Source organism: Pezoporus occidentalis, unplaced genomic scaffold (assembly GCF_034315485.1).
Source record: "Pezoporus occidentalis ecotype Australia unplaced genomic scaffold, CSIRO_AGI_Poc_V1 ctg134, whole genome shotgun sequence".
In the NCBI taxonomy this organism is placed as follows: domain Eukaryota; kingdom Metazoa; phylum Chordata; class Aves; order Psittaciformes; family Psittacidae; genus Pezoporus; species Pezoporus occidentalis.
Genome location: NW_026913146.1, coordinates 1,244,900 through 1,389,078, shown reverse-complemented (window position 1 = coordinate 1,389,078; position 144,179 = coordinate 1,244,900). Strand labels below are relative to the sequence as shown.

Genomic DNA, 144,179 nt, shown 5'->3' with positions numbered 1-144,179 from the left:
AAGGATGGTACTTAGTCCTAGCCCAGTTTAGATTAGAGCAGATGACTGCAGGATACTTTGAGGCCACTTGGGAAAACCCTGACCCAAACTTTAAAACCAAGGTGTCACAGTGTTAAAGTGAAAATAAACAGATAAATGATGAGGCCACTTGTGAGGGAAGAAGAGAGATTTGTACACATCACTTAGTCTGGCTGTTAGCAGCACTAGTTTAGATCAATAAAATCTATTCTCTTATTGCATCTGTGGTTAACTTTACATCTTCCCTTTCCAGAGGGAAAAAAAAAAGAATACACTATCTGTTATACTGCATGTCATCTCTCTATCAGGCCCTAGTCTGTTTTCCTTGTCTTGTAGATCTCTGAAGAGAGATGGTTGCAGATTGGTTACTCTAGAGCTCTAGTCAGTGTTTTCCTGTGATGTTGTCTGGGTCTGTGTCTCCTCTACAGCCATTTCTTTCACTCTGCTTCAGGAGGATACACAAAGTGTCTATTATTTTTTCTACAGGCTGGCCCTCACTAAGCCACAACCTTCAAGAAAATGTGGCTATCTTCATTAAAGGTGACATTTTTGATGCCTGTTCTCTGTCGTTATGCTCACAGACATTGTCTTGTGGCTAGGAAGGCATTGAAATCATGATCCTTTATCAGAATATACATTTTGTATTTGCTGTCTCAATTTGTTTATACCAATTTAAACTTGCCCTGGTTTCAGCACCAGGTCCCAAGGCAGCTGACTTTCAGTCTCTACTAGCTCCTTCTCTTAACTGATACTGCTTTTGGCACTTGCCTGATCTTTATATCTATGTCACTTTATTATCTTAATGTTTTTCTTTGTCAGTTTAGTTTTCCAGTAGATGAACACCAGAGCAGGCACCACAGAAGTGGCAGAAGTGCAAATTAGTGAAGAGCAAGGATGGGAAGGAGGATTAGGAAGGATAGGAGGTGGGAAACAGGAACAGGATCTCCATCTTTTCATTGTGGGGAATTGTTAATTCAGTATTACGTATTATGCTGTTCTATGAAGTTGCATTTCTAGGTTAAGGGGAAGACCACTGTTCCTTGCTGTTGTGGTTTAAACCCAGCCCGACAGCTTGTTCACTCACTCACCCCCTTCTTGCCCTACCCCTACTCCTGGAGGGACGCAGAGGAGAATCAAAAAGAATGCAACTCCCATGGGTTGAGATAAGAACAGTTTAGTAACTAAGGTATGACACAAATCACTACTGCTACCACCAATAATAATAATGATAAAGGAAATAACAAGGGAAGGTCAACCACCAGCTGACCGATAACTCACCCCCACCCCACCAGAGTGAGCACCGACAGATACCTCGTCCAGCCCAGCAGTGCCTAGCCCTTCCAGGTAACTCCAGTTACATCCTGGGCATGACGTGCTGTGGTATGGAATACCTCTTTGGTCAGTTTGGGTCAGGTGTCCTGTCTCTGCTTCCTCCTGGCTTCCCCTCCTCCCTGGCAGAGCATGAGGCTCACAAGGTCCTTGGCCAGACCAAAACATCGCTATCAGTTCTGTTCCCAGGCCAAAAGTCAAAAACACAGCACTGAACCAGCTACCAAGAAGGAGAAAAATGACTGCTACTGCTGAACCCAGGACACTTGCCTATTAAATTAGTCTACATTTCTAAGGATCCTTTTTAAAAATTTCAAGACCTTTTTTCATAATACTGAAAGACTTTTTGTGTCTTAGGTTCTATGTTGTATGCCTAAATCACACATTTTTACAGAATATGTGGTGTAGAGGAAATCTAATTGTAACCCTTTACCTGTCATTATCATAGCAGGGTTGTCATATCTAACAAATACAGATCTTGTGAGAGTACATGTCATCATTTCTGAGAGTCATCATTTTCTGTGATAATGATGTTTCTTGATGGTGAGAATAAGAAGGTAAAAACAGCATGATATGTTTTTCTCCAGTGTATACAAACAAATGTGTGCCGGTCCTGGATGGGAAAATTTCAGTTTCATTACACTTATCTACCTTCATAATACTGGACTAGTAATTTTTTGCCATTTTGTTCATATTCTTTAACAACACTAATATTTTTAGCTTGTAATTTTCTGTATGACACTTCTGATCTTTGAGGAATTTTTCTTTTCCTTCCTAGGTCTTCATTTCTTTTGCTTTAAATTCTATTTTTCTACATTTTTCTTTTTGTTTTCATGGGCTCTTCATATCTTATACATGGTACCTCTTTTAGGGACTCATGGAGGTAAATGCACCTTACCTCACTATCTCTCCAATATAGACATTTTCATGGAAGCGGTCATCTACAATCCATTTATAATTAATTGTAAGAAACAGGAACTTCATTTAATAGAACTGCAGCCATTGTTACAACTTCAATGCCATTACGCATTTTACAAGCGATCAAGATTTCAGTTGTGTTACAGTTTATATCACAGCTAATGCTATATCCAGCAGGCATTCTTGCATAGTTTCTTTTCTTTTGCAAGTTTGTTTGTTTGTTTCTTCAGCTTAGTTCAAAGTCTGGACAACACTTAGAATGTAGGGTTTTTTCACACCTCTGCTCTTTTCCATGTTGCTTCACTTTGTAGTCTGGTTTGTTGACTATTACTGGTTTTGCTCTTTGGTAACACAGCTGTGCCACGCAATCTAGTCTGCCCCTGCTGTATAGTCTTACAAATGCTCATGAGTTTTTCTGCTTTTAATTCCTGGTTTTCTAGCAGTATTTTGCAGTTTCTGATCCTCATTACACCTGATGTCAGATTCCACAAGACTCTACTGACTGCACATGTGACTTTACAGACTGTAGTCTTTTATAAATGTCTGCAGAGTTGCTCCATTATTTCACTTTTGTACACAAAGCTAGAACTTCCAAAAGTTCATTGTTGTAGGTGTACAATATCCTAACTTATTTATGAATATTTGATTGTTAAAGAAGTCTAGATTCTCTGCATCAGCAATATTAAAATAAAAATCTTTTGTCAACATCCACTTATATGAACAGACAGAACTCTCTTCTCAACCCCTCCCAGTTTTACAGAAGAAATGATTTTGTTCTTGATACCAGGTGTTCTTGTATCTGGTTAAAGAAAGTTCTGGGTTTTCATTAAAACTCTATCTTCCTTCCAATAGTGGATAAACAAAGCAGTGATGAAGGAGAAGAGGCAGGGAGAGTGACCTCTCGATTGTTTAACACCTACCAGCTCCAACTGCAGCAGCTTCAAACCAATACATTCCATTTTCCTCAGAGAAACTACCCAGGATATATTTACTACAGTGGCATTTCTTACACCAGTTTGGCTACTGGTGAAATATGAAATACCAAGATACAAATCAGGTCACATCTCAAATCCAATGATCAAATTGCAATAGTGTTGAAATGCTTGACCAGAATTCAGCTGCTCAGAGCTTCTTGGAGATGCTGCCTGCTGCCTTGGCCATCATGACTTCAGCCTTGCCCTAAATCCCTGTGTTATGAATGTAACATATGTACATCATCAAACGCTCAGAATTTCAGGAGAGAATAAAGATTTTAGAGCCCTGGTCAGAATGTCCCCCATGGATGTCACTACCCCCTTTGCTTTGCAATAAAAAAACTTGAATATTCTGGTTGAATTAAATGAAGGTCAGATTTTTGAGAGCTAGAAAGAGTGAGAAACTTGATACCTAACAACACACACCAAGCCTCTCCTGTCTCTTCCTCATTGCCCTTTAATCATTCAGTTATTTCCAGTTTTGGGATGGCATCAGAGAGATGTCGTCCCTTAGAGAGCCCAGTTCCAGACAGTGCATCACAGTGTGCAGTAAATTAAATGTGCACGCTCAATTTGTGTCCTTTCTGTGCTACAGTGTCCCTGCCTGCTGTGCTGTCCTTGAAATGCAATGTGAAATTAGCTCTCAATAGTACAGCATGGCAGAAATCAATAACAGAATTATGCCAGTGCGTAGGATGGGTTGCTAAACCCTGGCAGCCCCAGCAGCATCTCAATGCACATCATGAGAAACATTGAACTCTGGAAAAGAGAGGTGTCTCTCTTGTTAACTGCTGTGGTTATGGCTGATGTGTTCCCAAAATGGCTGAGGTATTGGAAAAGTACTGAAATACATCACCTGGTGATTTCCAGCTTTTGTAAGTGCATTTCCTGACTATGTAAGCAGGCTTTAACTCACTGAGAGTATAAGGCTCTGCTTTATTACTACACTGAAAATGATCAGATAAAAGCTTCTAAAGGTAAATATTTTGGAGTGTGTTTGTGTGTAATTTCAAGGAAGCAGAATAATCTGTCACAGTAGATGAAACTTCAATTAGATTTGATGGCTTTTACATCAATTTACTAAGTAATCTGATTGATTAAAACCTCAAAGTGTTCTCTGTGTGATACTTACTGACTTGCCCTGGGAAAGATGCTATTAGGACTTCTGGTTCTTTCTGGCTTCAAAATCCTCAAGATGCCTGAATAAAGATGAATTTTAATGATATAGGTAACAGAAAATAATAGTGACATTTTTTTACTTTTTGACTTTTTTTTACTGTAGATACAGAGAGATACAAAACTTAGCAGAACAGGTTGTTTGCAGGGGAATGAGCTCTATAAAAAAAGAAATAAATGTTTTAATCACAATGCAGTGGGCTAAATTCTGTCCTGGCAAGAATTATTTGAGCCTAACCCTTCTACAGTAATTTTGTACTATAAAAAAAAGCACAAATCATTTTAACATGCCAAGGAGAATTTCAAAATACTGCACAGATTGCAAAATTAGATTGCAATTTTTTAACAAAACGTTCATTCAGCAGAAAACACTAAGAAACTGAAGTCTAAACTGTCGGAAGGTAAGGGGTGTTTTGGTCAATTTCAGTATATTGTGTTATCTGACTTTATATGTTGCACAACTTCAGTTTATTTCTTGAGTTAGTCTTGTATTCAAGGAGATGAAGGCTGGCACTTGCATTTTCTCCATTTCTGGTTTCATCAAGGATTCCAGTTTGATATTCAGGACATTTATTTGTGGGTGATTACGTGTTTGAGAACCACCTTCAGAGTGTAGTAAAAATAAAACCTGGGGTTGACTGCAGGAGCCTGATTTATTAAAATGTTAAACAGCCATAGTAGGAAGATGATAGGAAAGGATTCCTTCTCCTATTTCACAGTCTCTTCTCTACCCTTTGTTCTTACACACAGTTTCATATTACCCCTTTGGCTGATTTGGTATAACCCTATATTGTGACTCAGCTTACAGAAGAAAACACAAGAAAAGAAAAATATGCACCAGGAGATGTCCCCAGGCAGGCTGGAGGCCATCTCATCAACCTGACTTCTGCAGCTCCAAGGTTTGGAGGACTTCCTTGAGTGACGTGTGCTGTAAAAAAGCAAAAGAGATAAGTACCTTTGTCGGTGTCAGGCAACAGTCAGGCAAAGTATGAGGCTACCTTTACTCATGATTACAACATCATTATTTTGACTGCCTCCTCTGAATTGTGTCATACTGAACTGAATCCTCTAGTGCTATGATTAACTTTTCCAATTTTCCTCCTTTCTTCCTGACCTAGTTGCCATGAAGTACCCTGAAATAGAGCTGATGGGTCTCTATTCCCTGTTGACTCTCTCACCAAGTCAGTCAGCTGGGAAGAAGGAGGAGTAGAAAGGAAGTGACGTTCCCACGCCAGTAGCTCTACAGCTCTGACGCCAATTGTGGCAAGAGTTCTGCTAGCCTCTGAGACCTGCATTTCTCAACATACCTTCCCACAGAGCTGCCAAAATCCTTCAGGGCAGAGCCAACATCCCAGGGAGAAGGCGGGGATGCTCTAAATTATTTCCCCCAGAAAATATCCAAGATGTTTAACTGAAGCAAATCTATTCTGACTACCACCAGTTGGATTTCAGATGGAAATTTGCTCAGCTTGCTGCCAGGCTATCCACCCAAGACAACCCCGCCGGAAATTCCCATATCCTGGGAAGCCTACCAGGCACATGGCCAAAGAAGTCCCTTTGACCTGGCTTCCAGATTTTCCTGCTCTCCAATTCCCCAGACATTAAGGCTCCTGTGCTGCCCACCAGGAAAGCTTTTAGTGGTGCAAGGGATTCACAGCCCTGTTGGTGGGCTGCCAGGGAGACAAATTTAATAAATTGCAATTTACACTGTTGAAAATTCTTTCCTCTTTTTTTTTTTTTCTTTTTGGTTGAACTCAAAATAAAATCAAAAATGCAAATTCTCCAGGGCTTGAAGATTCCATTTTTCAAAGATTAAGTTCAAAGTTTAGTTTGTGGATGGCCCTTCAAGGTAGGCATTAGATTAGCTGCTGATTTGTTTGGCAGATGGAATAGTGCAAAATCCCCAGCACTGAGATTTTCCAGGGGAAGGAAATGCTGTGGAAAGACTAGAGTGAGCCAAGAAAAACAGAGAGAACTAGGGACAGAAGGATGAGGAGTTAGAAGATAGATTTAAAATTCAAGGTAAGAACTGGGCATAGTTTTTTAACAGTATTGTGAGCTATGAAACTTTCTGGTTTTGGTTTTGTTGTTTTTTTATTTTCCTACTATTAAACATGTTATTTTCTCAGAAAAAAAAAAAACTGAAAAAGAATCATAAATACTTTTAAAACAAGTTTGAAAATGCTTTACTATATTGAAGCACTTTAATTATTGTCCCAGGATGAGTTTGAAGGAGTCAACAAAGCCTGAATAATAAAAATAAAAAAGGTAGAAGGTCAGCTGCTATTCAGAGACAACGGCCTTGATTGCTATATAGGCCCCATTTTTCTATCACTGGGAGAGATACAGTGGTAGATTCATTTTATTCTAGCATGTTGGGTTTATATCCTGCCTCCTGCGTAATAATTGAGGAAAGAATTCTGCTTTTTTATAAAGTAATTTTGACTTTGCTTACATAAATTAATCAAAGGAAAGAAAAGGCTTTTAAAAAGAGACTTTATTTGTGCTTGAAAATTAAGGTGTCAAAAAATAAGGTTTTAAAAACCAGTCCTTGTTCAGTCTTGGGGCCAAATTACAAATTGATTTACATCCTCTCTTAACCTTGTGTCAGGAAATCACTTATCCTTTTTTCTCTCTGAACAGTTCCAAGAGCTGTCTCTGATGATGTCACCCCAATCCCAGTTCTTCAGCTGCAAAGTTCCAGGCAGAAGGAAGGAGATTCAAAATAAATACAGAAAATAAAGTGCTAGGGCTTTCTTCATTCACTAAAAATCAAGCTAAAGAAGGCTGGAGGGGCCAGCGGATACAAGCATAAACTACCTCTTCTGTTTCTGAATGTCTTTTAAAGGTTTTATTGAATGTTTTCTGGTATATTCTATCCAAACACTTTTTACATGTGTAGTTCTTAGTACATAGCTAAGTATTTAATTCCAAGTAGTGCTAAATAGGAAATTAATCAGTTCATTGCAGCATTTGGAAATGTGAAAGTTGGCCAGATCCCTAGTTCAACTATTTAAAGGGGATTTCATTGATTTCAGCAGAACTGCACACATTTACACCAAATGAAGATTTGACCTATACTCCCTAATACATTTTCTGAACAGCTCTGAAAAAAAAAGGTTTGGATTTTTCTAAGTAACTGTTCCCCCTTCTTGGCTTAGTATTGCACACATGTTTTCTCACTTAAACTTTGCCTCATTTGGCTTTGGTTTTTTATATAGCCTTTGAAACCATTTCTAATGGAAAAATGCAGCTGTTAGCAAGATTTCCTAAAATGTACATGGAACTAATTTTCCAGGCATTTCTCTCAAGGACTCTGGTGTATCTACAGAAGACATTTTGCCAAAAGGATTTTTGATGTAACTAAATGATGAAAAAAAGAATAAAAAAAAAAAAAAGAGTTGAGAGAAAACATCCACTTGTAAGACTAACAAGAAGGAAAATCTTACTTTTAGTAGTTCATGTTTACATACTTCATTTAAAATGAATCTTGAAACTCTCTAACCAGAGAGGTTATGTTGCAGAAAAATCAGTGAATTTTTAGTGTGAATTAAAACATAAATAATGTGATGTAATTTAGAATTTGATAGATAATATCACCATGGAATTCAATTTATATGCTCTCCCTTTGCACCGTGTTTTTAAAGGCACAAATGGCCAAGACTCAGCACATGGCTCACTAAGAGTAAGCCAACATAAAGTGTCATCTTCTCAACAGTTCAAGGCAAGGGTAGTCAGAGAAGTCAGTCCTGGGATGAATAGGTTTTCGAGAGAAGAGGAATCAAGATTCAGCTCGCGTGTCCTTCCTGTCATAGTCTCTCTAGGACAACAGTGCTGCAAACTTATCCCTGTCCACCACTACACAAATAGCAATTTGAACCTCAAGTTATCACAGATAAAGTTAAATGACAAAATTTTTAGGGCAAATAGACATATTTTTAAACAATCTAATTGAAAGAGACAGCCATGCAGTTAAATTACAAAACATCAGTCTACTCTTGACTCTGAACTGGCTCACTGCCACTTGGGCACGTGTCTTAAATTCTCAGGGACTAATTCTTTGTTGTCCTTATTCTTCATTACAATTTATGGCTGTTAAAATCTCAAGCAACTAAAGGAGATCTCATCTTTGGATAGTTAGAAGTTGCCCCATGAAGTACAAAATTATAGAGAATCATAACTTCATTTTTTCATTATTCCCAGCAGTAAAATATATTTAAGATACTCTCTGGCCCTCTAACTTATATATATAAACACATAATTAATTTTAATATGCTTATCCTCATAACAACAAACAAAGAAAAGAGTTATTACTCCCATTTTATTGATAAGTAATTAAGGACACTTTCATGTTAAATGAAAAAATTTGACGTTAAGTTGCTGCCAAAAGGTGTGGCCATACATTTCTTCCTGCATGAGCTCACCATTTCTGGTTTTTCTCTTATGCATGTCTAAGACCCTTATTCAGCTAAAGCTGCAGGAAGCTTACCAAGCAAGGTAAGAAAACTGAAGAAATTCTCCTTTCAGCTTCATCTAGTAAGTAGATCGATTTTGTACCACCCTAAATGCACCTCACACAATGGCTAGAAATTATTTCAAAGTTGATGAGCCTATTTCAGCTTGCCTCAAAATGAGTGGGACTTTTGTGACAGAGCAAAAAATTAAACCTGAGCTTTTCTAATGACTTGGTTCCTTGCTTTTGCTGTATTTCCTTTTAGGGACGTTGTGATGAGTTTAAGAAGACAAAACATGACAATGAAAATCAGAATTGTAAATGTTAATATTCTTTGTTAGATGCAGGAACAATTCCACTTATCTCAGGATCTAGGTTGATATCATAGTTTCATGATACTTGCACTCAAATAAATGCAATCAGTTTATGGATTTCATGCCTCCTTCCTGCCTCTGATGGCCTCCATTCAATAGCTCTTTACTATTCTATTTGACTACTTCAACTGTTTGAGGGGTCAAGCTGCAAATGGAATCAATGAACTGATCCAAGTTAAAGAAAGACTTTTTTCTATTTTGGAGGTCAGGAAAAGGTTACTTTTGAATTACGGCATTTACTGCGTAGTCCACAGTCATCTGTGTCAAAATAACCTGGAGGCAGGAAGAATAGCAACACTGATCAGGTTAGGAGCTGAAAGGCAGTGGGATGGAAAATGTGTAAGTCATATTTCCATTAAAACCAGAATATTGTCAAACGGTGGCTTTATACTCTCAGGGGCAGAGATGGCCAGAAGCATTTTCTTGGGCTGTTTTGGATGATTGAAAACCTAAATATCGACACAAATGTTAAATGCATGTTGTGTGTGAGTGCATATAGTAATAAATCACAATTATTAGTAGTAATATTGGATATTTTCAGAATATAAAAACAAAATGTAGGGAACAATTAAAAATTGCATAATTAGCCAACAATGTAGATAGAGAAAAAAAATGTTTGCTGTTAGGTCCTGACTACATACTAATAGTAGCTTCCCAGTCATAACCTTACCATTCTCCATACAGTGTTTCTAAATTACAATATCTGGATAATTGCCAAAATACAACAGAGAACAAGTCATATCATGCCACATTATTTGAAACATATATAGAGTTCAGGTAGCTAAAGTGTCAATTACTATTACGTATGTCTAAAAAAAAGTCTATACTAATTGCTTGTATGAATTAAAGATGACAGTTATTACAAAATAATGATCCAAGGTTGTGGAAATAAACCAAAATTGATTAAAATGCAAGCAATCATATTCGTTGATAATTGATACAATTCTGACAGATCAATACAAGATTTAAGAAATTCTTTATATTGACTGTTTGGCATATGCATTTAAAAAGCTTAGCACAAACTTAAGCAGAACAAAGCATTTGTTCAAGGACTGCTTCATTACTGGAAGAATTACAACAAACAGGGATTAGAAAAATTTCATGCTTGTATCAGCTCTATGAACATAAACTACCTCATGTTACCTCAAAAAGCAATATAGACTGTGTGGCATAGCTGAGAACAAGTACTGGGTGTGGGAAGTAACATAAAACTTATTGCCAGAAAGCAAATACTTCACTGATACTCACCCTGAAGTTCATTCCTCTGCATTGAGAAAGCAGTAATAAAATGTCTCTGCATCTTGCCTCCATGAAATTTCTCATCCTGTTTTCAAATTCTCATTAGCAACCTTTCTATAAAACACATATTTATTTTGAGGGTAAAGATTTAGCTTGTGTTCACCAAGCAAAGAGCTGCAGTGGTTTAAGATGTTATCATTGTCCAGTTGTTCATTACTGCTTCACTGGCTGATACTGAACCATTAAGAAAACAGTGAGAGGGAAAGTGTACCTCTGCTGCTGAGGTTAATGATCAGACACAAGGCTCATTTTTCTGTTCCTCTTCTACTTAAAACTTTATTCCACCTCTTTGCATTATTACAAATGTTCTATTCACCAAACAGTAGAGCAGAGGGACATTTTGATGCTGAAAATGAAAACAAGAGCATCTTGATTCTGAAATAAATTACTTGGAGACAAAAATTTTGCTTTGGTTACACTAAACAAAGGATCATCTATAAGATGGGTCTAGTCTATTTATGGCAGTTTTGAGAGGGGGCAGGCATTCAGATTAGGAAAGTATGTCATTTGAAAAAGGTCATTGTTTTGTACATGTGTTCTCCTTGCTAGCGTGACTGTAGAGACAGAATTGCAGGACTCCTGAACTGACTGTTTAAAACTCACAGTTATGAATGCTTTGTCCAATGGGAAATAAACATTATGCTCCCTGCTTATTTTTCACAAGGAGTTTGAAACAGAGCTGGTTTCTAATTGCATAGTTTTCTGGTTACTGTGATGTAAAAGTAGATTAGTGAATGCTTTGCAAGAAAGCAAAGAGCTTTTTAGGGAGACTGAAGTAAAGGATTACCTATTGACATGGGATCACTAAGTCAAGAATTAGTTATTGACAAGACCTTGGTGATGTTGATAGGAATGGGTATGGATCCTGCAAGCCTCCCTTACCTTGCAGGTAGTTTATCTGGCAAATATTTCCTCACGTCTATATGATCTCCAATTTTGTTATTTACTTTTCTCCATGTCTTGTATAGTTCTTAGGGTCTTTTTTACCAGTGGTATAGTTTAGATAGTTGCATTATAAATGACACTGATTTAGTCATTTATGTTCCTTTTATAATGAGGGGAGAATAAATAGACTCTTACATCAGATGAGTCATCTGACATGCATTTTAGATATCCACTTTGAAATTAAATGCATCCCATGAGATGCAGGTGTCTGCCTTTGGGCAGACCAATCCTACTCACTGCCTCCAGGTGTTGACTTCAGCTCTCCTTATGCATCTACCAAAGTTGTTTCTGAATTCAATTCAACACAAAGGGAAAGAAACAGAAGGAAACAATATAATGAGCAGATAAAAAAGTGAGTGAAAACATTAGTAAAGTTTTTAGGGAAAGACAGATGCTAATGGAATTATGTGCATTTTAAAACACACAATACAGCATAAAATGCACAACATGAAATCCCAGCAGTTTGTGACCTCAAAAAATCAGAGCTAGCTGCAATAGAGAAATTTTTGCAGCTAGATGCCATAATGTTTACCTTGTAGTTTCCTATTCCCTAGATTTGAATAGAAGATATAGAGTAAGGTGATTAAAATCTAATACCTCCAGGCACTTATGCTCACTGTCATCCTGCATTTAATGGGAAGGATGTGGACGGTTTGAAAAACAAAAACCCTACAGTTGAACTAGAAAGTAGAAAACGCTAAACAGAGGAATGTACCTAAACCACCCCATTTTCTAAAAACCCCATAGACACAGATAAGGGTGCAAGAGATTTTCTTCATCCATTTTGAATCCATTTTGAACTTTTAGTCTTCTCCTCAGAGAAGGTGTCTGATTATTCTCACCTTATTAAGTCCCATCTAATTATTTTATGAAGTGCCTGAAAGAGAAAAAAAAAAATATTCCTGGCATGCACAAAATGCATAGGGGCTTGATCTATCTTATTACGATTATTTCAGGTTTTTAACCAATGAGTGTTGTATGTACAATGACAGAACATTGCTGGGAGCAGAGGCAAGAGCACAGGCCTCCTACTTCTCAGATAAAAACCCTAAAATATTGAACAACATACCAAGACTTCCTTCTTCAAACTCGCCTTTTCCCTGTCTACGTATTAAATTTCCTTCTATGCAGTGCAATAAAAAGAAGCAGACTGAACCTTCTGAGGAATTTACAGATCCTAGATGTCATTTTTTGGGTCAATGCTCTAACCGCTAGACTATTAGCAAAACAAAAAAAAAAAAACAAAACCCACCAACCAACCAACCAAACAAAAAGACAACCAAACAAAAGGATTCACTCTTTATATTTGGAAGAAGTGTAGCTGTGTCTACATTTTACTTCATCCTTCATTCAGTTACTGAGTGTAATGAGCACATAAAAAAATCTAAACTCCAAAATTTTGTAGGATCCAAGAATGAGAGATTTGAAGATGGCAAAAATATGTGAACCAACACACAAAGGTACAGTTTCATCTCTTTAACTTTACATTTAACTAAGGGACACAAGTTCTGATCCAGGTCTTACAGGCTCCTTTCCCTAGGCAGTCAAAAAACACACAAGCTATATTTTTCACTAGATTGTAGTATTTATCTTTACAGATTAATGCTGCTAAATTTGGTGTCTTAGACACCAAATGCCTAAGTAAGGAAGATGGAGACTGGCCCACCCATATCTTAGCTGAGATGCCAAAATTCTTATTTTTAGATCACATTATTTTTTTGGATCCAGCCCTGACATCTCAAAAGAAAACAGAAAAAGTGGAAAGAATGAATTAAGAAGAGCAGCAGCCAACAAGGATTTCATCAGTTTACATATAGCAGGTCAGGTTCTCTACGTATCCTGAAAACACATATTTATGTGTTATAGTCAGTTGTTGTATCAGTAGAATCTGCCTCCCACAAAGCACATAAAATGGAAAATCTGGCCTAATGAAACACTGTGTATACACTTGGTTAAAGTGAGTTTCACAGCAAAACAGTAGCTCCTTTATCATGTGATGTAGATGCATGAGTGATTATGAAGATCAGTATACCCAAATGCACCTTTTCTCCATAAACACTCTTTTGGACTATATCAATCAGTGCTCTCAACCTCCATGGAAATTCTGTACAGATAGGTTTGCAGGGGGTTTTTATCTTGGTCTTGAAATAAAGTCATTCTGCGAAATAAAGGTAGACCATGAAAAATAAGTTGTTCATAATTTCTAAACACTATTAAAATGTTACCTGAAAATCACTTTAAAACTTCAAGCACAGAAAACTTGGAACCAGATGACAGCTCTGTTACCCTTAAAAATTAGCTTAATTCATGCCATATCATCTCTGTGAATGACGCACTTTTGCATAGGTTTTAAGATGCCATCTACATTTTTTACTCAAATCTTCATGTTTCAAAAATTTTCAGTCTTTATTTTTTTAAATGGCCTCCTGCTTTTTCCCACCATATCCTTCAGAATTGTCAGAGTCACCACCAACGCTTTAAATGTATGTGTACTATAACTTTCCTGGTAGATAAGATCAGAAAGGACAGACTTAACTTGGTGATTCAGAAAATGATGAAGAGCTGGGAAAACTAGACAACCTCCTGCATCCATCACAGACCTAGGCTTTTAGGACAGCGGCCTGTAGCCAAATATAAACCCATGACAGAATGGCATACCAGGCTTGAGCCTGACTGAATTTACACCCTCTGAATGAAAGCTCCAGCCTTCTGCAGAATGTCTCATTTGGCAATGTGAGAACTGACTGCTGGTCTTTTGTTGATTAGGTCTCCAAGTTCTCTATTTGTTTGCATATATATACTGTAGTAATCCAGGGAACAAAGTCTGGAAGGAATTTTTATTTGGGACTAGAGCTGACACATTCCAATTCAGTATACATACAAATAATATATATTACAGTCTTGTACACTTTCTTCCCCACAAAAATTGGCACAGTGGAGACTTTACTTCAGGAAAGCTTCAGATGCACTTTTCTTTACCTTCTTTATTTCTCCAAGTTATGATAAAGTGCTACCCATCCTCCTCAGGAATTGGTAGCATATATTTATCTTTTCTTCTGTCCTTAAGACTGTTACCATTTGCTACCCACACACAGTCTTTTAGGCTGGAGAAGGAATAGCAGTTTGCTGTCAACACTCTTCTGTCTTCTGTGATGATATGACAAGTCCACAGAGGGGAAGAAAATATCACCTTAATCTCCATACAGATCTCTGCATATGGCACTATTCTGAGCATAGTGTAGCTCATGCCTGTTTGCAGGCACAGAAAGCCATGAGCATTTAGGTCTTTGTATTTCATTTGCACTTGCTTTATAAAGCTTGCTACAAGGCTGTTCTCAGCTCTCCATCCGTGCACTGGAATCTCTTGAAGGAGAACTGTAAGGATCCCCCCCCCCCTTTTTTTTCATGCCTGTCTAGAGTTAAAACAAATTGGTGAAAGTTTACTGTTTTATTTTACATTTTAAATTTAAACTGAGTCATGGGTTAACCACATTTCCACACCTGGGATTTGTTTTTCTTGGATTTAGTTTATACCTTTAATAAGTGTTTGAGCAAATGTGCTAAGGAAATACTTTCCAGTTTCACTATTATTATGTTGTTATACTGAACTTAGTTTCAATTTTTGTTTTGAAGTCGTTTTATTTTCTTAATGTTTCTTCGAAAAAAAAAAGCTTTAATTTCAACGTTGGACTCGTCTCCCCATCCAGTTACCTCCTGCACCCACTTCTTTTAAGTCTGGTGGTAATGAATGAATTCACACACAGGTGGGCACAGAAAGTTAGCAGATCCCGTGGTTTATTTTTATGTGGTTGGATTGGTGTTCCTTACACTCTCGTCTTGCCAAGCTAAGAGTGAAAGTGTTGGGGTGATCTCATCCACAGAAAGGTGTGTCTACATGTCCCTTTCACAGGTGCAGCAATAGAAATCCTACCCTCTTAGTAACTGAAAACACATCTTGTTTGCTTAGTATATTGCAGTCCTGCTTCTGCTCTTTGGGCAAGTGCTGGAACTGGCTCACAACCAATGTCAATTTATTGTTGTAGCTTTCTAAGTTCAGAGACAAACCCAGAATTCTGGGAGCTTGATTCAAAGTTGCATTTAATATCTCCAGGAGGTTCCATGAGGATGACAAAATCTTTCTCTTCCCAGGGACAGTCTAATTTCCAGTTTTTTTTAATGCAATTTAATGCCATGTAGTCCATGTCTATGCCATTTCAGGCTTAGTCATGACTATATAGTCAAGAAACTGTATAATGTCCAGTGTAGTATACATGCACCAAATACCTCCTCTGGGAGGTCCTTACAATTTACAGATGCTACTCAGATGAAAATTATATCTTCCTTACATTAGTCTTATCACTTCTAGTTACAACCCTGTTAATGATATTACACATAATTCTTGCTCACCATTGGTGTTTACACTTAGCAAATGCATATAGCCTTTTATCCAACCTATTAAGGTGTTACAGATGACACAAATTAGCTCCCAGCTGTTAGGACTGGGTAAGTAACAGGGGAAATTTTCAAATAATTATTTATAGGTCTGTTTGCATCCTATTTGCATAGCACTTTTTGCAAGCGTTAAGGCAAGCAAAGTTATATCTGCATAAATGTGAATGGCAATGGAAATTGCTTGGTTGCTTAGAGGTAAAAGCCGTTTCAAGTGCTTTCAGAATTCAGGTGGTGACCATACTTAGGTCTGGCCCAGCAAGTGCAGAAGGAGAAGCAGAGAAGTCATAGACAGTGAATAGCAAATTACATGCATCATGTAGTCTTCAAGAGAACCATATCTGTTTATGATTAGAAACAGTGAGGAGACACCAGCAGTGGGGCTCAAGTTAATTACATTTAACATACATGGTGATACAGATTTGAGATTTGAAGTGAACCCATCCAGTTGATGGTCCACAGAAGAATTGCATTGACTGTCATTCTCCCTGTGCTCTCGGGTCACCCAGCTGCCTCATCCAGTAGTGAGCAGTAGTCAAAGTGTGTCTGCTAATTGAGACCTGTCCCTCCAAGCAGCATGGACAGAATTGTCACAAGGCACCCATCCCATTGTGGACTTCGGCATCAGCAATCAAAAGCAGCTAGGATTCACTACCCACTTTCACAAAAGGAATGTACATGTTAAAGCCCTCATAAGTATTGAACTTTGCCCAAACTGTTTTGGCGATGTACATGGGCACACATGTAACATTGGAATGGTTTACTTTCTAATTCATGTAGGCAGGATCCAGTATACATACTCTTCCTGTTCATCTAGGGAAAGCTAGGTTGGAAAAAATTCCTTCCAGTTTTACCTGCAGTCAAGCACAGATCTCCCCCCAGTATCTTTGGAGAGGAGCCAGAAGCACAGTTAGAAAGAGCCAAGTGGAGTAGTCAGAATCAATACTCAGGAGAGGCACAAATCTCACAATCCAGAAAGTCAGATTTATATCTTTATAATCATGGCTTTGCTATGCTTGCTAGCGCCCTCTCTTTCTCTAATCTCCAGCAAAAGTTTTGCCGTTGGACTCGCATTGGAAGCCAAATCACTTTGCCACTATAGAACTGTATCTGTGAGACACAGTACAGCACTTAAGTAATACCACAGAGACCAAAAGGTCAAAAGAAATTTGATATTAGCTTAATCTCAATTTTTATGCTTTTGCTTAAGGACAAAGGTAATATGATTTTGGCAGAGAGTCATAATCTTAAATCTACTAGCAAGCTGGAGGGGAATAAAACCCTCAATAAATACTGCATTTTAAAACGTGAAATAAATTTCTGTGCTCCCTGTTTACGGGAACAGGTAGGAGGGAATTAATCAAAGGATATTGTGATCAACTGCACTCCAGTAAAACATCTACCATGTGAATGTATTGGCTGACCTGCCCACCCACCTCTTAACTGAAAGTTTGCATGCAGTGAAAGGAGGGAGAGGAGGAGTAGGGGGAGGAAATGGAAGCAGAAATTGCATGATGGAAAATTGTTTCTGCATGAAATGTGCAGACCAAAACACCTGCATGATGAGCAGATCATCACCCCAGCCCTACAGGGAGATTTATAAGACTTTTAAATACAACTTTGCTCCAGGCCCTTAATTAACACGCAGATCAGCCTGAAAGTAGAAATAAAATCTAATTAAACTTTGCATTTAAAAAGAGTTTACATTAAAAGCACTGAGCAACTGCAAGACCAATTTTATGTATTGCCCTTACAGCAAACACAGCAAGTACACCCTAAAGTAAGGAATGCAGGCTGTTTTCTTTGTGTAATGCTTCTTTCATCCACATGCTCACGCATACAGAAGATTTGTGTAGGTCCCTCAGTACGGCTGTTTTCTTGAAATGGGGGAAGAACAGATTCACCTGATGTCTAAATTTCAAACATGCCCACCTACTGTTCTATAACACTTCCTTGCCACAATTTATTTTACTTAATTTGACTAAAAGCTCACTGTGTAGCTTAGTTTTGTTTGTGTTTTCTTCATAGCCAGCGAAAAGAGGCACCTCTGTATGGCAGATACCATACACATACATCAGATACCTCTTTCGGGACAGCAGAAACCTTTGTGTGGAGGTGCCAATCTTCTATTCAGTGCATAGTATGTTTAACACAACCAGCTTAGATTAGATGGTGCCTTTGATATGATTAAAGTTAGTTGAGTTGAATCCCCAGGCATGAATTAAGCACATTCATATTTCTATCTGTATGTTGGGATAATTTGAGGAGATATATTATAATGAACAAACTTGGACATTTTTAAGGCTAGACATTTTAATTCAGAGGATATTACTCTGGAGATAGCTTGCTCCATACTCCAGAGTTTTTCACTTGAATCCAGAAAAAGCTTTGCCAGTTATCACTAGGAGGAGATGCTTGAATTGTGAAGATCTGACAAATAGCAGATCTGCGTCTTAGGGTGGATGCAAACAAAGGGCTGCAGTTTGAGGTGCTGAACAAAAGCTTCAAGTGGCAACAGCCTAGGAGGGAAAGAGTTAGAAAACCAAGTATTTCTGTATATAAATATATACCTGTGATTTTTGGTAGCACGCAGGTTTGCATTATGTAGGATGATGCATGAGGGCAGGAAAGAGCTTGATTTCTGCTGCCCAAAGATGTCGAAGTCATAGCGATGCAGTGCAGCTTACTTTGGGATAATGAAAATGCACAGGGCACAGCAGAAGAGACAAGATGCAGCTGTTCACTTGGGCCTTCTGGACAGCTTTTTAGGTTATCTAAATATTCTCTGTTACCTAATTTTAACTTCTGTAAATACTGGTATGCATTTGCATGATAAAAAGGCTGCATACCTTATCACCTGCATAAGAGAAAACCAGATGCTTTTCATCCTTATTTTATCCTTAGATGGCAAAATAAGAAAGGGCTGAAGGGAAAACAAGCTCTCAACCGGTGTTAATTTAAAGCAGCAATGAAGGAAATGGGGATTTTTCAGTCCTTGATGCTACTTGTAAGAGCTGTTAGATCAGTTGTGTGTTTAAGAAGAGGTAAAAAGGAAACTTCAAAAGGAGATAACAATGGCCATACTGTTCCAAAGATTGTAATATGAAATAATAATCCTCTAAATACCTAGAATATATTCTTCAGTGTAAAACTGTACTCGGACCAATTTTAAAGCTCCCGTGAATCATATAGAGGCATTAGCACAGAAAATTTTACATCCAAGGATAGTTTTACTTGTAATTAAGAAGTACTTCTCAGGATTAGTTACTTGCTTGTAGTAATGCACTTCCTGTAATAAAAAAATAATAACAATTTCCAGCCAAGAAAAAGCATTTTCTTTACACTAAGCTTATGCAGTGATCACTGGGATGAGACTCATATTAGGGCATGTGAATTCATTTTGCCTGCATTTAGAAACCTATGAGATAAATGTCCAATTTAAGCTAGTTGTTTAATCTCTCCCATTAATCCACTGGAGTTATCTCACTCATCCTTTCTCAATGTCCCTCTCTGTTGACTGTGGAAATACCTAATTAAAAGAAGATACTTAACTTATAGGCAGCTAAGGTACATGTAATGTGTTTCTGGGTCTGTGTATTTCTCTAGGCAACTGCAGAAAAATTCTCAGCCTTAGAAATATCATCAATAAATAATGCTAAGAACAAACACATTAGTGAATAATTGTTATACTCCCTTCATGACTTTGCAGCTTTCTTTTTCTTTGCATTTTTAAATCCTCCTAAATTCTCTACAGAGAACATAGAGGTCAGTGTTTTATTATTTTTAATAACATCATTATTTAGGAGTGCCCATAAAAAAAAAAAAAAAAGAGCCTTGTTTTCTTATACATTTTAGGGTATCCTCTTGCATTACATTGTACTTTAGAACAGAATCAAGAACCTTCAAGCACTTTCACAAAATATAACTGTCAAAATTGGTATTTTGTTTCTTTTTAAAAGCAGATGTTTCTCTTTGTTGTTTTCTAACTCTCTGGTGAAAAATTATTAGATAATTCTGCACTTCCAAAATTTACATTGACAAGTTTTGTTGAGAAAAATACATCCTCCCAAAATGTTTATGCTTTGTTAAAACAGCCATCCTCCACCAAGAGCACATTTTTGCTCCAACCAGATCTTCCTATAAACAGTCAGACAGGAAATGTGCTTTATTTTAATAGAATTTGACAAGAAAAACAGGGGGCTACAGTTGAAGGCAATAACTGAAGATATGGATGATTTCAATTAGGTTGCCAAAACTAGCAGAGACTTGTAGATCCTTAGATGAGTCCCTAATTTAGACCCATACCAGTGTATAGCTGGTATTCTATGGACTAGCACAAAGTTCAAAATTTTTATTTAAAGTATCTTTGGTGTTTTAAGTGCTTTTGGAAATGTTTGTAAAATAACAAGAAGGTGGGATGCTGTCATGCGCTAACATCTTTTCCATTAATTTCTACAGACTAACACTGGTTGCATTAACAGAGCACAGGCTTCAGCACGTGGAAACCCCCAAGATACCCGCTCTGGCCCTGGATACTGTGTGCCCTGATTATGAGCTCATTTAAAAACCATATTATCCCAGCTTAACTCCTGTTGCTCTCTGACCTAATTAAATGAAACTTTCATTAAGTAGCAACACATCTTCCCGGTAAACATATCCCACACCTTTAGCCTTGGGGAAGCATTTCTTATCTGTGCAGCTCTAAGCCTGGGTCCGTGGTGTGATGCAGTGAGCCTGGAAGTGCTGACAACTGGAGCTGAGGCTTTCAGCAAGGACATGATAAGGGAAAAGGTCTGGGATCTATAAACTGGAGGACATCATAGATAATACCTGACATTCCTCTTTCTCTCTCTTTCCCTTTTGGTTTAATGTTAATTCAGATTGCGTCTTTCCATATTAATGCAAAAGCACAGGGCATGACTTTAGTGAGATTGATAATATCTGTCTTCCTTCCTTTTCCTTCCCCAGTACACTATGCCTTCCTTCAGGCAGCACACATGTCTTTTATTCACAGGAGGAAAAAATGATCATTAACAGCCTGGGTCCCAGTTCTCTGGCCAAGGGCCTAAAACCCATCTGGCCAGTGGCTTCACTCTGAAAGACACGTTATGCGATTCCAGTGGGTCTGGTTCCCTCCAGAGCATGGTAGCTGGGGCAGAAAGACTCCCAGGATGAGATCGTGCATAGCAGGGAGGCAGCCAGACAAACACAAGCTGATCCATGGGTCTCAGGAAGCAGACCATGAAATATTCTCTTTAGGAGGTGCTCATGTAAATCAGGAAATGGTAGCACCAGCCCTAATGCAATAAAGTGTAAGAAACAGCTTTTATGATTTTGAGTAAATGTCTCTGCGTATTAGCTCATTTCCGAATATCAAGAATGTCTTTCATTGCCATTTACCTCCAGCTTACCACAGGGTCCAAGTATTCGCACAGGCAGTTACAGGGGCCATTTGATACCCAAACTCATCGCACATGGTTACCTGTTCATTTGCCCTGTCTTTAGCATAACACCACGATGAATTTTTTTGTTTGTTTCACATGTTTAATATTTATGTTGGATAGCTGCAAGATATAATGAAAATTCATTTTCACAGCTGGTTTGAACCTGCTTATTTCTGCTCTTCTGAAAGGCAAGAAGACAGAAAGATGGGATATCTCACACAGGGAGGTAAAAAAGGAAAGAAACAGAGAGAAAATAATGGAAGTGCTCTGCAGATGAAAATAATATGAGAGAAAATATTGATTTATTTTTTTTCTGAAATAAGACCTCCCAAAATACTTTCATTTATTTATGTAATAGGAGGATAGGTCTTTGATATTTCTCCTTTATATGTCACCAGTGCATGCCCACAAGGATCTGTCAGCTTGATTAGAACCCATCAATTAGTTTCTACAGGCTTTGTATCAACCCCTGCCCTGCTTACTGGCTGTTTCTAGACCAGGTCTGTGTAAAGAAGCGTCCTGCCAGCAGGGGGTGGGTCTGGTCTGGAAACAAGAACAAACCAAAAACGCATCTTAATGCACTAGACACCACCCTGTTTTAATCATTACATTTATTTATAGCAGTATAATAGGGAAAGTGCCAAGACATTATCTAATACACGGATGGTGCCTCAGCAGCTTTTCATCTTAGTCTGGGAACCATTAGGACTTCTTGCTTCATAAATAACACAGTGAATTAACTCTTCTCGTAGTATCAGAACCACATGTTAATAACAAACATATTTATAATGTTTATTTGAATAGCTTCAAAAGGAGATATTACAACAGATCAATTGAACTATAAGCACTATTAAAACACTTTTTAAACTTTGTCACTAATGCCTCTTAGAGAAGAATACTGATGAGAATTTTCAGAAGTACTGGGGAAAACACAACATTTCTATATATGAACTTTTAATTTCGAACTACCTTTATTAGCTATGTGAATTCACTGGTCTCAGTAACCTGTGTGCTTACTATTCTCTCTTAGATGCATAACAGCAAATGCTGGGCTGTGTTACTAGTCTGTGGTCTTCCATCAGTATAAACTTCTTCTATTACAGAGAGCTGCAGTGCTGACATTTATAAGTTTCTGGGTGATGTATTAGAGTTACCATAAATACAGCTGATAGTAGCAGTTGCTGCGGCCACAAATTAGGCTAGTAAATCAAACCTAAGTACTCATATGTCTATTTTTGAGAGAAAGCCTCAAATTAGCTGATTATTCTATGCAAGTTCACATATCAGAGAAAAATATGAGTTCTCCCCAGGTGACCCTCTAGTTTTTTCCATTCTCCTTGTTTGTTAACAGCACTGCCATCAGCGTTTTTTTCTCTTTTTCAAAGAGACTCACCATTCATTTCCAAAGGCAGTATCAAACAGCAGGTCAGCTGAATTTTTTCATGCACTGCTTCCTTTAAATGCATTCTTGAGTGAACCCTGCTAGCTGTTAAGACAGTGATGGGACTAGTCAGTGGGAAAGAATATTTAGCCTTCTGCAGTACAAAGAGATGCTGATTTTTTGTATCTGTAACCCAGGTTAGTAAGCAGAAAATATGGCTGCACAATGAAAACATTTTCAAAGGTTTCCACAATGGATTAAAAATTAATCCCAGAAGTTCATGCATCCTGAAGCAGGCCTTTTAAAATAAAAAACCAGTGATGCCAAAGTTTTGATCTAATGCAAGAAAACAAGTAAAATATTATGTTGGCTGGGATTCATTTGCCTAAACACAGGCATCTAGTATACTTTAAAATGTGCAAAGATCTGTGAGACAGTTGTGTATGGCTGGCATATGTGATATAGGATCTGTAAAGGACTCTTCTACAAAATCAGTTGGAGGTCTGGCAGAATACCACAGAGCATCTGCAATGATATTACACTCCTGTGCATTGGCAAATGGGTCTCAGCCACACTGACAAAACCCCTAGTTACCACTGCGTACAGTTAAATGTCTAGGTAAGGTTCAACAGTTCCTTTCTGTTTATGTTCCGGAGACATGCTTCCCTCCTTGGCTATTTCCTACAATTTCAGTCATTCTGAGAAATTGGGCTCTTTGTGGATAGTGAAAATCTCCCCACATATCTGACTGGTCTAATTATCTGTCCCAGATGTGAGGGGCTGTTTCTGGCTTCAGGTCTGCTAAACTCAACTTTGTAAAGGAGTCCAGGAATGGGTTTATGGGCTAAGCACTCTCTTGCTTGTAGAAATGAATTCAGTAATTGTATTGTTTCACATGCCTCACTCAAGTTGTATATTTGAATCTCTTTAAAGCAGTTAAGCCTTTCTGAGGTTTCCAGTCTTCTACAGTGAAGCTTGTGTACCAAAATGGAAAGAGAGCAGTAAAATAATTCAGCTGGACTTGGCAATTTTGAATGTGGTTGCACAAGTATGGTATTTTCCATCCAAATCCCTGAAATTTCATGACCTAGACATTGACACTCACTGGCTGTTTCAGCATGTGTGGATGGATCTAGGGCACTGTGTTGTATGGACCTGACTCTTAGCACCAATAATATGACTGAGAAGCCAGAGTTTTGAAATCAGTGCAAACTCAGAGTAACAAAAAAGACATTTTGACATAGGAACCTTAAAAGCAAGCTGTCTGAAAAGCATTGAAAGAATATAAGCCAAGGGCTCCAGAAGCTAGAAAATACCAGAAGTGGTTTGGTACTGGACACCTTTTTCTTCAGGTATATGCATTACAGTGTGCTGTGTAATTACATTCAAACCTGTCACAGAGCACGAGCTATACCAGTGCACAGGGCAGCACCGGTTCTGGATAAAAATAAAAACACCAGACAGCTACTCATGCAATAAGCACTATCTCTCAGAGACTGAAAAAAAAAAAAAGAAAAAGAGCAGTGTAAGGCTTTGTTTCAGTCTATTGGTTTGCTATGTTCCCAGGCCATAGATTTTATTATGTTATGTGAGCTATAAAGGTGGGATGGAAATGAAGGTAATCACCAACTGTAAATTGGATAAGGGGTCCCTAATCAATCTTTGCACCTTTGCTTCCTAACAACTCCATTATTGTACTGTATGCACACTCCCTTTTAATACCGATAAAATGTCAGCTATGTGCTCTTTGTCAAAGATGGCTTATGATTAAGTACTTTTCTTGGTACCAAAGTTTCAGAATGTGGTAAGAAAAGCTAATGCAAAATATTGTGATTACTGTTGCATTTCATATGGGCTTTAATCCATATTTTTCTTGTTGCAAATAGTTTGCCGCTTTAAGGGTGGTCAAGTATTCTGTCTATACCAACAGAACAATACTTCTGAATATGTAGATGACACCAAGTTGTGTAGGGTGGTTGATTCACTTGAGGGAAGGGATGCCATCCAGAACAACCTGGACAGGTTTGAGCAGTGGACCCATATGAACCTCATGAAGTTCAACATAGCCAAAAGCAAGGTCCTGAACCCGGGTCAGAGCAATCCTCGATATCAGTACAGACTAGGGGATGAATTGATCAACAGCACCCCAGTGGAGGAGGACTTGCAGATGTGAATGCTCCACCCGTAGAAGTGCTCAAGGCCAGGTTGGACAGGGCTTTGAGCTACCTGATCTAAGGGAGGATGTCCCTGCTGTTGGCACGGGGATTGGACTACATGATTTTTAAAGGCCCCTTCCAACCCAAATCATTCTGTGATTCTATGAATAGAGCAATGTCTAAACTAGCCCCTGATTTCTGCCACTCCTTTCCGCTTCCCCTTAAAGCAACAGGTATACATCTTCAAATAGTATCTTGCTTCAGGGGCATGCACGATGTAGGTGCTTCAACCAAATTACAGTAAAAGAAACATCCATATTGGTTTGCAACCCATGAGTCTGCAGACTGAGACCTGAGCTTCTGAGCTGTGCTACTTACTTGTGAACACCTAGCTGTAAATTCTGCAGTCTTGCTGGACTCTTGGATCATTGAAAAGTTCTGTTAAAGCTGAGGAGTGTCCATGGGGAGGGAGGGGTGTCATTTCCTGAATTTGCCTCTTCCCATGTTGGGAAGGAAAAAGTCTTGGACAAGAAAGATTATATGTTGAGACTACAATTGGATTATTCACTTTGCATGGCAGGATCAAATTGCTGTTTTGAAATAACCTTTCCTGTATTAGACATGCTAACATGCTGGAAGGAAGAAATAGCTCACATGAGTACTCAGATCATCCTCCAAGATGCAGGAATGGCACCAGTTTTGACTTTTGTTATTTTATCCAGTCTTACAGCCTCTCATGCACTCTTGGTCTGATTACCAGAATCAAGTCTGAGAGCTTTAGGGAAGTCTACAAGGTACACAGCCAATCTCTACAGTGGCAGAGTTTATGCTAAATACAGCTCTTAAATATGATATTATTTTATTTTTTTTTATTATTGTTTGAAGCAGAGCCACTCAGTGTGCCTTGTGCAGTCTGCCAATTTTTAATCATGAACTGAAATTTGAAATGCTTTTTTTATTAGGGCAAAAAATGCCAATTTTGAAAATATGATTATTAATTTTAAAATGATGGTTTAGTTATTCTGTCTCCAAAAATGCAGTCAAATATTCTGTCTGTAAATATAGAAATACATGTAACTTATTTGTTTTGCTGTTTCTCTAAGAATGTAAGTGGGTTTTTACAATAAAATCTTTATGTGATTAGAGTACACTGTAAACATCTTATACCCACAGACAAGATCGATTTATGTGCTGCTTAACCCATATTAACCCATTATGTCAACATATTTAACAGCTGCCTGCTCTTCATTTTTGTCCTTCAGTTTAGTGGAAATTCCTCCTGCTAAATTCTTTGCTGTGCAGACATTTTCCCTAGCACACTTTTTTGCCATTGGTCTTTAAAAGGATTTTTTACCCATCCTTATTGATATTTAATGATGAGCAAGCCACCAGAAGTTCAAGTCTCAAGATGGCCTCATTACTCAATTTTGGTTTCATTTTACTTCTATATTTGAAGTTGAAACAAAAGACTATTGAGTAAAGAACTTGGCTGTCTACACAATGGTTCACCATGACCTTGAAAAGTAGATTCTTTATAGAATCATAGAATAGTTAGTGTTGGAAAGGACTTTAAGATCATCTAGTTCCAATCCTTCTGCCATGGGCAGGGACACCTCACACTAGACCACGTCGCCCAAGGCTCTGTCCAACACTTCACCACCCATGCTTTTCATGCAAATAGACTGCTTTACTGACTTTGCTTGTTATTTGCTCAGTAAGACACTTGACTAGGTCTATCTTTTTGTCTCATTTTCTGACACATTTAGGTCTACTGATGTGACTCTATGAATCACATTTCTCCAGTAAATCTCTAATGATCCTGGTAATTATATGGTAGGTTATGACACTGGCAAGGCATATTCATTTGAACAACATGGGTATTTTAAGGGGTCTCATAGAACTTTGCTGCTGCCTGAAATCCATTGCTTATCTAATGATATAGAGCAGATCTCTGCATTATAAACACTTTCACTTTTGGCTTACCGTGATAATTTTTCACTTAGGGTTAAGTGAAACCTATTATCTCAGCTTATTGCTATTCTTAACTCTGGGTATATCTAATGGAAGTCACAGAAGCTATATACTTATACATTTTCGTATGCAGTATCTTCTCAGTCACTGCAGACTTTGACAAAGAAAACCCAAACACGCCAAAAAGAAAAGCCAGGCACACAGGTAATATTGATACAGAAGAGAGAGAAAGATTAATTTATAAGAAGCAACATCCACTTCCATGTGAAAGTCACATATTTACAAAAAAGTGTGATATTTTCAGGTGGATTCAATATCATTTACCTCATAAATATACCTGAGCTAGATCCTAAAGGACTAAGGTTTACACCATACAGAATAACTATATCAGGGCATCCTTCCATTCAGGTTTTGTGAGGGGAGCAAAAGAAGCATCTCAGAGTGCAGTTGATGGTAGCAAGAGGCAGAGGAAGCATCCACGAGGAGGAAAACTTTAAGCAAAGCTGTGCATAGATCTGTGTCAGCATGTGTGTATGCCAGTATTTCTCTTGGACTCGGCTACACAGGAAGCACATTGGAACTCACAGTTCAGCATCCCATCTTGAGGTAAGTCCTTATGTGCTTCATCCCAGGAAATTAAACAGAGAGAACTCTTCTTTTTTTTCAATATTTTTATGTAATAGATGAATTAATATTAACATGGGAGATCAGAAACGGTTTTGTGAAAATCCTAACCACTTTGAGGAGATTATTCTGACTTACATTTCCCACTGCATCAGATGTGCCTTTACTTTCCTCATAAGTTGCACTCTTCTTCCTCCAGTTAAAAGCCTTCTGCCATGCACTGAAGAACTTGAGAGCTATTGAGTTAAAAAAAGGAATGAGGAGCAGGATGCCCCTGGCTTTCCAAAAGGAAGGGTGTTGGTTCTTCCCCAGGACAGGATAAAACCAGAAATAATACTGATTCCATAGATCAGAGGCCAGATTTTTCACCTGCCAACTCAATACTCTTAAGCAGCAAACTGGGAGAAGCAGTCATATTCCACTGTGTTTAGTTTCTTTATTCGTGCTGGCCCAGGACCACAGTTATTGGCTCTGCCACAACCATACTTCACTGAGAGCAAAGAATTGTTTCCCTGTCTGGACTACCTTACAGCTTGGTGACAGGGGCATTATTCGGGAATAAGGCGAAGGAATTTATTTGACAAGGGAGCTGAATCCAGATGTCCAGAGTGGGTTAACTATAGCATTCATCATGAGAGGTGTGTGGCTTCTTGACTCTTAGGACAGACCTTCAGTTTCTGTTCCATGAAAGATCTTTCAGAAAATATAATCCCACATCAACTGGTTGTCACTGACAAAAAAAAATCTTCCATGTTCTGAATCATGATTGGAGAGCAGAGACATGTGTGTGCTTGATATTTCTTACTGGCAAAGTTAAACAAGCCTTCGTTCTGGGTGGAGGCTTGATGGTTCTTTGAAGTGTCTGATTTCCTCCTATCAGCTATGCAAGGTATCAAGGTACTTAGCCTGTTTAAATTGCCTGGCAGTCTCCTACATTTTTGGCTTTGCCACCTCTTTACACACAGAACAAAACCTCAGGGTAAGATACCAACATTAGTGAAAATTTTACAAGAACTAGAAGTCTTTGGAAATCTAACCTGCCGAATATATCTGCTGTAGAACTGCATGTTATATGGAATGTTAGAGCAAAATCACCTTCAAAGTGTATTTAGTTTGTGCAGCTTGAAATAAATATAACCCACAATTACGGTTCAATTTTTATCAAACGGACAAGAATAAGTTGTCAAAAACATTTTTAAAAGCCTTTCCATGATCCTCTCATATCTATTATCATATTCCTGACAACTCAGTGGAGGATATAAAGTATTTAAGTAGACATGGAAATTCAACTAGAAATGAAGAAGATAATTCAGAAGTCCAATCACAATTCCTTTTTGAGGGGGAAATTAAACATAAACCTGAAGAACTAACAAATTTTGATTGATTTAAAAAAAAAAATCTGTACTGCATCCTTACTTGCATGATCGATTCAATTGCTTGTTATTGAATAAGTTTATTCAATAATTTAGGCAGTTCAGGCTTGTATAATAAAATGAGCTGCTAATACCCACTTCCAGTATGGTTTGATCCATTTCTGCTGCTTCCCAACCTGGCAACCTGAGAGTCTATCCTTGACTACAGGAGCAGCTTCTCATTCACTTGCCTAATCAGTTTCAAATGAAGAATCACATCCGTCAAGGGATCCTGAGGTAATTTTTGGTGCTTTCTCACTTGAAACCATACACTGATCATACACTGATAGCATTTCCTGACAATAACAGGCTGGTATTCAAAGGTCTTTGCTCCTGCTTCCATCTTCTTTTTGCTTTTATCTGTCTGGTTGAAAAAAAACAACAACAAAACCCACAACAACAACATCAAAAACAAACAACTTTTTCTTGGTCTGAGTTTATGGCTTTGCCTTTGTATAAAAAATTTTGGTTAAATAACTAAGAATGAATAAGCGTTGAACTCTATGCTAAGGCACGCTTTCTACCTTAATGGAGCTTGTAAGGAGTATTACTTCAACCATCTTGTAGCGGCCATTGTAATGTACATAGAATCATAGAATAGTTAGGGTTGGAAAGGACCTTAAGATCATCAAGTTCCAACCCCCCTGCCATGGGCAGGGACACCTCACACTAAATCATGTCACCCAAGGCTCTGCCCAACCTGGCCTTGAACACTCCCACGGATGGAGAGTTCACAGCTTCCCTGGGCAACACATTCCTGGTGCCTCGCCACCCTTACAGTAAAGAACTTCTTAATATCTAATCTAAACTTCCCCTGTTTAAGTTTTAACCCGTTACCCCTTGTCCTATCACTACAGTCCCTAATGAAGAGTCCCTCCCCAGCATCCCTATAGGCCCCCTTCAGGTACTGGAAGGCTGCTACGAGGTCTCCACGCAGCCTTCTCTTCTCCAGGCTGAACAGCCTCAACTTTCTCAGCCTATCTTCATACGGGAGGTGCTCCAGTCCCCTGATCATCCTCACGGCCCTCCTCTAGACTTGCTCCAGCAGCTCCATGTCCTTTTTATGTTGAGGACACCAGAACTGCACACAATACTCCAAGTGAGGTATCATGAGAGCAGAGTAGCAGGATCACCTCCTTCAACCTGCTGGTCACGCTCCTTTTGATGCAACCCAGGATACGGTTGGCTTTCTGGGCTGCAAGTGCACACTGCAGCCTGCTCATGTTCATTTTCTCATCGACTTAGGCATTTTGTACGTGTAATGAGAAACAATGGGCCTGCAATTTTAGCTCCTATCATGTGGGCAAAGTCCAAAATTCATGACTAATGATCTCAAGCATAAAGTACATGGATATCACCCAAACTTGTTAGTAGTTAGACGTGATTATGCTCTCACACAAATAAACCAGATGGTTCATTGTTGTTTGCATAATTATGAACATTGTTGTCAGACATTGAAAATCTTTCATAGTGTTACTTTTTTATCCAAACAATAAATCAAAATCAGGAAAACAGACAATACTAATGTGAGAGAAGATAATCTATGAAAAAACAACAGATGACAAGATACTTGTAAAGACAATCTCTAGTTGCTGAAGAAGCTCCGAAATTGATGTCTGCATAGTGATTTAAGTTTTTTATTGATAGAATTTTTTAAAGTAATTTTCTCAGCTTCAGTCTTTTGAAGTAGGTTGGGTAATTTTCACAGACATTCCAGATACAAGGATTGTGACATATCAGAACCCCACCAGAAGGAGATTGTCCCCAGGCTTGCAGAAGTCCCTATGCACAATACAGCACTTTAATCACATAGTAGAGAAATTTCATCCAAAAATAAAGTACTTGACAAGGAGTAAAGGAGTAAAGCTGGAGTCCATGCCAGACTGGAAAGACAACAAAGTGAACTCTGCAACTTAAATCTATCTAGAATAAGGGAAGGCCTTAGGTACCAATTGAGAAATGAGCATCACCTGAGAGAACCATATGTTCCCCTAGCTGAAGTTCTTGTCAAGTGAGAAGTACTTCAAAATGCTTGTAGCTCCCCTTTTCCATATTTGAATGATTCAGACAGCTGTTCTAGTTGGTAAGATAATGTGAAGCTTTAGCTCGTTCTAAGTTCTGAAGAGCTTGTAAATTCCTTTAAATTCTATTCCTTGAAATTTAAATGTATATTTAAATGTTTTGGAACAAATAAATTGTCAATATTCAAAATGTGAACTGTTCTGCTTCAAGATGAAATTTTTAAATTCAGTTTCTTTAGAAAATCAACTTGCTCCTGCATTGCGGAACTACCGCTGTATTCAGCCTTTCAAGAAAGTATGAAGGCCCTTAAAAGTTAACTTAGAATCATAGAATCATAGAATAGTTAGGGTTGGAAAGGATCTTAAGATCATCAAGTTCCAACCCCCCTGCCATGGGCAGGGACACCTCACACTAAACCATCTCACCCAAGGCCTCGTCCAGCCTGGCCTTGAACACTGCCAGGGATGGAGCATTCACAACCTCCCTGGGCAACCCATTCCAGTGCCTGGCATTGCACTGGTGATACTGAGTGGTTCTTTTGAAACAAAGAACACACTGAGACCTTCCAGATTTAAAATGGAATATTTTGGTTATAAGGGATTTTTTTAATTATTATTCATTTCTTGAATATATTTGATCTTTTAAAATGTCATCTTTTGAGCCATTTAGTAGCTGCATAAGTTTCTGAAAAAAAAACCCAAACATTTGGTAAGGGAACATTTCTATTGCTGGAGAATAATTTATATGTGGGACTAGGACAACTCCTACAGCTCGTGTGTAGCAGTAGTCCCTCTTCTTCAAATGAAAAGAACAATGGACCAAGGCTCAAATCTCACCAGGTGTACACCTTTGATTTACCCTAAAATAATTGTGAGGCCTTAAGCTGATTATCTTGCAGCACCAGGATCACAGGGGAAGCCAGTTTCACAGTCCACTGCACATGGGGAATGAAGATGTCCACACATTACCATGGGCATCACTGGAATAACTATATTTCATTTACTTGATCATTTTTCTGTGACTGTCCTTGTTGAATACTACCAAGGCACCATAATGTTAGTGGCTTCTCTGAGCTGGGTCTGTCCACAGGGGTCCATCAAGGCAGGGCTTTGCAGCTTGACCCCAGCCAGGAGCAGGGCAGTGGTGGGCCATCAGACCGAGCCCCAGGCATCAGGCATCAACCTGGGGATGAGCAGAGGCTAGTCTGGGACATGGGTTCACAGATGGGGCCAGCTCGGCAGAGCCCATGGCAATGCAGGGCAGGTCCTGGGCTATGGGTATTGGTCGCGTGCAGGCAAACCCCAGGAGATGGGTTCAGGGACAGTCAGGGCTGGCTGTGCATAAAACTTATGAAGTTAAATGTCACGGCTAATACATGGGCTCACCAGTAATGCCCCAGGCACACACTTCTACAGTGCTAAAAAACCCAGGTCAGGATCCATAAAAGCATACTCAGTGCTCATCAGAGGCTCCCACAATAGCACCACTATCCCTAGACTCCCAAAAAACATTTGTAGTGCTGCAGCCACTCCACTAGCTAACTGGGCTCAGGAGAGCAGGTCCTTCGTGCTGGCAGGGCATGTTACAAAATCAGCATGTCATGCTCATCACAGCCCTGAGGTGACAGAGATCTCTTCCTCTAGTGCTGCTTCTGCGGATGCAGTAAATCATTTTGCCTGGCTACTGTTTGTGACAATGAAGCCAAGGGGAAACTTAAAGCTGTTATGGGGTGACAATTCCTGGCAATGATGAGTTATAGTACAGTAAAAAGAGCCAAGGAGCTGGTTTATGCACCGCTCTGAACAGTGATAGATATTCTGCACTAAGTTGCATTTAGGAGCTGAGGGGAAAGAAAGCATTTGCTGTTTTCTCCTCTTGGTCTTCCTTTGTCTGAGTCTCTCTAAATGAAAATTCACGTATAACATGCATGAGCTAAGTACTCTGCTATACTATGCTGTACTGTATAGGAACTCTATATGCATATTTTTTCCATTAGAATTAGTTGAATATTTCCTTTTTTCTACATTAGCATTTTTTTTATTTTCAGACTGATTTTAAGCTCCAGAAATACTCATGCAAGTAACAAAAGAGGACTTACACATCTTATCAATATATTAGGTTTGCATTAGTAGAGGGGCTCTGGAGACAAAACAACGCATAATCTGTCTTTACCAGACAGTTCAGAGGGGGGCTAAAGGTCCATTTTTGGTAGATCTGGCTGTTATGATTCACCTTTGTAAGCCTGTAACATACTTTACCCATACTAATCACAACAAACTCTACTCCCTTAGACATACAAGTATCCTTCCCTGTTCTTACTTTAAAACTGTCAGCGTAGTTAAAGTCAGACAGTAAGAATAGCACCTAAACACACTTAGGTATGAATGGGCAAGAGGAGTGAAAATGCTAAAAACTACAGACTTATTTCTTTCACTCGGCAGGTTAGAAAGATAAATTGCAGGGATTCAGTGGCTCTATTTTCAACCATATTTTCTACCAGGCACCTCCTGTCTTGAGCACCATCCAAATCAAGTATTCTAATAACCAGTATAAATTTATTCCTGTATAGCAGGGCATCTTTCCCTATTCTGATTTACTGTAGAATCGTAAAATGCAGTTTAATCTTGGCTACTTGAAATTCAATGATGCAAAATCATTCCTGATTTAAAGCAGATTTCCCTTTCCTGAGTACAACACTGAACTACTAAATCCTTGTTTACCTGAAGTTATGAAAATACCGAAGGTTACTGATAAATCTAAGTCTAGCCTAAATAAACACCTAGAAAAATTTAGAATATTGGTAATAAAAATATCTAGCACAATTTTTCCCTCTGAAGAAATCATAGGACTATGTTACATCTAAAGCCACACTTTGGCAGCCACTTTGTGATGTCAGGTAAAAACCTAATGGCTCATATTTAAAAACCTCTTTCTGGCTGGTTATTTTTTGGTGCCACCCATCCACCTCATTTTGCACTTAACATCAAAAAGAGTGAGTGGACTTGGAATTTATGCAGCGGGGAGTGAAAAATGTGAGGAAAAATCTTCTAGAGACTTCAACTTCTTAAAGTAATTTACCTGTCCTTGAGCAAACTGACTAAACCCTCACTTGGAGATTACATTACACAGATAAATTACCTTACAACACATGCACCCAGCATTTTTGCCTGGTATATGTTTGTATATTAGTTTTTCTTTTTTAATAAAATCAATCACTTCTATCTGATTTCAGAAAATTGTAGCAACCCACCTGTGCTGTGAAACAGCTGTATAGTCCCAGAGAGGAAGAAAAATGATCAGACAATGTTTTAAGCTACATGCTGGTTCACTTAATTACTATTGATATCAAAAAAGAAAAAAAAAAGTGTTATTTTTGTCACAAAAAATCACAACTTTTTCAAGAAAGATATTCAATGTTCTTTCATGACCCTTAAAGAAAAGAAGGTGTGAAAAAAAAAGGAAAATAAGGCCATAGTAACAAATATTCCCACAAACAGCTGTCAGAATTTGGGAAGCAAACATGAATTTCAGTTTTGCAACGTGAGGCTATTTCCAGTTTTAAAGGTTGTTTCCTTTTAGGACTGCTTTAAATTTTCCTCCTCATCTTCTATACTGGGCAATTTGTACGCTATTACATAGAACTTGTTTGGCATTAGTAACTAAATTTGCTGAAGCCTCAGGCCACAAGCTGTGAACTTTCACTTAGATACATTGAACTTTTACCTAGTCAAGTAAAAAAAAAGGCCCCAGAGCTGGTTCAAATCAGAAGATAAGGAAGCTACATTCATTAACAGAACCTGCAGCCTTAGAGATAAGAAAATAAATGATCAGCCCAGAGACAATGAAAGGACCCAATGAAGAATGAGAAGACAGCAAGCCCTAATATTACTACTGGTCAGAACTGTCGCGTGACAGATGGGGAATTTAGATTTCAAGGGTACAAATGCCCAGTGATCTCTTTGTTCGAGGACCCTCTTCAGAGGCACACAGTTCAAGCTGTAGAGCTACTAATAAAAAGGACTTCATAGAGGAATATCTTTTTGGCTTATCAGTTCTGCAGAAACCTAGGGTCAAACCTTCTTATTGTGGCTGGCATTTTTTACTTTTTTATCCAAAGATAAATCGTGCTTTCTATTTCTTTCTCAGCCTGTGTTGAGCATACTTTCACCAGATGGGTAAAGAACCCCTACAGATGATTATTTAATTCCCTAACCTCTAACAAAATATCATTACATGGCTTTATATTTGTATCATCAGTAAGATTATTTTGTGACTATGGCATGACCAGTATGACAAGAACACATGGTTCAGAGCACTTTTTGATATCAAAAGGGCCTGAAACTTGCTCACTCACCATTAGAAACAATGAGAACAGTATCAGTTTCAACTAATATTTTGATATTTAGGTATTCTCTTTAAATTAGTTATCTATACTAACAAGATAAATAAACTACTCAATGGGGAGAAGCAAGCACTCCCAGAATTTGATTCATTTAATTTGTTTCAAATGTATTTATTTTGGTTTAATGAATCACGCTTTAGAGGTATTTATAAGAGAGAAATGCAGACTTTCACACAAGTCTAGACAAGCAGAACCCTCATTTTCAGAGGATTAAGTGCAGATGACATAGACTCTACCTTGCTGGTTAGGGCGCCTCCCTGAATTTTTTCTCATGCATCTAGAATCATCACAGGACAAATCATGTGAAGGCAGATGATCAGGGTGGTTTCTTTTTCTCAGAGCAGGTAACATTTTCAGCTCTCTACCTGCTGAATTTTCTTTCTGTCACAGCAGTGATCTAGAACAGAGTTTACATCATCAGTCCCACTTGCTGGCTTGTGTTTATTTGTTATGACATTGTTTCTAAGAGTCTACAAATGCAGGGACCTGACCATGATGGCATAAGTAGTCATTTCAAGTTTAAAATTTTCATATCGGTGCCATTTTGGGAGTGACTGAGAATTATAAAAAGGAAATGTTACAAGTCAGCCCTGAGGAACCAAAAAAGTCGTCAAGCAAATTCTGGCATATGCAACAAATATCAGCTTAAGCCTGCTGGTTTTGATAGCATTCTCTTATCAAAACTGTGTTCTCATAGATTATTTGTTGAGGTTTTTTTTTTGTCTTTTTTTTGTGCTGGGAAAGAAAGAAAGAAAGGAGACAAAAAACATAAAATAAGGAAGAGAAGGTTTCAATAGTATGATACATTATGGCCACTGCAAGTGGTCATGGTGAAAGAATAGAGACCAGAATCTTAAAGGGTGCTTAGGGTGAGAAGAAATCTTCAGAAAGAATCAAAGTAAAAGGAAAATAGTTGGAACTGACAAAAATATGACAATCAACATACAGCCACATGTGGGTTCTTTAGAAACGAGCTGGTGGCTGTTACCAAGACCAGGAGTGAACAAGCTGTAGCAATGGACTTGTGAAGAAAGCAGAAAGCATTGAGCTTAGCCATTTTATGTGTGGTGAGTCAGAAGAATTTAGCAACACTCAGAATGTGGGAATGCCCGACTCCATTACTGGCTTGAATAAACCTAGTACAATTGCTGGGGATTGCAGGATTGCACCCATAATCATAGGTTTCACCATCAAGATTACAGTCTAGGAACTGCTTCTCCAAATTAGTCTTGTATTTATGTGGTCGTGTTTGTTTTGGCACTGCAATATGCATACAGTGTACTACATATTGCTGCCTTTAAATCTTTTTAACAAATACATTATTCTTGGCTTTTCTGAAACATTATTCTTAATTTACTCCAATTCGTTGTTAAACTGCACACTTCTTCATTGCAACTGTATCTAGCTGTGATTTATCCATGCTGTAATTGTGCTGATGAGTTGTAAAGGACAACAAAATTCTCATTTTGAAATATGTAATTTATTCCTTTTATTTCTCTAGGCTTTTCAGTCAGACAATACATTTGTTGTCTATTTTTGTAGCTTCTGCAATTCATATTGATGCTCTGGGACGTGTAAAATTGTTGCATTTTAGAATTCTTACAAAATTAAATCGTATTTCTTGCTGTTTTATTGTAAGTTGCAATGAAAAGAATATTGGCCATTCTACTTATAGCTAATGACCAAAAAAGTAAACAAGTAAAAACCATGTATCTAGTACAAAACATCTTTAGTCTAAGTCTAATCTGTAGTTAATAAATGATGGTACAGATGCTATTAGAGAAGTAAAATCTGTATTCAGAACCTGATAGTGTGTTCTTATTTTGTTTTTCTCCAACTATTCTGTTACAATATATGATGTTATAGTTAGGGTTGTTGTTTTTTTTTTATGTCTAAACTGCATAGAACAGCTCATTCCCAAGCAGAATAGTTCTCATTTGTTCTGCTTTGCTATCTCTTCACCTTTTCTCCTGCCTTTCTCCTTCTCTGACTTTGTTCATCAACTTAGAATCTTGTTGCATTAACCTCCAGTGAAACCAGGCAAGAAGTACAAATAGCTCACTGAAGCAGCAGATGAAATCAAACAAGAGAGAGCAAGAGTAGGTGATACCAACAGAAATGGGATGTGACCTTTTTACTCAAAGTTTGACCAGTTTTGCTCCAGCCATGGTATAAAACCATGGCCAGATTGCCCTTGCCACCTTCTTCTTCCTGGTTTCATAGTATATTTTCTTTTAGGATCTTTTGCACCATTAAGTAAACATTTAGAAAACTGTGATACATATGGGCAAGGAATGATTTGGACAGGGGAGATCTGCTAAAAGATGTCATTGTTTATGCAAGCATTTACACTGAGAGACCACTAGCTGAAATATAAATAATGCTGGAATGGGAAACTTAGGAGACTTAGTTAAAAGTCTCTTCTTTTGTACCCAAGCCAAGTGCCTTAGGCACAAATATCTTCCTTTTTAAAGATGTCATAATATTGCAGATTTGTCTTATTAGGGAAAGAGAATGGAATAAAAAGAAAGATTTAGTGAAAAAGAAGAAATATACCCTTTTTTTTCTCTATTAATTCCTACACTACTCATAGTTTATGCCTTCACATCTTAAGTCTTGTTGGTAAAGAGCACTCATCCATTCATGAACTGTGACTTAAGCATTATAAAAAATATAAACCTGTACAGCTAACTGAACATCTTTAAGCTGTTACTGACATTCTCAGTAACTCTAGAAAGACTGCAATAATTTCAGAAACTGGAAGAAATTTAATGTTGTACGAGAATTTAAAAGGGATAAACAACATGACCTACCTAAGGATATTCTTTCATCATGATCATGACCCTAAACAAAATAGTAGAACAGATGATGAAAGATTACAGTGATAAATCACAAAATACTATTAGTGCCACTCAAACTAATCTGCTGAAAAATAGATTCTGTCAAGTTAATTCTGGTGGGATTACAATATCACCAAAGGTAGTGATATTAGTGCATGCAACTAACGTTCAGTCAAACCTTTGTGTATCTCAGGACATTTTGATTAGAACTGTAGAGCGCTGCAAAGTTAATACAGTGAACGGTACATATATTATCCATTAACTGACAGATGTCTGAGAAATTATCATCAAACAGGTGTGCTTTCAGTGTGATCCCATAGGTAAAGCATTGGTAATATATTTTAATGAGGCTTTATCAAGGACCTGGAAGATAACTTAAGAATATCATAAACAAAGTTTGCCACTATCAGGAAGAGTTAGAGCTTGGCAACTAATAAAGAAAAGGTGTTAGTGACAAAGGGCCATTTTGATTACTTGATAAACTAGAAGCTTGCAAACATAAATTTTGATTTGAGCAAGAAAAAAGAGAGAGCAAGAGAGGCTAAAGTACATAAATGATAGTAGCAGGAAAGGAGATGCAACACAATAAAAAGTACTGCAAAGATCCATGTTAATGGTCAAGATCTGAAGTGATTTGAGCTTCATATGAGATTCCCTGTTTCAAAAAGGTAACAAGACCCTTGAATTAAGTAAGAAGGGGATACAGAGCAAATAAAGAGTCAATAACACTTATGTTTTGCTCCAAAGTAAACATTACTGGAATACCCAAGTAAATTCCTATGCCTCCAGTTCAAGAAGGGTTGATATTCAGAGAAGATTTGTGAAAATAATTAGATTATAAGAAAACATAACTCATAACAAAAAAAAATAAAAAAAATAAAAGGAAAAAATCCAGGCAACCTAATCACTTTATCAAAGGTAAAATGAAGCTATAAGGTGATCTTAGTCTACTTATAACTATGTGAGAAAATAAGAAAATAACAAAGAGTTATTCTAAAGGTCATGGTCTAACTACAGCAATATCCAATGCAGTATAGTTCAATGTCCTGTGTCACAGGTCAAGGTAGTTAACCACGCTTGTCTTTTTGGACGTGATCTACGACTCAGGCACACCTACTTATTTCAAAGCATAATTGCAATATGGATATGAAGAATTTGAAGTAAGGTTATATATGATTATACTGTGGAGACAAACTTGTGTAAGAGATTGTATCTTAAAAGATTTGTCTTAACTGAGATAGGACTTACCAAGCAGGAATGAAAACTGAAAGACTTGTTAGGCTGTAGAAATAATGAGGCTTAGCTATGGATGACATACCTTAAATATGTAGTGCAAAAGACTAACATTGTGGGGGGAGAGGGGAAGCAGAATAATATCTATGTAAGACACAGAGTGTCCTTTTCTGATTTTCAATCAAACATTTTTTTTCAGTTAAGGTCCAATACTTAATTCTTTAAGATAATTAGGACTGAGAAAAGCAGCTCAGTTACAAAATCAGTTGAACCACCCCGTCCTAGATTTCAGATAAACATGGATGACCGTGTGAAGAATGAGATCAGGGTAAATGCTCCCTTAGTTTAAAAAGAGCAAGTGATTCATATTCTTAGCTCTGCTTTAAAAACAAATAGAGTAAAAAATAACAGTCACAGATGCTGCCTGAACAACTGCAGATGCATGCAGATACATAGAGGCAGCTTCAGAAAGAAATGCTGCATCACTTGTGCAGACAGACAAATGACTAGTCATAATACTCAATAAGCTGCAATTGCTGTGCCAAAGAGGATACATACTGATGTTCAGAACGTTGTGGTGAAAAAAGGGAACAACAAGAGGAAGGACAACATCGCCATCAACTCTTGCACAGTTATAAGATGTTGCTTAACAACTGCCTTAGTCTGCTTTGCTTTATAGTTAGAAAAGCTAAATTCAGTTCCTTCAGCTGCCTGGTTGTATGGATGGAGAACCAGAGATGTCTGCAGAGGGAAGCACCACATCCATGAAGAGTTGATGATGAGTCTGAGCTCTCATTTAGGTGGAGAGAGGCAAAAGAAGCAGCAGTTGATAAGCATTCAAACTTCGGAGTGCTTTATCCAAGCCTCCCTGGTCTGGAAGCAAGACTGGAAATAAACAGGATTTCTTGAAAGATTTCCAGAAACACTTGGTTTTGGCTGGGTCAATAGTACTGCAAGAATAGCCTTTCTGGGATATTTTGGTATTGCTGTTTCCTGTCAGACACAAACAGAACATTTGGCCTTTTTCTCCCTTTCCCTTCCCTTCCCTTCCCTTCCCTTCCCTTCCCTTCCCTCCCCTTCCCTCCCCTTCCCTTCTTTCCCTTCCCTTTTTCTCTTCCCTCCTTTCTTTCTTACTTTTCTGCTGCCTTCTCCTCTTTCTCTCTCCCTCTCACTACTTTTAGCATTTCGAAACACTTCAGGCTGTGGTTCAGCTAAAGGTTAGGACAAAAACTTGGATCAATCTCATTGTTTTGGTTGAAATGGAGTCACCACATTACCTACACGCTCCCTAAAGAAGACTGCTACACACCAAAGTCCAGGCATCTACAGAGAAGTAAGAACATTTGGTACAGAAAGGAAATGGAAAACTAATTAATATTCTCATTCAGGAAAATACATTTCTCTTTCTCCTTACAACTACTGTGTATAGACAGATGCATATGTATACATATGTGTACATATGCAGCCAGATTCTATCCTCAGCTATGAACACACTGTTCCCATTGAAGCACAAAAGCCACACACATGAGGGCAAAATGTGGCCCAAACAGCTGGAAGTTTTAATGTAGCCACATCAATTACAGAGCTCAATGACCACAGCATACAACTGAAACTGACCACACTGAGCAGAGGATCAGCCTTGTAGTGCTGCTCACAGCTCCTGGAAGGCAGACAGCAGGGTCTGAGAGAAGGGAAGCAACACAACTTTAAAAATACCACCTATTCATTCTGTCCTTCCACACTAGCATTGGTGCCCATCCTTCCTTCTCCAAGAACTGATTGCTATGTACATGGCCACACACAAAGCCTGCCTGGCAGCCAAAGAGCTCATAAACCTAGCACTGTAATCCACATTGCTGGCAGTGTGTAGTGCTATGGATGCAACTGGGATAGTGGTGTAGATAACTTGGCGAGAGTTTCTTTAGCTGCTTCTGTCAACATTTCAAGGTTTGTCTGCCTCAAGGCCTTCCCAGCTGCCTTCTTTCACTGGCTTGGTTCAAAGCCCCAAGTGAATTGAGTGCATATAGGCTCGCTTTACTCCGTTCTGTAGATACATACACACTCATGTAGCTGCAATTATTGATCTGAAAGTGGTCTGCCCATACATATCCTTATTGACAGTTAAACAAATGAAAATCAATTTCCAACTTACTGTAATAAAAAATAAAATATATTAAAATAATAAAAATTTTATAATACTAATAGTTACTGGACAAAAAAGGATATAATGAAAAATCTGTGACATAAATGCATAATAAGTGTTCTGCATTCCTGGGTGTTGTACAAGCCTTAGGACATGCTCACCTGAAAAAAGGCCATCTACTTTTTTTGTCATAGAAAAGAATCTGACATCGTACGTTGGGTTCTAGCCCCACCTTTGGTGTTTTTGACAAAAAAACATGCATCTTGGCCTGAATGTCTAATGGAATTACAGCAGGTTGAATTTTGATGTCTGTGATTCATTAGCTTCTTTATTACCTCTTCCTTTGCTTTAATGCACAACAGGAAAAAAAAGGTTCACTCTTTGGGTGCATCCCCTTCTTAATAATAAAATAAATGCAAATTACACTTCCCCAGGAACCTGTGCCACTGCACAGGAGCTGAAGAGTTACTTTCTTACAGCACCTTGTTAATTCTGCTTTATTTGTTGAATGATGAATGCACCTTTGGAACGTGGGAGAGTAGGAGAAAGTGCCTTTAGAATACAAATAATTAGCTTGGCTGATTTCTTTACAAAGACAATTCACAGTCAGAAAGACTATTTTATCATCTGGAGATCTTACCTACAAGGCCAGAAGGGAGTAATGCTGCTAACACCAAAAAAAATGAGACAGCAAGGCACCACAAAAGTACGCCGCATCAGGGGACATCTGAAGCTCATAACAGGTTCTGGGGGTAGTTAATTCACTTCTGCACTAGTTGATTTTATTTTATATATCTATATATCTATATATCTATATTTTAAATATTTTTCCTCCTCCATCAGATGTTTGCAACACTTTTTTATTTAATGATCCTAAGAAATACCCAGTGGACACACAGACTCCCCTACAGGAGATTTTGTGGCCCCAGGTTGAAAATCTTGCTCTGTTTTGTAAACTAAAAATAAATTATAGTCTCATAATGTGCTATGAAATGAAATAAATAAAAATAAAGCACCCCCCACCCCCACCCCCAAAAAAAAAAAAAGCCAAAAAAACCAAACCCAACACACTACAGAAACAGTGGTATTCCAGCAAGGAAAGAAGCTGTGTTTTTCACAGTAAGGAGCAATGCTCAGTGCAAATAAAGTAACAAATTAAATAAAAGAATGGAGGATGGCTGCAAAGTACTTGCAGCAAATCTGCTGCATTTCCATTTGCTTGATATAGACTTTGTATTCCAGATATTCCTTAGCCCTCACTCTCAGTCTCTCCTCTTTTATGAGTGAGATTTGTTCATTCACCTCTGTTCTCTATATTGTTAATGGAAAATGTCTTCCTTTGAGCCCATCTTTGTGTAGCTAAGGTTCTCTATTTTCTTTTGCCCTCTTAATATAACACTCAGCCAGTGATGAGTACACCTAGATTCTTCATCTCTTCACACCTCCTTCGCTGTTCTTTAGACAAAGTATTTACACCTGTTGGTTTGAAAAGACAATGAAAAGGAAAAGAGAACAAAAGGAACAGAATTTGCTGAGCAAATGGATTTTTCAAATCACATTGTTTTGCTGATTAAATCTAATGATAACTATAATATAGATTTTTTTATATATAACATTATAAATATAATGTATATTTTTAAATAATGCTACATTTTAAATATGTATTTTCTAAATGTTTTCTCAGGTGCGTCACAGCACAGATTCATTAAATATGCGTTCCTCAAATTTCTAATTTCCAAGATATGAGTACCTTTGTTCTGAGCCTGTAATTTTAGCCTTAAAAACCTGAAAATGAAGTAATATCTGGTCTTTGATACCATTCTGAGAAAAAAAATAAATAAATAAAACGTTGCTGTTTAGGAATTGATTTTAAGAAATGTATGAATTTTCTTAAATAAATGTATGAATTTTCTCAAATAAATTTCTTAAATAAATGTATGAATTTTCTTAAATATTTAAGAAAATAGCTTTTTGTAACAATGTATGCAGATATACTGAATGTGTATAGAAATACCAAGAAAATTAAATTTTTAACTCTATAAAAATTTGCAAAATATTTACAGTTAAATTCTTTTGCTTGGTTTTTTGTCTTACTTTTCTCCATGGAATATGTTTCCATTGCAGTGATTTCACATGTATATAAACACGCTCTGGTGTAGTTTAGATAAGTCTGCTGAAGACATGGCTATGTGTGATCAGGGCAAAGCTGTGTAGAAATACCAATGTTAACTTTTGTGAACTACCTAAAGACTTCAGGGCAAGAGAGATTTCTTTAGTGGGATCAAATACCATGAGAAAAGTCCACACATCACTGCCTACCAATACAAAAAATAGCTCATTTAAGACTGGTTCTTATGGCTTAGTTTAACACTGAGTTAACACTGAGTTTATATTTAGTAAGTTTTATGCTTCAATGGACAACCCTGGAAGGATAACATCTTATGGCTTGGTCAAGCCTGCTCTGTTTAATTTTGATTCAGAATGTGTGAAGTTTGGACTGCATCAAATATCTTGATGCACAAGACAGCACATGTCACTTTTAATAGGACAAAAGGGAGGATACTGCCTGCCTTGCAACCTGGTCAAAAAGATAAAGGAGCAGATGGCAGAGATTTGCTGCACTATCATCTGATTTAATCTCACTCCCCACAAGTGATGGGTTTGTACTATACTGCTTTATGATTTCACCATCTCAACTGCTCATTTCATCTAGAAATTCTGCAGCCTTTCAGGATTTTCAGTTCAATGTTTTAAATATTGCTATTTAAATTAAGCAAATATTAATTCAGAAGTTGAGATGGGACAATGCAACCAACCCCTTGACATTTCTGAACAATTACCAATGTTCTCACCACCTGGTGAGTCACAGATGCAAGCCTTTGCCCAAGATATATCCACAAGTGTATATTCATAGAAATGTTAACTATTAATGTTAACACCACAAGAAAAATGGTCTTTTTTCTTTTAAATAATTTTTGTGTATCATTTACTATCTTTATTCATAATCTTTATTGATTCACTTACATAAATATTTGATGACCATACCCAAGCAAATGATTAAATCTCGCATCTGTATTGAAGTATATTGGTCAATATTTTATTCTCATTGACTGCAGAATTGTTAAAGATCCTGAATATACAACATAGGTACTATTTTCATCATGAGGCATGCTATGTTTTGGAACTCAGTTCTATCACAGTATCAAAAAATAGTCCAAGATTTCGACTTCTACACAATTTTAAGAGGGATTCAACTCAGTGAACTTTTAAGCAATGATGCAGCAGGCAGGGACATCTGAGTTACTCAGAGAGGCTCCTTTTTGTTGTTGTTGGAAAGAAAAACACATTACTAAGTTACATTTTATCTGACATTTTAAATCTATTAATCAGGAAGAGGATTCTTATAGCAATCTGCTAAAGAAGACTGGAATGCCCTGTGAGGTGTAGATTTCTACAGCACAGATATCTATGCTAGAGACATTTTGAAAGTTACCATTGTTGTCTCTGACTGTAAAGGTGTCTTTTGAAATCAGCCCTTCAGAGAGAGGTATACTGGGCTCTTATGTTCATACTTTATGTTGTTCAGGTTAATTACTGATTTTCCCTGTGCTTTCCTTTAACTTGCCAGACCTACCCCTTGGCCATACTTTTTCCCTATGGATAATGCAGATCACATCCCTTTTTCCTCTCCCCATAAAAAAAAAAAAAAAAAGCAGTTATATTTCCACATACAAGGACTAAAGGACTAAAGGAGTGAAAACTAAACAAAATTAATTCTGTGAGGCAGATATGTTCTATTAATATATGTATGAGAAATAGCGAGATAGATGAATGAACTTTTTCTATCCATCACCCTTCTTCAGTTACAATCTGTTGCTAGTGTAGCACTGACCTGTGATAAGAGTGTGCGCTGCCCAAGTAAGATAGCAGCTGAAAAAGAAAATAAATGAATTTGATTTATGTTCTCAAGGCCAATTGCCAGCCAAAAATGTATTATGCCAGTACCCAGTGGTATGTGAAATGGCTCATGTTAATTCAACAGAAACTTAGTCCAAAGACCTTTGCCTGTATCTTTTCCAAGCTGCATTACTAAACCATTTGGATCAAAGTAAATAGGAAAATAGATCATAAAGGAATTACAATCCCAAAGGTAGTTGACTGGGTCTCAGATGCTCTTGGCAGCACTATAAATGATGTGCATATGATCAGCAAAAAGCATGGAAAAGATGCAAAGGATAATGACATATTTTGCTATTGTGTTTGTTTTTCTTCTATTTTGTTCATTATGTACAAAATGAGAGGTGGAAGCCACAGCCAGAAAGTAACAGCTCAATACAAAGTAAAGCATAAAGCCTATCCAAATAGCTGGCTGAAATAAACAGGGAAAAATAAGAAGAGCATCAACAACACAGAAAAGAGACCTGGGTAGGGGAAAAAAAAAAACCAGATTAACAAAGAAAGCTCTCAGTTTTTCATGACTGCCATCAGTGATGAAAAGATTGAGAAAACAAGTTTAAGAAAAATAAAAATAAAATAAAAATCAATCATACTCAGTGTTTAATTCTTGCATCAGCTTCTAGACAAATACCTACCAGAAAGAGCTAGAAAATACTGTAGCTTCCCCGGTTCTTCTCTGGTTCAGGGAAGCTCTTCCCTGGTTCAGTTGGTCCTGCTGGTTTCCACCCTCATTTGACTGCTCAGTTGCCCTTGCTTTATCCTTACTACCTGCTGGACACAATGAAGTAGTTGGAAAAAGTAATTTTCCTCCTTAAAATCAAACACAACATGAATCCTGTAAAATTGCTTTCTGTTTTTACAGATGTTGTGTTTATAAAACGGAAAAAAATACAAAGAGTCGATATTTCTGACAAAAATAAAGTTTGTTCAAAAATATTCTATGACAATAAAATTCTAAAGTAAAATTTTCCACTAGTTCCAACTTACTGTTTACACAATCAAAAGAATGTTTTGTGCTCTTAAAATTTACCCAACCTTTTCTGTGGTCTGTGCAGAAGGATTTAGAGAGTACAGAAGCCTCATGCAGAAGCTTTTCTTCATGTCAGTAAGCTTTCGTGTTTTGACTCCAAGAAGATATGTTGCTAGCTGTGCTTGTGAGAAAGCGCCCTTGAAAATGGCCTTTTGCACAAATGGATTCATAAAAAGCCAAACACAAACAGTGTTTTGCCTTGTTCTTGTGAACCCCTCCAAAGTAACAGCCTCCAAAGATCATCATCCAGATGAACCTAGGAAATGTACACCAGGGTAAACACCAGTTTGTCTCTTTTATGTCAAAACTTCCTTGTGAGCAACATATAGTAGATCAAATCGACAGTGAAAATAGAGAAATCATTATTTTTTTCTTCCTTTTGCATTAATTTATCCGTCTTTGTGTTCTTCATCCCCTCAGCTGGACTAGGTGTCTCTGAAATTTTGTGTTTCCCTCTAAATCCAAATCCAGCCTGGCACAGTGAAAAGATTTGTGTTCTCCTCAGTTCTGACTTTCCATATGGCCCAGGGCAAGTCAGTATACGCCTCTCTGATTTAGTTCCCCCAACATCGTAATTTTTTAAGACTATTTTCCTTTCTTTAAGCATTGATATCACATACTGAAATTACATTATTGCCAGAAAGCCTGTCCCAGGAGTCTGGTAAACTAACAGAAATGGATGAGAGACTGAATACCTATAAAAATCCCTTAAAACAGCATTGGGGGCTATTCTAGTTTAGGGAAGATTGCACCGCTAGTGCTCATGACATCCCTGTTATGCATGTAAGGAGGGAAAATTGCTCTCTAGATCTGATAAAGTCACGAGCTATAAACTCACTACATAAACAGAGAAAAAGTTAAAGCATGCTTCTCCTTTCTCAGTATAAATTGCACTTGTAGCCTTCTTTTATCAGCTCAGCATTCTCCACAAACACACACACACACAATTAAGGTGATTGTTAAACACTTATAAGTTAAAACCATAAATAAACTACAGTCAATCAATAGTTGTAATGTATCCCATCTTTTTCTTTTATCAGCCAAGTTCAAAACACAGGCACAGCCACTGAACATCAGTTTAACTGAATCACAGTTGCTTAAGTGCTCTCAAGAGGTGATAAATTAAAAAGTGGTTTATGCATGAAAGAAATAGGTTTTTGCAAGTTGGAGAAGCAATATGGCATGAACCCAGTAATAAATTCTTAGTTGTCCACTAACACCAAATTGCTACCAATAAAAAATATCTGTGAGCATTTTAACAAGAAGGAAAGAGTAAACAGGAGACTCTACCCCAGACATAATTTTGTTTTGCTTTTGTTGGTCAAATTAATTCAAAGTTAACCGGAGAGCTGGTCAAATTATTTCTTGACTGTAATTATTTCAGTGAATCTAAGTTATTTTGTCTTGAAGGAATGTTCACCAGAAATTGCTGTTTAGATGATTTTATGGCCTTTTTCCAAATTTTGAGGCCATGACTTTTTCTTTTCTACCTTTTTTTTTTTCCAAAAAAACCCTTCAAAATCAATTTTGAAAAGCATTTGCTTTCCCAAGTTATATCATACTGGTTACATAAAGTCACTGAATGTGGTAAAAGGTTAAAGGTGTACAGGTTAGCTGTAAAAATATTTTCTATTTTTTAATATTATTTAAAAAAAAAAAAAGTAAAAAAGAAAAAGGAAGCTCCTGGGTTAAATCCTGACCTGTCTAAAGCTGGTTGATTTCATTAAGGACAAGATGATATATTGCATGTCTTGTGAGTAACTTAGAAATGCAATGGAATAAAATAGGAAAGGAACTTAAAAATAAAAGAAGATGGTGTCAGGTAAATTTAACAATATTCCCCCATTATGATCTCATGCTACCTTTTCCCCTTGTACTGGTTTTGGCTGGGATAGAGATAATTTTCTTCACAGTAGCTAGTATAGGGCTATGTTTTGGATCGGTGACCAAAACACTGCTGCTAACACAGGGATGTTTTAGCTATTGCAGAGCAGTGTTTGCATATCTTCAAGGCCTTTTCTGCTCCTCACCCACCAGCAAGCAGGCTGGGCATGCACAAGTTGTTTGGAAGGACACAGCCAGGACAGCTGAGCCCAACTGACCAAAGGGAGATTTCATATCATATGGTGTCATGCTCAGTATGTAAAGCTGGGGGGAAAAGGAAGAGGGGGGACATTCAGAGTGATGGTGTTTATCTTCCCAACCATTAGACATGATGGAGCCCTGCTGTCCTGGAGATGGCTGAACACCTGCCTGCCAATGGGAAGTGGTGAATGAATTCCTTGTTTTGCTTTGCTTGTGTGAGCACCTTCTGCTTTACCTATTAAACTGTCTTTATTTCAACCCATGAGTTTTCTCACTGCTACCCTCCCAGTTCTCTCTCCCCCACCTCTCTGAGGGTAGTGAGTGGGCAACTGGGTGTCACTGAGCTGCTGGCTGTGGTTAAACCACAACACCCACTAAAATGTGAAGCATTAAGGCTTCCAGCATATTTGGCCAACAGTGAGAGCAAAGTATGAGGAGATCTTTAGCACTGATGGAACTGAATGGAAAACCATCCCATGAGCATAACTGTGCTACACTGGTATACTGCAGAAATATTGTACAGGGTAGAACAGGATCACACTAGAAAACCTCCATCCCTTAAGCTGGAGATTGATTAACCCCTCAGATTCCAGCTCAAGCCAGTTCAGAGTACTTCGGCTGCAAACTTACATAGACTTGTTCTTACCAAGCCTTATAACCAGGGAAATAAAACACACTTCATTTTGTCTTTGCTGACATGTTGAGATGTATTTTTCTCAGGTTTGTTTTTTTTTTTCCATAGAGATTTTTCACAACCCTCTCCCACCTTTTTCTCATTTCACATGTAAATGGAAGTCTTTGTCTTTGCTATGGAAACAAAAAATCATAGCTACATCTTTATTAAAAATACCATGTAATATTTTTTTTTTCTTTGCAGAGGCCTTCTTGAATAAGTAAGTGCAAACAAACAGATACAAATGCACCTCAAATAATTGCAAACTGGTAGATGCTTGGAGCAATTCCTCCTTCTCCCCTGCCTGCACATGGAGACTGATGCTGTTAATGCAGATCAGACTGTTGAATTCATCCAGCCAAAGATTTAACTTGCACTTGTGAGATGCCAGTACTTGTTTTGTACCACACAGAGCCATCCACTCAAGGGACCAATGCCTGGCTCCAGATTAAGTGACAGACACAGGGTGGTTTGTGAGCACGCTGCTCGGGACAAGCTCTGCTACAAAACCCTGGCAACAGCCCTACAGAATAGCTGTGAGCCTGGGTCACCTCCAGGCTCCATTTGGCTGTTCTGTGGATTTAAGACATCATTATTTTTGGAGCTTTTCTTCATGTCCTTCTCCTCCCTCCCCTTTTCTTTCTTCCCCAGATATAATGCCCTGAAATGATTTAAGGACCGTGTTACAACCTATCAAGCCAATGGTTGTACGTTATGATACCAAGGGCATAGATACGTTGCAAGCCCTGGACCTTGATCTGAAGGCATGTGAGAAGGGTTTGCAGGGGTAACAGTGCTACTCCTTCCCCAGCTGACCACTGGGAACAGCTTCAATCAGTTGTCCTGAGAAACACATCTGAATCTCATCACGGAAAGAACTGGTTGATTCACTCCAAAAAAGAGGTCAAGCTTAAACAGGAAAACTAAGGTTCAGGCTCCCAGCCTTGAAATCTCATTTTGCTGTGCAAGTTTGCTGATGTTAGGAGTTAATCCTTCTCATATATTAAACAGGCTTTTGATGTGTCAGAACATCAGGTACTTCTGTTTCATCAAACTGATTATGACATTTAGATATTTCTGAAAACTTGAGAACACTGTTTGGGAAGCACCTTAAAATTTCACTATGAGAAATGAAAATTGAAAGATTCAAACTTAAGAAAAAAATAAAGTAAAATAAAATTACCTTTTTTTTTCATTCTTCAGCTATTTCAAAAGGTCAATGTTAAGGAACAATATTTTCTGTGGAAAAAAAATGTTAATCTCTCCGTTCTTCATCTTAATAAACACCTTATCTTTTCTTTATTTGTCTGGGTGGTAGTATACAGTTATAAGAGTTTTCCAGCAGCAAAACATAATTTTCTCATTCAGACTTACAGAATAAATGCCTGTGCAGTGGAACATTTTATAACAAAGCAATAAATTAAATACAATACTGCTTCATGTTCTTTGGGCTCACTTCTCAGGATTCATAATCAGAGTGAATATATTAGGTCTTTGGGGAGTGCATGATAAAAACTGCCTGTTTTCACATTTGTGCACTAAACAAAGAGTTTATAGTTCCATACAATTTAATAACAAAATCCTAGCTGTTAGAACCTCATACATGAATACAACATTTCTGAAGGCATATTAGGGATAAAGTTGTCTCCCCCGCCATGTTTGAGAAAAGCAACACAAAGCTAAAGCCCAGGAGTGATTCTTGGGGAGCTGTCACAAGATCCTCCGCTAGTTCTGTGCCCCAAGCATACTTCACTGTCCTTAGATAAGGACAGGCATTTCCAAAGGACCACCTGGATCATGGGCTTAGCCAGCCTCTGCAAGGCAAGGGGGACAATGCTCCCCTTAAATCACTCTCGTCAAGTGTTTCAGGAATGATAGGATGAATTGAAAAAAGAAACAAAAGTGTTCTTTCTCAATTTTTACGATTTCTTGTATCTCTAGGTGGCTTTGTCCTCAGCTGATGAAGGTTTTGAGCAGACTTTTCAATTAAGAAAGTATTAACAGAAAACTAAGGATTCTGTTGTGAGAAGATTAATTCCCTTCAGATGATGCTGGCCACATAAGACGGAAGTACAAAAGCCTTCACCAAATACAAAGAAAAGCAAAAATCAAACCAAAGCCCAATCTAGAAGTAAGCACCTATTGAACTAACACAGATTAATCCTGCAGCTGCAGAGCGAAGCCACTTGCCTGGTTTTGGACTCATGAAGAGTGTGAGGAAAACACTAAAAAGAAGCATCTGGTGCACAAAGCTGGACCTGAGAGGTGAAATAACCCGAAACTGGGGAATGCTTTACAAACAGCTCTGAAGCTGCCTGTGCCTACTGAAGGAATGGTCCTTTCAAAGAATAACCTGCTTTCACCTGCTCAGCCTTAGCTTCATGTCAGGACACTGAAAGAGACAGAGAGGCATTTAATAAAAACCTGAGCATGGCAACCATTTCCACCTGGGTTTGTAATTCAAGTGATTATAGACTTGGAGAAAAGACCATGTTTCTTTCATACACCTCTCAGTTAGAAACAAAAGGGAGATGAACTAAAACAAGACCACCAAGAAGGTAATAGCAGCAATGCAGGACATGTAGGTGGTCTGAATATGACTTTATTTGAGTTAGTTACTTTGTCAGGAAAGTTGGAGTTTTCTTTTTTCCTTTCACTGCCTTATGCTGTATATCATTTCAGGCTTAAGGCTAGAATGTTAAATCCGTACAGTGTGATTAAAATTATTCACATGCTTTAAACAACCAACGTTCAGCGTGAACAGAATGGAGATCACACAAGCTAAAGTGTCAGAGGATGCGTTTGCTCTTCATTAAAAATCAGGTTTCTGAGAAATTACACATTTTGAATGTTAATCAAAGTGATTTATTTCCATTAGTTGTAAGTACCAATTAGTTGCTGGCTGAATTAATGAGAGATTAGATCATTTTAATAGAAAGATCTAAACCCAATGTTCCATCGCACTGCTACCAGCCCCTGCAATCGTCTTAACTGCTAGAACACCAATAAGATCTTAATGTAAACAGGAATGTCACCACTGAGTTCAAACAAGGCCAACTTGCACTCAGCATAACCTGACCTGTCTCAGAACAAGGCAGTATGTTTTGGTGATTCTGCACAACAGATATTAGTTTCTTCCTTCCTGTGACTACATCAGTTCTTGTAGGTGCGCAGGATTTGGTGGTAGTGTATGTATTATAGGTTTGTTGGACCCCACAAAGGGGGTTTTAGTTAAGCATAAAGGATAAACCTAGGTGCACTTTTTTTGATCTTCTTTGGGGGTCGGGGGGGGGAGGGGTTCAGTATTTAACTCAAAGTTCAGAATAAAGTTAATTTTTAAAAATATTGCCATTGTTGATTTACAGTGGTGTTTGGTTGGATTTATAAATTCAGAAGAAAGATGCCAAAAATTGTTATTAAACCAGTTAAGGGATTCAAAGGGAAGTACAGGACTTTGGCTTCTTTAGCCAAAAAGAAAGAGAAAGGGCGAGAAGAAAGATGCTTGATCTTTGTAAAAACATTGGAATCTAAATATCAGATTTGGTTCTGTCTGTTTTCGGCAACTGAAAAATGTTACTCCAAAGAGCAAATGTCTGTCCTGAGTAAACTTGGGCTAAAAATCAGAGACTCCTACCTTTGTGAGCAAGGAGATTTTAGGAGACCTTCCTAAGTGGATTGGAGAAGGAAAACCCAGATGGCTTCTATGGAGGAACATTTTCTGCAATAATTTATCTGTCATAGTACTGGTAAAATGCACCAAACTCTGACTATTTCTATTCCTCCTGTTCTCCATTCCAGCATCTAAAGTCAGCAGAAAACTCTGTTAATGATCTTGGCTTCAGTATCCAATGCACCACAGCTTACAATTAAGTATCTGTTTTCTTTTTTGTAGCTTTTATAAACCCACTCAGGGCTTTCTGAACTCAGAACTGTGCTCTTTTTTCTCATACTGGTGAAAGACAAATGTTGTTATAGTACAAGATTTACTCACCTACCTCTGCATGACATAGTAGTGCTTTTATGTAATGTGGCTCTCTAAGGCTGTCAGCAGAGGTGGGCGCAGGCTTGAACAGCAGTGCAGCTCCTCCTTAGAGGGGTTTTCAAGATGTGTGGGGAGACGTATCTCCTGAGATGCCTGTCACTAATCCACTGAATCCAGAGGGAACCCAGAGAGTGACCAGAGGCTACAGGCCCAACCTTCCATCAGCTAAAGTGAAGAAGAACCTCAGCCCTATCACTAGTATCCACTCGTAAGAGTTAAAACCTCCACTGAAGTCCCCAGACTGCACAGTGTGGGCTCTTCACAGTGCACATGAAGATGTTGGAGTGTCTTTCAGGCGTGTGGCTTGTGTGGTGCCATTACAAGACAGTGAAAGCATTTTTCATAACGATATATGACAGACCAGTTTGATTTAACTTTGTTCAAAGAGCACAAAACAAGCAGAGCAGACTTTCCTTGCAGCAGCAGGACAAATGTCCAGCTGTTTTCCTTCCTCCCAGCCCAACATCCAGCCTACAGGGACAGCCTTTTCAATCTTTCTCAGTGTTTTCTTGGTAGCTGACCATCCTTGTTGCTCCCAGTCCGTGCACATCTACGTGGTCCACCCCTTATATTCCTTGCACACACACTCCTCCCTGGTCGCTCTTTCTTTTTCCATATATTTGCTCCCCTCCGCATTCATTGAGTCTTTCCATCCTAAGTTCCTGACATAACCAAACAAGCCACCACACAACACCATGTTGTATGTTTGCCCTTGTCTTCTGCGTGGAAGGTGGGGGTCCAAGGCAGGTGCCTTGCCAAGTGAGAGCCAGTCTCATGTGGCTTCTTGGCACTGACACAAAAGAGGGACCAGAAACAGCAGCTGTAACAGGGAGCTACCACTTTACCACTTAGGGGAAATTATACTATTTTTGTTCATGCTTTGAGCCAATTTATTTTAAGTTACACAGGACCTCATTTTTAAATATGCCATTTTGCAACAGGGAGGGTAACAATAATTTTTAAAAGTAGGCTGATTTTGAAGTCTGTTGAGAATAGAATTATGAATTTTCCTTTAAATCAAATACTTTGATGGATGAGAGGAAGTAGGTTTAAGTGTGTTTTCTTTGGGAAATGCTGTTAAAGTACTGATAACCATAAAATAGTAGCTAGCAGTAAAATTATGTTAGCTTATTTATTCTGAAAAATCTAAATTCTAACCATCTTGTCAATTGATGATCCTGTTGCATATTAGTGGGTAGACTGTATTTGAAATAAATCTAAGAAATTAGAGAAGAGATTCAGAGCAGCCCTGCAGAGAAGGACTTGGGGGTGTTGGTTGATGGGAAAATGAACATGAGCCGGCTGCAGTGTGCGCTCGCAGCCCAGAAAGCCAACCGTATCCTGGGCTGCATCAAAAGGAGCGTGACCAGCAGGTCAAAGGAGGTGATCCTGCCCCTCTACTCTGCTCTTGTGAGACCTCACCTGGAGTATTGTGTGCAGTTCTGGTGTCCTCAACATAAAAGGACATGGAACTGTTGGAACAAGTCCAGAGAAGGGCCACGAGGATGATCAGGGGACTGGAGCACCTCCTGTATGAAGATAGGCTGAGGAAGTTGGGGCTGTTCAGCCTGGAGAAGAGAAGGCTGCGTGGAGACCTCATAGCAGCCTTCCAGTATCTGAAGGGGGCCTATAGGGATGCTGGGGAGGGACTGTTCATTAGGGACTGTAGAGATAGGACAAGGGGTAACGGGTTAAAACTTAAACAGGGGGAGTTTAGACTGGATATGAGGAGGAAGTTATTTCCTGTAAGGGTGGTGAGGCACTGGAATGGCTTGTCCAGGGCAGTTGTGAATGCTCCATCCCTGGCGGTGTTCAAGACCAGGTTGAACAGAGCCTTGGGTGAGATGGTTTAGTGTGAGGTGTCCCTGCCCATGGCAGGGGGGTTGGAACTTGATGATCTTAAGGTCCTTTCCAACCCTAACTATTCTATGAGTCTATGATTCTAAATACAATATACATATATTAACGGATTTATGAAATTGCTTGTTTCTAAGCAACTAAAGGCAGAAAGTGCATGAAGACAATATCTGATTTTAAAGTCTGTAATCATGAAAATAAACATTATTTTAATGTGAGTTTTGTGTGCAGCTCGATGTTAATCAATCACTGTATCTGTGGCCTACAAATATTATTGTATACCGTAACTTGGTATTTCGTTCTAAATCGTGTTTCTCTAGCAATGATTGAAATAGTAGCTAAAAAAGAGATTCTTAGGCTGAGCTTATTATTTGGTTGTTAAGCAGTAATACCTCCTAGCATTGATTGCAAGAAGAGGTGATATTCATAAAAGCAGTGTTTCCAGAGCTCAGCTTTCCTCTCAGGTAGTTCAGCAGAATCAGCTCACCAAATTCTCTCTAAGGTACCTCCAAATGTTTTGCCTTCAGCTATTCTGTAACAACCCCTAAGTAGTCCTACACTTATTTATTCAAAGGGAGCAGCCAGAAACTATTTATTTTTTGAGAAAGGATGGTCTAACTGCATGCCAGGTTCAGCACATGTTCAGGTGAAAACCCAGTTCCTGCAGGAGAGGCAGGAGGACTGGCACGGCCAGGCAGGCTGGATGGGGGCTGCTCCTCAGCATGAGCCATCCAGATGGATTAGCTAGATTCCTAAGCATGACCTTACCTTTAAGAAAGTGTGGAATTGGAAACTGATTGACAAAAAGGAAATATCCAAATGTCTTGCCTCTCAGAATCAATCATAGAATGGTTTGGGTTGGAAGGGACCTTAAAGATCATCAAGTTCCAACCCCCTGCCATAGGCAGGGACACCTCCCATTAGACCAGGTTACTCAAAGCCCCATTCAATTTGGTCTTGAACGCTTCCAGGGATGGGGCACAGCCACAGCTTTAATGGGCAGTGTCAGTGCCAGTGTCTCACTATGCTCATGGTGAAGTTTCTTCTTACTAATATCTTATATAGATATTCAGCCTCTGCAGGCTGAAGTTTGAAAGATCTTAAGAGGAAACAGGAAAGCAAAAGACGGTGGGACAAAACATGTTCCTGTCTCTGCCCAGTGTTACAAACCGTCTCTTGAAGACAAGGGGCAGCTCAGCTCAGCCCTCTGGGAAGCAGAAGCTCATGGTGGGTAACTGAAATGGCTCTTTCATCATTATCTGAGGGGCTGCTGTGAAGCTTGGCATGGCTTATCAGGGCTGGCTCGTACCTGGCTCGCAACAGCCTACTTGCTTCAATTTACACCACACATTCTCTCTCTAAAAACTTCGTTAGCAAGATTATTTTGATTTTAATGAAGGGGTTTTGTTTTCTTAATTTGCTTCAAGGAGCTGAATGAAATCATGGAAGTGGTGAACCACCTAGGGAACTCTTTAGGAAGAATACGTACATACAACCTCCGCTCCCCACCCTCCATGCACACACGTGCACACGTGTGTATACACACACACACATATTATTTATGACTTTGTTTCCACCTGTGCTGACATGGCTGGGAATTTACAACAGCACTGAAAAAGTTACAAGCAGTACCTCAGAAATTCCACATTTTACTGAGCTGCGTTATTATGGCACCTTTGTCAGGCAGCCAAACACTATGTCAGCCCTGGAACTGATTTACAGCAACATCTGTAAGAACATTTGAGGAAGAGGAGGAAAACAATGTCCACTTTTGAATACAGTCTTTCAAAGAATGGTGGTGGGAGATTCACAAATAGAAAACACAGACATAAACAGCAAGTTTCAAGAGGTACGTGCTAAATGTTACAGAGATGGGGGGGAAGTGCATTGCTTTTCAGACAGAATAACCATAGCCTTTGCAGGCATGTTTTAACTTAGCTATATAAGACACCTGGCCCTAAAAAAAAAGCAGACCTTTTTCTTTCTTTCTTTTTTTTTCCTGAGGAAAATATGAAGCTAAAGCAGGAAGCCCACAAGCCCACATAAGCTCAAAACTCCTTTGTGAAAGACCTCATTAAAAAAAAAAAAAAAAAGAAAAATCCCACCAAATGTATATAGTAGTTACTTTGTAATCGCTATGAACTATATGAACAAATACCTACTTTTCCGTTTAAGAATATTTTGTGAGGAGAAAAGAGGTCCAACACTACTGAAGAGATGGAAAGGTCTGAGTTGAGGAAAGCTGTAGGAACACCTTTCCCAGATCTTTTTCCTCGGCCTCTACTGAGGCTAGATTGGTACCTACAATAACTTGCTTTCCTCTGTGCTTAATGAACATTTTCTCCACAAGACAGTGAGATGTTGAAGCAAACAGGGAAGGTAGCTGATGATATTTTGCAAACCTGAATATGATTTTCATCATCCTGTAACATAGCGTTGTTGAAGTTTGTGGGGGTTTTTAAAGTAAATGAAGTTGATCGAGTGTTACAGACTTTCAGAAGCTCCCTCAGCTGCCTTGTTTGAGAGATGACTGTGATTGTTATTTGCACTTCAGTTTAACATGACCAGCGGTTTGGGCAGTGCTCACACAGCTCCCAGACCTGAGGTACTCTTTGAGATCCTCTGGAGTAAAGGCATCCCTGAGGCAGGAGCCACACACAGAGTGGGGCTGTGGCTGCAAATCCCCTCCCCGCAGCATGCACAGAAGCCACCCCGGAGAGCCCAATCAATGCTTGTTCAGAAGCAAACCACCTTGGGTTGCACAGAAAGTCCAGGGACCCACTTCCAACAATTCCCAAAGTGTACAGAGATCAGAACATTTCTAATCACACAGAAAATCATTAGGCCCAACTCTTTATAACTATTGAAACTTGTTCAGTGAGCTAAGAAAAGAATCATGAAAAGAAACATGCTCTGGTAGCAATGAGAATCAATATGCAGGGACCTGCCAAACTCAGATCAAATGGATTTTGGAAGAGGGATGTGCAGTGGGGAGAGAACAAGTAACAGCTCTGCCCACGCCAGCCTCCAAGCCTGGTCTGTGTTGCCCCGATAACCCAAAGGGGTCTGCACTCTGTATCCCTGCTCTGAAAGGAAAAGAGTATTCAAAACCAAAAATCAAAATAATTTTGCAACAACAAGAAATTTCAAAGTCCAAATTCAAAGCATTTCCATTTTCTTTTCAGTTTTTTTGATGTTCTGATTTAAGCAATTCAGTAAAACAAGTTCAGTGGCTCAGTGTCACATAGCTGCTATGTGTTTTCATCTCTTTCTTTTAACTGCTTTTGAGTGAAACTGCTATTTCAGATGAAACTGCTAGAGTGTGCTGGTAGGTGAAATAACACAGTTGTTGCAAGCTACAGAGCAGTAAACAAACACATTTTTAAAATGAGGCACTGAAGAACCTCAGTTTACATTAAAGCGTAATTTTATTCATTAAGTTAATACAGCTTTCTGATTAGTCATATTTTCCATCATCGCCATCATTTTACTACCTTACCTACTGTGTGGTCAGTTACATGGACTTTAATTTATTCTAAGTGCTATTTTACACATAGGGCTTTGTCCTCTTGCCAGAATCTGAGAGCAGATTAACTTTTCCCCACTGGCAGCACATACCTACGAGGCTGCTGCAAGCGCCCTTAACACTTTCCATTCTTTAGCTTCCATGGCAGGCTGTGTAAGCTAATTACGATGGAGGCTGTTTCTACTTCCCTGAGGGAAGGTTAATAGAGAAAGAAGTTTATGCTAATAAAGAATATGATCAGCGTGTGGCAGAAGCCAGGCTCTGGTCAGCTGGCTGCTGTAGCACTGTCACTTTCTTAATGCTGCTGGTGTACAGACCTGCAGCAGGTAGCAGAGCAAGCACAGTTTAGTTTAAGCCAGGACAGTGGGTAGTTTCAGCTGTAAGAGCTGGCTTGCCTATCTACATCTTCTAGCACTCACTCAATTAGTAGCTTCTTCATTGCTGGGCTGGTCAGCCACAGCTGTTAAAAAAACTGCTGAACAAAAGCATCACTTGGAGATCTGTTACAGCTATGATGTGGTACCCATGGATCAAATGTTCTTTTGTATAAGCTCTCCGGTTTTCAACTATTAGTCAGTCTGCAAAATCTTTCTGGTCACGAGGAACCTTCTGATACCCAGCTCCCACCGCACAACTCTTTGTCAGCAACAGTTCTGCCATACAACGACTAGGCCTCAGACAAGTATCTTACCAAGAATTTCACCAAGAATCTCCAGCTCCAATGGACTCTGTGCCCTGCAGAAAACGGCACAGCTGCCCTTTCCAAGAGCTGGCAGAGTGGCAGTTCTAACTCCTTGATAAGCTTTTTGAACAGTGTTATGAGGTGTAAATGTTAAAACCTTCACAAATTATTCCCTTGGAACAAAGGGATTATTCAAAGCCACTTTACGATATTACAGGAACTCCAGCTTTCCTCCCCTGCATTCACCTTACTGTATCTCTATACACCTCTGACTACCTCCCTTACTTGTGCGCACCAGCACGTTAGCAGCAGGACAGAATTAGATTTGACTGTCATGTGCTGTCACATCTAAGAAAATCAACATGAAACCCCATCATTTGTTGATGAATGGAGAGCAGAGCCCTGATTTTATGTTACAGCAACAGAAAATGGAAGATAACAGCATAAACAGAACCTAAGGACATCAATGTCAATTCTTCCAGTACAGGCATTTTCAGAAGACTTCTAAAATAAGTAGACTTGACACTAGGATTAGTACCAAAGATAGTTTCTTTAACTGGGCAGGAACTAATGTGGTTTTGTATTGTTCTGCCATAAACGAAGCTGAAGCCTCACTGTTCAAGATGTTATTTCAAACAGCTGTATAATCAATACCTGAATTTTGATTATCCAGTGGTAGACACAAATTGCAAACCACAGCTTCCCATTGCACATCTACAAAGCAAGTGCTGAAAATAAGTAGGATGCACATCGTCCCCCCACCCTCTCCTTCCTCTGGCACCCAACCACTACTAACTTACTGACTTCAACTACACTGTGCTCTGTAAACTGAATACATTTATCCTAGCTGGTAACCACAGTGACAGGGCAAGCAAAGAAACTGGGAACAGAATAGCGTGGGTTACCAAAGAGGGTCCCCAAAGGACATGGGAGGAGTATTGAGCTATGAGAGAAAAAGCAGCATGGGAAACGGGGAAAGCCTCCTGTGCCTTTCGGGAAGTGATAGTACTGTGTGCAGTTCTGGTCCTGACATAAAAAGGACCTGACCAAAAAAGTCCTCAACATAAAAAGGACATGGAACTGTTGGAACAAGTCCAAAGAAGGGCCATGAGGATGATCAGGGGACTGGAGCACCTCCCATATGAAGACAGGCTGAGAAAGTTGGGGCTGTTCAGCCTGGAGAAGAGAAGGCTGCGTGGAGACCTCATAGCAGCCTGCCAGTATCTGAAGGGGGCTGTAGGGATGCTGGGGAGGGACTCTTCATTAGGGACTGTAGTGATAGGACAAGGGGTAAGGGGTTAAAACTTAAGCAGGGGAAGTTTAGACTGGATATAAGGAGGAAATTCTTTCCTGTTAGGTTGGTGAGGCACTGGAATGGGTTGTCCAGGGAGGTTGTGAATGCTCCATCCCTGGTGGTGTTCAAGGCCAGGTTGGACAGAGCCTTGGGTGAGATGGTTTAGTGTGAGGTGTCCCTGCCCACAGCAGGGGGGTTGGAACTTGATGATCTTAAGGTCCTTTCCAACCCTAACGATTCTATGATTCTATTTCAGTAGAACTAGTGACCCCTAATACTTAGGCATAACCGTGAGAAGCAGTTTTTGCTCCACGTGAGTAAAGACACTATGCCTTTTATTCCCTGCGGTAACACTTTCCTAAAATATAACAATAAAGGAAGTAATACCTTATGTATGAGAACTGCACCTTGTTCTACACTGATTTCCTCTCTTCACTAAATAGGTTAAGGCTTGTCGTGGTTTAAACCCTCCTCCCTATTTTCTCAATAAATTTTAAACAGCTGCAAAATGAGTATCCAGCAGACACATTCACTAGAACAAAGCAATACATAAAGTGAGGGAAAAAGGAGACGTCACTGAGAAAGTACAGTTCTCTGATGTGCCACACCTGTAACAATATGTCTTGCAAGTAGCATGTGAGATTTCTGCTTACATTTATACTTGAAAAGAAACACAATCCCCAGTTACAGTCCTGGCTTGTAAGGTTGGCAGAACACAAGGCTTGCAATATCAGTCTTTGTGAATGTTTAACAGAACTTCAATCTTAACTTATTGCTTTAAGCTTTATTGAAGCGGTTCAATGAGTAGAGCCCTAAGCGGTCAAGAGATCCAGAGACCAAAATCAGGACTGCCTGGTGACACTAACAAATCCTCAGATGGAATATTCTTCAGCAGAAAGTTTGGGCTTAATTCTTTGCCCACTTTCTCGTGGCACTGCCAAGATCTGTTTAGTGTTATGTAAAGAATCCTAAATTAAAGCATTTGGCACCGAAATACTGTAGCACTCCTTTAGGGTTTGTGTGTTTGAAATAATAATAGCCTTCAGTTCAAAAACCGTGCAGGTATCCGCCTAGTGTTATCTCAGACTTATAGGTTACTTAGTGAATGCTTGTTTCAGAGAGATTCTGGTAAACAAGTAACTCGATTTATCTGTCAAAAATTATTAATTATTCAGACTTTCGGAAACTGTGCATCAGCAATTGTTTGTATGAGTTCATTGGGCAAAACATTTTGTTGTATGAAGCATTAAGAGGATACTGCCTTTAAAGAACATTTTACAAGTTTTAAGTGAGCCCATGACAAGATTCCAGTTACTGCTGGTCATAAAACTGCAAAATGTCCGTTTTGTCATTCAGCAACACTTGTTTCTCACTCTAAGACTCCGAGATGCAGTGCAAACTTTACTCGGCGTTAGCTGCAATTTATTTCCCCATCACATCAACTTATGATTTAGACTTCAGCTGTGTAAATATCAACCTACCAGCTCCCTAACATCTGGATCTTCAGAAGGGAGGAGGGGGGAGGCAATAGAACTTGCAAGCCTTTAAAACAGATGTTTGGGCACGTAAGTGGTCTTAAAAAGAACTATTAAGATACTGAAATTATCTTGCAATTTATAGATTGCCACTGTATTTAAGCACAATCAACTCTCGCTAAACATGAAAACTCACACTGGCAGAAAAGATACATTTCCATTTCTGGGTATTTAAGGCATCAAGTAAGATTTTAAGTCACTCTTATTTTTAGGATGCTAAAAAGAAACTTGATAGGAAGTATTTATAAGCCAGTCATTAACCCTGAACATTTATTTGGGTACAGAGATCCATGTCTTTGGAAGATTAGGAACTTTATACTCTCCAAGAGCAAGTCAAAAAGTATTTCAGGAAAAGTCGAGAAAGGAGTAAAATGGCATTGTCACTGTTTTCAACCTTCCCCCCTACAAAGTTTTGCTTTTCATGATAGACACATGGAATAAACATTAATTCTGGAATGAAAGATGTACTTACAGTTTTTAACTTTCTTTGGTTATTTTACATAAGTCAAAACTCAGTGTCTGGTTGCAAACACGAGCTATCACAGCCCCCAGTTCCTCCCCCTGAAAAAGCTTGGATCATTGGAAGGAAAGAAAAAGGAGAGCTACTGAGTGAATCAAATTTAAGTTTCTTGTCTTATTGACTTATAGCTTTCTGCTTAACTCAGGAAAAATTAATCTTCCTCAAAATGCACTTCATGATAATCAAATACCCATATCAATGTCTGTCACCACATCAGCACATCTGGCAGCAATGAAGACAAATTAACAATACTAGTCAGAAAATCTGGCAATATAATCAACTAAAGCACACAAAATCCATTCTCTACACTTAGACCACCAGTAACTAAGGATGGATTAACTTCCTGTCTCTAATACTGGCGCCTAAATTAAAGGGAAATTGCATTGCAATCTGGGTACCAGGTTTCTGGCTGCAAACAAAAAGCCCTTAGCTCAGCTACACGAGGCAGTGAAACCTTTGCTCTAGCTTTAAGCCATGATGTCTGTGATGGCCTACTCTGGCAGCTGCTTTTAATTTAGTTTAAAAGAAGCCATTTGGCAAGCATGTAAGTTTGCACCTTCAAAGTAGGCAAATTTAAATAGCCAATGTCCTATAATATTAACCATTTGTGAGTCTCTCTGTTTTAACGCGGTGATGACAGGATTCACAGCTTTTTAAAATAGCAGGCATTTGTATACAGAAAAACAAAACAGAGTTTTCACTTAGTTTTAATTACCATTTTATAGTTAGCAATCTTCTCTTTGTATAGTTAAAGGCATTGGGCTCATTACTGCAAATTTAACCCAGCAAGAATTTAAAATTGCTCAACTTGACTGAGCAACTGAATAAAGGAGAGATCTCATCTACAACCAGAAAAGGGCAGCTGAACAAGGAACAGAAGTAAGAGTTAAACCAAAGAAAACATTAACTTGTACTTGGATTACCTTCTCGTGTTGGGCACAGAGTGGTTGCAGAAGCAAAAAAAAAAAAGAGGGAAGAAAGGGTATGGGAAATCAAAGACTGGGGCATGCACTGCATAGTTGGCAAACACTTAACACTAAGCCACTTGGGAAAGAGTGATGCTACCAGGCAGATATCCAGTCGTCTTAATTCTTTTACTAAATAGTTTGGTGCAGGTTTGTGCATCTGATGTGCATATCCTCCAGCAGACGCATGCACTCTCTCTGTGCACAGGCATGGGCAAATTGTTATTACTACAGTAGCCTTGAATGCATTGAAACTGAGAATGTGTGCACACGTATCTGATAGTGGGAATTCACAACGCGAAGATTTGCATGCTTTTGGCACAAATAGCTTCAACCCACCCTACTGGTAGCTGTGGCAGGACCACACCCACTCCTAGAAGCTGAACATGTTTAACACAGTACATCTGAAGATACCAGTTTGAGTCAAATAAAGGTGCAAACGTGCAATGGAGGGCACCTATATATGCAACGTTACCTACAAATGCAAGTCACGCTTTTCATTCTTCATACACTAATGTGGATCAGAGACCACATGGCAGCATATTTTATTAAAAGTAATGTGCAAACAGCATGGTGTTTCCATTTGTAAAAAGGTACAAGTAACAGTACAAAATTAGAATGCTTACTACTCATCTCAATAAAATGAAGTCTGACATAGAAATACATACGCTGTATTATTTACACCATTAATTTACAAAAGATATTATTTGCATAAAAAAAGCTATAAAATAATTAGAAATATAATATTTTATATTGTCTTCCCTGTATAAAAATGTAGAACATTTTGGTGATTTTGCTTTATTTGAATAAAAATGCATTTATTTTGCTCTGAATTCATAGCATCACGTGGTTTCTTTCTTCCCTTCTTCCTTTCCTTATACCCTTTTTAAATAAAATTCCACATTGAGGTAGTAGTATGTCGAAGGATGTCTTTGGTTACCAAAATCAAAGGCAGGTCCAAAAGGAGCTATGTATCCAAATCACAGGATTGAAAAGTAGAAGTCCTAAAGTTTTCAAAGGACTGTTTGTAAGTATAAATGCTATTTTCTCCTCTAGAAACTGTCCTTTCCTTTCCATCTTCACCTGCCTCTGCATCCAAGTCCACTGAGGCGTGAGGATTATTACAAGAAGGTTTTGGTTGGCAATTCGCTGGCTGCCTACAACTTGAGAGAGAGTCCAGCTGAGGCCTCCATAAAGGCTTTCCAAATGTTCCTGAAAGACAGTAAATAGGTAAGTACAGAAATGCTGATCTAACAGTTCCCTGTCTCACTAAGGGCTGCATGTCAGAACGCAATCCTTAATGCAAGCAGAAGATCACCAAGGTGAAATTTTACTTATTTTACCCCTTAAAAGAAAACATCCATGGGATCACAAGCATACGGCAAGGTTCTGCCACCTGAGACATTAAAAACATTTCCAAAGTAAACGTATAGCCACTCGTAACTTCATTACAGTTGTTTTCGTGACTATTCCATTCCCATTTTTCTTTGGGAAGGGTGGTGACGTAGAATGTGGGCACACCAACCAAACTGCAAACATATATATCACAAGGCACTTTTTAATGCAGAAGTCACAACAGTCTCCCTGTTTTGTTCTTCAGTGAATAAACGGCACACGAAATCTGCCATGCGTTCAGCAAACATAAAAAGATGTATTAAAAAAATATAACCTCAACATGTGTAGGATTATACAACATCCTCCCACTGTGCAACCCGAATGCTACAACCATCTTTTACTGGCTAGCATCTCCCATTAATAATAAAGGTCCCACCAGTCGAAATGTCCATTCACACCTGTTCATCATCTCTTTGCCCATAACTGGCTAGAACAGATGTAGCTCAAAGAAAAACTGGCATATCAGTTGAACCTTTATTAATAATTATATGGATTCACTAGCCAGAAAATAATTAGAGTGGCTGTCACTCTTTACCACTGGGAAGGTGTGAGTGTCAACACCCCTGCAGGAAAGGCCTTCTCTTTTTTCAATGAAGAAAGATATGGCTGTCACAAGTCACAGTGTCTGTAAATGAGTCTCAAAAGACTTGTTTTCAGAAGACAGTGTGCCACAGGATGATTTTGAAGAACTTTGGTTTTATTAATACCTTAACACTACAGTTGTTAATAAATTTTACACCCAAAAAGCCATAATTCTTGTTTTGCTTAGTTGCTAGAAGCAAAGATTTCAAGTAAAACTAATTTGAGAAGTTACTAAAAATGGATTTGGACAGAATTTGGACAAAGTCCATATTTGCATCAAGGATTTACAGAGCAGCTTGGCTCCTGACACAATATGAAAACATGTTCCTCACAGCACCAAAGCTACAAATGAATCCTGTCTTTAAAAAAACAAACCCAAAACTGTGAACTTTCTGGGTCATGAATCAATAGTGATGTTAATGCCAGCTGTAATTGTGATTTTAGAGGCAAAAGTGGGCTGAATTTGAAGATAATGAGGCTGAAGAAGAAAATCCACAACTGAAGACAAGAAATCTATCATGACTTCTTCCAAAGCCACCATCTCCAAGATCTAACCATAGGCTATTTGAGTGATGAGTGCTAATGACTATGAAGCATCCAGGGCAATGATGATATAAGTTGGGTGGCGCAGTACCTCAGAGAACTGACAATATAAAGTAGCTGTGCATAGAGTTTTAGGGGAGACGGAAACATGAACCCTTGAGGCTGCATTAACTCCTGGGTATACCCACATATAGTAGAACTACTTTCCCCAGGAGACATGGTAAAGCCCTATCTGCACAGTCCCACCACAGCAATAGTGGCAGGCAGCCAGGAGGCTGTGTGTAGTTCCAGGGCCTCTGCCAGATGTCATGGCATCTGCAACATTTCACAGTCCAATCATCTGGATTTCGAAGGGGGAAAACTTCAGAACTCATACCTCCCACCCCACCCCCTGAGAACAAAGAGCCCAGTGATGCACGTTCCCCCTGGCTCCCTTGCAGGGCCAGCAGACCCAGGCCTTGATCAACCATGCTGACACACCAGACAGGAGACAATCCAGGGTACCAGGGCTGCACTTGGTGCACAGACATCATGGGGATGAAAGCAGTATGTGGGTTTATATACATTATAAACCAACCAACCATACCAAGATCCAAATTTAGGGAATTTCAAAGGTAAAGTAATGCTCTTCTTCCCCTTACCTCTCCCTGCAATCTGCATTAAAATCGTAAGCCCTGAATTAAGGTTCAGAAGCTATTTTGTCATACACACCATATGAAAGACAACAAAGGAGGGGTAGAGAGGGCACCTTTCCACAGTGCCTGACTTTGAAGAGTAAACAGTTCTGGCTCATCATGTTATACAATATATCCTCACATACTGGAGTTCAAGTCTCCCAACCCACTCTGAGCCCTCCTGAGCCCTTGCACACCTTCTGCCTAGTGTGAAAGGTCCCAGGATGGACCTTCAGGCATACTAAATGTATTCTGGTATGCCTGAAGTTTGTTAAGGTGTATTTCGGTAAGTATCCTAACATTTATGGAAATCTGCCAGCTATATTAAGATAGAAGATAAGAATCACACCACTGATGAGATTTTTATGTAAACATGAGCTGTTAAGATCTGCTGATAATCTAAATACGCTCATTACGCAGTTTTACCATAATCACTTTTCTGTTCCTCTTCACTTCAAACATTTGGGATGTTGTATTTAACAGTTCCTATATGTCAGGTTTCCTGAGTGGAACAGGGCTCACAGTTACACCCAGAGGCGAACCACCCCACTTGACTACCATGTTTGACCTGAATACTTTGACTTGAGTCAGGTCTGCTTCTGATCTAGCCCCAAGCTGCTCTATTTACAACACAGGATAAGGCAAATCTCCCATCTATCTTCTGGGTAGGATCCAGAGAGGACCCTGATTTTTGGGGCACCCAATTATCCTCATGCACTGCAGCAGAGAGACAGTGAGTCTACATGTACAGCTCAGTTGCGTGAGCCTTAAAAAAGAAATACTGTGGTATCACAAATTACTCACGGAGGAAGAGAGCAAAGAAGAAAACAAAAAGACAAAAACACATGCAAAATGTTAAGGAGAACTCTCAAACTACCTTTCCTCAGCTACTTCCTGTCTTTCCTCTCCTCCTTTCTAAAGTATTTCTTTTCCACATGCTGTATTATCTTACTAAATTCACAAATACCCACAAAAAGCAGCTCAAGCAAAATTGTAAAAAATTAGTTTTTTCACAATGCTAGCTATATGAGCATCTAAACACTACTACAGACTTACCTACTGTAGGACTGGGAAAGAAAAAGCTGAATAATCAGTTGTGCTTAACGTTGGAAGTAGGAAACAAGACAGCAAGAATGACAGCAACTTGAATAAAAAACAATAGTTAAAACATACCCATGAAAGTGCTGTTACTGATAATAGATGAGGGTTCCAAACTTCTGTTGAAATCAAATGTGTCTGAGTTCAGACTTCTGCTTTTTAGTCCAGTTCCTTCATTTTGCGTATAAATGGAGTTAATCAATCTGCTACTTGCAGCCTGCATCCCAATAATGCCAACACACTGGTCAAAGGGATCTTCCAGGGGAGGTGAGTATTGATAGCATTCCTTTTTCTTTAAATATCCAGACTCATAAGGGTCCAGGCATGCTGCTCTTTGGTCAGGGCTGCAACCTGAAGAAAATTAAAAATTCTTTTTATATGGATTCATTATAGCACAAGTTTGAATCAGGACTAAAACACCCACCTGCTACCAACTTACTTGCACTGTATGCTTCAAAGGCCTCAGAGCCATACGTGTTTCCTTTTAAATACAAGGTCCCTGAAGTCCCCAGATAGTGGCATAGGAACGGATCTGCAACACCCTCCAAGTCTGTTTCACTGCCATTATCCAGGTGGCAAATGCCTTAAAAATAAAATTGACATATCAGTGTATAGTCTTTCCTTAAGCTTCAGCTTACAGGTTCTTAAAGTTTTGTTCTTTTGAGAACCCTAGCTGTTTAACTAAATTTCATAGTGTATTAGAGCTTGTTTAAGTTTAACCTAATCTTTTGGTAAGAATTCTAGTTCTAGCAAGTGTTAAGATGTGCTTTATTACACAGTTTCTGGACAACAGAACAAATGCAATCACAGGGATCAGAAGCAGGGACTGACTTCCTCCAAAGCAGTGGAAGCCAGGCTCATGCTCTGCCACACTGCCACCCGTCAGAGCACAGAGTTCTAATAAGAATGTCTCAGGTAGAAGAATCTGAGGGAGTTACTCGCTGCTCGAACAGCTGTATTGACTTTAAGATCAATGGCTCCTGAAGGCTGTGGACATTGGACACAAAGAGGCTACTCCTCTCACTATACTGCAAAACTATCTCATCACTGCTCCATTCCCTCCTGCCCCAACTCCTGAGTGTATCTTGACCCCAACCCCTTTCTAGCAAGGTGCCTTTTCATCCCTAATCCAAGTATGTTCTGGATTCTCAGGTGCTTGGCATGCAAGTATTAGGTACTACAGCTTTTAACTTGCAATCACCCTAAATTCTTTATTGACTTTGACCCTAATAACTTCTCTAACAGGAAAGTTTAATTAAACTGATATTACCACCCATGCCTACACTTCATTAAAAGTATCCTTTTCAAGCTACAAAAGAAGAAGACTTGCTGTTGTAATTCCTTTTGTACACTCTTGTTTTGGAAACAAGATTTAGATTTACTGTCAAGACTAGAGAATAACCTAATGACTTAAGCAAAGACATAACATCATTTGGATGACCAGAATCTACTTACTGTTATGTCACTGAAGCAATCCCAAGCAATAAATTTCATATCCTCACTTAAGTTTCAGTGTTTCTTTAGTGTTATTTCTACTAGTTAGAAAGACAATAGCCAACCTGCAGCTACTCAAGCAACATGGAAAATCTTAGCATTTTACACCTACCATTACTGTCCCTCTGCTGCAAGAAATACCCTCCCACAGAAGATGTGAGGAACTGATGATGACTGCCATTTTCAGATGAACCATATCCATCTTGCCTTTCAGCCAGTGTTCCCTGGGATGACAGGTAACTTGGAATGTCAGCAGGCAAATTTGTTTCATCTATGGAGAAGCAAAACACACACAAAACCCATCAGCACACTTACACAGAAGTACTTTTAGACTTGTCAGCAAAGTGTTGAAGGTAACAAGTAATTCACTCTTCAGACTGAGTCAAAGTACACAAATATTCCTACAATAAAGTCATTGCAAAGCAACCACAATATTTTTTTTCTCCTTTCCAAGGGAAGCCTTCAGTTTACACACCTGTATTTGTGATGCTGCAATCTTCATTTCTCCGTCTGGTGTGGTAGATGATGACCACCCACACCAAGGAAGTGCCCACCACACAGCAAACCACAGCTATGATCACAATGCCCACTGTGGCCCATCCATCATCATCAAGTGAGGGGGCAATGTTTTGAGGAGAATCACAGGTGGGAGTAGGAATTACATTAAGACGGATGTTGCCTCGTTCTGTTCCAAGCGTATTAGACATTTCGCAAGTATATTTCCCAGCATCTTCTACATCTGTATCCACAATAATTAGCAACTGATTGCCCGCAGCAAAGAAATGTCTTTCTGTTACCACAAGAGGGCTGTCATCCTTAGTCCAGTTCAGTCGGGGTGGAGGGCTACCACCAGCGATACACTGCAAAACTGCAGTTTCACCTTTTGTTACAGTTCGATCCAGCAAAGGCCGCAAAAATGATGGTGTTTCTGAAAAGAAAGCATAAGCCTCATATTCTAAATGACCTTGCAAGAATGTGAACACATCCTTTTCCTTCACATCTCAAGAGGAAAAGCTAAACTAAATGCATCAGTAACGCCTAATGAAGTTTACTCTCATTCTCAAAAAAAAAAAAAGAACACTCAAGGAATCTGATCTTAGAGCCTACAGTTTAGTTGTCAATTGATCAGACCGAAATACTTGATTACCTTGGAAGGTAAAAAAGCCAAATCATACATCCTCAAGATTGCAGAGAATGACATGAAAGATTTGTAACAAAACATAAGGAAATTAACAAATTAATCTCTCATCTCTAGCAGCCCCACATATCGAACATTGTGCACACTCTGAGAAATACAATTAGCTTCCATTATTTTGCATCACAATAGTGTGTGCTGAAGTACATATTTCTCATCTACATGTCAATACAAATTACAGTATTTTTATTTCTAAACTGTACTTCCATAAAACTGCTATTTTTAATCAACTGCTGTTTTTAAAAGGAGATTATGCCAGTAAGGATTGCTAATGTCTTACCTAGCACTGTTAATGTTGCATTAGCTGAAATGCTTCCAGCAGTGTTTTGAGCTGTACAGCTATAAACACCTGTGTCCTCAATCTTGACATCAACAATAAAGAATACATCATCTTCAGGCATAACATGCATGCGCCTCTTGCGCGCCGCAGGAAAATCTGTTCCACCATCTTTCTGCCAAGCAATCTGTGGGACAGGGTGCCCAACTGCAGCACATTCCAAACGTGCCATTGCCCCAGCACGAATGGTTAAGTCCATGGGGATCTTTGTAAATGAAGGCAGCACTACAGAGAAGTTATTGATACCAAATTGAATACATCAAACATACTTTTCCTTTTTTGCAAGCATTTTCTTAACACCCTTCTTGAGCCTAAAAATCCCAGAGAAGCATGCAACCTCAATTTATCAGTAGCCATCAAAGAGAAAGGGAGGGAGCTGTATGAGACTGCCTAGATCAAAATTGCATTTCTGCTAACAGCTTCCTAGTACATGACCTTTCCATCGTACCTTGCAACAGAGTACAGACTTAACTCCTGTGAAGAAAAGATTAATAGATTTTCCATCTTGTTACATAGAATTTGTCAGATTTACTACGAGTTGGGTCTCTTTATTTGCTTTTTCCTATGCTACAGTTAAGCACAAAGGGGCCAGAATTAAAACTGAATTATCATCTTAGAAGTAGATATATTTAAAAAAATTACCTCATCTTATTAAGGGATCTTCTAAAAGATGCAGATTATGAGGACAGGAAAAACTATGTTTGCATATCTTGATCAAAATCCTTCTACTTTAAGTCCGCAAGCAAAAAGTAACATACTTACTATTTACTGTAAGTTTGGCTTTGACAGAGTAGGATGAACCAAAATGATTTGAAATAACGCACTGGTATTTCCCTTCATTACTAAATTCAACATTGCGCAGTCGAAGGATGGTAGTGTATTCCATCACTTCACCACCCTGTGCCCGGAGGTGTGCATAATTCTCCATTTCAGCATCTTGTAGTAATTCGTTGTCCTTCTTCCATGCAAAAGTCATTGGGGAATCACTGCTGCTGGCTGCTGAACATACAAAACTCAAATTGGAGCCTTTGATTGCCGACTGGGTTTCTGGCTGGACAGTGATCTGTGGTTTAGGAAAGTCATCTGCACAGAAGGGAGAAAATGAAAAGGAACACAAAGAGGAAAAAAATATATATGTGAGGCCTGAGGACTCTTAAGTAAGCATTTGTAAGCCTTGTTTTATAAGCTTGAGAGAAGAATCAGGTAAATATTTATAAAACTGATACATAATGCTTTCTTTTCAAATTTTGTTAGCCTTAGGGCATTTATACATGCCGTATTTATGAATTTATTTGTGCCAAGTAATTTCTTATTGAACAGAAAGCACATTTAAAAGCAGACTGCGTGTACAGTTTTGTTCAACAGCAGCACCGAAGAGGAAAGCACTACCCCCTGACATCCCTAAGAACTATTATGAATGTCAGTCATGAAGTCTACCCTTCATCTTTACAACACCTCAGGCTGCTGTTAGTTTTTCTTTATTGAAAGCATAGCTCTTCTGCCATCACAAACTGCAAGTTAAAGTCAAGGGTTTTCCCCAAACCCACAAAAAACAATCATGTACAAAAGTCACTGTTCTAGTGATTTGTGGCTGTTTGGTCCACCTTACAAACACAGCAGTGCTGAATATCCCAGGGCAGCATAAAAGAATTTCAACAAATTTGTTTTTGGAGGTCCCTTTGCTGTTGAAGGGTTACCTTCAAAGTGCCATTTTGTGAGTTTACAGAGTTAGTTGCCTTATGAATTATTTGTCAATTGTGTGTACATTATATGTACAAAAGGAGGGGGCAATTAATGGTCTCACAAAAAGCCATAGCATATTCTCCATTTTCAAGATGTCTCCAACCTCCTGACAGACATAAACCCAGACTTCAGAGACTGCAGGAAAAGCCCCAAGCTCCAAATACTGCTTAACACAGACCATGCCTGCACTGCAGAGAGTCAGGTGTTACCTAGCCCCTTTACCTCCTTACATCTCACTTGTTTGGGAACATACCAGGGTCAAAGCATTATTTCCTCTGCTTTGTGTATTACAAAAGAAAATGAGATGTATAGACAGCCTGAACTCAAGCTGCCTGCAGAACACTTGCAAGTCTGGAGCTGTGCTCCAGCAAGCAGGCAACATGTCCCCTGATCTGGGACACCAAGCATGGGCCTTATAGATCTTCCGAGTCATTTAGTTTCCATGCTTCTCAACTTAAGCATTTACGATGTCTTACTCTGCTATCCCTGCACAAAGTCAGTGAAATTATCAACTCAGTTTGCAAATGGCATAGTTTGTCATGGGGGACTTAAATTACCCTTGTGAAAGGACAGACGATACTTCATTCTGTTTTAGCTGTACTATCAATGGAATAAGAAAATATTTTAAAATCTTAATTATTTGGCAGAAAGAGGGAACGAAAAGGTCACTTAAATAAGCCCATACTACAGAATACAGAAAAACACTCTAGGATAAGACTGGCAATGTTTTTTGCATTAAGAGATTCTACTTTCTTCTGCATGATAATTACTTTATGTATTAAATGTACATCCCTTTTTGCTAATATATCTTAAAGGGTTTGAAATTAATTCATTAAAACTGGTATTCAGCAGCTAAAAGAAAGATCACAATCCCCCATGGTTTAACAAATAAGAGATATATATTTAAATCCCCTAATTTTATTTCTTGCCAGAAATAGTTTCTCATAAATAAGGATTTATACTTCATATATACTCCATTAGCTATCCAGTAATCTGTAATTTCCTGCACCATGTCAACATTTCCTTTCCAGCAGTAGTTAGATTATACACAATCTATTCACTATCTAACATTAATATTAATATATTAAAAATTTCATTGCTAATAGGAAGAGAGAAAACAATATTTTTGTACGCTATTTTCTATTCTGTGCCTGCTTTACCACTGCAAAAGGGTACAAGTAGCAACAGTAACAATTAAGCAGTCATATCTACTATGAGAGGAAAGTTAGTAAGACAAATATGGTTACCGTTTTGTCTCTAAATAATATAAAGTTTGAATTTTCTTTAGTAACAAGATAAAAATGTATACAACAAAAATACATGAAATCCAGTTAGTTTTTTATTTCTTGATATTTTCAAAGTTCCCACTTAATGTATCAAGAATACTCACACATTTTTACCCCGAATGCTTAGCTTCACTTTGAAATAGAGAATGTAAAATAGGCGATAGTGAATGTTACTAAATAGACAGAGAAATTTTGCTATCACCTCAAATTTTCAAGTCTTAAAGTAAAAATACTTCACTAGCATTTACTATCTGGCATACTGAAATACAAAATGTCAGTACTATGGTAATCAGATGTTTTAAAATACAGCTTACATACAGGCAATAACTCACATGGTCCAACTATTTTCTTAAAGTAGACAACAAGCACACATAAAAAAGGTCAGAGCAGAGGCTATTACAGCTATTTTACCTTCAGATATTCTCAGCTCTGGAATAACTTTGAGGCAGATGAAGTATGAAAATGATTTACAAATAATCAAAAACAAAAATTGCACCTCAAGTTTGCCAAAATATGTCTCACTTGAAAATGACAGTTATCTAAACAATATCCATCTTTTAAATTTAGGGGCATATACACTTAGTACCACAAACTATTGCACTTTCTTTTACATGCTACGCTCTACACTGTGTAAGCAAGCCGTACATGAAATATAAGTCAGAAAACTGTCAGTCCCCATCTCGCACAAAGCCACAAGCTTTGAGCATCTACATCACAGTTTGGGAACAGAGAAGATGATGTTAACAAATATTAAATCCTTTCCATTTTATTAGAGAAACCAAAATGTATCAAAGAAACCAGAATAAAAATCAATGCATTCAGCAGTATTTGTTCTATGGAATGAATGAATATAAAACTATACTCACCACAGACAAACCCATCTAGGCTGACTGTAAAAATACTTCTCCCTTTTAGCAACTGAGGATGGGCACAACTGGCATTTACAAAGCTCTGAAAGTTGTTCTCTGACATCCACTGTGGTAGCCATTTTAACTGGCAGTCACACAAGAGACTCGATGTGTTCAAGTGCCTAAGACAAAGCAATTATATTCATTCACAAAAGACCAGATGACCTTCTGAAGTCTGTTCCAACCTGAGCTGTTCTATGATTCCATGAAATACACAAGGCTCATCAGTTTCTCTATGGCACCCAACATACAGTAATACCGTAAGATGAATCAGGGAGCTAACTTCTAAGGTGATGTTTCATAGGAGTCTGGAGAACACAAATTAAAAGTTCCAGACAAGCTTCAGTCAAGTTTCTACTCATAATGAGAGCAACATCTTTTAGTTATTCTTTAGTTTTTTGTCAGATTATTTACAGAGCAATTCAGAACAAAAGATCTGACTAGAGAAGGCTGATATGAAAGAGAGGAGATGTAAGATATATGCAAGAGGAAGAAATAGCTGTGCTCAAAACACACGGAATAGTGACAGTGTTTTTCTGTGCTGATCAACTGAAAAAGAGGGTCAAAGAACAAAAAAACCCCAAAACTCACTAGGACAATACATTCTTCCCAGTACCACTTCATGACTTCTCTGAATATCTGCCCCTTTGCTGCTACAGGACAGAAGGACCCGATTACAAGCACTGACAACCAGGTCTTTGCAGAAGAATTACAGCACTGCATTTCACTGGTCCACTAATCTTTAGCTCAGCAACAGCACTGCCGATCTTATAGCACATTACATCAAAGTCGCCCTTATCTATTACCTATTTGGGATCAGCCAATTTAAAATAAGGACTCCAAATGTAGCAGAAAATGAACACCTCCTAGCCTACACCCTCTCACTTAAATACAGTCATCACATAAAACATAAAAAAAACAAATGTTGACATACCCTTCCTACATGACTTCAAAGAGATTACACTGGGAGTTTATCAGTGTATCAGGGAACATCTCACAAGGCTTTTATTTATATATTTATATGGGTATGTAAATTTTATAGAGATGATGTCTTTAGATATAAACTTACAATTCTTTGAGTTTCTTCATTTGTGAAAATGCATTTCCTTGAACTGACATAATTGCATTGTTACTTAGATCTCTAGGGGAAAAAAAGAAAAAGGAAAAGAAAATTAGAGGAAGAAAGAGTAATTTATTACACTGGATGTATTTAAGACTCAAGGAATAGTTTGCTACCTTAGTGATATACAAAGGATGCCCTGTCTCAAAAACTAGAGATAGGATTAAGGAGGTTTATAGAATACTTAATACATATCACTTTCTGCACTGATTCCAAAATTCATATTCAGCGTTAACTCCAAAATAAAGAATCTTCTCACAATCACAGTAGGAACCAGGGTTAAGTGTATGTCATGCAAAGTCATAAGTAAAGCTTCTTACGCCTACTTTTATTTCAATTAGCATCAAAAATAAATTTTTCCAATGTTGGGTTAAATGTGCATTTCTACTACTTACAGGTGTTCAAGCGCATCCAAACCAGAAAATGCTTTCTTTGTAATGGATCTAATCCTGTTTCCTTGGAGTACCCTGAAAAATGTAAGTACATGATGCAAAAAAGATGCAATAAAATGGAAGCATTTTCTGAGCTGAACAAGTACATTTTTAGTATTTATTTCTAAACTGTGAATAATAGTCACCATTCAACCTTCCTTCCCCGATGCAGCAAAACGTCTCACCTCTGAAAGACACTAATTTATTCCTCTTGACTAAATGTCTAGATTTAGAAGCTATTTAGTGTGTACAGTTCAATAATATGGGTTATTCTAATCATATACACATAAGCACCTTTTTATTTCATTGATGTGCATCTGAATATTTCAATGCAATGAAATTGATGGAATTCCACTGGATGCTGCATTACTTTATTAAAGACTATCCCTGTCACTATGCTTTTGTTATATAATGCACTTATTTCTTCCCATTATGGGAAACCCTAATTCTTTGAGTAATGTTTCCATAAATAGTAGTAATATTTAAAATATTTCAGATCAGTTTGACTTGAAAATTCTAGAATTTATTTTATAGAAAAGGAAGACTTTATAGAGAACAAAATGGTACAGAGGAAAAAAAACAAACCCAAACATCTCAGCTATGGAAAATTTAACATCATTAAGTGTTGGGCTTGTCCCTTGAAACACATATAACAAGCTAATTTTTTAAAGGAATGTTGAGATACAAATATTGTAGCAATACTCACAGCTTCCTAAGTTTATCTAGGCCAGAGAAAGCACCATTCATATCTTCAATAGTCCATGATATTTCATTGTTTTTCAGATCCCTGTTTAAGGCAGCAGAGGAAAAAACAAAGAAAAGAAATATCAAACCCCAAGAGCTATTTGAAAGAACAAAGCTCGTATTTCTTCAAGAGCATGTATTACTTTAAAAAGAAAGTAAATTTAAAATAGCTTTCTGGTAGGTTATATTTTGTTTGCTCAGAATGCTGTTTTGTTTGTTTTTTTTTAAGAGACACTTTACCTGATCAGCCAGCATCTTAAGAATCATTAGAATACAAACCCACATTCCTCTACAAGGGTATTCAAAACCAGGAATATCTTAAGAGAATGAGCATCTTTGGATGGGAAGGGATGAACTGCTGCCCCTTTAAAACACAATACACTCATGCCTTTTTAAGTTCATAATAACAGAGAATACACTAAGCTAATCACTTTTGCAACCTTCACCATCCAGAACACTAGCTTAATTATCTGTGAAGTATAAGGAGATTAAAAATTTGTGAAGAGAATGGTGTGTCAGCAAAGAATCAACAGGGTAGGGCTAGAGGCAAAAAAAACATCTAGGAGGAAAAGTCTGACACTTAATTCCTAGACACCTCCCAAGTCAGACTTCCTCTCTTTATGATCTGTATCTCTCTGTGTACTTAAAAACCACAGCATACACCCCTCTGAACTGCATCTTTGCTACATGCCCAACGTGTGAATACGTGAGCAAATCCCTGAAAGCAATGCGCTAGTGCCATTTTCAAAGCCTAGAGGGAAAGGCAACCATTTAATTTATCTGGCTAACAGATGGGTCTATGGTATCCAACTGGAAGATTTTAATGGAGCAGAATATATTTAGATTAGTTTACTTCTTTCTTCCCCTTCAAGAAATGCTATTTAAAAAAACACTCAAATGCTTAAAGCATTGCCCAGTCATGACAACCTCTAGCATCCACAATAATACAGGGCTTTGAGCTTTGTCTTCTTACTTCTATGAGAAAAGATGTTGATTCAAGTAAGACACAATGATGATCCAGATCCCTAAAGCTGTGGGTAGCAGCGCTGCTTGCTGCCTTCGAATGGAGACATGTCTTTCCCATAACAATGCTACTGAAACTTTTTATCATCATTGCCACCACCACTGTGAACAGTCTTAATGAAAGGAAGTCCTCCCTCTCCCCACTATTCTGAAGAAAAAAACCCTACCATAAGAAAAACACATGAACTGGGAAAGTTAACAAAAGCTCCCGGTGTATTTCATAAGGACAGAAGGGGGAGAGAAGAAAATTAATCTATAAACACCAAGGGTTTTCCTTAAGGTTTCTGACCTTAAAAATTGAGTTTGTCAACTTACAAAGTCTGTAGACTGGAAAGTCCCCTGAAGGCACAATCAGCAATGTAATTTACTTTGTTGTTTCCAATGTACAGTCCAACCAGCACACTTAAACCAATGAAGCTTGAATCATCTAACCTTGATAACTGATTGAACGTCAAATCTCTGCAAATTCAAAGGGAAAAGAAAAAAAAAAAACCACAAAAAACATTTTAATGTTTATGCTGCAGTGCTTATTACTCAGTTCAACCCAGGTGAATTTTCAGCAGGGGATAAAGTTTGTTTCCCTTATAAGTATCACAAAACCTACTACACCATTTTTGACCACACAGCTTGTGTATCATTTCCAACAATTCACAAATTACTGCTGAATGAATTTCCCCGATTTGAAAATGACTGTGTTACAGCTTTAGTACAACTGCTACAGTGAAATGAAGTAGTCACGGTTCGCTTCAACTCCTTTTAACAAAATATAACTGTCTCACATACAAAAAAGTTGTTGTCACCTTGGAAACTGTTACGAAAAATTCACAGATCACTGGTAGAAAGCTCATGCTTTGGCATGTACCTGGCTTTCAAAACTGGAATAGAATAAAAGCTACTCACAGCTCACTGAGTTTCTGGCAAAATTCCCAGGCATCAGGACTGATCCTGTTGATGGCATTTTGGCCGAGATGGAGTTGCTGCAGCATCAGCAAGCCATAAAGCCAGCCTTTGGTTATCTCTGTTAGGTTATTATGGTCCAGCTGCCTACAAACACATATAAATACATGCAAAGCGGTAAAAGAAAATGTTCAGAAACTCCGTGGCATGTGTGCTTTGTGACAGGCCCACATACGACTTCATGATACTGGCTAGGTAGCTGCAGCTTCTATTTATATTTAGAGTTGTATGCAGTTCAGCGCTGTCCTACACATTCACCAATGACTGCTTTCTGCTTTTCAAAGCACACTAGAACAATTTAATTCAAATACATCATTAATTTTATCAAGCAATTAATTTTGTACAATTATACTTAATATGTTGTCAGCAGAACCTATCAGCAAAGGGTTGATACTTACAAGACTTCCATGTTGGTCAATCCCCAGAAAGCGCCATCCATGAGCCTAGTAACCCCGTTTCTCTGCAGTTTTAATGATTTCAAAGCTGGAAGTCCTTGGAAAGTAAGCCCATCTATTTTTTTAATTCTGTTGCGATTCAGCTCCCTGCATCAATAAAATGTACAGTTACAGCAGAGTAAGTTTTACCTGTACGCCAGCAACCTTTCTTCCCTCTCTGGAAACAAACCTTATTTAAGTGCTTTTCTTGCGCATAAAACAGAGACAAGATATAATAAAAATCAAACATTTTATGGGAATGCATCACATTTAATCATGCTAACACTCTTCTGCCTTTGTGATACTGAGGACAAGGACCTTGGTAGTGCCTTGATTTTCAGATTTAAAGAATCCCTGCAAACCTAGAATGTCATGGTCAATCCTGTTGACAAATTCAAAACTGAAAGCAACTTTCTGTTGTACATCCAGCAGCAGAGCTGCTAAGGTTATCTTAAAGTTGCAATAAGTAGTCAGAAAGGAGTTAAAATATTTTAAGCTGTGATAACTGGGCAAAATTTAGTATCTTGGGTGATCCTTCTCTTTCTTAATCTGGAGCCAAGCATTCATTACACATTCCTCCCTCATTCTCCACAATTAGTTACAAACAGTTTCTTCCCTTTTTCGCAAACACTGTTGGCACTCACCCTTCAGTCATCACACACAGCCCTTGTAGGCCAGAAGTTGGGACCTATGTGTATCCTGGAAGGGAGTTATAAGGCATAACTAGCTGAATGACAAGCCACAGTCACAGTAATACTCAATATTTTCTATTTTTCTGCTCTCTACAACATCTTCTTGGCTTTGGTCCTTTTTAAATCCAAACCCTGCCCCAACCCCAAGCAGCTTTCTGACTTTGAGCCACATGAAAAGGGAAGTCTAGCCTCACACAGGCACAAAGAACAATGTCAACTTTTCTGTAACAGTGAATTTTAGACTAGCCATCATTTGCTAAATTAACAGTTTATTTATTAGAAACAACTGATATACAGTATAAAGAGAAAGGACTAGACAATACTAAGAAAAGGCCCTCATACAGCAGTGAGTGATCATCTGTCCCTTCAAGAAGGTCTTAGATCAGCATCCTACCAAACTAAGAAGAATCCTCTCCTTCCAAAACTTACTTCCTATGGGAAGTAAAGGCCAAAATAATTCTCTCTACATAGTTATACCACAATTATTTTTCAGAATCTAAGTCTTGTAAGAATCCATCTTTCTGATGGCCTGATACAAACACTACCTAGTAACAGACACCCAATAGAGAACCCTACTTCCACTTCTGTGTTTGAATATGTAAAAGCAGTGGAAAACATTCAGTAAAAATAGCCTTTAGTTTTTCCCCACTCCTCCTCTGAATAATTCTTTCAGGAAATAACACAAATTTTCGGCCTTCATTGAAGATTAGCTACTCAAGGTAACTAGCTCAGCCTACTGATGGAATCCTGAATGAGTGCAACTTTTTTAGCCAAGAGTACCACCAACTTCCAAAATTTCAGCTGAATCTGAAGATCAGAAAGTCTACCAAGATCGTTAACAAACCCTGATATTTGCAGGACTGTTCTTACACTCTTCTACTGAGGCTTGAGTCAAATTCTTCCTGCATTTGTACACAGAAAAGACATTCACTGTTTCCATGTGTCCAGCATCATAACAGTTCACTGTTCTTACGACCTTTCACTTCCAAGACTTTATCATCTTCAACTCTTGACTATGTAATATGGAAAATAACTATTCAGGAGTTAATGAAGTGCAGTCCTAGCCCATCCTCTTGTTAACTTCCTGTGCTCTTTAAGTTTGGGGGTTTTTTAGAGAAAAAAAAATACTTCCCCAGCCTATTCCATGTTAAATAACTTTATTTATTGTTTGGTAAAACATTTATAGACAGCATTGTATCAGTGAAGCTGATGGAGGTCTGTTTACCCAAGCATATTGCTTCTCATCATACCTTCTGAAAGCAAATTAATTCATTTCACCGTGAAAGAATAAAAAATCCCCTCATTTCACCATGAAAGCACAAAATAAATGAGACTGATGGAGCAAACTAAGTTTACTTCATTATTTTTCCAATGCTTTCTCACAGAATACTGCTATGACCCCTCTTCCAGCCTTTTTTTTTTTCCCCCTTTTAATAGGCAAACACAATTTTAACACAAAGACTATTCACATCTCACCAATATATAAGACTAGTTTTGTTCAGCACAAAGCTGCAGTTAGTAAGGGCTGCAGTAGTATGTTTTCTATGTCTGTCTCACTCTGCCTCTGGTTAAATTAAAGGCTAAAGTTCAAGCACTGCCAGTGCTTTGGAAAACCTGAAAACAATTAGTCTATTGTAGGTCGCACTTACAGGTGCTGCAGATGGGAGAGCTTAAACATCTTTTGAGGGATTGCTGAAATTTTGTTCCTGTTCAGTTTCAATACTTGAAGTGTAGTAGACAAATTGTCAAAGGTACCAGGCTCCATGGAGGTTATTCGGTTACTGTTAATATACCTGTTGAAACAATGTCTAGAAGGTTAAATTTACAATTATTTAATAAATTCTCAATACCAAGTAGTGAAACACAAAGCTCTTGCACTGCCTACTCCTTCGTAAATGGAATTTCGTTTATCATATTAGTTAGAGCTCTTGACAGCTCAGTCTATGGTCGAATAGTATTTCACCACCAACATTTTGTTCTATTCTGCAGGAGTGTGTTACTGGCAGAAGATACAATGTTGCAAGCCCATTACTTTATTCTCACTCAGTATAGCTCTGGCACTGCTATTGCCATTACTAAATAAGGATTAAAGGTAGATTCAAAAAAGTCCACCCAACTCTAAGCAACTCAAGACTAGCTCAACCATGAGGGACTTAAGCTCATTTTGTTATACAATTATTTCTCTCAAGAGACACATCTATTTGATTCATCAACTTGTTGCAACAACTCATGTATTCAAGTTAGCAGCTTATGTTAAACAATAGGTGAAAGCAGGAATAAGTATTTGATGCGCACCTAATTAGAAAATTTAGTACCTTAGCAAACTGCTGCCAATCTAAATTTTCCAGCAAGTTTTTCTGAAAGTAACCTGAAAGAAAAAAACTGTAACGCTAAGTTTTACTTACAGATACTTGAGCTGTAACGATGGAAATGATGATATTTTTAGCTCTGATATGTTATTGTTGCTCAAGTCCAAAGTTTCTAGACTCTGAAATGGCTTCAAGTGTTCAGACAAGATGTTGGTAATCTTGTTGCTGGTCCTAAAATTTAAGGACAGTAGTCAAAAGAACGTCATTTCCAGAGTAAACAGTTGTTAACTACACATGATTGACGAAAGTTAGTTCTGAATTCTCACACTTAAAAATAGCTTCTAGTTAAAGAAAAGTAATAAAGTATGTGCTCTAGATAGAACATTCATTTCTAGCCATCATAAATTGGAATGCTCTAAATACATGTGTTCACCAATATTGCTTAAAACATAATCCCAGCAAACAAGATGAAAAGAACTGCATTATAATCCAATTACTTCAATTCATGGATTTAAAAGGAAGATGTAAAACTCCCTCTGATCATCTATTCCCAAACAGTACAAATACCCAGTATTTGCATTGAACAGTACGCCACAGTATTGTACTTAAATGTTACTAGACATATTTTCTATCTTAATCAAATTAACATCATACTAGCTACAGTTTTCTTTGAAAAATCCTGCAGCATGAAAATCAGACTGAATTTCCAGAAAAACAGCTAGATTTCAGAAGATGGATGACAGTGCATTCCCTCAGAAAACCATTCTATAGTTCCGCAATTAGACCTAGTATTTCATCCTGTAGATTCTTCTAATGAGTTCAGAAAAAACTGAATTTCTGCTCATTATAGAGGTTCTGGTTTTCAAGCCTGGTCAGATTTTACGTTTTATGTCTCACACCCAATTCCACAACAAAAACTCTGCAACTGTTTAAAGACTTTGGTATCCTAGTCTACTCTAACGAGCATCCCTTTTTTACTTCCAATGAAAGGCACTTTTTCCAGCAATCATATTTCATGTTTGTACCCAGCAACCTACCAGTTTTTTCCATCCCAGTCGCATAATGTACAGAATCATACACGCACATCACCAGCGTTTAATAGGGTTGGTTGTTGGGGTCTAATGGTACATAGGGGAAAACAGATCATGACCAGTTAAATGAATGAAACCTGAAATGATCCCTGTTACCTTGAGAAGCTCAAGTCAATTCTGCCTGTGGTACATTTTGTGCCTACTATGATGAATTATCAAAATTTAGGAGCTCTCCCCAACTACTAGAGATTGCAGGGAAAGGCAATTTCAGTGAAACTTATCAACAAGAATGCAGATTCGAGGTGTTTGCCTTCATTGGAAATACCTGCCCTGGATCAAATAGTAAGCCACACATTTAGAATAGCATGGACAACCCTCACATATTTTAGGGGTGTGGGGGATTACTGCTCATGAAAAAAAAAGTCCTGACTCAAAAACTGAACCAGAAGTTAGATTAATGGGCCTTCTGACCACATGTGGGAACGGGTAAATGATCTTGCAGCCCCTCCAACGCAGCACTTGTATCATGTTTCATTCCTCAGGCTGTCTGGTAGAGGTACACTGCATATTTTTAACTCTTAGCTGAAAGTATTTATAATAAATGGAAACAAATTACTTTAATAAAAAACAACAACAAACACCACCACCATGTGTCAATTCCACTGGCCAAGTAAGACTGCAAGTTAGAAACCAGGTCACAGAGCCTTGCATTTATGCATTACTTTGTTTACAAGGTAATTACTAACAAGGTATTAAAACTGCCAATTACTTGAGTGACGAATAAAATTTTCCTTGCAGTAAAAGTGTGCTCCAGCAGAAGCCAGCAATTTCCTGAACTGCACGCCTCCTAAATTGCAGTGTGAAAGTGTTCAGTTATAGAGATGGCTTGCACAGTGCTGTCTTTGTGTCAGCACTGCTCCATAAAACAGAAATTCCTCACAACTGGCAGGATAATAGCCCCTGTATTACAAAGTTTAGTTGGACCTAATGGAACTGAATAAAGCTCTTATACAGCCTTCAGATTAGCACTTAAACTAACTGGCAAATTACCTGACACAGACCAGGTTAAAACAAAACCAAACAAACAGAAAAACACACCTTGTTTATTTCAGGGAAGGTTTTACTTTTTTGGAGATGGTAAGGTCATATTGTGGGGAGAAAAAACTTCTTTTGTTTACTGAAATGGTGAACACATTAAAGTCCTAGTTCATCTCGCAATGAAAAAAATCAAACCAGCCTTCACTGCACCTGCCTGCTTACTCATATTTGCAGAAGCCACTCAAATGCAAAATATCCAAATGGCTCACTCCTTATTGCTCCAATCTCCTACTCCAGTTTTCTCTACAAAAAATCTAAGTGCCATAATTCACACCTCAAAAAGATTATCCAGCGCTGAATATACCTGAAAAATTCTAACTTTAAGGCCCAACTTTAGTTAAAATGAGAAACTGCAATTCTAATTTGACTTTTTTTTCCACAATCACTTAAGTATATCAAATAAAAACAATGTATCAGCTTCCTCACAACTGCCAAATTGCTGTCAAAATTAGTCAAGAAAAATGTGTTCAAAAATGTAAGCCTATCTAACTGTCAAGGCAGACCCAAACAGTATCCTCTGTGTCAGTACAATGACATACAAGTTTGTTCAGTATGTTCAATACCAAACCAAATAACCAAACAAACAAATGCCCACAACACCATGAACTCTTCATCAAAGTGCTATTATTACTGTGCTCAGACAAAAGCTGCTGCACACACCACACTGGTTTCATTTCGGAGACCCTCAAAGGGAGATCAGAGCCACAACAGAACCAGCACATCAGGTTCTCACAGAAGTAGACCTGAACCAATTTGATAACTTTTTCATGTGCAAGGAACAGCAACACGCTGCAGCTTCCCAACAACTTCTCCTGTTACAGCTGAAGAAGCTGGAGCATTGAGGAACACAAAACCACCAAAAATACCTGCATGAATCTGAACATGCCTTTTGCAATCTGAGTGCCCACACCCTGACTTGCAGCAACAAAAAAAACGTATCACCCACCCAAGAGCGCATGCAGACTGATTTAATTATTTTTACATACACCTGTATGACTACCAGTTCAAGAGAGTATCAGTTTTTCATTATGTGTATGAGAAACCTTAGCTTGCTTTCTCAGCATTCATGATTTTAACCACACCACTAGGCCAAAACATCTGTAACAGTCCTATCAATCACAATCTGAAGATTCGGTCTATACAGAGCTACAACATATCTGACATATTAACTTGTGCCTTCCTTGCCTCTGGGGAAGTACCAAGCAATACAGCAACTTCTGTACCCATTTTGTTAGGGATCTAGTTAACACCATTTAGATGTAGTAGTTCTTACGTGCTGGTGAAACAAAAAGTAAGTATCCAAGATAAGTATCTTTTGATAAAGATTGCCAGTATGTTTTCTACCTAAGTATGCAAGCTTCATTCGTCTGATCCTGTAAGATGGAAACCCCTACACAGAAATATTTAGACCTGAAGCTCTACCTTTTATTTCTACTCAAAATTTCAGAAAAAAAAAAATAATATATATATATATATATACACATTCTTGCAGTTTCTTCTCCAGCATAACTCTTTTTTCCAGGTAGACCTTGATCTGCTGTGTTTTGAGCAGCTTTAGTTTTATCTTGCACTACGATCATGACAAGATCATGTATAGAAGCCTAGAGGTGGAGGAACCCGATAAAAAACAAGCTGTCTAGACAAACAATTTTGGAGAGCTGTCTGTGCAGCCTGTTCTCCAAAGCAGCTGGATGTAAAATAACTGTTTTAATATCCATCTGGTTCTAGACTAATACAGTATCTCAACCAAGGCCTGAGAAGCAGCATATACTTAATCTGCCTCACAAACAGGCAAATGAAGTCATACTGGAGGCTCCTGCTAAAGACTAGAAAAGTATATGTAAAGAAAGAAAAAAAAAACACTCTGCTAGGGCTAGATAAAACCTTTCTGAGCAGTGCTGAAGCCAAGACACTGGGGTTCATAGATGTTTAGTTTGACCATCTTGTGTTTACATGGCTTGCAGATTAGAGCTGGCTTGGAGGCAGCCATACCAGAGCACAGGCAAACCAGATGTGGTTGTCCCCAGCAGAGTACACAACTGGTGGTCTTCACTACAGCTCACAACCTCCTGTTTCAATTTCTTCTTCTGTGGTTGCCTCACCTGTTCTTCCCTCCACTCACCCACTGACATCATACAACTCCTCGCGTATCATCTATTGTTTCTTGCACTCCTGCACAAACTCCCTTGGACTTCTGGAGTTCTTATAAGAAATGATGTCAAGATACCAAGTAAAAAAAAAAAAATTAAGCAAAAAGAAAAATAAAATAAAAGTGAAAGATCAAGACTTAATTAACTTCCTTAGAACTGTAATTAACTTCCTTACAAAGTGCTGGAAGACACATGCTCTGTGGTTTTTAGGGTAAGGCTGGAAAACTTTAAGACCCCATTATCAGAAGAAAGAATCTCAGTAACTCCTACAAGAAGAAGGAGAAAAAATAATTTTTTTCATCAATTTCTACACATTTGACTACTAAAATTAACCAGACTGTAATGAACAACTATATCATTTAAAATATTGTAATTATGGTTTCAAGCTGAACACTACCCTTACAGAATACCCCTATATGAATTGGACTACATGCTCTTCTCACCAGACACCAGCTGCATTGAATAACATCCAGTTTTCTAAATTTTTGCAACTGTTAATATACAGAAATATTTCAAGCAAAACTGCTTTTCTCCAAGGCAAAGATGCCAGAAATAAAGCCAGAATTCAGGCTTACTTCCAGTCCTACTGGTAGGTCTACAAGTTTCATGCCCCCTTCATGCACAGGCTTCTCCTTCCTTAGAGCAAGCAGTTTTTTTTTCTTTTGAAGGTTCCCTCATTCCATGATCTATGCCTGTCATTGCACATTCAAGCCAGATGTCAGCAAGTCTCTGCTGTTATTTTTTTTGTACTTTTTGTGGTACACAGGCATAAAGCAGAAAATGAAAACTCGAAACTCTGCAGGCAGCTGATAACCCTGTCCAAAACTTGACACCAAAGCTTATTCATTCCCAAACAAAAAATAAACTGGGAAAAGGGGATGAGAAAGATGCAGAACAAACCCAAACTTTACAACACATGATACTTCCATAGCAATTCTCTCCTGATTTTAGTTATAGTATCAATGTATGTAATTAAACTTCCCATACAAACTCTCTTCTTGATAACCGAGAGTCTGTTCCCCATTTCACTTTCTGGCTTTTCCAAAAATAATCACAAGTTACTTCTCATGTAATAACCAAGTGAACGTGTAAACTCATCACTTGACTTTAAAGACTGTACACAAAACCAGTGCAGGTACAGCTATTTCAGCATGGGCTGACAACAGAAATAATAACCCACTGCAGACTTGGTGCACCCTATGACAGTTAAAGCTAAAATCTTGGACAATTCCAGACCTAGATTAAACCCACCATAGGGTTTAATAGGATCATAAATCACTTTTCTAATATGATGTATGGACTTGTTGAGTAGTAACACCTATCCTTTACTGTTACAGAGCCAACACTCCCTTTTGAAGGGTGCAGACTGAAGTCTAGGCACTTCAGACCACACCCTTCTAGATCTACTCCTAGTTTTGACTGTCTCCTATCCACTTCACTCAAAGCACCAAGTCATTGCATTTCATTGATCTATTGCAATAACCACCTACCACTTCTCCAAGATATCACCACAGTACTTATACTTGACATCTTAACTTCATTCTGACTTCCCTCATTCTCTGTACTATATGCCCTACAACTTTGCACCTTCTCCTTGGTAAAATTTCCTACTAGTCTTCCATTTGATCACATTGGAACAGTGTTCTCCGCTTTTCTGATCCATCATTCTTCTTTTTAATTCACCTTTAACATTGCTGATCAGAAAATTGTGCTTGTTTTTTTCCACTGTAAATAGCTCAAAGCTTGCATTCTTTTCCATTCTCATTGTAAAAGCATTAATCTAGGCTGTCACTACTTTACATTTTTGCTACAACAAACTCTGGGTTTTCACATACTTCTTCCCTTTCCCATCATTCAGCCTAAATTACTGCCATAAAAATCTAGTTTCCATGTCTGCAAGTCTGACTAAGAAAGGTTCCTTTTCAAATTCTTTCATTTACTTCCTCTTAGTCTCCACACCAAATATCAAAGCCTGCAAGAACTAATTCCAGTAAGTTTCTTCACTCTAGCTTTTAGCTCACAACTTCAGCCCAAGTCACACATGGTTTACCACCACTCCCATTTTTGGGACCTTCTCCAAGTAGCCTTATGCCTGAAGCCCAGTCTGACATTCCTCTATTCTTTCTTTCAAGCCTTCTTCAAAACAAACTCTTCCAGGCAGTATCTAAATCTTAATCCTTCCCATAATAAAGTGGTAGCTGAAGAGATGACAACAATGTAAAATATTTGACCAACATTTTCTTAATATTGGAAGCCAGACTTCAGTTTAGTGTGCTCGCCTTATAAACACACAATACCACTTTCACTGGCAAGCATCGAAGGGAAAGGCATCCACTACTACTGAATGTAAGCTTCCATTTTCAGCAGCGGCATGTAAACTTCTTGTGACTGTAGCTTTCTAAATGCTGAGAAAGCATTCTCCAGGATTTTACACACAGCTTCCACTCCCCAGCCCACTGTGAGATAACAAAGACACAGATTTCTCATACCTATCCCTATTCCAAATAAACTTACAAATAAAGATTATTAAAAAAAAAACCCTTCTATCTTTAAAGGATGCTTTTTGCAGAAGTTTTCCTCATGAAGGTACTGCCACTGAGCACAAACTAGCACTCTTATTTAAATATACTTTTCCACATTTTAAACAGAACTGGAAACACAATCCTAAAATAAAATCCCTTCTAGACAGTATAAGGAATTAATCACCACTTTCCTTCGGTACCTAGGTTTGTGCATAAAATTAAGATAAGCATTTAAGCTGTATGTTGGTTAATCAAAGCCACCAGGATATAACAGTGCACACTTAAATTTTGGAAGGATACCTTTTTGGCAATAAAGATATTTTTTTTTCTTTTTTAACCAAGAAAGAAAACCAGTGACCAGCCTATGTTCTATTATTCCACCCCCAAATGAAGAAGGTAAGACTATTTTGTTCTTCCCGGTAAGAAGAACGAAGTGAGCACAAAGCTACCTAAAATGAAGGTTAATTTATAAATCTCTAGTCACAAGCTCATAGTTTGTTTAGCAGAGGTTTACGATATGCCACTACAATTTAAGAGTTAGTTTACTCGGTTTTAAGACTGATAAAGAAAAATACCTTTTCAGATTACATATTAAGTCAGGTACCATGAAAAATCCTGAAAGCCCCGTAAGTAGAGATACTGACACTGCAGTATGATAAACTCCACATACTAAGGGTTTGTATCAGGTATCTCTGTCTCCATTACCTGACAGCACAACGCTTTACCAGTCTCAACCAACCACCATGCTGTTACTAGGTCCTTCATCAATGGGATTTCACATTTAGATTAGAGCAAAGCATGCTGCCCACTGAAGAAATCTGACTGATCACTGAAATCAGGATTAATGAGCAACTAAGCAAAGCAGCAAGCTAGAGCTAACAAAAGAATACACAAAGCTAAATCTGGGCTCGCCTGATAATTTTAGAATTTCAGAGCTTATTCATGAAGCCTAGTCTATACTAACACTTGGAGATGATCTTCAATAAATTCCCTGCTGCAGATTAGATAAGCAACAAGTGTCTACTTTAGACCACAGACTACCACCTGGACCTGAAAACACTTCTTAGGCATTCCCCAGGTTTTCATTTGTTTTCAGTGATCAAGATAATATTTTTTAAACAAATCCCTGTTGATGGCCTAGGCAATTTTACAGGGTGTCCGTCCCATCCCCCCCCCCCCCCTTTGAAGAGAATGACTTTGTACTTTTTTGGCACAATTCATTTCTAGCTTCTACATCTGCTTTTTCAGAAGTATTCACTGAACATCAAAGGCCTGAGATACCACGTAATCAGAGTCATTTTGTAGTGGCTGATAAGAAAGCTACACTTAAAGTTGGAACAATTTTGCTTACTACTAAAACCTGTGACACCTGCAGTTACCTAAGACAGGCTACAGTCCCTTTGTCCTGTTTTTATCTCCTGACTAATCTTTGTTAATACTTTTTGGTTTTTTACCTTTTTAAACATCCAGGACACAAGATGTCTTCAAACACAATGCATTTAAATTCACCATATGCCAACAGAAAGACATTACAAATAGAAGACTGTAGAAAGCCTGCAGAAAAGTGACTTGAGGATGCAGCCCAGCACGAACAAACAAGTGGGCGAATTTCAAGAATCCTCCTCAATACTGGCAACATTCTTCATCATCTCAGACCTCAAAAGTGAATGGCCATGTGATTCCTTGTTTTAACTTCCTTAAAGGCTTCCTGTACAGATGGGATTGGATGGGATTTTCCTCCTCACAGCAGAGGAAGACCTGTGCCATGCTGCACATTCTGTATGTCACTTAGGAACGGGAGGTCTCACATTCTGAAAAAAGTGGGAACCTATTATAAGCCATATATTACTGTAAAACTTGAAAAACATTACTGAATTGTGAATGATCCATGCTCCTTTTTACTTCTGTACCATGAACTTTCAATTCTCCACTCCGGCTTTATCAAGACCAAGTATTTGTGTTCTAGACTAACATGATCAGTCTTTACAACGTAAACTATAATATTTTCATTTAATTCATCTGCACCACATTTACTAGTGCTTTTAAATAAAATAATTTCTATTCAATAAAATGTAAAATCACAAGTTTATTTAAAACAGACCATTATTTAAAGCTAGCCTAACACCAGAATTTCACTATACGCACTAGTGACTTTGGCATGTACAGCTTTTTTAGTCCCTGCAGACAGCAAGATGATGGCTACATAACATATCCTGGATGTGGGTAACATAAAACATGTTTTACATACACATTTTGATAAGAACAATAAAATTTAGTTGGGGAGGAGGATACTTTAATACTCAAAGCTGTTCTGTCTCTTTCGATACCATTCAAAGACACATCAGCGATGACAAATGGCGTCTACAATTACGTATTTTAAAAAATTCTGCGAGTAAAGTAGCATGGGGTTCTTATTTAAACTGTAAGTCCTAAAAAACCCCAAAACCTTAAAGTTGCAGCATTTGTAAATCAGTGTCCATCTTCCTTACAAAGCACTCATCGCGTGAAAAGTAATTAACATTTTCTGAAGCATTTTCAAGTAAACCCCTTATGCAAACAGTAGTTAGTAGTCAAATGCCATGCACGACTTCAAGGCTATTGTACTTCTATTACTTGGTTTCAATCTACTTCTGGATTCAACCCAGGTATAAAACTCTATAGCAATGACAGACCTAGTAGGCAATACCCGTTTTCATGTATCAACACCACAGATTCTAGTGGATTTTCAGGATAAGCAGGACAGGACTGGTACACCTTGTATAAGGAATACCGCTAGAATGGCAACTAAATTCAGAACTTTGCTTGTTCTCCTGGAATGAGGGCATGAGTATCCACTTCACTACCTGACACAAAAGCAATCCACCTATCTAGGAACAATGAAAAGAAACTTGTTTATTCTCCCAGAACTGCAGGATTTTCTACCACAAACATTTAAAACAATTATGCATTAATTTAACTGTTCTTACAAGCACTCCAGGAATGCAACTTAGGAAACACCTAACACAGTTTAGTCCAAGGGGTAGATAAATACACATACATTACTGCATGTGGCATTTGTGTTATATGTTTGTAGTAATTGGTTATTAAATCCAGTACACTCCCCAAAAGATTAAGTTGTCCAGCATTTAGGGGACCTGGCCTCCTGGCTACCAGTTGTGCTGTTTGGAGCCTCCTGACCAGATTTAGCCCAAAGGACAATCCATTTAGTTCACAGCAGCTTCCAGATTCCCAGGAAGCTATGAAGCTCTCTTATGCCATGTGATAAGAGTAGATACATCTATATTTTAATTCATATGATGAGTTATCTCCAGCCATGTAATGAGAGTATGCCTGCATGTACTTGTATACTCCTTCACACAGACAAGGTCTTCCCAGGATGGTGGCAGGGGGTGTGCCTGCCCAATACTCTTCTCCCTCATGGCGTTCAACCCTTAGCTGGCATCCATGGAAACAAAACATTGGCATTATCATTTCATGTTACAGACTGTGACTATGAGACTGGGAACATTTGCTGCTCTGGGTATGTTTACTCTGCATAATTCAACAGTATGCAAATATCTAAGCTAGATAAATATCAATTAAGATAGCTAGCAATGAGGTAGCTCCAGAAATGGAAACTACACTAACATGATAATCCACCCATGCTTGTTTATACTGCTCAAAGAATTCAGACACACAGTGCTGTATGGAAATACCTGCACTATTATTTACTGTAGGCATACCAGCAGCGTAAATTCCTTTGCAGGGCAAGAAAATTCTTGCAGAACAGGTAAAATTCTAAGGCTCCACAGCTGAATGACAAGTCCTGAGAAGTGAGGAAAGAAAAAAAAAGAAAAATCTTGAAAAAGATTTTTCTTCCATCTTCAACAATGAAAGATTTTGGCAAGAAAGGAAGGCGCCACTTCCACAACATTCCTTGAAGACGCCTTGGAAAAAAAAACTGGCTTTTCAACTGACAGTAATGAACCAGCGTATATGTATCTCATCAAAAATACAATCAAATCAAGTTTCAGAAGACTAGCACTCTCTTTTCTGCTATTATTTGAAAGTCAGAACAAAGACTCAATAAGGAAAGAGCAGTTTGTTTTGGAAAGGCTCCACAAGCTCCTTTCATATAAAAGTTTAAAATCCTGAAGTCATCAGATGTTTTGAGTACAGTTATTCTTTGAAGAGTGGTTCTAAAAATTATATTCTAATTGTTCCATATGTGTTCTCTTCACATGACTTACATGTATTAACTCAGTTTGATTGAACCCCTCCAAAAAACATTCAACACAGAAAGAATAAGTGAACATATTTTTTTCACTTCTCAAAAAAAAGTGTTATTAGATTATATGTCCATCTATAATAACACTATTATGTATATTTTTATGCCAGACAGCTGCTCTGTAACTATTTAGTCTTTTCTGTAAGAAGAGATTTAACATCTTTACATAAATAACTTGCAACCTGTAAGAACAGGAAGCTCAGGGGGGGCTTTATACTCTCTACAATTATCTGAATGGAGGTTGTAGTGAGCTGGGTGTCAGTCTCTTCTCCCAAGTAATAAGTGCTAGGACAAGGTGAAGAAATGGCCTGAAGTTGTGCTGGGGAGGTTTAAATTAGATATTGAGAAAAGTTTCTTCACTGAAAGGGTTGTCAAGCTCTGGAACAGGCTGCCCAGGGAAGCGGTTGAGGTACCGTCCCTGAAGGTATTCAGAATAGTGTGGATGTGGCACCGATATGGTTTAGTGGTGGACTTGGGAGCACCAGGTTAACGGTTGGACTAGATCATTTTAAAAGGTCTTCTCCAATCTAAACAATTCTCTGAGTCTATTCTGTGTTTGAAACAGAAACCTTTGCAAAAGAAACAAGATGCTTTATTTTTTATAACAATGCAATACCAGTCTAATTTTATGTTCTCTGTACATTTGTTTTGATACAAACAATTGCCTTAACTATTATATGCTCACTGACAGCACAGACCTAACAAAGGGTTTTCCGTGTCTGACCACCTGAGTAAATGAACCAAGCTAGTGACCCAAGGATACAGAACAACCAGTTCAGCAGTGACTGACTTTCATTTATACTCTCAAAGAAATACAAAAATTTTTGCACAGCTGCAGAAGGATGGTTTTGGGTTCATCTAAACTAGTTCAGTTTCCACGAGAAGGACTAAAGGACATGGCAAGACAAATTCTCAACTTTGCACTCCTCAGAAGGCAGGAGGATGTAAAACACTTTATTATGACATTATTTCCAACCTTGTGGCAAAATGAACCTTAGCAAAGACGTAAAAAAAAATATATTTAGATCAATTAGATGATTAAACTACAGAGTGCTATGACAACGTGAAAATACTGTCAACACATGCAAAATAGAAGATATGCTTAAATTCAACAGTTATTTGTCAGACACCATCTGCTTTTTCTTTCATTCTTTTCTGATTCTGATCTGTAAGAAACCACATCAGTATCAAATATCACTTAGTTCTTACTCAAACAGAGCAATCCAGACACAGCGGCTGCACCAGCTGACTTAGCTGACCTAAGCCCAGAGTAAAAACAAACCCCTATAAATCCCCAGATGTAAGCAATTGAATAGTGATCAATTTAATTAACTGAACAGCTTTCCAAAGTTTATTGTATTGTTTTAACCCTTTGGGCTTCTTCAAGAAAGGTAACTTGCAATTTGTTTTCAAGGGCAGAGTTTGGCCAGAGGGCTACATATTACTGGCTTTAGACACTTTAGATTCCCATTGATAAAATATCCCACATGTGAAAGAGGTGTCTTTTCCCTTTTTCAATTAATAGTATTAAAGTAACTATTTTTGTAACAGTTCCTTCAACTCTTAGAGAAACTACATGATGGGGGGGGAGAAATCAAACTGATTTTGAGTGGAAACCTCAGGAATAACATTTCCTTTAAAATCAACTGGTTTGGTTACTGGTCCTATATGCCTTTTACAACTTTATACTCATATTACAGATCCCACATCAAGTAACCTGCTCATTTCTTTCAAACAAAACAATGAATGTACATATAAATGTGACACCTTTATATCCATTAACTGCAGATGCAAAAAAAAAGAAATTATGCCACACATTAAAATGGGCTCAAAAAGACATTTTAAACATATTGGCAAAACATCTTCTAACCTAGATACTTGTCCTGAAGCTGCATCTCGAGGGGATTTCCCCATGTTGCCCACTGAAATTAATGGACCTCTGCCATGATTTAACACGAGTGGGATTTCAGCCAAGATGCATAATGATAGAGTATAACTCTTGTTTTAAAGTCCACATTGTACAAGTTTGTATAACGTTTACTGATGTTTGTACAGCACCTAGCACAACAGGGCTGAGGCTTCTGGGCACTACCACAACATAAATTAATTCTAATGCAGTCTTTATATCTGAGGGAAGCATAAAAACTACGAGGATTAAGCTCAATTATACACATTTTAAACAACCTGCTAAATAATATGGCATAATCAACTTCTAACCACAAGCTACTCTATTTCCAATTATTTCACTTTAATCTTTGTAACGCACATATTTCCACAAACCCCATGGAGTTAGTTCTACTAACTAGGGACAATAGTAAGATCTACTTACAGAGACAAAACCGTTATATTTGCAGAGACTCTTCCCAGATCTGGAACGATCTCCAGTTCATTGTTGTTCAACTTCCTATTAATGTTAGAAAATGGAGAGTCAGCTTTCATGTTAATCACAAATATGTACATTGGACTTGCTAAATGGCTGAACAGTGTCATCCCAAAATTAAAAAATAATTTCAGTTCCACTTAATGCAAAGTATCAGAAAAGCAAGCATCTTTGTTGTTTAACCAATTATTGGAAACAGGGATACAATTAGCATACACAAACATTGGCTGGGGTTTTTGGTTGTTTTTTTGTTGTTGCTGCTGCTGCTGTTCTTTTTTTTCAGGGGGTTGATTGTTTGTTTTTGTTTGTTCTTTATTAAGACAAATTAACTTACACTTCCTGAAGACTATGAAGGTGATCCAAGAGACTGGTCTTGATTGAAGATAATTTGTTGTGACTTAAGTCCCTAGGAGGTTACAAAAACAAACAGCCTGTCAGTTTTGCCATAAATTGTGTAAAGCAATACAATTTCAACCCAAATCATGTTATCATTTGTTTCCATGTACATAAAAAGGGTTTTTTTTTTAATATATTAGTAAATTAGAATACACACTTATTTGAGTATACAAGTATAACTAAGTGTAAATACCTTGACTGGTCATTGCCAGCAGTGTCAAAGAATTTCCTGTACCTCTAAACAATTTAGAGCTATTCACTGGGATGTAGTAGACATCCCAATGTCTAAGTGTGTAAGACCCATGAAAAACACCGTAAGATTTTGACTCGTATACCAACAACAACCCCTCTGCTCCATCTCTTCACAATAAAACATCTAGCTAACACAACCTCTTGATTACAAGGAAGACTCATAAACCAATACTCACTGCAGACTCACTCCTTGTATCATTTACCCTTCTCACTCCTCTAAAGCAATGCATAATCTTAAGTACACAATGAGGACTGTCCATAAATCTCAACACTATTTGCATGCTTTCACTCAACTCAGGACTCCATTCCTATATAACCAAATTTAATGGTGATCTTAAGCAATATCACAAAAACATAGAAAAGCCTAACTCTATTCTGAGTTTTAAGATGTCTGTATACTAGTCACATTAATATTACAATCACACCTGGAGAAGCAGCTTGAGTACTCAGCTTGTGCCAGTCTGCACTGAAGATCCCAAATATATATACCAACACAGCTTATAAGAAATCTTGTTAGGATCTTTGCAGTGTTTCTACAAAGTAAGCCAGGGTACTAGGAATGCAACACATTTTCTTGACCACTGTCAAGAAATTCTTTTCCCTACAGACACCATACATCTTTACCATGAGTCTTAAATATTTTACAAAACGGTAAAATAGAGTCCTAAGAAGCTTTTGTGTAGCCTCAGAAGTAGCAGAACCATCACAGAAATAAAACAATGACCACACAATAGAAGGTAGAAAAGCAATTACAGAAACGCAAGCTTGCACAGCCATAGAGATCTGCACAAGCGGCACAGACTCATAATTGCTTTTCTAACCGTGGCAAGCCCTCTTGAAGACCTCCCCCTTCTTAGTCACTCATCCACCAAAACATGCACCTTCCTGCTCATGCACTGCCACCTGTCACTAACTCACCTGCATGAATTCAGCCATCCGCAAAGTGCCCACTGGACATATTAACACTGAGTTTATCCAAGCCAGCAAACAAAAACTGCACTTTTTTTAATGAGTTCTTAAACTCACACCTGTGAGAGTTCACAATGCAGAATTGCACCAGCATGCTTCAGCAGTGAGCTGCTGTAGCATCACAAAAAGGCACAAAAACTTCTTACACTTCATCATACTTTTCCCTGTGCTAATTAAGCATTGAACAGTCATTCAACATGCAAGGGCCCCCATCAAGCCATGTGGGCATGAAGTTGAACGCATGAGGAAGCTTCCACTTTTTGTGGATAACATAACACAGTACAGTCACCTATACTTGAGCATGCCAAACACAGGCCTGACTGCCATGGATGTATCCATTCCCCATCCACAGTTCTGACTGTGAAGAAACTTGTCTATCAGCATACCGTTGCTGCACACAGCCCAAAACTGACTTTGAGAGACAGATCTAGGGTCTGTGCTAGGTCTTGTGCTCTGTGACTAAATCCTGAGCAAACGCAGATTCAGAGAGCTCCAGTTTCTCTACACCCACCTTTGCATCACCCGGAACATAGGTGTAATGCTGAAACCCAGCCAGGTACCTGTTTCTTCAACAGCACATGGGAACGATAAGAACTTGGTTTACACTCCCCCAACTGTCTGGTGCTTTATGCAGCACTTGCTCAATATTGCCAAGACAATTCCTGGCATTGTCACTTTTGTCCTCCCCTGGAGTCAGTGGTTAAAAATAATAATAAAACTCAAACACTAAAAATAATCCCAAGCACATATGGGCATTACAAGGGGTACCATCAGTACTCAGTTATGAGGTGTGCTGAGCCAGCAAACTGGATCAGGCCCAGCCAGCTGCAGGGCTGTGGCACTGGTGTCTGGCGCACGGCCGCGGGCAGGAAGGAGATACGCACCTACATCTTCCAAGCCAGGGCTGCACAGGAGCATGCAAGAGCAGACCTGCAGCTGTGAAAGGCATCTTCCAGCACAAAAACAGGGTGTGAGGGCTGGGTGGAAGCCACCTAGAGAGGGGAACACTCTCCACCACCTTTAGGTGGCTTCAGAGGAGCTGCTTTCCAAGACTCCATTCTGGAGTCAAGCACCTAGTACATACCCGTTCCTTCTCCCAGTGTCTAAACCCCAGCAGATTTAGGTGTCTAAACCCTGACAGACTTTCCTCTTCAAGATGGAAAACCAATACAGTGTTAACATTTTCAAAAACCCACAAATGCTAGTTTTCATCATTATGATTTTGAGGTCTCCTGTAAATGAGGTTAACCACACTTGAGTTAGAGGACTGCATCTTTCACTGCTTAAAAATCTAGTGCAAACATTTGTCTGGCTGTAGACTACTGAAAAAGCCCTTTGTTTTCGGCACCTGAAGATATTAGCTGCATAGATCTGAATTCTGCATTCTTAAACATAAATACTAAAAAAAATATGCTGTTACAAATATCTAGATGGGACTCTAATTTGGTGCTTTATAGCAGACAGAGTAGAGACAATTTTTACCCTTAAACTTAATTCTATATTTGGCTTTAGCCTGTAGGGATTATAAGAACTATGCAAATAAACAGCCAAAAGTCAGTGAAGTTATGCCTGTTAGTGCCTCATATGTTACTGTTCCTCATGCTTCAGACAAGACTTAGGAATCAGTAATTATTTCAACAAAGAGCGTTCAACATCAGTACTAAAAACCTGCATTTCTTCATTTCATCCAAAAACCCTACAAAAGGTTTATTTAAACCATGCTTGCCTAAAGGACCTACCAGACAGTAACAGACGTGAGCAGATTTGTTCTGCTGGAGTTATAACATGTTAAAAAAAAAAAAAAAAGAAAGAAAAAAGAAAAAATCTGGCAGAGTCCTTAAACTATAAAAATCCTGCAATTACAACCACTGCTGTGCATGATCACCACACTGGAGCCAGACACTTTCACTCATAGCTCAAGCTCACATCCATCTGGAGTCTATCAAGGCAACCGTGAGCGTAACAACTTACACTGGGTTTCAAACTATTTATTTTTTTGTGTTTGTTTTTTAACACTAAAGACACCCTCAGATTTTCCAGGTAGCACCTACTTTAAAAAAATACATACATACACACAAATTATTCATTCCTGGTTTACTTACAGCAGGTTGTCAAACACAAGCTGCAAAAAAACCCAGAGCAAAACAACAAAAAAACCCTCTGCACAATACTGAATCGCCTGTTTCACACAGCTGTATACATACTTGTCTACCAGTTGTTGGATAAAAAAAAATGCATTATAAATATTTTATTAAACATTATTTCGGTACTACTGGCATGAGAAACTTCAGGGGGGGAAGCCTTGTAAGTTACATATTTAAGTTTTTAAATCAGAGTAGTGAGAAGTGAACCAAGGGTTAAAATATTTGTCTTCTACTAATACTCTTAAGTGAAGCTTAAGCCTATAAAAGTTTCTGAAACTTATAAGCACTGGATCTGAGGCATTTTTTAAATACAAAAACTATCATCTCTGTTGCAAAGCTGCAAGTATATTTCAGTTCAGTGCATTTCTCAACAGATCTTAAGTATGAAGAAAAGGTTTGAAAATAAATCAGTATTTCTCCTTTAAAGAAATGGAAGTGACAAAGTTAAAACACTAAGATTGTTACTATGCATTTTCCATTTCTGAATTTTCCTTGTCTGTTAAAAACCACATTACAAGTGGGGAGAAAATCTCCTCTGTGATTACTTTTGCTACTAGAATTTCAAAAGCCATGAAAGATGTAACAGTGAGTGAACTCAGAAACTTCAGAAACCAGATTTATATTAAGAAATTCTTTATAACAATAAAAAGTATATATACCTGCTCTTCACCCCAAACTTCTAATAAAAGTGATTGAGCATTTGAGTAGAATTGCCTCCACTTGAAAAAGCATGCCATAGTTTTTGAGGCCTTTTAAGAGCCTGTTTTATGAAAGAAATTCTTTTCTATATTCCATTACATTTGTATGGCCATCTTTTGTAACCCACAAATCTCTGAATTAGAAAACTGAAAAGTATCACTGAACATCAATATCTGCATGATAAAAAATTTGAAAGGAAGGCCTAGTGTGTAAAGGGAGAGTGTTTCTTCACACATTTTATAAATACAACTTTTAGACTCTAACTTAATTTACAACACTTAGTCACAATTATCATCTTCTTCCTTAGAGAACTCAGAAACCTGAGCCCCAAGTCAAATTTTAAAATGCAAATCCAGCAACAGCTTCTTAATCAGTCCCACAGGGGCCTATAGAGCTGCTAATTCAGCAGAAATCAGGAGAGCTGAAAAACAAAAAGCCAGGCTGTAGCTGTTTTAAGACACTGATCCAAAGTGACTCATAAATCAGCTTGCTATGTTCAAGTTTTAGTCTGGAAAATATTGAAAAACAGCTGTGAAAACCATACAGCCCTTTTTTCTGGCAATCCTGCTAGAGAACTAGAGGATTTATAAAATGTAAATACTAAAGATGTAATACAAACACAAGTGAAAACCATCTTTCAGACTTTCCCTCCTGCCCCACTGACAACTTCAGTATTCTTCAGTGAACTTCGAGAGGGGTATGGCAGTGCCACTGGGAGTCTGCACACACAGAGAGCACTGGCCAATGCTTCACACTCTTCCTCTCTTCATTCCTCCACCTCCGGCTCTGCTGCACCAGCTCTAACAAATCCATGTTCCTGTAATCTCAGGACACACATCCTGGAAGCAAAGGGAAATCTAACTCCAAAACTATTTGTACAGAAAGCCATCACAAATGTTTATCAGTTTTCAGCAGACTGTCTGCCATACAAAAAAGATGGTCTTTTGGCCAAAATGACAGTGAAGCTGGCAATTTTAGCCTGTTTACACCCATTCAGTGGAGTCACTTCCGCACAAAGCAGTAGCCTCACACCTGCCACCAAAAGGAAGGGCATATAACTCAGCCCTCTGGCTCTTTTTTATTTCTCTCCTTAAAGTCATGCAGCCTTTCCACATTAGACACTCTCATTTTATTTCACTGGGGAAATCTGAACACAAAAGGCATGAAAGAGTGAAACGGAGCTTCAAAAAAAGCAACTTCATCTGACCTGCTCTCCATCTGGGCAAGCAAACAGATGGGCAGAGGAAGGTGTAAAGCCTAACGCGGGCCTAGACCTTCTCAGGCACAAGAGCTCTCACTCTCTTCCTTGGGAGATCTCGCTTGCATATGTTGAGAACATGGTGTAATAGTTGTTTTCTAAAGAGGACTGGAAAGCCTGAAATTAAACTACTAGCCTTTGGCTATACCCGCTATGGCCTTCCATAGAAAACACAATAAACATATACCAATAAAATTCATATGCAGTCTTTTATAATTCATAAGTGTACAGTTTGTTGCAACAGTAATCCAGGCTAGTCAAACTTTTTTCTTTCGCATATGTAAATGCATTATAATCTTCAGGATTGCGTAATCCCAGCTCTAAATTCTGGGGTAGCTGGAGGTTAACAGACAACCTTCCTTGTTCTCTTACTAAGAGGGGAAGGAAGAAAGAGGAGGGCACTTCTAAGGCATTTGACACAAACAAAAGAAATATTTACACAAAAGCGGCCAGACCACATGGTTTGGTGACACCTACAAAGATGTACTCCTGTGAGTTTAAGAGCTAGTGACACAGCTGCCCAATGAGTAATCACAGCAGGGCTTCTTACAACAGAGCAAAGCTTATTTATACAAGTGGAACTTATTTTCTCACACTTTTAAAGGAATGTGAACTTATATAAGGACAATTTACACTACCAAGGGAATTCTAATTAGAGAAGCCTTCCTTGTGCTAACAAAAAAGCCTGCAATGTGTTCTATTGTCTTTCAGTAACATAAGTGGAAAAGACAAATCTGGATTACTGCTAATGCAAAACGCTTTTTAAAGCGACTCTTAAAATGGAAGTCCTGAGATTCAGCCCCCCTTTTTGTTTTGTTTTTTTTTTTTGTTTAGCATGCTGTCACACCTGAATTTTAACTGAACAGCCCTAAAGTAAGCTAAGCTAAGAAACTAAGCTACGAAGCTTAGCTTTAGTATCAAAAAAGCCTTAGGGTTTGTCAGAATACTTATGCTAGCATACTAAAATAGCTCAAAGGAGCAGGAGGAATGAAATTTAATAGGAAGCAAAACCAGTTGTTGAACGTAAAGAAGAAGAAAATGAAGAAAATTTAAAAAAAAAATTATTTCCCCTCACACTTTCCTATACCACTCCTGGAAATATTCAGCTCCCAGAGCCATTCCTATGTTCAGTTCCATATGGTGTCAATACAGCCATCCACATTTCATGAGTAAAGCAGCATGACCTCCAGACGAGGCAATTGAACAGAATTAGCCACAACTAATTGAAAGTCTTCCTGTTTACTTTAAAGTCCTTATCTCAATCTGCTTTGGAAATGTAATAGAAAATTAATACGGCTAATACAGAAGATCTCTCAGTGACAAAAGATTAAAAACAAATGGGGAAAGTTCCTCAGATATTTTCAAGCTTTTAGAAAGCTCCCTTAACTTAGGTTTTGCCCATAAAAGTTTGTCATCGAAAAGTAAGTTTCTACAGATGGCATTTCAGCCCACGTTACTGGGGATTCGGCGAACCCATGCCACCGGACCCAGTGGGGGCAAGCCCCGCTCACAGAAAAGCCATTACAGACCAAACCATAGGCGAATCGAGGTGAAACCGCGCAAGTAAAACCGAGACCCAGTTCTCCCGGCACGCAAATCCATACTAACTTTGTGACTATTGCACGTTTTCCAACAAAGTCATCACAACTTTCTTCCTCCCCCTCCCAAAACACCGAGGGGCGCTCCCGGGCCCGTTCTCATTTCCACCACACCGGGGCCGCAATCCCGCTGACAGCTTGGCCGCCGGCTGCTGCCCCCCCCCCGCGCACCTCGCTGCCGGCACCGCCACGAAACACGCGCTTCCCTCCCGAAAAGCCCGTCCGGACAGGACCGCAGCCCCCGGGAGCAGAACATGGCGGACGGGCGCGGGCCGGCACCCCCAGCCCCCGGCGGTGCCCGCCGCCCCGGCACTCACAGTTGCACCGCCCCTCGCGGCAACCGCTCGGGCAGCCCTCTCAGCTCCAGGCGGCTGCAGGCGACGAGGTGACCGGTGCAGCGGCAGGGCGCGGGGCAGTGGGCGGCGGCGTGATCCCCCAGTAGAAGCAGCAGCAGCAGCAGGAGGAGAGCAGCGGACACCCCGCGGAGCCGGCGGGGCATGGCGGGCTCAGAGCCGCTGCCCGCGCTCCCGTCCCTGGGGTTCCCGCACTGACAGACCCGGGCGCGGCGAGACCTCCCGCCTCTCAGCGCGGGTGGCAGCTCCCGCTCATGCCCCAGAGCCACCGCCAAGGGGGGAAGGCGGTGGTAGAGGGGGTTGTAGGAGAAAAGTAAAGGGAGACAGCGGCAGGGGGCCACAGCACCGCCGCCCGCCAGCCACTCCGCAAACTTTCCGCCGCCTCAGCCCGCCTCCGAGCGGTCGGGGGAGCCCCGAGCACGGCCCGGCCCGCCCCGCCCCGTCGCAGCCCCCTCCCCCTGCCATGTGACGGCCGCACCCCCCGATCGCCCCGGCGGGCCGGGGCCGGGGTTGCGGGTGTGGGGTGCCGGGTAGGGGTGCGGGTGGGCTGTGGTCGTCCACCGGCTGCTGCCAGGCCGCTGCAGCATCCCGGGCCCGCTGGCGGGCTCGGGCGGCAGCCGGCGGGTGGCCTCTCAGCACAGCGGGCGTGTGTGTGGGCCCTTGCTCCCTTCGCTGGCCTCACTAGAGGCGGGCAGAAGCACCGGGCTGCCGTGAGCATCGGGCACTGCGTGCCCTCGGCGTCACTCGCTGGGCGCGGGCCGAGCCACGAAGACAAGGGCATGGAGGCCCTGCCCGTGCGGGATTCCCCTTCACCGTCGCACTGGTTTAGCATGGATTGGGGCAATCCAGAAGCTGTTCTGGAGGCCACAACGGCTTCCCAGCCAAGCCTGGGGTCACTGGCATGTAAAAGGTGAGGTGAGGTTAACTCCTGCCTTCTGGGTCCTACTCAGCTAGTCCAGACACCGTAATTAAGCCCATTATATTCCCCACAGGATCCCAGTTCCAGAGGTTCAGGGAAGTGGGCAGGGCGTACAGATTCCACATCTCTGAGGTAATCTGTGTAATTTAAGTAAATACCTATTGTTTAAGTTCCATATGTAAGCCCGGGCCTTGCAATGGATTCAATTACTGTAGGCTTCACACACCCCTAATATCCAGCAGCAGACATCAGACTGCGCACAGGCGCTGTGCTATCTCTCCCACCTCTATATGTTTCACCTGAAAGACTGTAGACATCTTAGGCACTGGGAACCTGGAGCCTCAAAAGCCTGACAGCTCCGATACAAAGATTTGTAGGGCTGAAGGTTTGTCCCTGTTTTTATTGATCCCATGTGTATCTCAGGATGCAGCTGAAATTAAAGAAACGAAACTACATTTTAGTCAGGAGTCATGAACTTGAAAGCCAAGCTGGCAAGCCCCAAGTGACTACAAACATTCATGTGCCACTGTCAACATAACTGTTTCAGATGCACAGGGTGTGTAGAGCTGTGTGGTGTTCACTGGTGCTCCTTAAGGAAATTGCTGTGGGAAAACAAGCAAACACTACAGGGACACACATTTTTTTCTATACTTCAAGCAAGCAAAGAAAATAACATGATAAAAAATAATTAGTGTATCCTTACAAGTTACTATCATTTATTTCTCGTAAATTGAATACTGCTTTGGCATCACTGGCATGTCATAGTTGTTCAGTTTCTTTGCAGCTTCTGCCTTGCTTTCAAAAATGTTGACATTAGATGAACAGAGCCTGTGAAACACTGAGCTGTTCTAAACAGCCAATGGGGCAACACTAGATTCTGATTTTCAAAGTATCAGTTTCTGTTCCCATTCCCAAAGTATCTGTATCTGTTCCCATTGAAGTCAGTGGGAAAGCTTCCTTCTGTTTCTGAAGTGTCAGCATTTGTTCTAGCTGACCAGTGGTTTCACGCCATTATACTAAGATAGAGACCTTGAATGTGTTCTGTTCATTTAGTTAAAATATGTTATACTTGATACTTTTGCAAAGTAATCAAAAATTCAAGAGAAAGACCTTCATATTCATGTTGCTCAAGGGAATTATTGAGCACCTTACTAAAATTAAAATGGATTTAAAATAACTAACCCTTGTACTACAGTTCCCAAGATGCACAGCAAAGAGCTTCTTATTTGGGAAAAATGAGCTTGTCTTATCTTGAGTGTTGGCAAGGGCAGCAATTCACTAGTAAGTAGCAACAGAGTTGTTAAACCATCAGTTTTAATATCCAAAGGAGAGGAAAAATGGAAACAAAGCATTTTGAACTTATTTTATCATAGCAGTCAGTAATATACACAGTGCATATTTGAACTACGGAACAAGAGAGAATCTTAGAAAAGAAAGCAGAAAAAAAGATGAAAATGTTGAAAAGGGCAAGAACTTCTGTTTCTGTAATTTTGAAAACCACTCATGCAGTCATGGAATACTGTGCCCTTTTTAAAAACTAATGCATGTTTCGTGCTAATATATGAAGCTGTTTTAAGTTAAGCAAGGTAAATCAATTCAGAAAATTAATCCATCTTCGCAGCTTCTTTTCTCAAAATATTTAATAAAACATTTTAAAACTGATTGTGTTACGAATTCAAAAAATGCTTATGTGATGTACTTCAGAGCCCATGACAGAAAGTCTTTCTTCCCTCAAGGGGATTTGCTTTCTTCAGAAGTCTCAGGGACCAGTTCTGAACCTGATTCGAATACTGCAAGTGCTGGCAGCCCCAAAGCCCAGGGGTCTCTTCATCATTGTGAGAGACCACCATGACTGTATGTAAGCAAATGCAAATGTCTCCTTCACAGGTGTGGCTGGATTATATCTGCCCTAAGTAAGCTTGCATCAAAACGAGAGGCTTCACTGTCCTCTACCCTGTTATCTCCACATGTAGCAAGGGATTTCTGATGACCCTTGTTTGGCATCAGCATTACTGTAAATGCATATTCAACAGGATTAAGGAACTGATTTTACTGAAACCCCACCAAAAATAATAAAACACACACCCACACACACACGTCTCCACCCTCCTCCCTTTAGTTCTGAGTAGGAATAAATTCCTTGTCCAGCTCTCCATGTAGCTGCACAAGGAAGAGGACTTGGTGGTTACACAAAGACAGGCCCTTTCTATGGCAGCCTGAATATAGCTCAGCCTGAGGGGATAACAATGAGGAGGGGGAAGCACTGCTGCAGAAAAAAAAATCTTTGTAAAACTAAAGCTCTCTCTTTGGGTAAAGAAATTAGTTTCCTCCACAAGCCTGCTGAGCATTTTCGTCTGAGTGAGTTGGGAGTGGAGGAAAGGAGGTTGTATAGTGATCTGTAGGCCCTTCATTGAGATGTTTTGGGTTGACTCTAATGGTGCCTTTTTCAGTTCCTGATTATTTTAAATCAGATAAACAGGGGTTTACAGATTCAAGTCCAAACATATGTTGTTTAAAATATGCATTCACTTCAGGCAAAAGACACACCCAGAAGCTGTCTAGGTATAATTTTTTTTACATATTATTAACACATTGAAATCGGGCACTGCTTTCAAGTAACCTACCTCCAGAAAAGGTCACCTTTGAATCAGGCTGGTTTTAACAGATTATTACAAGTAATTTACCTATTGCTAAATTAAGCAAAACCAATTTAAGATACTGTGCATTTTCTGTTCCGAGTTAAAATTACATTAGTAACTTCAACTGTTTAATCTAAATTCAGTTCTTTTAATCAGTTTTCAAAGGAGTTTCAAGATACTAGAGACAACTACATATAGTTGTATGCAGTTGTGTATAGTTAAACCTGCAGGATTTATGTCAGAATGTCAAAAGGAGTGAACATTTACATCTGCTAAATGTTTACGTTCATTAAGGCCATCCCAGGAATTAAGAGTCTCCCCATGTTCTTCTCCTGGATCACCAGGTAATCCAAATCTGTGTCTAGTATTTGTTTCAGATTTTCTACTTTTCATGGGTAAATAAAGTGATTTAGGTAGTGTTCAGCAGCAAAAAGCAGAAGCAAAGGAGAACAACATTTCTTATGCTCTAACACATCTCAGTTCTGATGGAGTGAGATAGATATCAATCACGCATCTATCCACTTTCTTATCAGGAAATGCCCCTCTAGGAGTATTAGCAGAATTAATGTCCTGTCTATTCATGAATTTTCCCAGTTCTATTTTATTTCTAGTCAAAGAAGATGTTTAGGACTATCTGGGAGAAGGAAATGAAGAGTTCATCCTCTCAAGATCATCACTCCCTATTGCAGGTTCCTCAGTTTAATCTGTTAAAAATAGTAATAAAAAAATAATCTTAATGCTAACAAAACTTTTCCTAAAGCTATGACTAGGGAGAGAGAGAGAGAGATGAGCCAGTGAGACCCATCCTGCTTTAAAAACAGAAGTGGGGTAGGACATGCTTTTTGTGAAGGCTGCTTGCATACATGAAATAGCTTGCAATAGGCAATAGAAGGTTTTGCCTCAGATGCTTGTCTGGAAGTTACTAGACAGTTACATAAAAACTCCCTACTGGATGCAGAAGACCCTTTTGGCTTATTCATTTTCTGTGTGTAAACAAGAACCTCATCCAATATAATGGAATATATTTCATGGAAATTATTCTAAACTACTCTAAAGAGGTTTCCTACCCTCCTTTTCTTCTGCCCATTGGTTATAGCAATTGATACTACTTTTAATTTATAATAGCACCAAGACTTCATGGCCATTTATTTCAATTTCTATGATTAACCACTGCAATTTCACTTGCATTTGAGGAAAACAATAAAATGTTCTTAAATAATTTCCTAGTAACTGTGAATCTCCTGCTAGTGTGTTGTAAGTCCATGATGAATATCCCAAGGTGGATACCGAAATTTATTTTTGGTAGCAATTATACGTGACTTTGTGTGATCCAACACTGACGCTATGAAAACCAAATTAGGCATAATTTGAATGCACTGATTACAACCAGTAAAACTATACGAACTCTTTCTGAAAACTTTGCCTAGGGCAGAAAATGTTCAGCTTTTATAGAATTCATCCAAACAGTGAGTGTTTGCCTACATTACAAATAAACTTAAACATCCTAAGGCAATCTACATTAGTGACATTGTTAACGTCTTCAAGTCATGTCCTGCATGGGGCTAAGTGGGAAGTGAAGTGCATGATTGGAAAGACAATTAAACAATCAACATCTACAATGATGTAACTTCAAAGAGGGAAAAAGAAGAGTTAGTTTTAGGTCATTAAGGAACACTCGAGTTGAAATGTTGTCAATTTGAATAAAAATAAGTAGATGTAATTTCAGGATGGTGCTACTGTAATAAAACACCTGCCATGTCTGCTCTACTTGTTTTAGTTTGTTGGGTTTTTTAAAATAATATTTTAAAACGTTTTGTGGTAAGAAAGATGAAGAAGTGGCCAAAAAGGGAATATGAAAGAAATGCCCTGTCTAGGTGGCTGTCCCAAATAATAATGTCCTCAGCTTTTCCCTCTTCCCCTTCCTTGGCATGGGGAGGTTACTGCACCTGAAGCATGAACACGTGTTCCCTTCTGCAAGGAGGATGGAAATTTCTGCCAGAGGAGAGGTGTGGGTGCTTGAAGGCTGTACCTACTTAAATCATCACATGCAATTTTGGTAAGATTTTCTGTTAGTGTTTTGCAGCCCCCAATGTTAAGTATTCACCACATTTATGTGTGTAACTCTCACTGAAGTCAACAGCTTAAGGAATCTCACACGGAGAAATGAATGGGAGTTAGGGCCTAAATCTCTGAAGAATTTAGGTCTGATTGTCTGTTCCAGGGAGGGGTAGTGGGTAACAAGCTGCAGCTGGGACTCATCTTGTGTAATTTTAGCAATTTGGGAGTTTGGTATCTATTCTAAAGCAGTTGGCTCAGCTTCTTTTGTAGTCAGTGGAGAAAGACACATCCAGAGAGTGATTACTACCTTTCTAAAATAAGCAATCAAGCCATTTGGAATGAATCAGCCTCTGGAGGATTTTCTTCTTTGCTGACTAGAAGGACCCTTATGACTGGTTTAGATAGACCCAGGATTTTTAGATTATTCTCACTCTGTGCCTTCAAACATACACTTTAAATAACTAAACAGACTAATATGCAAGCGTATTTCTCAAACTTCTTCTGTAATAAGTACCTTAAATGTTACAACAGTAATAAGCAAAACTAATCACAAATACGAATTGTTGTATTTTTTAATTTTCTTATACTCCTGTAGTAGTTTGCTTTCTTGTCTGCTGATGGAAGAACTTGTATTAAGGATTTATTAACAAATTAAATCTTATAAGACTTAGTGAAACAAAGGGGAAGTACTGTGCTTACGTGAAGCATCATATACAAACAAATACAAAATGAGAAGCCTGTGGAAAATGATCTAGTAGTACACCACAAGCTAAATAAGTATGTGTCAACAATGTGTCAACAATGTAACTGATGGGTTACATCAGTTGAAGTTTTCTATGTGAGAGAAATTAAAAAATGTTAAATTGAGGGCTGAGATGAAGGACTGTACCCTATGGGGGGGGGGGGGGGGCAGACGTAAAAGATGAGGAGTGGAGTGGAGTGGAGAGGGCTACAGAAAGCTGGCAGCATGCTCAGGAGGACACAATTTACAGCTCTCACAAAATGAATACCTAGTGTCGCAGCACAGCTCTTGAGATTTTGCACAGAGCTATCGCGTTGCTATCATTGGGGAACCAAGTGAGTGATAGCAGACTGCAGTGTCGTCTGAACTTGCTCCCCCTGTTTTGCTGTCTGCTGCTTGTTGCTTTCCCAATTATTATATAAAACAATATAAGCAAGCACTGTCCCAGTAAGAAGTTGGCCAAACACACATTGCACCACTTCCACAGCTGCTCAAGTGGTTTCTTGCAACAGCCATATTTGCCAATAAAGTCTGACTTCTCTGAGCTGGAGCATCAAAGAGCAGTCTGGATCAGAGGGCAGTAAAACCAGCCTGCTGATCTGGATGGTGCCAGCTAGAGCCCAGCAGGAGATGCAGCAGTCACCAGCACTGTGTACCAGCTGGCCAGATTGGTGAGCAATGATCTGCAGCACGCTCTTTGTATTGATCTTGTTAATATGGAATTGGGAAAAACTGCAAAAGATACTGCTATGAATCCTCAACGCTTTTGCAATCTTATACAAGCAAAACTTTCTATGGCCTCTTTTACATCCCTCATATTCAGGCAACATGGTCTGGAGAGCCTCTGAAATGCAGATGTCACCTTCCAAATAGCCCTGTTAGCTGCCAGCTAACACTAGGAGACTGATGTTTGTCCTTTCCCTAAAAGCCATGGCACCTTTTTGGGCCCTCAGTGACTTTGTCAACTGGGATTTCTGCTTAGGGTAAAGCTAATAGAACCATCAGCACACATTTCCATGAATGCTGTCTGTAGTTTTTCCTTTGTTGTTTTCCCTCACAGTGTTGCAGCCTACTCATCTTTCTTATTCATTGCTCCCTTTCACTGGCCTCTCTACACCCTAAGATCTATCAAAGGAAATACTTAGCAGTGCAGAGAATTGCACGTGTTGAATCTTGAAATACTTTCCTGGTTGTGTGCTGTCATCTCTGAACAAGAAACATCTGCGTCAGGGGTTCGTCTTGCAATTGTGTTCTTTAGTGCTGTGGTAACTTATGGAGAGGAAATAAATAGGATAAAAGGGTGTGATGCTTTAGCATTGCTACAAGGCAAATAGCTCCGTGTACAGTTCTGTTTGGACTCTACTGGCCTTAGCAGTAGAAAAAGCAACCTTCTAAGAGATGCCAACAACAGTGTCAGCATCTTACCTCATCCTAGGTGAATAAGAAGACATAGTGCTGCAATGAAGGTTATTAGGTGCCTTGGCAGTGTCAAAATCAAAGCAGTACTACCACATACGTGATCAGGCTGGGCACAGGTCCGGCAGCAGTGATTAAGAAACCATAGCTTTCACTGAATTGCAGGCACTTGATAAATGAATTATCCTTTGAATGATTTATAATCAGAAAAGTCTCCATAAGGTTGGCTAAACTGCTTATGAATTTCACAATATTGTGAAAAGGAAAAAAAAGAAGCTAGAAACTAAAGTAAACAGGAAGAAGTTTGCTGGTCATTTTAAACTCTGGGAAAATGACATCTTCTTTTAATCATAGTGAAAAAAGACCCCACGCGACTAATACACCACGTTATTCACATTAATATTTTAAATTCTGATTTTTTGTTAGAAAAAAAACCTGTCTGTTAAACACAAAGTTTCTTTTGCAGAATTTTGATAAAATCATACACACACTTACCAAGTACCACATGTGAGTAATATTTCAGTTATCCCACTGATGTCACTAAGATGGAATTAAAAGTGCTGAAATTTTCAGTGATGGATATTTCACCACAGCTGTGAGCAATGTGTTCCTCAGAGATTCTAATTCTGCTAGGGCAATGCTAAACCCTTGGACTTGCATCTTATTAGTAAGAGAATACAACTTTAAAATACTATCACAAGAGATCTAGCCAAGAAACTTAGCCTTGTGTATATTTCAGTTCATACATAAATTAATCTCTTACATTATAAATAAATGTGCTTTTTACACATATATATGGCTGCATGTCAGAAAAAAAACCCCACCAACATAAAGTCTGTTAAAATAAAATCAACAAGGAGAGGGCATTCAGAGTTAAAGCTAAAATCATAATCTCTTACATGGCTTTTGAATGTATACCATTGTATGAAAAATGGCAACAGTTATATATTAAGTTGTAGGACTTTTGTTAATTAAGTATAGCTGCCTGACTTCTTTTGCGTTTTCTCTTAAACTTACTCTAATGCTTTTCAATCTTTAATTCTCTAATATGTTGCCTTAAACAGATGTTTCTAGAGTAAGTATATATTGAATTATAAAATACGTTAGAGCAGCTCACACAAATTAGTAATTCTACCAAAGAGGTTACTACTGACTACTTTGCAAATGCAAACAGCCTTCTGGTGTTGTCATCATTACTTACATGGTATTACAGGCATACACTGATCTCCAGAACTGTAATGGACTATTGTAAAAACCCTTCATTCAGAAGAGCACTTGAGTGTGTATTCAAGAGGAACATTTGGACACAGAACAGACAGTTTGGTGGGGTTGACGGTGAGAAACCCTCCTGGCCAGGACCCCTTCTTGAACTGGGATCTGAGTGTGCAGACTTCGGGCAAAGCAGACCTGACTAGTTGATGGGGAAGTCATTATAACTGCAAGTGTTCTGTAAGCACGAGTGGCCCCAAGCTAACATGTAAGCATGAGTGGCCCAAAACTGTCTCTAGCACTACTTCTGAAAATTGAACAGCCCTGAGTAGCCTCTAGCCTGTGGCCTGAGCACCTTTCTATACCCATGGACTTCTTTTCAAGTGGGGAGGATGGAGTGCAGTGAAAACAGAGTATCCCTGTGAATACCATATTCACAAGCAGCAGTGGCTTCAGATTTTCCCATCCAGTGCTCTGCCTGCTCAGACCTGCCCCTACCACCTTTTCCACAGTGTGAGCACAGCTGCTTGTGGTGCCTTACAGGAAGCCAGATCATGATTTTTTTTGTTGGAGTTATTTTTAACTTGGCTATGTTCATTTGTCTGGTTTGCCATTTGGCCCCACAGGCAATTCCATAATATGAACCAGGGAACAAGTGGCAAGGTGTTAGGGGTCCTCAATGCACCTTAAGCTGTTTTTACCACTCAAAACAACATACCACATAAATCATGGCCTGAAGAATCTCATTTAATGTGGTGGTAAATCCAGTTTTTGGGCACTGAGTCTGAGATTAGAAATATCACAGTCCCTTGAACTTAAAAAACCTCACTCTGCCTCTTCAAATGAATTCAATATTTTTTCCATAGTTATCTTCATCCTCGAAACTCTCATGGCACAAATTGATTGTCTCCCACAACTGTTTTAACTTTATGCTGGATTAGAATGGATCTATCTGTAGCTCAAACAAAGCTAGTTTAAGATCCTAAAGATAGCATTAAACAGCATATTGTCCAGTTTATCAGAATGCAGTTGTGTATTCATGCCTGATCTGGCTCCAATTTGCACTTCCATTTACTCCAGTAATGCACAGCTCTGGTATTAAAGATCATGGAACTTGCACTACAAGAAAAACAAGCTCATTTTCATAGGCCTGACAAACATCCATATTCCCAGTAAAAAATGTATAGGGGCTCAAAAATTGAAAAATAGTTGAATGCAAACCAGACAGCATGCATCAGTGCTTGTATTTTTAAGCGCTTCTTCCATTTCTAGTGCTGTAGAAGCTTGTCTAAAGCCACAAAGTTTGCATGTATGCTACACTTCTTTAATGAACTCTTTTTTTTTTATTCTGGTTTCTTGATTTGAATTGTGTGCAGTTAATTCTCAGGCCCCATTTTTATCTTGTACATGTAAATTCATATATACACACACATATATACATCTAGACATAAATATACTTTATATATGCTTTATACACACATGATATTTAACTTCATGTCCTGCAATGCATTTTGGTCAGGAGGAGTACAGGAGGTTGCAAGCACAGCTAGTGCAGCTTTCAGCTGAGACAGACTACAGCAGCCTCAGGCTCAGCAGTCTGGCAGGAAAAGCTGCAAATCCTGCTGCTCCCCACAGGTTTCTGTGACTTGCAGTGCTGATAGAAACATCCTCTCTGCCGAGGCGTTAGAAGTTCCCAGATGAGGAACCTTTCCTTTGCGCTTTCAAACTCACCAAATTGTTATACAACTGCAATTTTGAGTCTCTTTGATGCTAAACTTGGAGTATGTGTTACTGCCACACATACAGTAAATAAACATCAAGTAAGGGGGCTAGCACTGAAGCTAGTGAGTGTTTTATTGCATGGCTTTAAAGAGGCTGGCATTTCTCTCCATGAAAGAAAAGGATGGGCATTTCTTCCCATCAGAAAAGTGCTGTTCTCCAAGGGGGCTGGAACTAGATGATCTTTAAGGTGCCTTCCAACCCAAACCATTCGATAAGTCTATGGTTAATAGTACAGTGCCGTCTTGTAGTGTCTAACAGTGACCTTAAACACAGTCCTACAGCTGCCCTGGATTTGGTGAATTATGCTGGAAGTGTATTTGGTCCATTCCAGGAAATGAATTAGAGCACTCAAAACACCACATCATGGAATTTAATTTATTTGGGATTTTTAAATTAATCTGTTGTAGATCAGATTTTCAGATGGAAATTTTAGGAAAGACCAATGAAGGGTCTAGAGAGACATTGGAGAAAAATGTCCAGCAGGATGTCAAGGCTCATATTCCTTATTTTCATTTATGGTCTCAAAGAATGTGAAAAAAGTGGTTTATGTATATTTATAATTGGTAAAGACTACAAGTGCAATGGAAGACAACAAATAATAAATGCAGCATGGAGATACTAGAAATAAAGACGAGAGATAATTTAGGCTTCTGTTCCAGAAACAGTTATACACATGCTTATTTTTGGAGTGTGAGTGGCCTTTTAATTCCAGCAGACTACTGCCATATCTGAAGTCACACAAAGACATGAGAGCAGTGTTTTCTGAAGGGCATTAATCGTAGAAAAAAGTGAAAATATATATAGTGAACTGCACTCTGAATTAGATTGCAATGAAGGAGAATACTTAGAGGGCAATAAAATTATCAGAAAAGTAGGTGTACAAGTGAAAGATCAGGGGAGTACACTTCAGAGCAGCACAGACAAAAGACTCAATCCTGTTTCACCCGACGGGACATCTGACATTTTCCTTTCATTAAATTCGCATAAAGACGTGGGTGTAACAAGCCACTTCAAAGTTAAGAAGCCTTTGCAAATGATTATGTTTACTTGTAAGAAAGAGGCAGAGTATTTCTATGTTACGCTGAATAATAATTATAACTGGGCTTTTTAAAAGCTATTTATCTGGTATTTATTTGCTTTTTGAGGTTGCCTGCGACTGAGAGACCGTAAGAAGCTTTCAGGAGCCATTTCCCATGCATAATGCTAATTAGAGCTCGAAAAAGCAGGCCTATTAGCACTTACTTTCCCAAAGTGCAAGGCAATTTGAAATGCTGAATGCCCTTAGTAACTTGTAGTTCAGGAGCATTATGGCATAGGCAGGGGGGTACGAGGATCCGAGCGCCAGTACAAACCGGCTGTCGCGATCTCGGTGGATGTCGTGGGGGGCGACAGGCTCCCAGCTGCGCTCCCGGGGATGTCCATTGGATGTCTGTTGCCTGCTCCTGGGAGAATGAGAAAACCCTTAAATGAAGTGTTCAGCCAGACAATATATGTAGACAGTAAACGTGTTACAAAGCACTTTTTCCTCTCTGAAAATATATATACTTGTACAGTTAAACACACTTCAGGTATTAATCACTTTTGATTTTTCAGATTCCATCATTATATACCAGCAAGTAAAGCCATTCCCTTCACTTGGAAAGACTCGAGGATCTTCACTATTTAAAAAATGATTAATCAGCATATTAAAGGACACTAATCCTTCTAGAAAGCCCCCTGGTAACGCCTTTTTGGAACCATCTTTGGCAGCTTCAGGTCTGTTTATTCCGCTGAGGTCGGTACACCAGAAAGCTTTTGGTATGGAGAAAGGTTTGCACCTTTTCGAGTTAGCTGAAAGAGGTAATAAAGATGTGTTTCAACATCTTGAGGTCTCAAGATGTTTATTGCCTAAGAAAGAAAAAAGAATCTTTTAACACTTCAGACGTTATTTCAATTTTAAATTAATTTAGGATGACTACAAATACTGAAAGGAAATAGAATGAGGAAATTAGACACACGAGAATTGTGAAGTCAGTGGGGTGATTGTCATTGTTAGGACTTACTAAAAACTGTAAACTCGGAAAAAATATTTTCTTCTTAAAGAATAAAGCAAAATGGAATAAAACCAACTGCATTTTCATACTGAAGGGAGCATGATGAAACCGTTTGCACTTGAAGACTGCAAGGGCTTGACCATGGTAGATTTAAAGGGAACCTCTAATAAGAGTTATTGAGGGAAGAGATTATTATGAAAGGCAGTCCTCTCTCTGGTTGTGCTGATTGAAAATTACCAAGGAATGTGTTAATCAAATGTTCTACTTTTCACCATCAGTAAAAGGGGGAGAGCCTTGTTTAGGGGAACAAGGTTTTGCATTTAAGTAATGAGAAAAGAGCGCACAAACTTTTGGTAATAGAATCTTTTATGCAAAAAAAAAAAACCTACCAATTGAAATGCAACGCGTACCAGTAAGGAACAGTTCAAAGTAGTTTATTTCCTTGTTGCATGACCAAATCTCCTATTGATCAGCCAGGGGGTGATGCCTGGGAAACAAATGGAAAACGATCATAAACCCCTGAGCCTGGAGGATGAACTGTGAATAGGAAGATGCCCATTTGCTTCACACACGTTTTGTGAATGCTCAGGCTTTTGAAAGGATGGAACTCATGACAGGACTAAGGCCCACATGCTTTAGACCCAGTGATTTCATAGGAAACTTGCTTTCTTACTAAAATAAGTAAGAAAAGTAGCTTCCTTTGATGTTTCTGAGTTGAAATTCAGCAACTGAAGCACTAGGACATATTTATTTTTCAAACTAAACAAGATCCATTCCCTCTTGCCTGCAGAATAAACGTGGTAATTTTCAAGCCAGGACAAGTCAAAGCTGTAAAATAGCTTTAAAAGGGCTTTGTAATGGATGCAAACCTAATTACAAATAGTCTATTGCCCTCCAAAATAAACACATAATAAAATAATAAGTAATAAATATGTAGTAATTACCTCATACCTGTGTATAATAAATCAGGTATTTCAGAGCAGTGACTGATGGCGCTCCCTTGGAATCACGTAGCCTGTGGAGGTGTAAGTTCATTTCTAGAATAATTTTGTCAAATTTCAATAACAATAGAAGGTTGTGCTTTGTTCCTGTTTAGACACAGGTAGGTATTTTGTGATTCTTTGGTTTATGTGAATAAGGAAAGTCTTAGAGCCTGTTCTTCCCTGTGCCCTGTGTAGCCCCTGCAGCAGGGCCATGCAAGCTGGCTGCCACATGCAGAGACCCCCAGCAGCTGTGGGTTGCAGCTAGGTAGAATGGAAGTGAAGTTACATGTGCCTCAGGCTTTGAAGCAGGCATTAACTCTTCCTTGTATTTCCAAGTGGAAATATGCAGGTTCTGCAGGGGAAGCTAGCTCCTGTGGCTAGCAGATGGGCTCCCTCTCCTTCTGGTTTCTGTCTAAAACTCTGTGTTATTCAAAGGCTGAAGCTTTCACAGAATGAAGAGACAAAGTTGTGAAAAAAACTATAGGTAGGCAGATTCAGTAGGTCTCTTACATTAGCCGAAAAGACTGTCATAGCCTCAGGCAAAACAGATGTTACAAGTTGATAAAAATTGGATGTACAAAAAAGTAAAATCCATATTTGCAAAAGAATTTTGAGAGGAAACTCCTGATCTCCTCCTCCTCCCTCTCCCCAAAAAGTAAACCAAAGCATTTCTTAAAACGTGCACAAACTTAAAAGCCACATATAGAATGAAGTCACTCTCAGAAAAAAAAAGGCAAAGAAAATTTATCTCTGCTTTAACATAAGCAAGGGTATTGTACCACATACATTTTCTTGATTAGGAACCTGGTAAGTTCAGCTTACACTCAGTCACAGGAGAATGGCCTCAGAACTGAGTTCTAGCATATAGGTCAAAACTCAGTTTCCAGCTCTGCCATTGGCTTCGAATACACCTTTGAATAAGTGACTTAAGCCAACAGAAGGAGTCAGGTACCATAAATTAAAATGAAGTTCCTAGTCCCAAGACAACTGTTATAAAAATCCTGTGTAGGTTTTGATTGCTGGAGTTCCGTAGTGCACACTGCATGGAGCAGCATGCTGAGAACAGTAACTTATTCTGCAACCAGTTAGTTCATCAAGCAAATATTCAGAGTTTCTCAATATAGCCACTTGTAGACAAACATCTGCAGCCAACATTTGATAAAATTCTGGTGACTTTCTCAACCATTTCCCTGTATCTCTGTCATCACTCCCTTCATTGATTTCCTCATTTGGTTGCTGTAAATCTGCTTCAATATAATGTAAATCATATATATAACTGTTACCTAATGTTTTAACAAGGGATGCTCTCACGCTATTTGTTTGCACCTCTGGATGAAGAAGGAAAAGTGCTAGCTTCCTCCAGCATGACCATCACAACTTTCTTGAGAAGTCAATGGACAGACCCAGAGAAAATCACTAATGCAGAATATGAAGTCCAGATTGGAGGTGTTTCCCAGGTGCTGGTTTTGGAGAATGCACATCTTAATACTGATTCTTTTCCACAGACGTATAAACAGTTCTCATTGCATACTGTTTATAACTTATTCCCACTGAGTTAGTATGAGCTCAGCATATACTCATTGAACAGTTTTGCCATAAGAGAACCTCTCTCCGCAGCTTAAGAACTAATGAACGCTTCCAGGCTGTATCCCTCCGTTTGAGTTGTACATACAAGTTCCTTTAGCAACTATTTCAACTATTTTGTGTTCTCTGTTTCTTGACTTGCTGTGGCCAGATATTGTTGGTGTGCAGATGTTCTAGGAAGCCAGCCTTTCTTTTCATGCCATCATGGTTTTTCTAGTCTTCTCTATGTGTTTGAGTTCTATTTAATGTAGCCTCCAGCTTGACCCTGATGTTTTTTGCTATAATCTGATGTTGTCTGCAAGTCTTGCAGAAAAATTGGGAGCATTGGCTGGCACTGATCATTGAGATTATTGTTACATTCAGATCCTGGCCTTGGCCTAACTACATATGAGAAGACCTATCACTGATAACTCTTCATTGCTGACCTTGCTACTGCAGGGCAAGCTACCATGTATCTCCCATGTTCTCTGTTCTGGTGTAGATACAGCTTCTGCATTCTCACATTCCTTGAGGTCTATACCCAGATCTGCTGACCTGAGTACATTGACCTTGGATCTTTGGATCATTATAGTCCCCTATTATTTTACTGCTTTTTTGTTCTGTCCTTCATTCTTCTGCTAGACTGTGAAGCAAAAACATTGTCCTTTGATGAATCCTTTTCTGAGGTCCCTCCTTGTATGGTTGATAAATACCCTGACACTCTAGGATGTCTTGCAGCTCAGTCTTCATTTGCTTTCAAAGTACCTATTAAATGATAATTTGTGCTTAAGTTCCCAATTGACACTGTGTTCTACCGCGGGGCATGGAGGCCTGATGTCTTAACAAGTCAGATCTGCTACACATCTATCAAAGATCAAAAAGACAGTCTCTGCCTGAATTTGTGTGTAAGCTGAGAATCAGTGCACACAAGTAGAAATGATGATAGGGAAGTGCAACGATGCAATAAGAAACTCTTGGTCAGCATGGTGTTAGTGATCTCAACACAATCAGATCAACCAGTTGACAGGCTTTTATGAGCAACAAAGACATTTTGGCCTGTGACCTTAGTTTTGCCCTCCATTCAGCCCACTTCCTCAAAAACAGAGTACTAATCTGTTGCTATCTTGTAATTTCTATAACTTTTAATAATGAAAAGATCTATTACAGATCTCCTGGTTCTGTTGATTGCTGCACTATTGATATTTTTTCACAGATCTGCATATATGTCTGCTTTAGTATTTCTGCTTGTGAAGCAGCTGTTCCCCTGATTTATCTCAGACATATGTTCTCAGCTTATCTCAGCTCTTTCTCCACATGAATGCATTTGTGCCAACTTCCAAATCCGCTGGAACTACTGCTTTATCCCTTCCTTTTTAAATAAAACTCCATCTTGTAGCTTTGTCTGTAACAGGGACTAACTCCCTGACGTCTTTGCTCCTTGAGGCATGGCTAGCTCTGGAGTTTGAATTTTTCTGTCTGCCATTCTCAACGTTCTCAAAAGAAACAAAGGTATTGCATTTTGCATATATTTTCAGTTTAATGGAGCTAGATGAATACTTGTCTCCAGAAGGCATGCTTTGATGTGGATCTCTGTGATTAGTAATACTGTTAGTGAGTTGCTCTTTATCCTTGCAGCAGTGTCTCCCTAACATGAATTATGCTTAGTCTTGCATCATATGCCATTTTCTTTGTGATGGTTACTGATGATGAGACCACACATCCCATTAACTAGTCCCTTTCACAAGAACATGACCTTGGCAGTGCAGTTCTATCTGTCCTGTAAGGATTTTGTACATTGGAAAGTTTTCATTAAAACTTCATTTTCTGCCTCAAGAAAGGTCTGAAACTGTGTGGTATTTTCTGAAAATCATCTAAAAACCCTAAAGATCTAAAAATCCTGGATTAAGTTTATCAGTGCCCTCATCACTGCCACTTTCTAAATTCTTAATATGACCTTAAGATATAATGGGGCTCTGGTTTTCATACTTTCAGTATAGTTTGTTGTTGTCGTCGTTGTTGTTGTTTTTTTTTTGGGGGGGGATGGTTGGTATCTTTGTTTTGCTTTCTCCAATATGGAATTGTACTATACTAGCCAAGACATTTGCAGTCTATGTATATATCCACAAGTCTGGTATGATCCAGGCATGGGTCACCAAAGTTTTTCTTGTTAGTTCCTGCCACTGGCAGCATGATGTCAGGGTATATAACATGTAGCAGTAGCAGCTCTTTGTGCTGTGACCTGCGTGTATGCTGACTTCAACGTGTGTGACATCATATCCATCCTACAGCTTGATTTATGATGTACAGTGGGGAAAAAAAAGTACTTTCAGATTCTCCGGTGCAAATGTGTAATGACACCACACATTTCAAAAGAGGAAAAATTGTTGGCAGTACAATTTAGAGCAAAATCTGGTTCTTTCCCCTTGGAGTAATAACAGAATGGCTGATGTTTATAAACTGGTGTTTGAAAAAGTCTGTTGCATACATTAAATTACATACAGTGTGAGTCATGTTCTGCATATACAAATGCACCCATGGGCCAGTTAAGGAAAACTAGTAACCAATTCAAGTAACACATTATTTTGATATAGAAGATCCACTGGTAAGAATGACAAACGGGTAATAGGTACCCAATTAATTTTTTTTCTCAAAGAGCTTTTATGTTTCTCCTGATTAAAATGGGGAGAGTTAAATCACTGGTGTTGGAAAGCAAATAGAATGCAGAATGAAAAAGAATTTAGGGAGAAAATTATGAAGAGAAATTATTTCTATTATCTGTTCTGAAATCTTCATATAGTTCTCTATTATTTTCCAGTTTTCATTACTACTTTTTCCTGGAGTATGTTCACTTGACTGTATACCTCTGATGAGCCTATGTTGCTCTCAGTGACACAATAAAAGGTCAGAAATATCAAAAGCATACATCAAATACATCATTTAGACCATTTGCTTCACTTGACCAGTCCATTTATGTGGCAGTCTCACCACATGCACAATGTGTGGTTACAGGTAAACAAACAAGCTCCTCTCTAGGTCAAAACACGTTCAGTTAAGCTTGCATTTCAAAATAAATGACATGTTAATCCTTTATAGCTTTTTAATTGAATGTGGGTTTAGTCAGTTAACAGCTTCAACAGAGAAAAAGAGATAAATATACATGATAAAACTGGTTAACATGAAGTCATGAATGCTCTTGGAAACATGGAGTATATTGCAATTGAAAATGTTCTTGTGTCACTCACATGACTGTCTCTGAAAATGAAAGCCTTAAAAAAAGCCCAAATGTAGTAGTTCCTCCTGACTGAATAAAATAGACTTAATCTTCATCTCTGAATATTTTATTCAGTGCAACCCTAAGAAATGGTTTGTGAAGCTAGCTCAGTATTCTCCATCTCAAGAGGCAGTACAGTTGTGAGATAGAGTTAGCTCTGTCACTAAAACTGTTTCTGGACTCTCTGAATTGTGAACTGGAATAAAGAACTTAAACTATTGAAAAAAAAAATTTTGAAAAGGTGAAATAAAAAACTTCCTCATATTCTGTATTGTTCTTTCTTCTTATTTTCTAGTCTGCAATCTGCAGGGGGGTTGGAACTTGATGATCTTAAGGTCCTTTCCAGCCCTAACTATTCTATGATTCTATATTTCGCCTGCTTTTGTCTCTCCTAAAATCCACCGCCCCATGTCAGCATGATCCTGTCTCCCTGCGTGTCATTACCATGTTTTTTTACTTATATCTTCTCTCAAGAAAATAACATTGTGATTAGCTTCTGAAGGGTAGAACCTCTTAAGAAATCCTTCCGATGCATTTCATACTGGATGTTGCCTGTGGGCTGTCCTGCATTCCTTTTAGTTTCAGCTACTGCACTGTTTTCTTTCAGACTATTGAAAGATAATGTCTGATTCCAGCCCTCTTCACCTGACAGAAACAATTAGTAAGTTGAGTTTCCTGGTTACTCTGGATCCGATGTCAGAGAAGCACTGACTTGTTAAACTGTGACTTAAAAAACTCTTCAAGACCCAAATATCCAGTTTGCTGGCAGTTAATGGAACGCCAAGCAAGAGTAAAATGAGCTGGATTTATCCTTTTGATTAGTGTGTGCTGAGATAAGATACTGGATTGAAAGATCATTCACTTTATCAATCAGACGGATTTTCACAACATCTAGCACTTCTCATTTCAATGTGCGCAGAAGTACCTGGATTTTTAAAGATTTCCCACATGTCAAAGGCCTTACTGACAATAATGACTGTGGGTGAGCACTGACATATCTTGATAAATTTTCCTCTTCCTCTCTGAGCCTTAAAGTATTGAAAATCTGCATTCAGATCTTCCTGTGACACATACATGTCCATATGGCTATTGGCTTATATCCTTGTAAACTGGCAAGAATATTTTGAAGGGAAATAGTATGTGTAAAGCAACACTTCAATGTTTTTGATGTTTGGAATAATTTCCAGGACCAAAAAGGAACACTTAGAGATGCAGCCCCAAATTCATATCAGAGCCTAGATTCCATGTCAAATACTCTGAGTACTTGGAGAATATTGAAAAGATTTTCTTGTTCTTTATATAAATATAGTTTTATGTTTCTTGCAATTTCATGCAATACAGCAATGATATTTTAAAGGAAGAACAACCAGGGATTTTCAAATACTAATACTCAAATTGAACATGAAATATGAACTGACAAAGTCTGTTAAACAGATGAGAGAGCAACCATATATTTTACTTAAATACCGTCACTGTATGTACTACACTCCTGTGTTTAATTCATGGAAACATTAATTACAGTGCTAAACTTCTACTGACAGGCAAAGCATGACAAGTCTTCAAATAATAAAACACACCTAATTTCATCTCAACCCTTTTCCTATAAACAAATGCATGAGTGTGTCTCCAGAAGTACACAGTCTCATCTACATGGAAACCTAAATATTTAAAATGAGAATCTCTATTGACTGGGAGGGTTTCTGTGGAGGGACTTGATCTACAGCTGCTGTTTAATACTAGCCAACTTAAATCTCCTGCCAAAAATGTCTAGTGTTTGTTTTCTTTTGTGAAGAAGCAGATGATTGTCCAGATGATATCCAGATGATTAAAAGGAAGCTGAATCTGTATCCTATCAAAGCCCCTCTGAAGCTCATCCACAACTTCTTCTTTCTCTTCGGTATATATATATATACTTCTTTCATGTGCAAAAAGTTACAAAAGTTTCAGACAAACCATAGACTATTCATTAAACAAAAAGAATAGACTAGTGTACCAAAACTAAATTTCTACAGTACATTGCTAGGTGATCATTATCCTATAAATGATCTTCCTTGAAATGACAATTATCCTCTGTTCTATCCTACTTGATAAATGGCCCCAGAAACAGGGGCAGATATAAATATCTTTATGTTCTAGGCCAACATTTGTAATATTTTATCATTAACCAAATAATAGTGTATTTATAGTAAATTTATTTGCCAGAGAAATCTTTTTAATGAGGCCTGCTTTCAAACACCAACACCTTCAAATCTTGTTATGCCAAAGCCTGAGATTTCTGCAGCTGAAAGTAGAATGTTTAAACAATTGCTTCAAAGTCAGTTTTAGGGACCACAACACTAACTCAGCACATCAGAATACCCCCTACACGGCTTCTGTGCAGAATGGTCATCTCAGTTGTATTTTTATTTTTTAACTTTAGAATTTTGTGTAACTTACAGGAGACAGTAATTTTGTTCAGGTTTAGTACCCTTTAGTGTAAATAACTACACTATGCATCCATTATTGAAATAGGCAATTTTAGAGCATGATTCATCTTACCTGTTTTATATAGTTACTTAAGGATGGGATGAATCACTCTTTAGACTCTATATATTCTGTAGGAAAGTTTTGAAATTATTATAAAGGGAGCGTAAGCATACAGATGTCCCATAGACATCACAGTATGATCAAATAATACATTTTAATGCATACTACTTCCTGTCTTCTATTACCTGACCTCACAGGGGAAGGAATATAAAGAATTAGCCAGAATCTTATGAGCATCTCTCACATGGGTACAGGCTGAGGCAGCTGAACTGTTCAGCCTGGAGAAGAGAAGGCTCTCGTCAATGTGTGCAAATATCTGAAGGGAGGGCATGAGGAAAATGGAGCCTGGCTCTTTTCAGTGGTGCCTAGTGACAGGACAAAAGGTGATGGACAGAAACTGAAAAATAGAAGGTTCCCTCTGAACATCAGAGAACCCTTTTTTACTGTAAGAATGACTGAGCACCGACAGAAGTCACTAAGAGAGATTGTGGAGTCTCCTTCCTTGGAGATGTGGTTCTGTGGAACAGCTCTAAGTAACCCTGCTTGAGCAGGGTCTGCTTGAGCTTGTTGGAACAGATGACCTTCAGCGGTCCCTTCCAAGATCAACCATTGTGTCATTCATTCTGTGATACTACATCTGTATTCTGATAATTATTTTTAAATAAGGATGTTACTGATTGCAGACTATTAAATAAAATGTAGGATTTCTGAAGGTGCAGTTTTGCTTTACAGAAAGTCCTGTTATCCCTCAACTGATGCTGCTTCTGCATAATCACTGGTGTTTTGTCTGGGTTGAGGTGTTTGCCTCTTAAATGGACTGGTTCAGCTTTCTGGGTCAGCCTTTTGTTTAGCTTCTTGAACCAGCCCATGTGCACCACTTCAGTGTCAGCTGTGTAAGAGAATCACAGCCAATGTCAGAAAGTAGTTTTCTCTTCCTTTTGCTCTTGTCTGCAATGTCAAATTTCATCCTAAGAAAAGGAACAGCTGAAGGAGCAACAGTGCAATTTTTCTGTGTACCCAACTAGATTTTGTGTGGTCAACAGTGCTACTGGCAGCATGTGGAACTAGCAACTGGGTATCAGCAATTTACTGTACCCATTGGTAAAAGACCTTGAGGTCCTTGTGATGGACCTTGTCTTGGCTTAGTACCTTGGTCTGCACTCCTGTGCTCCGAATCTCAGCTCAGGGTGGTTGGTATCTTAAAAACCTCATTTGGGTAACTTCATTCATTACCTTCTCTAAATATAAAGTGTCTGGTTTTGCACGATTTGAGCATGAAACCAAGTGAAACTCGATGCCTGCGATATTGTTTTGCTTAGCGCTCCTGGGTGCATGTGGGTTTGAAAGCAGGAGCAGGGGCCAGTGGTGCAGGGAGCTGCACAGAGCGGAGCAGAACTGAGCGGAACAGGCAAATGAACCAAATAGGCAGCTCCAGTCTTGCAAACAGAAACTGCAACTTCACAGGCAATTTAGCAAGTACAATTTATTCTAATTTATTACAGTAAACTACATATTAGCAAACATTAACAAATCAGGGGCAGATTTACGACAGGGAAGGCTACTGTGCTAATGAGTAGCCCCTTCATTAGCATTGCCTGGAGCAGCATATGCTCTCTCTCAGCCTTTCCTTACCACATTTTCCCATTACCATCACAGCAGAAACAAGCCTTTCATATCCTGTAATCTCTGACTGGGAGTAACCTTGTTTGGAAGCTAAAGAAGGGAACTGGCAGACAGCTTTTCATATGAACTACAACTCCAGCTGGTTTTGTTTGGGCATTTAATTGAAGGAGAAGAGGAGTTCCTGGGTACTGGGCACCTCTCAAAATGCATGTCCTGATTGTGGTTACTGTTAAGAGTGGTTGTAGCTTTTGTGTGTTGCATTGCTGCTTGCTGGCAATGACTATCAACTTCTCTGCTGTTTTATTCCTCTGTATACAAAATAGAATTCCTAACACTTGCCTATCACAGCAAAAGTTTTTTTATCTTGTAAGATTTTTTCATTAGTATGTATTTTTTCATTAGTATTATCAAGTATTTGCATTTTCAGCACTGTTATATCTGGCATAAAGAGGGAGAAGGGTGTGTGGATTTCACTGGTTACTGTGAAGCATTTGAAATCTTGGATGGGCAGATGCTGTCAAAGCGTAAGATATGATCAACATACCTTTAAATCAATGAAAGACCCAGAGTATCACAATTCAGAGAGCAAACAAACCTAATTGTTTACTCTCTACTCTGCTGCAGTCTGTAAGTGCAGACTTAAAATTAATATAGTGTACTTTGGCCACCCAGCTAAAAACCACAAAAATCCATATAAAACACCTTCCAAATTCCTCAGTGCCAGATTGTACTAGTTTAAGAAAACTTTCTATGATACCTTCTCTCCATTTAAATGCTTGGCCTTTTATTAAATACATAGCAGTATTAAAGGATTGGAGTGATTTTTCTGCCAGAGATTCATAATTTAGTTGATAATACTACTCCCAAATGTCTCTGCATCCCCCCTACCCTCTTCCCAGGAATAACTCTAAAGAAAACTTCATACTGAATATCAGCAAGCTGTCTAATGACAACACTGTGATTTTTTTGTAACCGCTGAGAACACGATTAAGACCTGGTTTGTAACAATCATTTAATTAATTGTTGGTCCTTTCACCAGGCAGCCTGGATTTCACTCTACAGATGTGTGCAGGGTTCCTATATTTTTTTCCCCTGTTCAAGACAATTTACATTTGCCGTGTAACACTTCATTGAAGACAGGGAAACGGAGAGCAGTGCAAATGACCAGATTTTCCAAACTGCTCTGGCCACTTCAAATCACCCCATAAAACTTCCAGATCCCTCTTCCTTGGGGAAAAGCGCAGGTGGGGGTGGGCTGCAGGAGTTGCTCCTAAGCTAAACTCCTGCTGGCCACCAGCAGAGAGGGTGCAGAGGGGAGGGAGAAGGTGTTGCTGGGGCTGTGGGTATCAGGCTGCTGCCTGCCTGCTATTACCCTGTGTGGGTCTTGGCAGCTGGGGAGAGATGGAGCTGCTCAGAGCAGTGCTGGGGGAAAACAGCCATGGCCTGGCAGAGGGGAGACTTTCAGTTTTCCTTGAATTACTCTGTAAGGCTTTCAAAACTGAGGAATTTCAGAGAGTAACAGAGAGAAGGGTGAGGAGGCGATGACTACAAATGGAGTGAAACCCTCAAGCATCATTCATTCATTGGTGAAGGGGAAGGGAAAAGGGAAAACATGGGAATTAAAAACCAGTTTACATTTTGAAATTTTTGGTTTGGAAAACCTTGAATTATCTGAAAAATTGCTGAGCTTTGTTTGCAATTTCCTTGTTAAAATTATAACTAGAAATTCAGTTACTATTCTTTGTATGCACCACTGATCATCTTGGGATGCATAAAACTTCAAGTAAGGGTGATTTTTTCCCCCATACACAAATTAATATATTTTGAGACCAGAAGGGATTTTTCATTTGACCTTATATATAATAAAGGCAACTGATTTGCTGTATATTAATTCCTGCTTCAAGTCCAATAGCCCTGATTCAACTGCAGCATTCCACAGAGAAGTCTTCTGCCTTTCAAACCGTTTTCCCCGTATTTATACGTCAGTGACCTCCATCATCCTTTCTGGAACCACCACCACATTGGGAAGTCTAATCCACCAGGGACTTTGAGGTCCAGCTGATGCTCCCTCCTCTTGGTTCTTCTCCCCCAGTCCAGTCGTTAATCTTTCTGATTAAGTACATGACTTTACTTTTGATCCTGATGAAAGTCATATCATTACCTAAATAACTAAAACAAAACAATGTCAGGAAAACTGACATTGTGGGGTTTTTCACCACCACTCCTTTCGCATTTGTGCCAACAGCAAGCTGTGGTGGTTTCAGTTTTATTCCTTTTCTCCTTTAATTCATTAATTGAAATATAAATTGAAATTAGGGTCAAAGATTGTCCCTAATTTGCTCAACAATTTCTCCATGTTTATAGTTGCATTTCAAGACCTGCTGATTTCTAATCTATTTATTTTGTGCCCTGTTGACTTTAAAGCATTGTAGTTTATTGTTCATAATATTGTGTGGTGTCCTGCCAAAAGATATTTGATTTACTTACATCGTTACCTTTATCTAATTCATAATTTCACTTGCTATTAAATAATTAATTGCTGTTGCAGACAAATTACCTCTGGGCATTTTTTTCTGTAGAGAGGAGGAAAAGCTGGGAACTGTGACAAGGCAAGAACCAGGGAAGGAAACAAAGGAAAGGATCTTACTGAGGGCAGTATGGGCAATGAAAGGCTTTAACAGGAACACTTTAAACAGGGCCCCAAGTAAACAGCATGGTCTCCTGGGAAGGATGAGAGGAAGCACAAGCTGATAGGAGTGTGGAGGCAGCAACTCCACCTAACAGGCAGGGATGATGAACACCTCAGACATCAGTATCTGCCAGTAATTCTTATGAATCTGAAAGAGATGTCTGCATGGCTCCTCACCATTCTCTCTTGTGTTCTGTCTGGCCTCCTCTAATGACTCCACAATAAATGTATTACAGCAGAACCACAAGATTTCTCCAGTTTCATTTTTCCTGTAAGTTATCACACCTACCATGCGATGGAATTGTATACTTGCTTATTTTCTACATGTACAGCATATTCAGGTCATAAACTCAATTTGTGCACTTGGAACAGCAGATGTATTGGTTTCTCCAGTAATGCATTCCTCTTCTACCACAGAAAACCACAAGAAATCAAGAATGCTACTTATGTTGTATCACAATCAACACCCCCTGATTCCATGAACTTTTGATAATAGTCTTAATAAGATAGCCTGCTGCTTTATTGAAAATTACATTTTGCAAAATCCCTACTAACAGTAACTAAACAGAGATCATCCACACAAATTCTTTCATTAAGTGGAAACTCTGATATAAATCTGTATTTAACCACTAACCTCAAATGAATACAGCACACTTGGAAAAAAACTAACTATTTTCTTTGAGCGGGTTACTTTTACTGGCTTCGCTAATGCTCTTCAATGGATATTCTCTGCTCAGTTTACCCACAAGCAAGCTCTGGCAGTTTAATTTTTTCTCTGTGAATACAGGACTGATCAGAAGCCACAGCAGCAGGGCACTGAAGTTTGCCTCACTTTGATTTGCTTCATCTAAAAAGGAACAGATCCAGCAGTGTGCCAGCCTAAGGTACTTTCCAAGTTGTGCACATTAGAAACTGCACCAGAGCTCTGGAGTAATTCATTGGCTTCCCTAATCATAAGGAAGGTCCTAAGATGTGTTTGTGTAGAGACAGGAAGAAAAAGATGAAGGAGATGAGATACTATCCTACCACTGTGAGAAGCCAGACGAGAAAATAGATTTGATGAACAAATGGACCAAGACTCCAAAGCATTTTTTTAAAGCCAGCTAAGTAGAAAACAGAAAAACATGTTCATTCTACCAGTGCAGAGTCCATATTAAAAGTTTTATAATCATGAAAATGGGTTGGGGTTTGTTTTTTGGTGTTTTTTTTTCCCACTCAATTTATCCTTTTATTTTATTTTTTTTTTTTAGGGGAGGAAGAAGGTACTGTTCTTCCAAGCTAGAATTAGTGAAATAACTCATCTTTCCCTGCAGATACACACATGTGAAGGCCAGATCATGCAGGTATTTAACATGGTGCTCTCCAAGTAATTACTCTTGGGGGAAAAGACCTGGCCTTCTATTCTGAGAAGATCTTTAGATTCAGCATGTGGTCAGTCCCGTGGCAGACATTTTATGTCAGGAAGTCACGGCATCCACGCATGGCAAGACCGCCTTTTTGGACCTTCTCTGCCTATAGGTAGTGTTATGAGTGTGTATATAAATGTACATTAAGTGCAATCTCGTTGAGCGCACATATTCATAAAGGTGGCTCAGTGTCCCTAGGCTCCTGTTGGTATTTAAATTAATTTCTGTTTTGTTTGTGCTCTGTTGTAGTTCCTTTCCATTCCTTTGCTAGGCAAACAGAATTTTGCTTTCATGATAACTCTTATGGAGTCTTTACCACGTGATCCAGCAGTGCAAATAGGATACAGGTTAGGTATGGGCAAATGATCACATCTATGCTGAATTACCCAGAGCACACAACAAACAAACGATGTTGACTTTCTGGCTTTCTGGCAGCTGCAGGTGCTGCAAGATGCTAACTGATTTGGCACAAAGTTAGAGGGGGTGACGGACAATACCTGATTCTGCATAAAGATTGACAGCATAAAAAAAACACTGGGATTTTATTTTATTTTACTTTTTTTTTTTTAAATTTGCAGTGGATTGAGCTAGGGCTATATTAGAGGGGTGTTTTTCTTATCCTGTGGCCAAGATATTTTTAGCACAAGGTACACAAATCCCTAATCTGTATCATCAAACCACAGCCTGAATTTAATGGGGAAAAAAAGGTTGTTGATACAATGCATTCCAAGTCAATAGTGCAAAGTCATTTGTAAAACATGATTCTCTTGTCAGTTTTCTTTTTTGTTGTGATTAGTGGCTCTCAGCGTCAGCTGGAAGAGCAGAAAATTGTTGTTTGTGGCTTCCTGATTCAAAAAAGCAGCTCACTATTTATTCAGTGTTATTTAAGGCTACCTGCTTTTAAAAAATGCTGTTCACAAGCAACGTCCAAGCATGACTTTATACTTACAAATCTACTGCAGCACATCCTGCTTTCCTTGAGCTGGCCTCTGTATTGGAAGCCATTAAATGGAAAATGGCACTGCCAGTTTGTGTCATCCGGCTTTATCTTCCCCCTCCCTATCTTTCACAAAGTGAAAATGTGGCAAACTTCATCATGTTAATTGCCATGAATTATATTCTTATGTTTGTCCTGATTCTCTAAAACACCAGTGTTTCAAACACGGTTTGATAGCCACTACAAGATGACAGTTGAAGAAAGTGGGTAGTTATTTATAAATGAGGCACCACAGCACTTAACTGTTATGAGTCCAAAGCTTGGAGTGAAATCCAAATGTCTCAGTTCACTTCTTGTTCTTCCTGTACAGCCCTGGGGAAATTGATAATTCACATAGAACCCCAAATCCTGTAGGTTGTACAGAGGCCTGCTCAGTGTCATTAGAGAAGTAAGGTGTATATATATTAAGCTGACTTACTCTGAGGTGCTCAATACACGTCTGCCAAAATGTGCTTTTGTCTATTTGAGATCCACTGCTTGCTCCCCTTCCCCTTACAGTGGAAAATTGAAACCATTACCTTAAGTAATAGAGTGGGTTCACCTTTTCTTCCGAAAGTTGTTGACTGGACAAGGACCTTTTTACATAAGAGCCTGGGGATTATAGCAGTTGCAAAGGAAGCACTCAATTAATTTTCTTCTCAGCCTGAAAGAGTTCACATGCATATCTGCCACCTCCCAGGGAAATGTGAGCCCCTCTGTGCTGCTTTTGGCTGGGATAGGGTTAATTTTCTTCACAGTAGAATCATAGAATCGTTAGGGTTGGAAAGGACCTTAAGATCATCAAGTTCCAATCCCCCTGCCATGGGCAGGGACACCTCACACTAAACCATGTCACCCAAGGCCTCGTCCAACCTGGTCTTAAACACTGCCAGGGATGGAGCATTCATAACCTCCCTGGGCAACCCATTCCAGTGCCTCACCACTCACACAGTAAAGAATTTCCTCCTTATATCCAATCTAAACTTCCGCTGTTTAAGTTTTAACCCATTACCCCTTGTCCTATCTCTACAGTCCCTAATGAAGAGTCCCTCCCCAGCATCCCTATAGGCCCCCTTCATATATTGGAAGGCTGCTATGAGGTCTCCACACAGCCTTCTCTTCTCCAGGCTGAACAGCACCAACTTTCTCAGCCTGTCTTTATACAGGAGGTGCTCCAGTTCCCTGACCAGTAGCTAGTATGGGGCTATGTTTCGGATTTGTGCTGAAAACACAGAGATGTTTTCATTACTTCTGAACAGTGCTTACACAAAGCCAAGGCCTTTTCTGCTTCTCACCCTACCCCACCAGCAAGCAGGCTGCGGGTGCACAAGAAGCTGGGAGGGGACACAGCTGGGACAGCTGACCCCAACTCACCAAAGGGATATTCCATACCATATGGTGTCACACTGGGCATACAAAGCTGGAAGAAGAAAGGGTGGGATGTTTGGAGTAATGACATTTGTCTTCCAAGTAACCTCTACATGTGATGAAGCCCAGCTGTCCTTGAGATGGATGAACACCTGCCTGCTGGTGAGAAGCAGTGAATGTGATGAAAACAAGGAATCCTTGTTTTGCTGAGCTTGTGTTCACGAATTTTGCTTTACCTATTAAACTGTCTTTATCTCAACTCATGAGTTGAGATAATTCTGTCCCCTATCCCACTGGGAGAGAGTGAGTGAGTGGATGTGTGGTTGCTGACTGGGATTAAACTACAACACACCCCCAGCCAAACACTGGCAGAAGATGATGGGGAGCAGCAAGAAGGCACACAAAGTATTCACCAGCCCTTCTGTTGGAGCTGGACCATGCAATTTCACAAATCATTGAGCCACAAAAACCTGGCTTTATGGTCCAGTGGTTAGTCACTCATATGGAAAAGAGGCATCCTAGGATTTGACTCCCCTATTTTATACTAAATGTCAAGATTTAAACTGTCTCTGTGAGGACTTGTGCATCAACCCCTGCCTCTCCACTTGCTTGCCACAGTGCTGGTGGCTGAGATGTTCATAGGTCAGTGGCAGCACCAATGTTGTGGCTTTATTTCCACTGAAGGTATGTGCTTGCTGCATGGACTCCTGCATCCATACAGGAGCCATGACTCTGCAGCTGAACTTCTGCTTTCCTGGACCTTCATGGACCCTCAAAGGCTGCACTCTTGTGAGCATTCCTCCCTCAGGTACATCAGTTGCCTGACTTCCGTAGTGGATGCTGCTGCAGCAGGTTCCGTGATCCAGAGCTTTGGATTTACAAGCCCTGTTCTTCCCTGATATTGCTTTAGGTTCATAAGTTCTTTATGTGTTTAGATCCAGGTCTGAAAAACACTCTCTGTGAAATGCAGTGATAGTAAGGAGTATAGGATTGTCCATATTTATATTAAATATAAAATTTAAACATAAAAGCAGATGTGAAGATTCCATCTACTTTTTTGTCATTTACATAGCAGAGAATGTGCCTGTGACACAGTAAAAAAAAAATCAAGGTTATGATGCTCCTTGTCTGAGGAGAAATCTAAAGTGGTCAGTGTAATACAGCCCTTACGTTAGTAGGAGAAGATAGCTGCAGTCAGACATGATAAGCAAAACAAAAAGAAATGGGATTCTGGTGCCATTGGAGTTTCAGGATTAATTGAACCTTTGTAATTTTGCAGAACATCCTGCCCACATTTCAAGCTGTGGTCCCTAAGGAATTCAGGCATGTTCCTATTGGAAACTTTAGAAATGTGGCTGTAATGGTCCCAGTTGTTCTGTGTCATTTTAACTGATCAAAGTTTTAAGTAAGCAGAGTTATGTCCTAGAAACGTGACTGGTTTGTCTGTGTGTAAATCCTGCCACCAGTTCCTCATTTCTAATTTCACTTTTGCCATGAACTTACGTTGGGGGTCTGAGTTCATCATTTAAGTTTAATTGCTGATCTCACTGAAGTTGGAGCTCTTCCACTAAATTCAATGGGGATAACATAGACCATTTTGTCTCCTTGCTTCCATATTACAGGAACAAATGAAAAAATATTTGCTGGATGCTAAAACAGTGGTCAGGGCAGAACTGGTATTATGCAGCTGTATCTTGAAATGTGTAGGTGTTTTATGTTGAATTGTCACTGCCTACTGAACAGAAACAGTGCTGGAAGCTGGTCTAGAAGCCCATCCCTGCCCCTCTAAACTGAGGGTGTGAACACAGGCTCCAGCAGGAACACCTCTGATCTACACTTACTCTAGCCCAGTGGCTTAACTTCTCCAGGGGATGAATCTTTTCCAAGATATCCTTTGCTAGGTACCTAGCCACTGGTGTGCTGGAGAAACGTTTACTGCCTTGGGCTAATTAAGAACTAAATTTCTCTTCCTGGGTGAATATTCTAGCAACTAAACAACTATTCACCCAGAGCTACCCTAACATCAGATGTGGTTAGCCGTAGTCCTGGCCACAATTAACATTTCAGTCTTCTCCAGAGACTTTTAACTGAGTTCAAGTACCAATCCAACTAACCCATTAAATGAGAGGTGTAGGTAGGAGATAAGCATCCATTTTTGCACTTCTGAGTATATGTGGGAGACTAAAGGCAAATACCTCGGAAGTTTTCAAGCTAAGAAGGGAGGCACCTAATGAATTTATGTAGCTGTACATGAGACAATCCTGGAAACTAGGACAGACTGTGTTTCTCTCAGGCTGGGATGAAGTTTGGAAAACCGTTTCACATTTTAGACAGCACTTGTTCAGTTCAAGTCTGACTAAAAGAATCAGTGTGAAAATTAGCAATATTATATTTTCCCCCAAAGATTTACAAATGCATGCCAGCTGTAGTAACATGGTCTCTTTTAATGTTGTTCCTTCTTCAGATTTCTGCTATGCTTTAGGTCTTCATACATGTCTGGCTTTAGTCTACTTACTGCATCACTTGTTTCATCACCAAAGAGCAGATACTAATAAGTAGTGAGAGAGGAACTCTGATCCAATTCGCCTGAGCCTTTAAGTGTTTCTATACTATCATCTACATTAAATAGTAGTGTAACTTGTGTCAGATGGGAGGCCTTGGAAGGCTGGAAACTTCAAAAACAATTATACTGAGATATCTTAGATACAACATCTTAGAGAACAACAGCAAATGCTAAAACCAAAAGGAGGTGGGGGGGAGGAGTGAAGGGGTAAGTTATCTTTCCAAAGCTGTACTATGCATTACATTCCCAGTTCATTGGAGGGAGAGTTTAATGCAAATTCCCCAGACAGGTAAACAAGTCTGGGAAAGCACCACCCTCTGGGAAAGTTGCCCTGTCACAAAGCCAGATAAACACAGCATTTCTTTAAAGGGACAGGCTGGAGACAAGACCTCAGCCTCTAGAGCAATGAAGAGGACAGGCAAAGAGACTAGAACAGTTTAATGAATTTGTGTTTAGAGCTACTGAGACGCCTAACACTATGCTGAAGATGTGTGCAGACCGAGGACTGTCTTACTGCTTGTTTTCTTTGTATCGTTTCATCCTAAAATAAGATACTCTCCAGCACGAAAGCTGCATGATGGCCAGTTCACTGTGTCAAAGTCCACAGGAGAGAGCAGGAGTAATTCTGCTCAATTTGGTCAGAACACAAAGAGTGAGAACCTGGCGTGAACAGAAACAGCCATTTTAACATGCAGCAGAGGAGTAAAGACTGCCAGGAACCACAGTTTAACCAGCTGCAGTAAGAACTGCTAGAAGCTGTTGATCAACCCCCTAATACAAGCCCACCTTCTCTCTGTTTGCCCTTCTGCAGTTCGCATGGCTTTTGGATATCTGCTACCTTATATAATATACACTACTCACAGCCTAGCCTGTCTGCAGGAACAATACTTGAGAAAGCCTAATCTGAATTCCCCATTACTTTTGCCAAATGAGAATTGTCTTAGCTGAACATTCCTCAGTGTCTTCTAAATCACCATGCCTTTATATAATATGTATGACTGAGTACTTTGTAAATAGCTTTATGTTTAATAAGGTTCTACAAAGAAGGACTTCTGATGAATTAGGTGTCTTTCCTGGAGCCATAAAGTTTTTTCCTACCTAGTTTGGAATGTATTTTGTTCCTTATGATGCATTCAGTTGAAGCTATGATGCATTTTTCTCTAAAGAAATATTGTGAGGTTGTATACGGTATTGGCTACATTTACTATACAGTAATAGCAGCAGCTCACATCCAATTCACATGTCCTTTACAATTTTGCATAGGATAATTCTCTCTCTTATGTGAAAAACCTGCATAGTCTATTGAATCTAAAACTACTGATAACTTCAGTACTGTTACTAAATCTTTTTTATCATGAGAATACAAATGAAGTCACAGGGAGCATTATTTTCAGCCAATCATCCTTTTTTTAATGGGACATAGGTGAATTTACAAGATAACAAATCTTTTCCACCATCATTGCAAAGGTTTTTCTGTGAACTCAAAGTATCAGCTCCTTCAACAACACCCATGAAGTCCTTAGAGCAATACCTTGGTGAACAGACAACAACTAACCTTAACTGATTTCAGCATATTCAGATGTTGCTATGTTCAGAGATTTACCAGCTCAGCATGAGATTCCATTGTTCATGAAGAAGTCTTGCATTGTGGTGGTGGGCTTGTGTTAAGAAGTTAGGAAATGCTCAGCCCCAAATGAGCACTAAGTCTTAGGGCTTGCATTCAAGATGGGGTTGAGGTTTCTCTCTACAGCTGTCAGCAATAAAGGTATTAGCCTGCCCCAGAAAATAAGTAGTTGTCATTCAAATGATAGCAAAGGAGGTTTCATTAGTGTGATTATTCTTTGCTATTAAGTCTCGGTTAGGTAGGCAGTAGAATAGAGGTTGTTTAGTATAATCTTTTGAAGTCTGATTCTTGTAACAGAAAGGTAACATTGAAATACTGTAGTCTCCTCACCTATACAGAATTGATGAGAATGCATCCATATGGAGTGGCCTCTTCACAGATCTGATAAATCTGGTGGTATGGCTGAAGCAATAATTCTAGTGAACCACCCGTCTCAGATGTTACTCCTTGCTTAAAAAGAGCAGCGTACAGAATGTTCTCAGTGTTGTCATCAGCTCAGTAACCAGTGGCAAAGCTCCCAGATAAGAAAAAAGAGTGATGCTAATTTTTTGTGGGAAAGCATTGCACTGTTTGAGGCACACTGTAGTTCTGCCCACACTTAGTTATAAAAAAGCAGTGTAGTAAAATGTTATGGTAATAGTTGTTCAGAACTAGAAATGAGGTATAAATACCTGCATATTCCAGTTCATGGTCTTTAAATGTATGGACAAAAAGCACATCACTTCCTAATGCATTAACAATGTTTGGTCCCAAAGCAATCGCTGAAAATTTTCTCTCTGACTTGTAAAGGGCTCCAGAGAGCCTTCCCAGGCATGTCCAGCCTTTCAGCAGTGCTTCTCCATCCCACGAAATCTGATGAACATCAGAGGATTCTAAGGAGAGTGTTTAAAAGGTTTAAGAGACCTTATTACACCTAGTATTTCCTATAGCTCAGTTTGCCTTTTCTTCTTACACTGTTATTGATGACCATGCTTATTTGACCACGCAGTTCAAAGCTCAGTCTCTTGTAAAAAACTATTTCAGTATTTGTATGTAATTAAAAGCAATTCCCATCTTCTTTTTGGTGTGACATAGCTACAATTTTCATTATTGTCATGCTGTCTGCAAACAGTTTTATGATGCTTCACATCTTCAAAATGTTCAGTATGATTTAAAGCATTGTGGATATATGTGAGATAGAAATACTAGAAGGAGATTTATGACATTTGCATTAGAATCACTAGAAATATTCCAGCTGCCTTCAGTGGAAATAAATTTATCTGAATGTGGCCTGAATTAGAAGTTAAAGAAAAAATGTTCAACTTGAAGCATTTCTTGTGATGTCAAATTTTGGTTTTATTGGCAGCTGGAAATAATTTTTTATGGGATTCCAACAGAAGCTCAGATGTTTGGCCTGATACAATTAAGCACATAATGTTAGAACAACCAGTGGCAGGCCAGAGTGAAGCACCTTGTCTCTCCTCAGGAAGAGCAGTGGGTGCCTCAGGAAAAGGCATCATGCTGTGATACTTTCTGACTTTTTTCTTCCAGCCTTCTGCAGTCCATAGATGTCCAGAACTACCAGTTGTGTCTTTGTAATTTAAGACCATGGATTGTTTTCCCATATTTTTTTCTATTGCTTTTTACTGTTTCAGATTTTGGCTTCTATACCAGTCTGCATAGTGAATTCTATGACTTGAATAGTTACACACAGGGAGCACACACCTCTTTCTTTTTGCTTCCGGACTAGTGTCTGATAACTTAATTTGTTGCCCTTTAGTTTTGTCTATAAAATTCTGAAGAATTACATGCTGTTCATTTTCTCCCATTTATGATTATCACTAGTGACTTCTAGTGTAATCCTTTGAGTCTTTTCTCTTCCAAACTCTTCCAAAGTTCTGGTCTCCTTAACCTCTGCTGGTAGGAAGGAAATTTGCACTTTTGATTATAATTGTTGCCTCTGTGCCTGTTCTTATGCCACTATATTCGTCATCAGAACAGCAAATCATTATCAAATTTATTACCTATCACACATTTAGAATAATAGGATAATGATTTCACTTTTGTTCTCTGTTCTAAGACGTTTTCTATTTACCTTTGTAACCAGCATTGGACATTGAGATTTTTACAGACTTATTCACTAACTCCAAGATCTTTTTCTGTAGTTGTAATATTTAGTTTATAGCCCACTGCTGTGTAGATTAATTAACTAGTCAGTTAGGAATAGTTCTGGTTTTGGTCCTATGTTTATTTATATTACATTTCCCCTGACAGTTCATTACCCAGCTAGTAATATGAATATTCATTTTTAAAACCTTGAATTGCCAACAAATGTCATTGCCTTACAATCTTCTCTCTTTTTTATATCAATAATTATTATATCAAACAACACAAGCCTCTTCACAGATCCTGGTGATCTGCTTTTCCTGTAAAATCAGCTGGTTGTTTCTACTCTTTGCTTCTGTCTGTGATCAGATCTCAAGTTTTGAAGGCATATTGCATGCTATGATGCCAACTTAGCTCTTGGAGACAAATACTGTAAAACTGTTTGAAAATCTACACTCCCTACATAACCTGCATTTCCCAAATCTGGCTGCTCTTGAGCACCTTACAAAACATCGGGTAGATTTGTGAGGAATAAAATCCTTGTGCAAAAGTAGTGCCCGCTCTCCCCAATTGTAAAATGCTTCTTTTTAGATTGATGATGGGATGTTCTTTTTCTGCTAGTTTTCCTAATGTGAACGTGAGATTTCCTATTCTGCAGTTCCTCACATCCCTTTTGCAAGGTCTTTCAAACTCTGTGCCACACTGATCATTTCTCATTATTGTTGAGACCATCTCAAATGTTTGCCTATTTGGTAAGGGGATTCCAGCTCTCTGCAGAAACACGGGTATGTCTTTAAGTGTCCTGTGTAATTCAAAGCAGGCTGCAGATTTCTAGATCTCCTTTGTGTAGTAAAAACAACCATGAATTTCTGCTTTGTTTATAACAGTTAGCTTGTCTCACTGAAGAGCCACAGAGCGGTTTTTCTTTCATGAATTAAACAACCAAGTATTAGTAAAGCAGTTAGTCATTACAGTCGCATCATTGCAATCTGTAGACCGACACAAGCTAAGAACCCAGCTGAATCAATGTCTTCACCTCTGTTTACTTCAGTGGGCAGAAATTAAGGACTCACTTAATTGTACTGGGAGTTGGATGCCTGCCTGCTCACACAATATGATGAGAAGGATTGAAGTTTTCCAAAATAAATTTCAGGTCTTCAGCCAGGCAAGATTTGTATTTACTCTATTTATTGCCACTCATTCCTGTTTCATCTCTAGTAAGACTTGAAGAGGTTTGGTTCACTGGTTCTCATGAAAAGCAAACTAATTTTGGGATCACAGTGTTAAGATTAGGATCTGGATTTATAGGACTGGAAGCTTTGGGCATATGTTTCCAGGTTTGTTTTGTTTTTTTCTTAATGTGGCTGTGTTTTTACATTTGGGAGTTCCCCCTCTGCCTCCCTCCCCCCACTGTTTTGATTTTAGAAAGCACCAGCCCCACTGGCTACTATAATCTTCTGCCTTATTAAAGTCTGTGTGCTCCCCTCAGCTTCTTAGGAAAATTTAACTGCATAAACAAATTTCTCTGGCCAAGACAGCTCAGAAAGACTACAGCATAGAGCGCTGCCATCAGGAAAACAGCGCTTGGAATTGAGAAAGTTTTTGCTGGGCTGATGGAAACTTGGCACACTGCATGATAACTTAATGAATGCTGGTGGAAAACAGGCCCCAAACTCTTGGCAACAGAAAGTAAGCTGGGACTGGAGGTTTAGTAAACAAGCTGCTCACACACAACCCCCGTTCTGAAGGGTGGGATTAGCATTGGTCACTGCAGCTTTAAGTGCTGGCTGTGAAAAGGGAAAGGACCAAGGCAGACGGAAGCTGTGCCATCAGTGTTCCTGCGGGATGGACTGCATCAGTGAGGTCTCCCAGATCTCTCCTTACTCCTGACCTCCCTGAAACCATGTACTAGAAGGTAGCTGTCATACAACCACTGTCCTCTGTGGTGGTGAAAACCTGCTTTAGGCTTTGGATTTCATGCTTGGTATGCAAAATAGATTCATGTATCTGGGTGCATTTTGAGTTTGCTATGTCTAAAATATATAACCTTTAAATGCCTGCTTGGCTGTCACTTAACTCTGCAGAGGTTGATCATTATAAATACTGAAGATTCTATCATTTAAATTTCTTCCATGTCTAAGTGTTTGCAACTGTTCATACCGTGGAGTTGCCAAAATATCATCACGTGAGCATCTTTAGCTTAGGTTTCAAACATATTTGAGGTATATAAATTAAACATCGTTCTGGCTGGCTGGCCTAATCCAGTCAGCAGACTCAGATCAAATCTTAATTTCTGCCCTTCATTTAAAGTGAGACCAGACAGTATAATATCCCTTTTACTTTTGTGGTTACAGCATTATCCTGTGGTTAATTTCCTTCTCTGCTTGAGTGCTTATCTCAGCAAGTGGACGATGGGGTGTTCATTCTGACAAAGAGCTGTGTCAAACAGCCACTGTCTGGGGGCATATTTTGAGATAGTCAGGAGGAAGAGACATGCTTTTCAGTTAAAGGGTGAGTGCTCACTGGAGAGGTGGAGAAGGCCTGGGCTCTTGGTCTTTCCCATCCTGGGTGAATATGCCAAGCTGTACACGATAAGAATTTCACTAGCCGGTAAGGGTTTCCATATCCTGCTTTAGATTTCATTGCAGAAGGAAGGACAAAGTATCCTGCTCTGAAATGACCAGTAATCTGAAAAAAATGACATACAAAGCATGTGCGCACACGTTCCCCTATGCAGGAAGTGTATTAAAATTCTGGCTCCCCAGTCTGAGATGAGGGATTTAATCATTAGTCTATAGAATAAGAGAGGGGTAATACATTCCTTCTACTGTGTTTTGTGAGAAGGGCGTTGTTTTAGGGGCCTGTGATCAAGGACAGATGCTTTCTGCTGGGTCCAGGGGTGCCAGTTCTGGTTCACAGCAGCTGCTCATCCCTACCTCTTTTCAGGCTGTTAACACATGCACGCACTAATTCTTCTCAGGCACAACAAAGGAGATCAGTTCAAATAGTGCAGATTGTTGTCATGAGCTTGGCTGTATTTCCTTGGGTGAGGTAGGGAGTTGCCCCACAGACTGAGTCAGTCACAGGTGGGCTGGGGCAGGAATCTCCAGCTGGAGAAAAGAGAAAACATCTGCTCCTGCCCTAACTTTAAGAGGGAGTTCAAAGTTAAAAATACCTCAGGTGGAAGGCTCTTCTTTTTATTCCAGTATTCCATGCTGAAATCTCTGGCAAAATGGGTTTAAAAGCTCTAGATGCACTTAAATCCCTCTTTGGCACAGTCCACTGCCTGGTCATGTCTTTCTCCAAGTATGCCCTGTTTTTTTGCTCACTTGGACTCCAGATCTGGCCTCCTGAAAACTATTGCCAAGATACCCCTTAATGTGGCAGGAACAAGGCTGGGGAACGCAAGGACAGGTGCTCTGCAGCCAATCACCTCCACTGTTCTGGGTGCCTCTAGGTGATTTGAGGAGGTTCCTGTGCCCAGCAACCTCTGCTGCTCCCAAAACCAGGTTTCCTCCTTAAACCTCAGCTCCTCTCCCCCATGTTCCTTTTTGTTTGCTTTCCTTGTCACTTTCCTTTTGACTGATCCTGCACTGGGCTGTTATCTGCAGATTTTAGAGTTTCAGCAGATGCTGCCAGGGCCGGAGGAATCTGGGGAAGGGATGCTGGAGGAACAGTGATGCGTTGGGATGTATCAGGAGTACAATAGGCAGCACTCAGTCACTTAAAGAGCTGCAGCTCAGATCCATTGCCACAACTGCTTGTGTAATTGCTCCTTAACCTAGTTCAGTCAGACAGACATCCATCAGTTTCAACAGATTAAATGTCACATAACTTGGACTGTTTTGACCACACTGGGTTAGAAATGTCTTACAGTAGGACTTTATCCTGTCGGATCTGAAGGGTGTAAAAAAAATATAATTAAAAGAGTAGGTGGAGCTTGGGGTAAAATGAGCAATAGGTGCCTGTAAATTATGACCAGGCTTAACTTTTGCTAGAAGGGAAAGTGCAACATCAGTTCTGTGTGCCAGCAAGGTCACTGCTGACATGAGACTACATCTCACTAATATTAAGCATTGTCTGAAGAAGGTACAATCCTGGAGTAAATTCTCAGAGTGTATTTTTGGGTTTGTAATGTTACGGTTACAGATTTCTTGGTAAAAACTTTTATCATCTTTATTAGGGGTTATGTGATATATAATTTTGCAGAGATAAAGAAGGTTTTCCAGAGTCCTACTGTCATTTCAGCCTTCATATATTTTTCTGTACTCTTTGCTAAGAAGGAAAGACATTAGTAATAGGTATTGTACAGGAGTCAGAGAGAAAGAGAGAAAAAAGAAAATTGTTCACAAGAATTTATTGCAGATGCCAGCAATGGGAAAGTAGGAGTAGAGTTTTCTATGTGGTCTGATAGAGTCACAGGCTGTGAATTTCTCAGATAGTAAAATTAGCATCTGTATTGCCAGGACAAAGATCCAGATTATCTCTGTTAAGAAGACAAAGGGAAAGGTAAATGGGAGCTTTAAATATGGGTATGCTTATTTCCTTTCAGACTTGAGTCATCAAAAGAAAGTTAAATTTAATTTCATTTGGGAAGTTAGTCCAATTACTGTGTGGCACAAGAGAAAGCTAATGCTTGCTTTAGACTTCAGTTTCATTTGCCTGGAAAGTGACTATACAACTATGCGAACAGAGTTTTAAATCATTTAATATCTTTTGTATACTGAATAAGTGGAAGCTGGCAAAAAGACAACTTCCCTCTTCATATCAGCAGCTGAAATAAAAATGTATTTATCACATCAATGGGCCTAATTTCTTTAGATTTAAAGAAGACTGTAATGCATGTCTACCTCTACAGGGTACTGTACAGATAGCATTAATTCACAAATTAAC

At 39.0% G+C, this 144,179-nt stretch overlaps 2 protein-coding genes across 3 annotated transcripts; one reads left to right on the top strand and one right to left on the bottom strand.

Moving 5' to 3' along the window:
- Positions 1 to 64,637: 64,637 nt before the first annotated feature.
- LRIG3 (leucine rich repeats and immunoglobulin like domains 3) lies at positions 64,638 to 104,237 on the bottom strand. 2 transcript variants are annotated; one of them, XM_062609084.1, is made up of 19 exons: positions 103,776 to 104,237; positions 96,477 to 96,548; positions 96,092 to 96,166; positions 82,791 to 82,925; positions 82,035 to 82,178; positions 79,658 to 79,801; positions 79,203 to 79,346; positions 78,618 to 78,761; positions 77,242 to 77,322; positions 76,500 to 76,571; positions 76,054 to 76,125; positions 74,943 to 75,106; positions 71,810 to 72,130; positions 70,991 to 71,272; positions 69,991 to 70,443; positions 69,628 to 69,786; positions 68,461 to 68,604; positions 68,097 to 68,372; positions 64,638 to 64,941 (listed from the first exon to the last, which is right to left on the bottom strand). In XM_062609084.1, exons 1-19 carry the CDS (start codon positions 103,955 to 103,957, stop codon positions 64,697 to 64,699), a joined length of 3,309 nt encoding a protein of 1,102 aa, XP_062465068.1. In that variant the 5' UTR covers positions 103,958 to 104,237; the 3' UTR covers positions 64,638 to 64,696. The 2 variants fall into 2 exon arrangements, with proteins under 2 accessions (XP_062465068.1, XP_062465069.1); XM_062609085.1 differs by lacking the exon at positions 64,638 to 64,941 and adding an exon at positions 64,967 to 66,065.
- On the top strand, positions 103,956 to 104,946 carry LOC134158795 (uncharacterized). The gene is made up of 3 exons (XM_062609099.1): positions 103,956 to 103,996; positions 104,155 to 104,721; positions 104,804 to 104,946. Exons 1-3 carry the CDS (start codon positions 103,956 to 103,958, stop codon positions 104,859 to 104,861), a joined length of 666 nt encoding a protein of 221 aa, XP_062465083.1. The 3' UTR covers positions 104,862 to 104,946.
- Positions 104,947 to 144,179: the final 39,233 nt, after the last annotated feature.

Coding starts and splice junctions, on each gene's coding strand:
- LOC134158795 (XM_062609099.1), top strand. CDS start 103,956: ATGGCGGGCTCAGAGCCGCTGCCCGCGCTCCCGTCCCTGGG. Junction 103,997..104,154: donor CCCGCGCTCCCGTCCCTGGG/GTTCCCGCACTG, acceptor AGGGGGCCACAG/CACCGCCGCCCGCCAGCCAC. Junction 104,722..104,803: donor GGGTCACTGGCATGTAAAAG/GTGAGGTGAGGT, acceptor TATTCCCCACAG/GATCCCAGTTCCAGAGGTTC.
- LRIG3 (XM_062609084.1), bottom strand. CDS start 103,957: ATGCCCCGCCGGCTCCGCGGGGTGTCCGCTGCTCTCCTCCTGCTGCTG. Junction 70,444..70,990: donor TGCAACATTAACAGTGCTAG/GTAAGACATTAG, acceptor CTTTCTTTTCAG/AAACACCATCATTTTTGCGG. Junction 69,787..69,990: donor TTGCAGCATCACAAATACAG/GTGTGTAAACTG, acceptor GCTTCTCCATAG/ATGAAACAAATTTGCCTGCT.